At 42.7% G+C, this 129,233-nt stretch overlaps 2 protein-coding genes across 3 annotated transcripts; both read right to left on the bottom strand.

The window, feature by feature from the left end:
- Positions 1–8,541: 8,541 nt before the first annotated feature.
- SYPL1 (synaptophysin like 1) lies at positions 8,542–12,963 on the bottom strand. Its single transcript, XM_065856941.2, has 4 exons — positions 12,809–12,963; positions 11,470–11,674; positions 10,379–10,567; positions 8,542–9,550 (listed from the first exon to the last, which is right to left on the bottom strand). The coding sequence occupies exons 1-4, from the start codon at positions 12,961–12,963 to the stop codon at positions 9,419–9,421; spliced, it is 681 nt and encodes a 226-aa protein (XP_065713013.2). The 3' UTR covers positions 8,542–9,418.
- Positions 12,964–44,035: 31,072 nt separating this feature from the next.
- Positions 44,036–75,935, bottom strand: NAMPT (nicotinamide phosphoribosyltransferase). Of its 2 annotated transcripts, XM_071803436.1 has the most exons (12): positions 75,765–75,935; positions 62,001–62,157; positions 60,606–60,709; positions 58,908–59,036; positions 58,259–58,417; positions 57,771–57,907; positions 55,520–55,745; positions 54,160–54,279; positions 51,862–51,879; positions 49,076–49,216; positions 48,785–48,919; positions 44,036–46,962 (listed from the first exon to the last, which is right to left on the bottom strand). In XM_071803436.1, exons 1-12 carry the CDS (start codon positions 75,822–75,824, stop codon positions 46,849–46,851), a joined length of 1,500 nt encoding a protein of 499 aa, XP_071659537.1. In that variant the 5' UTR covers positions 75,825–75,935; the 3' UTR covers positions 44,036–46,848. The 2 variants fall into 2 exon arrangements, with proteins under 2 accessions (XP_071659537.1, XP_065695946.1); XM_065839874.2 differs by lacking the exon at positions 51,862–51,879 and having other exon boundaries at positions 75,765–75,934.
- Positions 75,936–129,233: the final 53,298 nt, after the last annotated feature.

The following is a 129,233-nucleotide window of genomic DNA, read 5'->3' as shown; positions in this document are numbered from 1 at the left end:
ATGCTTGAGAGTCCTGTCCTGCTATAGGAAAGATCAAAGCACAAAGAAAAACTACATCTGCGTGAATCCTTGATAAACAGGCAAAACCAGCAGGTTCATTGATCCTCTAGCAAGGACTGAGCTCTGCAGTGCCTGCATCCCTGCTTGTGAACCTCTGCCTGGGTGCTGCTTTGGGGATCCCCTGACTGGTGAGATAACAAAAATAAATTTACTCTTTGCATTTCATCCATGGTTTTATAGTTGTTCCTGCATCCTGCCTGTGCCAGCTCACACACCATTATAGGATTAACTTTCTCGCAGAGCACACTGTGTCACTTCTGAAATGACCAAGTGCCCTATTTTCCATTTTCTTAGAGCTTTTCCTTTTGCCAGACTTAGCTGAACCCCTTTCCTTACTGCTTATATAAGACACTGAATGGAACCTCAGGTACTTCATCAACAAGTCTTCTGTATCTGTGCAGAGCAGCTGCAACTAGCAGGCAGGGAAGGGTGTTCTGGCATTTCTCTACACGGCTATGGCCAGCAAAGCAATAAAGAATCATGCCAAATCCATTTTCACACTGAATTTCTTGAACACTCCTCCCTGCGATATCCAGCCTGACCATGTCTTCCCACTTCACGCAAACAGTATTATCACATTATCTATGGAGCAGGTTGAGCTTTCCCCATTAACTGCCAGCAACCACGGCTAACTATCTGATATACTTGCTCTGGAACAGCCTTACACATGCAGCCTGTGGCAGAAGCATCTATGAGATCAGACATCCCCAAAATTGCAGGGGGGGAAAAAAAAACCAGTTCAGAAGTTGAGAAAAGTGACACCATTCAAAGATATCAAAATGAGCAACAGCTTCTGACACTGATCTTCTGTCAGAAGTTATTTCCTATTCCCTGTATCAAGTGACAGCAGTATTTACTTGCTGTTGAAGATTCAAAGGCAAGGTTTAAAATCTAGATGTGCAACCCCACCTTTTCATCTACTACTCAGCTCTGAGAGTGTCTGAAGAAGGTGGACACCTTGGTCCATCAATGACTGTCCCACAACCCCCTGCAGGTGCCTGAGAACGCCCTTCCGACCCTTACTAGAGAGACCAGAGTCCTGATAATGTCCAACAGCAGTATATCCAGCTCAGTGATATATTAGCCTCAGTGAGGAGTTTCCCCAACTAGTTGGCCTGATGCCAGGAGGTGTTTTGAGGTCCTACCTAGCCCCCCAGCTCTGGAGAGGAAAGGGGTAAGTGAGCAGAGCATCAGTGTAACCCTCCCTGGCTGTCTGCACTGGGTGGAGAGTCTCCATGGGACAGCTGACAGCTGTAACCTGCTCTAGTGTTCCCTTCAGGACCAGAAAAGCTGCAGTGGTACCTTATAGCCTTTCATTCCTTCTCCACACCACAGTCATGGCTGGTGTGAGGGAGCCAGCTCAGATGATCAACAAAGAACTCAAGTGACACATATCAGGTGAATACTTCAGTGCTGTTCTGACAGGTAAGTCAGGACAAAGGTGGATGTTCCAAGGGATTTCCTTCAGCACAGCCAGGGCTGAATCAATACTGTATTCTTACACACCCCTGAAGAGATCCTGCCCCATCACTGAACCAGATGCCTTTCCCCTGAGATAAAAGAGCATGAACTCACCCACTTAGCAAAATAAAGCAGCAGCCAGCCGCAGGGTGCCTCCAGCCAGATCTTGGCTGTAATCACTCTGCAGGCTCTTCTTGCATGGAAGATGTACTGTCATTTCAGCTTTGCTAGCTGTAGGTCAGAGCTTGTGGTTGCAACCACATGGTACCCCAAGGGATTAATCCTGAAGGGACTGATCCTTCACAGTCCTGCCCATTTTGGGGCAGCAGTTGCTGACACATGGCAGATAAAACTCTGTCACTCCACGCTGTCGTATACTTGCTGTAGATCCATACGGGTAGCTGCACAGCACATAGGAGAACAGGCTCATGGTTCCTGAAGAGGAAAACAGAGATCTTCCAAGATTCCAGCAGTCTTGCTCTATTTCCAGCCCAGTTGAAAGCTCTGAAGTGCTTGTATCAGCTACAAGTTTAAACAGCCGATCAGTAAAGTTCAGAATTAAATTAGTTCCTTGATTAAGAGCTGTCAGGGCCTCAGGACAATATGGGAACATAGCCCCTTTGTCTTTTTGCTTTAGCAAGGCTTTTCTCAGTTTCATTCCTTGGTCTAGCTTCATCCTAGAGATGTTCTTCATGGAGCTGAGTGCAAACCTCACAGCCTCCTGTGCCTGCCAGTCCTTTCTCATTACTTTTAATGCACAGTCTCCGTGGAAACTGAAAATAATCACCCTCATCTATAATCATCCTAATCTCTTCTACTGGCACATACTGTTTTCTTCTCCAACTGTAACCACTTGATCTACCTGCATTAATGATGTTCTGGGAAGAGATCCTAGCAGTACCATGCCCATCTCTGCATGAGTCCTCTCCAGGGGTCCTGCTGGTGCTGTGCCTGGGGTCATTGCTTGTATGCGCTCGTGAAGACGCCTTGTGTGCCACAGTCACCATTGGGAACTCCTGATAGCCCTGAGTTCAGCTCTGAGCTTTTCCATCTTGAAGGACTGTATCTGTTTCTCTGCTTGGCACTCATTACTAGCATCCTGCATCCTTCTCTCTCCTCTGCTGTTTCTGGTCAGGGATGTGTCTTTGCTGGTCAGCTCAACAAATACAATGAAATGTTCTGTTGATTTGCATGCTGTTTCCCAGGTGTAAACGTAAGTTGTTCCAGGAGCACTAGAAGTGTACCGTGTCAGTAAGGAGCCCAAAGACCACACTGGCCCCTTTGATGGGGGGAAGGCTCCGGACACATAATATTCCATGAAGTCCGTGTGTAAGAATAGTGCAAGTTCAGTCTGAGGGTATCACAGCCTCCTCTTGCTGTGTTCAGCCCAGGATGTTGCATGGCTAGAAAACAAGGTTTTTTGTTAGCTAGCCCATCTGTGTCCTTTGCAGTTTGCCGAGTCTTCTGTTTCCTTGCTGGACACCAAGCTTTATGTCACTGCAGGCAGTGACCTCAACAAGCCACTAATGCCACCCAAACGATACTATCTGATCTAGCTGAAGATCTGAGCAGTAAGAGAAAAAACACAAAAACCTCCAAGATCTTCCAGGCTACAGGCACATCTCCATGGAAGAAGAGGCATGTCATTTCAGCCCACAGGACCAAGGGTGATATAGAATACACGGTCTCTAGTTAGTGTAGATCTTATGAAGTGAAACTTGAGGATACAATTCCTGTATTACCATGGCTGTTGGGAGAGCAGCTACAACATTTTGTGCTGATCGAGCCGGAGGAAAAGCAGAAAGTAACCGCTATGATCTGAAAGCTGTGTTTTAAAAGAAAATACTAAGAAATTTGAAAAGGACTACAGTCTAGTGTCTCAAAAAAGTACCAACATAATACAGTATTTTCAATTCGGAGAAAGGGAAAGAAAAACTACAGAAGTAGAAAACGCCAGAATCCAGTAGAAGGATTAACATGCACGCTGCAGCCATTGGCACTATAGCATAGGAGAGTTCCAAGGGAACCTGATCATATTAAATGTGAAGCTAAAATTGGATGCTTGCAAAAGCTGATCAGGATGCAAAAATTAAAAATAGCTACTATATCTGCAGAAAGCAGTGAGGAATTAGATTTGAAATCACCTGAGGAAGATGATTTAGGGGATGATACGTATAGATGGGAAAAGAAAAAGAAGCTGGGAACAGCGGCATGTGCAACAACTGACAGATTACCATCCCAAGGCAGGGGGTGCAGCAGGTAAAACTGCTGCTGCTTTACATGAAATGACCCTGGGCATCTGGGACAAGATAGCTACTGATCTTGGGCCACAGAAAGCAAGCACAGCTGTGGCCTAGAGCATGGTCCTTTTAGAGACTACTTCAACCTCTGAACTGAGTTGAAATAAAATGTGCAAATAGATTAGAGCCTGTGCTAACACCAGTTTTAACTCAGATTGTGACTAAAGGAGCAGTATACAGCCTCCTCCATCACTGCATTAAGTCAAATTTACAAGCAGGCAAGTAAGAAGAAAACGAGGCTGGCAGCATTAACTTGAAGCCACATGCCAAGAAAAGACAGAGCACGTTTTATGAATAAATGAGTTGCTTAAATATTGGCAGGATATAATAGCGCGTACAAACCATCCATTGCTGATTGGGCACCAGTACCTGCAGCCCTCCTGGCAGTGACAGCAATCAATCAGTTTCCTTGAACAGAGAAAGGATTATGAGAATCAGCTGCTCAAATACAGCCCCACTATTTGCAAGGAGTGCTGGTGAGCATCTGTAGTAGAGCAGCATTATTAAAGGTACACCTGGATTCACTTGACATGCCAGAAGAAAAGGCAATTCTGTTTGAGTCAGGCTCTAAAATGTGGTTCTGGATAGCTGTTGCTGGCATATGCAGCCTTGATCTTAACCTTGAAAGAAACTGCCTCATTCACTAGTATTTAAGAGGGGGGATGCACTCCTACCCTGTAGCATTCTTTTGAGTAATTTCATTATTCAGGTTAATATTTAAAAGTGACTAAGCAGCAAAAACTGGCCTCTGACTATGTGACAACAACTTTCCTTTAGGCTGTACAGTAAATCTGCTAGGAACAAACATGTCCTAAATACTACCACAAGAATAAAAGTAGATGATCCAGGATGATCCAGAATGACTGATGTGCATTCATGGCTTGCTCAAGAGTTAGGCCTTTTTGGAAGCATCAGGGATTATCTTTAGAGAGCTCCCCTATAGTTTGCAGCAGGGCAGGCAGCCAAGCCAGCATGGTGTGGCACAGCATGGCCAGGTTCCCCAGCATAATGGTCTGCTCAGTACTAGGGGAAAAAGTCTGTAGCTATCCTGTATCCTCTATCAGGTGATAAGCACACGGTCTTGCAGGTCTTCGCATCGAGAAAACACCATCCTCTTTCTTACCTTCAGAGAGCTACACACCTGCACCCTCCACTGCAAGCAAGAGGAGGTGTGCAAGCAGAGCCAGAGCCCTGACGAATTCACTGCACATCACAGAACACTGCTCAGCTCCACTGCAATGTAAGTGCTAATACTGCTGGGCTAGCAGCTGGCATTTCAGTGTCCTGGCTCCAGCATGTGTTTGAGATGGGTTTGCTCACTGGGGTGACAGTGGCCATAGTGATATAGATCTGAATAACTCCATTCAGCATCATCTGCACCGTGTACCAGTCTCTGGAGATCTGACATTTTCAGATCTCTCTTGGGCTCAAGTCCCGGTGGCTTTCCCAGCAGGTTGCCTGCGAAGTTCTCAGCCACAACAAACACCATGCTAGCTCTCATGGTGGGGACTCTTCTGGGAGTTAACACACACATTTCAGATCACCAGTCACCACAAAATACTTGGTTCCTTACATGCCTGCTAACAGTGATGGTTTCTATTCTCTACCATCGAATTCTCTATTGCTGCCCCATACTGATCCCTCAGCTCCATTTTCCCTTACTGCCACTACACAGCCTTTCTTCTTGCCGTGGGTTTCTGATCACAAATCCTCTCTCTACTATTACACCGTGCATCATACTTCATTACGCTCACTAGAGCTGCATAACTACAGCCTGCTACCAGAAGAATTCACACGGTGTGAGAGGATTTTTATGAGCTTGCTCCACGGATGTCTGCAGGAGAGATTGCTACCAGCTGAGGATATTTTACATGTAGAGACCTGGCAGATTTCCAGGCCCTTTGTTCCCTCAATACAGAGGGATCAACCACACAATTTCCCGATAAAAATGGTGATTCTTGCACGGTCATGATAAAGCTGGTAAATCAGTAAAAGAGAGGGTTTTTTTTCTCCACCCCACCCCTCCATGAGTAAACAAGACTGACTATTCGGGTGCTGCCAGGACAAATGTGATGTCAATTCAAAGGCAAAGGCTGCTCAGCCCTTTGTGGGTGTCCAGGGTAAATGAGAGCAGCTGCTTGCTCCTGCTGCACCATGCTTTCCAGTCTGTGTCAGCTGCGGGACTCTGGCAGACATCAAAGCCAGCAGAACTGCGCTTCAGTCCCTCCCCCTTGCGAAGGAAAACAAGTCTTATCCTAATGAGGCAGAAGGGGACATCTGTTTATTTTTCTCTTTTAGAAATCTTGTTTGCTGTGGACTACACACCACACTCACCTTAGCCTGCAGAGCCAGGACACTGTTAACATTTAGTGGTTTAGAACACACATGTGCAGCTTGAATCTCCACAAAACATCATATATCTGTTGATCTGTATTTTACCAGCTGTAGTCCTGCCTGCCGTGTCTGGTCTCCGTGTCTTCCAAAGGAAAGTGCTCTGGGGACAGGACACACTTGTTTCATCTACAAACCACACAAGCCCTATGGAAAACCAGAATGCCTCTTTAAGTGCATATGAGATTTAAGTTTTTGTTTCAACAATCATAATGTGCTAACTTGTTTCAGTTGCTGGCTAGACCTTAGCCACCAATGAGGCATATACTAATCTAATCCATTCTGTTCCCGTATGTGCAAAAATACATAAAAAAAAAATCACCATTTTTTAACTAAGCCATTCCAATGGCTAACAGGGCTATTTGTAACAAACTCAGTTTGTCATAGAACTGGAGCTTCAGGTGGTAGATAAGCACATAATAGACAAGAGCATAGTTTTGTTAAAAATATTGAAGATTAATAAAAGAATTTTAGCCACATCATGTGTAAACTTAAATTCCAAAGAATTGTGAGATTGAAAAACTTAATCTATAGTTACCAGGTGTTGTTTTTTTTTTTAGACAATATGAAAATTCATAGAAGTTTAAGATTTTAGTGTGAAATAGATCTTTTAAATAGGTATGCATAATAACACAAACAGGGAACCTATGGCTAACAGACAAAAAAAAATGGGGGCAAACAACGAGGTGTTAGAGGGGAAAAAAAACCACCACAAACACCACACACACACAAAACCAAACAACCCCAACATTATTAATAAGGGACCTCTGAAAGAGACCCACAAACCTTGGTTCTACCTCTTGCTCAAACCAGCGCTAACTTTGACCAGGTGTCAAATACTAATTTGCTTCACATCTAGTGCTGAAATTTAAAATATAGTAATGGAATTACCAAAACATCTAAGTACTGATCTTTGTAGTAACCTTGTACCAGTGATCCTATTATAGCTCACAATGATGAAATAGCACAGAGCTTTTTATCTCTGGTGTCCGTAATCCTGCAAGAGTGAGAACAGAGAAGGTCCAGTAGTTTTGATAAAAAAAAAAAAATAAAGTCTTATATGCAACAATTTGGGGTTTTTTTACTCTTATCTGTCCCTCTCTTCCCAACTATTTATAGTGATATAGATATGTTACAAAACGAGCCATCTGTGGCAACTGCCAGTTCAGGGCAGCATTAGGTAATAAATTAACTGACTTCAAAGAGCAATGAGGACTCAAGGTTTAAAGTTAGTATTTGGAACATCAAACTGATGCGGCCAAAGAGGTCAGAAAGGACACAAAAGTCATAGGAGGGAGAACAGTTGAGAGGCAGAACAGTCTGCGCAAGAGCACTGCAAAATAACACTTCCTTATATTGATAGTCAACCACTTGACTCGGTGCTTTAAATCTCAAAGCTCTGCATCCCATGTTAACTAGCACCAAAGCTCTGTAATTGCTATGTGCACAGTCTTTCTGCAAGAATCATGCTACATTTATAGCTCAATGCAGTTGATCTGGGTAGGGCCTGGTAAAAGAGATGAAGGAAAAGATCACACTCATCTTTTAATCTCTAAGCCCCAGTCTTCTCCTGCTGAGAGTTGCCTCTTGGGTTGCAGAAGGTCCAAGATGCAGAAGGAAGGTCCTGAGAAGATTACATAATGATTGAGTGCCATACTTCCCATGTAAGAGTTAAAACCAAGTATGGCTTCTATCTTGCCTCAAGAGGCCTTTGTAAGTGAAATAATACTTGGTACTTGAGTGACCACTGAGAAAAGGCCCAGCCTGTTCTCTGGTGGCAGTAACACAGCTTGTGTTGTTGAACAGGAAACAGCAGAAGCCCATTGCTTTCAAATCCCTCATCCAGGAATGGGGAAGAAACAGAAGACCATACTCTGGTTATCTGAATGTTTCACTTCTTACCTCTTCAAAAGGAAATTCAAATGAATTTTCTGGCAGTTGTAAGTAATACACCCCATTAGCATCACCCCCATGGGCTGACAGAAGGAACTACAGGGCAGCACCTGGCAGCTCTAATCTGCAGGGGTGATAGACCGTGCTCTACAAAACCCTCAAGTATTCAGTGTAAAAGCAAACATACGTAACACCAAAAAACAGCCTTTTGTAGCACAGATAACTCATTCAGCTAGCAAGGTCAGAAATAGCTAAAGCCATGTCCCAAAAGCTACAAAGCTAATATGTTTGCACTTCTGTCAGAGCAGTAAGGACTCAGGGCACATTCTTTCAGCAGTCATTTTATTATGCTCTTTGGACTGGAAGTTTACTATCAGAAAGTCAGTAGCTCTGTCACACTGTGTATATACTCACTATTATGTCCATTCTCATCCTAAACAGTTTAAATGACAAATGATCTGAACAACTGTTTATTAGATTCATCAAAACAAACATTTGCTGAGCACTACAGGGAGCCAACTATCTTAATAAAGAGATCCACATGAGAAGAATCAAATACTGCTCCCAATGAATAAGCTGAACAACATCCTTTCACACACAAGCACTGTTCATGCACCTCAAAAAAAATCCACAGAAGCCCAGACACTAACAGTTAAAATATCTCAGCTTCACTTTTCTAAGAGTGTTTATGTAGAAATTAAGTAATTTATTGCACATGTACACATTCTCTCATCTTCACTAAATGAGTTCAGAGATTGTCCTGAGCCATTACATAGGAGAAGCATATTAAACACAGGAATAATGTCCCATCAGCAGATTTGATACAGTAATCTGAATAGAATATCTGGAAACCAACATGTGATGTTGGCAACTCCCGACAGTTTTACTCAGATGGCTTTTGCAAGGTATCAGTGACAGGAAGAAACTGAATTGTATTTTCACATTTACACTGCATTTTTCAGCCAAATCTTGTTAGAACTACAGAAGTTGCAGTAATAACTCAGATGCAATTGCTTCTCACTCATTCCTCCTGTAAGGATAATTTACCAACCTGAACAGGTCAGGGTACGGATAACCTCAACATTTTGCTCTTCAAAAACTGTAATTAAAAGCTGGACAGCTTTGAAAGGCACGACGTATTTCAAGATAATTAAACACTTCAATTGGAATATCCAAGACCTTGCATCAAACCATAGTACAAAACAGCAGTTTGTACAAAGTATTATCAGTTATTATTGAAACAAATCCTAATGGCTCCATGCTCTTGGCAGTGTGATGTAAAAGTGAAAGTACTTCAAAGTGTCACCTTGTTTTTATATTCCTCTTTGAGCTGAATATACTCCTGTAATTTGAGAAATTCTGTTTGGTTGGTTGTGCAAGTTGGTGTCCTTGTATACAAACCAAATATTTCCTCCCCATAAAAGCATATTAAGCAAGCCAAACACCTGTAGGTAAAGAAAAAAGTGTGGTTTAAGCCAGACCAAAAACACAACAGAATATGATTTCAAGGCAAGTCAGAAACAGCTTCTATCTTTGGCATCCTTTTAGTATTTCCACATGCTTTAGAATATTCTAAGTTGGTTTAACAGACTTTGGAAATCAGATAGCCAATTTACACTGTCCTTTGATGGGATTATACAAATTCTTCTTGGTCACTTAGCACCTCTGCATGTGCACATTCAGAGCACCTGCTTAATTATTACTGTGCTAATGAATAACAACCAGAGTTTTGAAAAGTAGGACTCACTAGAAAGATCATACAATAAGCCTCATTTGCTCTGCTGTGAATAGTTTTTTCTATGAACACAAGCTTTATATCATTGTATTACAAGTAACCTCTATTTGATGTGTAGAAATGTTCACAGTTGATTAAAAAGCTAGGTTCTGCACCAAAAGGAAGAGTAGTAAGTACAGTGTTTCCTCCTTACTTACATCAGTCAATGAACCACTCAGGTGGCTCAGTAACATATTTTAAGGTGCTTTCTGTTACAGGCAGAAATAACAAGGACACTCAATTGTGTCTGGAAATACCGCATCTAATAGTTCTAGAGACAGATACAAGTTGTTTCTCTTCATTTATTTAAGGAAACAAGTTTACTTTTAAAGAAAAAAAAAAAATCAGTGTTTTACCACAGTATTAATGGGCCTGAATGACTGATAAACCATAAAGCAATCTTAAAGCAACACATGCAATCAATAGAACAGGACTCTCAGGTGCCATTGGCTATTTTCTAACACATTTATTGTACCCCCATAGCAGAAGACACACATACCACAGACACATTCAGAGTTTTCATACTGGTCACAGAAGCAAAACGACAAGTTGTTCCTGGTGCTTTGCAAGCTTCAATTCCTGGAATAATGCTGGCCCCTGTGGACATTTTGATGTCAGCAAGTGCCTTTGCCCAAGCAAAAGTACTGACCAGCCACAGAAAGGCTGCTATTACAGTGACAGCCAAGTCCTATGGAAGAGAAGTACGCATTGTTAGGTTAAAACAAATTTGCGTGAATGTACATTAGAGAGTAAGGCAGAGACAGAATCAATTATATCACCAAAATAACTGCATCAGTGCTAATGATCACAAGCAAATTTAGCCATTAACAATACTATAATTACAACACAAGTTATAATCTGTGTGGCTAATCAGCTACAAAAATGTGTATGCCTTTTACATCTATCAAGTATAAGCAATATTATCCTTTGTAAGAAATTAGTTTGTAGAAATCAGATGCCTAGCACTTACATTATAAATATTTAAGTCAATGTTTAGTTAAGTGAGGGTGACAGGGGAAGGAGTGCAGGGGATTTAAGTCTGGATGGCTGATAGGGATCTTTCAAGCCAAATTTTAGCCTAAGTTTGTTTCTGGGCATGCTCTGAAATGTCTCATTCTGAGAAACAAGGCTTTGGTATTTAAGGTGATCAAAATTTACAACATAACCATTTCTCTCTGCTAATTGCATCTGCATGCACATGCTTTACGCAGGGAAAACTCTCAGAGACTAACAGAGGAGGTTCCACCTATTGAACAATTGTATATTGTATATAATTGTATAGAATTCAAATACAGTGTACAAAGGAGAAGTTGCAGTTAAAGACACTCTTCACCTGAGAAGGTGAAACTTCATTCCACTCTTTGCTTCAATAACTACATAAGGTATGATGCCATGGATGTTCAAGAACCTGAGGTCCCTTTCTCTGTTTGAGTGCTGTAGTGACTAGTCAGAGATTTGCATTCATGGTACAACTAGCTTTTTGTAACTACTGAATATTCAGGAGTTTTTCAGATATTCTTGTGTTAGCAGTATTTCTCATATCTTTGCTGTTTCTAGGGCAAAACATTAAAATATCTTAGTGTTACTTACAGTTAGTGGAAACTTGCTGTTTTGCTGATACACATGCTTATATCCAATATATACCACAAGGGCAGCCATACAGTAGAGGAATGCCAACACTGCAAATGTAACAAAGAACTGCACAGAAGAGGAGAAGTTGCCCACGAGATAGACGTCAGTCCAAGTACCACCACAGCGTTTTGGATCTGGTGCACTAAATACAACAGTATTCAACCTGCAAAGATTATGTCTTTCATATAGTTTGATTTTGCTATACACTGGAATCTTCATGTAGTTTGATTTTGCTATACACTGGAATCTTCATGTAGTTATGCTTCACAATAACAGTTCTTCAGCGTTGTGTAAGTTTACACTAAAAGGCAATTCTTATTTGCATGATGTATCAGTTATACAATGCAAAGATTTGTCAAGATTCTGAAGACTGTTCTCCATCCTACATTGAGATATACAGTAGAAAATTCAGAAGAATCATTAATTTTATGTTTAGAGGAAGAGAAAAAAACCTCTGGTTTGGAAGCAGACTTAACAGGAGACCGGCAGTTAAATGAGGGGATCAGGACTTAAAAGGCACTGAGTTGTATTACAGAAAATGCAAGTACTGAGCCTTCCAGTACAGAAGTTCAACAAAACCTGTAACCAGTACAGAATCATTTCAGATCTCTCATCTCCCCTCTAAGTGCTGTTACAATGCTGGGTTTTGTGACCAAATTACAGACTTCTCTAGTAGCTTTTATTCCCTGGCCTAACTTCCATACTTACACCTATGCTTACTGAAGACACACAGAACTCCAACTCTGCACTTGCAACTGTGCAGTTGTGATAACAAAGGCAAAGCTTTCCTCCTTGTGTTCCGGGCAAGGAGCTTGCCTCTACAAGAGCACTACAGTTACAGTGGAGTATATAGTCTTACATATTCAACAGCCTTACCAAGATCATAGTTGAATAAACTGAAAAGTATTTTCCATTCAGTTTTAAAACAAAAATAATCTGGACCTCCAAAGCAACTACACATTGATCATGAACTAGGCTGTTAAAATTAATTGTATTGTTTTGCTTATTAATTACCTTCTGTTCATATACTACTAGAACAGAGCCTAAGGTAGAGTGATACAAAGCAGTAATACAGCCTATTGCCTTTTCTACCTGCTTGTTTTTACAGACCACTAACAACAACAATGCTTTGAACAATTACACCTAAATGTTTATTGACACTACAGAGCAAGCTTGAAGTTTCACATGTTCATTCAGATATATGCAGTAAGTACATATTCATAGAGAGACAGATTGTGAAGAAAAATGAATAAGAAATAATTAGTGTATGAGTGACAAGTGAAGAGCTAATACTCACCTGAATGGATAAGCAAAAGCAGCTGTAATTGTTTTGTTTACCACACCTTCGCAGGAAACTAGAAGGGTAGTTTCACCTTGAAAGCCTCCACATGTGGCAAAAGCAAAGATGGAAAAAATCTGTAGGAATTGATATGTAGACATATTTGTACACATCACCAGAGCTCAAAGGAAACAAGCTCAACATTTTAGCTGATCCAGCTAATGGAAGCAGGAAATAGCACTAATTCAATGAGAAAGCATAAAGTGACATCGAGAGATAATGAAAGCGTTGAGTTTCTATAATTACAAACATATGAGCAACACCACTAACAAAAGTCAATTTAAAAGTCTGTTTTGTCTGTTTGTAACACTAAAAGCCATCACAGCACCTCTTGTAGTTGGCAAAAGAAGCACTTTTCAGAGTCTCAGACATCCGCAACACTATATTTAGAGTAGCTAGAAGCTACATACTCAGACTATCACACATCAACTTGACTCTATGAGCAGCTCTTGTTTTTTCCTTTGGTCCCTAACAAAATCCTAAACAGAACACACAGCAGCACAAGCTACTCAACAAAATTTGTAATGAATACATAGACATTATGTATCTACAGGACTGTTTCCTTTCCTCCCAGCCAGGGGACCTGGCTGAAGAGCAGCTCTACATTGAACATCTACCACCAGCAACATGAGGTAGGGAGTGGGCAGCCCACGAGCACACTCCTCTTCATCCCTACCCAGCCAGGACACAGGACCAAAGCCAGGCCTGGGAAAGAAGAAGAAGAAACAGCCCCACAAAGAGAACAAGGCCTTCCCAGCCCTACTCACCCACTCAAGGACCTTAATGAAACCCAAGGGCTCCATAAGCAAGTCAAAGTCCAACCTCAATGGAACCATCCTGGGAGACACCAGAGCAGCCTGCAGAGACCACCACCAGCCCACAGGTGCAGCCTTCCACAGACACCTCTCTATAAGGCCCCCCTGTGCTCCTCCCTGCCACACCCCTCCACACCCATCATATCACATTGGGGATGGCCCCACCCCTGTTAACCTCATGCTGGGGTTGGTCCCACCCATAGTTACCTCACACTTGGGTACTTCAGCCCCAAATCAGAAGCTGGGCCCTATGGGAAGGGAGAGCCCACGTGTGTGGGGTGGGTGCTACTGCTATGGAGGACCTTGTCTGTGGGCCAGGGAAATGGATGATGAGCCAGCTGAGAGTTTGTGGGCTAGGACTAGAGAGCGGGCAGACCAACATGGGTGGTGGTAGTGTGGCTGTCTGCTACAAACTACCTGATCAAGAAGAAGTAGAGGAGACATTCTTCACATAACCAGAAAGTGGTCCTGTTCCTCAAGGGGAACTTTAAGTACCTACTGGAAGGGTAACATGGCAGGTCACAAGCAATCCAGATGGTTTCTGGAGGGTAGCAATGAAAAGTCCCTCACACAGGTGTGGGGAGCTTACAAAGTGAGGTGCTCTATGGGTGGAAATACATGAGGAAGTTTCCAGGTTGGAGAACACACGTGAGAATGGTAACAGTCTTTGAGCTGGCCTGGGGCTGCAGTGCTGCAAAACACTGGCAGCAGAGTGAGATGTTCTCACACAGTTTGCTTCTCTGTTCAAGGCAGGTTTTCAACCCTAGCTTTCTGCGCAACGAGCAAGAGAGGTGCTGAGATCTACCTGCTGCTACAGGCTCCTGGAGGCAGTCCAAGTTTAAAGCTGTGGAAAGGAAGGCTCTTTCCTTTCTTTCACTGCTACATTGCAAATCCAGCTTGTGCCCAGCCTGGCAGCCTCCTCCCTGGCAGGTGACTTCTGCTTTGTTCTCGTTGATGCTTGTGAGCATAGCATAGACTGCACACACAAAATAGGGTCAGTCCCCACTTGTCAAATTCTGATGTGCCTGTCCTTGAGGGTTATATGAACTTTTAAAATTAATAGAATAGTCTCCTTTATTACATGAAAATTGTGTTGTTGATACCTCAAAATACAATGAATTAGTATGACTGATTCTATTAATTCCAGTATCTGTAAATGTCTTTTAAATCTACTGTAACTGTAGGCTTGCCAGCATCACTATTATAGTGACTATTAATGTATGAGGTTGCTGTTAAAATCAACTTACAGATTAGTAACTAATTAATTAGAATTTAATTAATAATGACTAGTTTGCCTGTCTATTTGAAGTATCCAAGGCTGTTTGTGGGTACATAACACACCTGGTGCAGAGTGCAGTGAAGGGTGAGAGCACCTGTCTGGCAAGGGCTACCTGGGAAGCTCTCCTTAGCAGAGTAAGGCCATTCTGCAAGCACTTGGGGAGCTGGGAGCAAGGTGCCAAGCCTCCCAGGGCTCTAGCAGAGTGTACAGATGTCATCAAGCATATGTTGAATTTAATTTTTAAAATGTTGCATTGTCTTAATTCTGTCATGAGGGTAGAACACTCTCAGATGTATGCAGGCTTTCATAGCACAAAAAAGATCAGCCACTCCTTGCAGCAGGCTACTAAAACACTCTTTGTACTGTTAGAAATCACAGCAGGCTGTCACAGGAGTGGGAGCCCCCAGGGTAAGAGGTGCCTAAATCACCAGTCTGCATTTGCAAAAGAAGTTGAGAAGGTCTGTGGGGGACTGGACGTCCTGTGTGGGATCTGGTGAGGTATTGGATAAAGACCTGAGAAAGTTCCAGCTCTTGCAAATGTGTTGTTCTGCAGCACCATCAGCCCTTTAGTGCTGGAGGGACAGAGCTGTCTGCCTGAGCTGTCATCCTGCGCTTTCACAGAATGGTTGGGGTCGGAAGGGACCTCTGGAGATCATCTAGTCCAACCCACCTGCTAAAGCAGGTTCACCAGAGCAGGTCACACAGGAATGTGTCCAGGTGGGTTTGAATGTCTGCAGAGAAGGAGACTCCACAACCTCTCTGGGCAGCCTGTTCCAGGGCTCTGGCACCCTCAAAGTGAAGAAGTTTCTCCTCGTGTTTAGATGGAACCTCCTAAGCTTCAGTCTGTGCCCATAGCCCCTCATCCTATTGTTGGGCATCACTGAAAAGAGTCTGGTCCCATCCTCTTGACACCCACCTTTGAGATATTTATAAACATTTATGAGATCCCCTCTTAGCCTTCTCTTGTCCAGGCTGAACAGACCCAGCTCTCAGTCTTTCCTAAGAAAGATGCTCCAGATTCCTCATCTTTCCAGCAAAGGCTGCCCAAGATAAGGTCTAAGACAATAAAACTAGTTATTTCATTAATGATAATGAACTTACAATTTGTATTCATAAGATATGTCATTGACTGACGTTGTAAGGGGAGAACAGTAATGTGATTTTTTGATGCTGAAATTAGTTCCCCTTGAAGTCAATGGATTTGAACACTGGGTTCAAATTAGGGAACAAGACTATAGAGAGCTATCCAAGTCTCCTAAGGTCTTTCTTACGGGGATATTGCAATGGCACAACTAAAATTGGCTTTAGTTTGCACTGTGCAGGTCTTGTAGGACCAAATTCCAATGGAGGAGTGTCTGTGGACTGACAGTGCTTTTTCTGTATTTCATGTGGTATTCCTAAAGCAGCTGGATGCCCTCAAGCAGGTGAAATGCCCTCTGACCTTGTAAGGATCTGTCATAGTTCAATGGTATGTCCCCCACATTAAATGAGCAATGGCTGAACTGGGAAAATGTAGCCTATAGGAGACTACTTATGCATCCTGCTCTCCATATACTACATGAATCTCACAAAAAACCTCCATGATCCATACAAGCAGTGCTGAGTGTTTGAGCCACCTTGATTACCTTTGCTGCCTGAATAGACAGTGCTTTTAAGAAGTAAAACAGGAATATAAAAAAAGAAAACAGACCAAGATAAAAATTGCAATATCTATTTGCTTATCATCTCCACATCCTCCATGCCCAAGAAAAACTGTTCCATATATAAGTGACATATAACATCTTGGTGCAGTGTAAATGAACCAAGCAATTCCCTGCCCCCCATCCAATATGTCTCAGTATTTATTTCTCTGCCTTCCCTCTTGCCTGTCTTCTGCTTAAACTCTATAAGCAATGTATCTCCCTAAAATACATGTAGGTCCTTGTCGGATTCCTCTCATTTTCCTCTTGTCAATTAGTTAAAAATATTTAATTATTTAAAGCATTCTTCAAAACCACTCTCAGCCCCTGACTGGTATTCCTCCCCTCCCGCCCCAAGTCTTTTCAGGTGTCAGATATCTGGTATGGATGTACTCTGGACTATACATAATGTACTAGCTGTGGGCTCATTAATTCAAAATTGGAAAAGGCTCCTCTTAATTTTCATTCCATATAACTTATCTCTCTGCTGGGGTTAAAAGTGTTTTGGAACATTTTTACTAGTGGGTTGCATTCAAAATCAAACGCTTTAAATAAGATAGTACTTCCACAGGCCCAATTTCATACACTGAAATCAGATTCTATATCAAATCTCTGCAAAGAAGAATTTAAACAGGTAGCCTGTATACTGTTTAAGAGCATTGAAAAAGCCCACTACCTAAAAAGAGGGTTATTTTGCTTGGAAAATCAGTTTGGCTTAGAGAGAAAGTGACAGAAGTATAAAAATTATATAACAAACGGGAGAAAGGAGAACTTGGCAATAATGAATATAAACTAGAAGGCAGACTATTGCCGAAAAATGATAAGAAAGCAAATGGACTGAAGGACCAATATATGGTCTGCAGACTTGCGGGCAACAGCAATCCATTTTTGAAACAAAGGAGGAAGAAAAGAGATTACACCAAAGTGAACAGACAGAAATGATGGAATCAACTGAAAAAAAAAAAAAAAAAAGAAAATAAGAAGGCAGAAATTACCATTATTATATTCTGTATTTGAGGGAAAAAAAGGCAGGAAACTATTAATATGCTGATTAATAACAAATCCTTTCTGCTCCAGCAGGGCTCAGGGGAGTGTTGAGTCACATCTGCTAGAGCTTTTATATCAGTTGTCAGTACCGAGCAACCCCAGTTTGGACAGGGCTGATAAAGAAGCTCTCATGATAGGAACAATGATTGCTGGTCATCTCTGAAACTCTGGTCAAGAGCCAGATGTCTGATGTCGTGGCAATATAGACCTATCCATTTATCACTATTTCTAAGAAAAGCGATGGGGTGACTGATGCAGAACCCTCTTGACAGAGCATTAAATTAGAACAATATAGTTAATCTCAAGATGCGTGGTCATTTGGGAGTTAGTTTTGCTGATTAGCCGATGCTTCATCAGTGATGATCAACAGACTGGGCTGATATTCATTGGCACTGTAACATATTTCCAAGTTCTGCAAGATATTTGACTTGCTACTTGATGACTCTAGAAGGATATAAAACTGATGTGAACAATAATTTAATTAGAAACTAGGTAACTGTTAGTTCTTAAACTAAAAATAGATATTATTAGTGAGTAAACAGAAATAGTTTATCAGTATACTCAGTCACATTCTTTGGAAAATAAAAAGGAGGAAAAAAGTGTGGGTTATATAGTTGCTCTCATGGTGTCTGGGGAGGATGTGGGAGAGAACAGCAGGATCCCTGGCTGTCCTGGGGATCTGTCCCCAGCAGAGACAGCAAAGCACCAGCGCCCCTGTGCCAGGAGCGAGCGAGCTTCGTCTGGAGCACTGTGCCACAGGCTCCTTTACTAATGCTTGGGAAGATTAATTTCAACTACCTGGGTGATTAAGGGTCATGGAGAGCTCAAGCTAATTTGCTTAGACTGAAGGAAATCGGGTGGTTTAGCTTAGCAAAATGAAGGGTTTCTGAAGGTATTCCTGCTGGCTTGAAGTACACCAAGAAACAGACACAGGGAAGGCAGAGATTTATATTAAAAGACCATTTTACTACAGAGATAGCTGCATATAATCAAGAAAAATAATTTATGCTGGACATCAAGTGTAAGTATGAGATTTTGGAAATGTCTTCCAGCAGAAGGCAAACACTCGAAGTTGTTTTAAGAGGGAGTCAGAATACTTGTGATATTGTTGCTTGTAATAGCAGTGGAAAAAACGTGATGGTTCGCTATGTCCTTTTCCCATCCTAATCCCCTACACAGTCCAAACAAGGATTAATTCAGGGAAGTCCTGACCTCTGTGTCTATAGATAAAGCAAGAGTGGATGATGAAGTTAACACTTATCTGCCAGAGAAGACACCATTGCACGGGACCGCTCTGCCCACGGTAATGTCTATGCAGTAGGCCTGCTGTAACTTGGAAACTCCAGGTGGGGAAAGTGCATTTCTTCCTCCCAAATTCAATAAATCTCAGCTGCCAAATAGATGTCTCTAGGTAGGTCCTGTCCATTTTGTTAGCCATCTGTCTGTTTTCTAGCATCTTTGCATAATTTTATTTGCTCGTGTAATCTGCTGGTTTAAGTCTTTCCTTTTTTGACCTGTTAGTATATTATTATCCCATTTATTTATCTTTCGACTCTCTAATAACAATACTAAGTTATATTGTTTCTTTCCCTGACTTCTGTGGCACCCCTTTGTCTTTTCTCCAAGACTTCAAAATCCTTGTTTAATGTCTTTTGCTCAAGAGTCCTTGAGATATTTTTTCATGGTATGTGCCATTCATCTATCATATCCCAGCAGGTTTTAAGTTCTGTGGTTAATACAAGTTAGATTTTCTGAGACACTGTGTCACAACTTTTAAAATAACTTTCCAGCATTTTACACCACCTTTATTTAATTTACTCATAGCAGCTTAGTTACTTCTGAAGACTCACATTGCTTATTAGTATCCTTGGCTGCCTTGAATTTTAATTTTCTACTGCTGCATGTGTGAAAAATCTTGTTATTCTTCTTGAACCCCATGGAAGCCACCGAAGGGCCCCAGTTTTCTGTGTACATTTCCGAAGGCCACGAGGTTTGGCAGCTCTTCCCAGAGGGGCAGTATCTCCTCTGGCGGATGCTTCGGAGCAGAACTTCCTTGTAGCTGCTCTTACCTCCCAGGCAGTGTGATTTCCATGGGGCATCACAATCTACAAACAAATCCTGTGGCTTAATTTTCATAGCTCATCACCTTTCAGGTGTTAACTAGGTAGCTGTGGGAGCTCCCCTATACAGTATGCTGAAATGTGCCTTCTTCTGTAAGTACACCTTGGAAAGTCATTGCTGAAGACAGAGTGCTGGAACATAACAATTAACTGTAAAGGACAAAGAATATGATGTATGCACTTGGAATAAAAATTCTGAATTACACTGTAGACTTAGGAATCTTCAGTCAGGATTAATTTAATTGCTTTACTGGAAAGGTTTCATCTGAGAGTGCCGAGTGGCTGCAGAACTGTGCAGACAGAATCCTGTTGTACCATCTAGTGGCCTGTTGTGATAGTGCACACTGTGGAAATTACCCTTTTTCAGGATAAGGAGGTTATTCTTAATATAAAAAAACTTTATTAATTTATATTTGTCATCTGTGAAACCAAATAGAATTTCTTGGATGAAGGGAATACATTAAGAATGCCATAAGCATTGATTTAAAGTGGAAAGCATGGAGAAAAGGAGGTAAAACGTTCTCTTCTTCAACTAGACCACTTATGGTTGGTGTGGGCATCAGTAGCATCCCTCAATATACATTAGTCTTACTAAAGCCCAGTATTTACTACTATGTGCGAGCTGTATCTTATGGAAAAGCACACCTCTCTAGTGCTACTATTTGTGCTACTATTTACTTTTTGATTAATCTAGAAATCAACATACCCTCTCTCTTAATTTTCTGACAGTGATCTATGAGAACTAACCTGGTAAGTTCAGTCTGAACCATATCATGCTGCTTTCAGACAATATCTGTCCATCAGTAGTTCAGTCAATTGCTGTGTTTTCTAGTGCTCTATGTGCTGCTTGGGTGGCACTACCAGTTAAACAAACATACTCCATCCACAGCTGCACTGTTCTCTGCAGTTTTGTCTCACGTTTGAACAGATCAGGACGAAAAGTAACCTCATGAATAGGTCATTTTTTTGTACCAAATCGATGTGAAAAAGCTTATGCTGGCACAAAACAAGAGGTAGTTTGGGGACAGAAACAGGCAGCTGAGGGGTGGGAAATACCATTTTCCCAGCTACCTTAGGGATTTCTCCCTTTACAAAGGCTAAATTTATAAAAGATCCCCAAAAAATGCTGTCCTACACAAAAGACATCAGATGTCCCACTGAAACAAAAAGGATGGGAATTCCCTTTCAGAAAAACATCCTAGGAGTTTTCTGAACAAAAAGAGCAGGAGAATTTGGCTCCTAGCAGAAAATGCAGGATTTGACAAAATCCCTTGGGAACTCCCAGATATACTGCACCACCCTGAATGAGAGTCAAGATCAACCCAGAGCTATATACCAGCTCCAAGTTTCTCGGGGCCTGTTGCAGCACACTGAGTCTGAACATTAACGAAGGTTTAAAATGTGTCAGGTTATCTGATGGATGGATAAAATGCAGCATCCGCTCTACACGCTGAACTCATTCTGCTATGGTGCTGTGCAGCCAATGCTGCTATAAAAATTGTTTACATTGCTAACCAAATCTCATTAGAAGTTTATACATAATTAATTCTACAACTGAGCTGGGTGCATTACTTTTTTTTTCTTCTTTATTTTTCTTTAAGGTTCCAGATTTCCCAACTGTTGACAAAGGATGTGTTAATGACATCATTATGAAGTTCTGTTGTTTACTGTTTTCTTCAACAAGTAGTAATTTTATTGACTTTGGCAGGGAAGTCAGTGTTTTGCTTGATTTCAATAGATTTTGTGACACAGAGGCATAATATAAACCAAGATGTTCCAGAATAAACAGAACTATTACCACCAGATGGAAATTGTCCTGAAGCATTATTGGACTTGAAAAAAACAAAAATGTTTTAGAAAAAAACATTTTAGGAGTCAGTTCAATTATCTTGAAAGCAATATCTAAGTATAAAATCCTGCTTTTTTGAGAAAACAAAGGAAGATATAAATAGTAATTATTTCAATTCTTACTACTTTATTTTCTATGCACATATTTAGAATAATGTTAGTCTTTAAAAGACATGTCAACACACTTGAGTTAGTGAGCTAACTATACAAAGTAATTTGAATCTGAAACGAGATATTTCTCATCATAAAACAAATAAAGGCAGCTGAAACTCAGAAGATACTCTGGCAGCAAACATGAACTTAGAGGCAGTAGGTGTTGGCCGACCTCATTTGTAGAGCTGGTCAAATGATTAATTGTGATTTTCAGATGAATTCTAAACTTATCCCAGTAACAATAGCTTATGCAATCAGTAGATAATGAGTTCTGACACATGACAGGTTTATAACTCAAATCCGGGTCATGGACAACAGGCCACAAAATAAAAATTAATCTATTCAGCAGTACAAATAGTTCTCATTCTAAATGGTGAGAAAGGAAGTCTTGTGTACTTGGGTGGAATAATTGTACACAAATACAGATGGTCCAGCAGGTATTATTTGTCTGCCAAATGAGACACAGTAGATGTTCTTAAAGAATCTGTTAGGAATTTGGAAGCAATGAAATGCACTGGGTAGATTTAATATTTTAGATAAAAAATACAAAAACATATAGATTAAAGAAAATTCAAACAGCAATGAGAAGTGAAATCTGAAATAGAGGGCGTAATAAAATTAAAGTGTTGCTATGTAGTTAATTCTGTTACCATCTGACCGAATTAAATTTTCTAGAAAAGAAAAACACAAACCAAACAAATCTCAAGCAGCCTGTATAAATAAAAAAGCCTTTCTTAATGTCATTAAATGCAAATGCTACTCAGTGAAAGAAGATAGTTCACAAATCCTTATTCTAAAAGTTCATAGCACTTCCAAATGCAAGGGTGAGTTCTCTTTTTGATGCAAGCCAAGTCCAACTTCACGCAGAAAAAGCCAGCTGTACTCTGGCACTGTAATTTGGTAGCTACATGTTTAACATCTTCCCTCCGAGATTGCTTCAGCACTTGACATTTAACAGGAGCAAACCGAGCAGGCGCACACCGACCCCTGCCCTTTCCTCACTGCGTCCAGAGACAGGGAATAAATTCAGTCACTGTCCACACCTGCCCATCACATCGCGGACTGCAACAGGAGCACGATTTCAGGGGAACATGAAGCAAATGAGGATACCAGTTGAGAAAGATGTTGCAATGTTGCCAGATCATCCTGGGAAAACCATATCACAGAGGAACCAAAAGGAAAGGGTCTCCTATAGGCTACCTGACAAGTCAAGACTTTCAAATACTTGGGCTGTGAAATTACTGGCTCTCACAGAGTGATTTTTTAAAAATCAGGTTTGAGATTTACTTTAAGAATTTTTCAGCTTAATTTTTAAAGACTTATTGTATTTCCAGAGCCTTATCAATGCAGTGTATATTGCAGTATAAAATGCAGAAGAAAACCTTAGTTTCCCAAGATGCTTCAACTGCAGTAAATTGAACCTTCCTGGACATGGAGACTGGCTGAGATGGTGTTATCTGACTTTCTGCTCAGAAAACCTCAGCCACGACACCATGGTGGTTGTACGACCTGGTGGGAACCATCTCTGCACCATCCTTCACAGAATCACAGAATGGTTGGGGTTGGAAGGGACCTCTGGAGATCATCTAGTCCAACCCACCTGCTAAAGCAGGTTCACCAGAGCAGATCACACAAGAATGTGTCCAGGTGGGTTTGAATGTCTCCAGAGAAGAAGACTCCACAACCTCTCTGGGCAGCCTGTTCCAGGGCTCTGGCACCCTCAAAGTAAAGAAGTTTCTCCTCATGTTTAGATGGAACCTCCTGTGCTTCAGTCTGTGCCCATAGCCCCTCATCCTGTCATTGGGCACCACTGAAAAGAGTCTGGTCCCATCCTCTTGACATCCATCCTTGAGATATTTATAAACATTGATGAGATGCCCTCTTAGCCTTCTCTTCTCCAGGCTGAACAGACCCAGCTCTCTTAGTCTCCTTGCTCTTGAACTGTGCCTGGGAATTATTTGGGAGCATGTCCTTGTGTACAATTCCTGTCCCAGAGTGCTCCACTAGTTTGCTCACCAACAGCACTCCAGGGCAGGTGGATCTCCTTGACACTCTTGAATTTTCTCATATAGAATCAGCATTTTTGTGGGAGGGCTGGAGCACCCATGGAGAGAGAAGTTGCCTGGGATTTTCTTCTCGTTCCCTCTTTTGGTGACTCATTGCTTTCCCACCTCTCCCGGCGCTTAACTGCTTGTGTCAATCCTTGCAAGCCTGATTTCTCCCTTCAGCTATCACCTCCCTCCTTCATACCGCCTCCGTTTTTCACAGGATCTCTCTCACGTTAATCAATCCCAGGGGAATTTTTCCAGTCTCCTGTGATGGGAGATAGAAGGCAGCAGGAGGCTGGCAAGAAGCCAGGCAGACACGGGAATGATAATGCTGCCTTGTCTGCTCCAAACATGTTTTATTGTAAGCATCCTGCTGTACAAGCAATTTCATGAGCCATTCGTCATATTCACAAACGAGCCCTTTACTCAGAGAAAATTTTGAAGAGCAGAAAGCTTAGAGGAAAGTCCGGGTTGCCTAATTATGTGGTCACTCTGAGGTCATTTATACATATCGGTGCTCCTGTCATTGCAAAGTGTCCTTCAGCAAACAGCCGCATGTCAGCGGAGCACAGCCAGTAACACGTCCCTTTCCTGTGTACCGTGCTTTAAACCTCCGGCTCTGCTGTGCCGTCAGAGATGCTCCTTCTGCTGGCACCGCACGGTCCTGAGCTGCTCTGCGGGTGTGTGGGAACATATAATTTAAAACAACCAAACCCAGGAGTCGGTTCTAGGAACTAATACAGCTCGTGTTTCAGCACTAGAAATGCTATGTTTTGACTAGCTTCCTGGGGATTTTTCCAGTGGTTGGTTTAATCACTCTTGCTGGTAGTCTGTCGGCCCCAGGCAGCATTTTGATAGTGCATGTTAGTGAAACATAAAGCTGGAACAACCTCTGAGGGCCACGGGCAACAAAGTGTGAGGCTATCCCAGCTTGGCTGGTTCTGCGAAGGCATAAATCCACTGTTATTTCCTCCCTTCATCCTTTCTGCACTGAGCATACACCAAATCCTGGGCTATACATAGTGCCTAAAAACTCTGCCTTCTCCAAGCTTTCCTGTTAACATCCAAGAGAGAAGAGCTTTTTTGTTTGAAGCTCCCTCAGACAGGTATATATAGACTTGGCACATAACATATGTGCACATAATTTACATTAGGCTATAAATTTCAAGAACTCAATTAAAATGCCTGATGTTAATGGAAGGCAGAATTTAGGACCCAAGTGTTTTGACAAAACCTTCTGTAAGACGGAGCTTCATTTGATTTTTTCATAAAGTTGATATAAATCAAGAATGACTCCTTCGAAGTCATAGATGCCATTGAGCATCTCTCATGCAAATAGATAGCTTTAATTGACAAATTTGGCTCCAGTGAAAAAGCGTGAAGGTAGAAATCAACCCAAACAAGAGCAGTTGTACACAGGGTTGTGTGTTCCTGTGGGAATGCTCTGCTCTTCTCTGTGTAAGTCAGATGAGGTTCTTTCCTGGACAGATACTATCAAAATCAGATATAAGGAAGAATATTTTTATAATGACAGTCATGAAACACTGAACAGGCTGCCCGGAGCGGCTGCGGCTGCCCCATCCCTGGAAGTGTTCAGGGTCAGGTTGGACAGGGCTTTGAGCAACCTGGTCTAGTGTGAGGTTGGACTAGATGGGTCCCTTCCAACCCAAACCATTCTATGATTGTATGAAAAATTCAGTCTTTCCCACCAGATTTTATGTAGATGAGACAGTATGACAGCCTTGGGATTCACTGAGGTATTCAAAAGATCTCCTTCTTGTGCTACAATTCCTCTGGCAGATGGAGTTCCCCACCAAAGCCCACATGTCACAACTAATTTGAGGTTGGTAGAAACACTTTCATAGTTTTAGGAATCTTTCCCCTGGTTTTGAGTACTGCCAGAGAACAGACTATAGGGTAAGACAGGCCCCATTGTCTGATCTAGTATGGGCATTGCTCTGGTTGGTTTCTGCCCATGTCTTATAGATCTATATAAATGTATATACCATATAAATGTAAAATTCCCCATCTCACACTGATGACACTCCACGTGCTCACAGTAGACTAATTCCTCAGTAGCTTTCTTTTCAGCCTCTCTTTGGCAAACGCCCATTGCCAAGTGAGAGGGGTTTAATGGCTTGGCACGAGATTCGAGGGGTGCTGGAGGTGTCCCCGTGGAACTGTGACTGAATGTCAGCAAGCCATTAGCTGAGACTGTTTATTCCATGCTGACCACTTTGCTTCCACTTAAACTGTTCCATTAAAAATAAATGTGCTTTTCTGAGGGCAAGTGGACCGTCCTCGCAGAGGGCTGGCTCTGCCACTCGGCCCGGCAGCTCGCGGTGCGGCTCTGCCGGCAGCACCTGGCTCAGCCCCAGCCCTGCTGGCGGGGAGCGCGGTCCTGGGCTGTCACACGTCCCAGTCCAACCTGGAGCGCTGCCTCGCCAGCTTCGACACAGCAACGTCCTTTCATGCTCACAAGACCCTGACATGCCTCTGTCCAAAGAGCTCTGCATGCTTGGCAGCGAGCCCGTTTGTGATTTTCCAGTGGCACGTGTTCAGTGACTGCTGCCGTTAGCTTTGGCAGATGCAAGGAAAACATTTTGTAACCCTGGAAAATTCCCAGTACTCACACTCCAGCTGACTGGTTGACAGCATCCTCCTCCAATGGCATCTCCGGACTGAGAAAACACCAAGCAAAAGGCTAGAGCCTTAGAAAAGAAGGAAGAAGGGCAGGGAGAGAAGATAGGAAAAACAAGCAGCAATTTTTTCTCTCTTCAAGAATTCCATGGTGTTATGTCTTATTCCAAGTATTCAAAAGTTAATCGTTGGTCCTCAAAACCATGCTGTTTTTAAGCCATGCAGTTAGCTAAAAAATCAGGCTTTTGATACAGCTGAGATTCCTTTTTGTTTGTCTTCTGATCCTGTACCTTTAGGAGGTGACATTTGCCAGTTTTTCTCTGCAGTCTCAATGGCTAGAAACCTACTTTTCATTGTTGTGAAAGCTGAGATCTTCACATAATCATATGACTCCAGAAGCTGGAGATAGAAGAAGTACATTGCGTCCCACGGGAGCAGCCCTCAGAGTGCTGGCAGCACTGTACAATTTCCCCGGAGAGCTCATCCTGCCATGCTTAATGTCCCAAAGATAATATAGAAAGTCTCAGATGAGCTGAAGGAGCAATCTAAAGGTCACATTCAGCCCTGTGCAATCAACCGGCACAAGTCTGCAGATCATGTACCTCTCAAGCAGGACCTCTCCGTCTAGGCAATGCTGACATTCATGTTGACCTCAAGACTGGATTGAATTTCACTCAGGGTACATTCGGAAGAGCCAACAGCTCTGCTGGTGACTGCAAAAGTGAATGGAAGCAAAATCTCAGAACTAGAAAAGGATTTTTTTCTTTTCTTTCTGAGAGATGGTTTATTCCCTCCAAACCTCTCTTCTGTTGACCAAAAATTGTATCTAATTCAGAAGGTATCTTTTGAATGAAGATAATGGTACAATATATACAGAGAAGAAAAATATATTAAATGTTTTGATTAATATATGTTACATATGTATATAGAAGATACACGGATGAATACAAAAAGATTACATTTTTACGTATTTTAATTAAAATGCTGCAGTTTTTCTTTTTGAAAGCATGTTTTATTCTGAAATTTGCCTTATTTAACAATGAGAATAGATTCGAGGCTGAACAGACACGGAACATAAAGTTTCGGATCCAGCAAAATCTTTCTGTCGAGTGTGAATAAAACATGTTTTATTTCAACTGCACTATTAAGAAAATCAGTCCTCAGCATGGCACTCTTCTCAGACATTCTGACAATGCAGAAGATTGTCCCGGAGCCTGCGAGGGGCCGGGGCTGGAGGCAGCAGAGTCCCCAAAACTGCTCCAGGCTGCTGCCAAGTCATTAATGACTTTGCTGCTGCGAGAGCTGCTTTGGGCAGAGGGGGTCACATTGCACCCAGCTGCCGCTCCAGCCACTGCAAGGGCACTTTGGTTTGAGCCAGAACTTGTGCAAAAGGTTGCGAGGGAGCAGGAGTGCCTGTGATTTTCTTCCAAAAAGCTGGCAGTGTGTTTTCTGTATTTCTGCGAGGGCAAAACACCCAAATGCCCTTGCCAGTAGCCCTGTTGTGGACATCAGCAGCTCTGGGCCCGTGCAGAATCTGCTTCTCTTTGGATGCAAGTTAGCTCTTTTGTCATATTATAAGAATTATTATTAATGGAAGGAAAAGCAATAAGAGGCTGCAAGAAGAGTCCTTGACTACTCAAGGAGTCCAGAAAAATCTCCCTTGGCAGCATGTTTCTGGGAAAGGCACTTGTTGCAAGTACTGAGTGGGCATTTTGTGGTACATTTTGTCTCCCTGGTGTTTTCCCAGTGCCTTTCCCATGGCAGGGGACGGGTATAGTGCCCCCGCACAGGGTGGGGCGACATGTCTGGTTGTGGTTTAGCACAAAAATAGAATGCGGAGCAATGGAACACGCTCAGACAGGAAAACACTCATTTCCTTGTGCAGCTGCTATGACAGCGATGTTGATGCTGGATCTTCCGTAGGAGACAGAAAAAAGGTAAGTAAGTTTGATGAAAATAGGGCCTGATTCTTGTACAGATCAGTCATCGCCTCACTCTGCAAAGTGGTTTTCTACAGCCCCTGTGCACAGAGTGTCAGCCATGTGAACTGCCAGAGATGGATGGCTCTACATTTGTCTTCCTTTATCTACAAGATGAACAGCTCTGAGTAAAGAAAAAATAGTGATTTAATTCTGTTGGCTTGAACACGGTAAGAAAAAAGGAGGGATTTTCCAACAGAACTTGAGCCAGTTTCATTTCCATCACCCTTCAGACAGAGATTTATAGTCCTGCCACTTGATGGCAGCTGCTTGCACTCTTAACTCCTGTGCTGCCTTTGGGGAAGAGGCTAATAGACTCCAGTGACCAAAAAGCCTTCTCTCGTCATTTAGTGTGGGAAAACTCAGGATTTCCTGGCACCAGAACTGACTCAGTTGTAGTATTCTCTGCAGTCAAAGTGGTGCTTCTCAGAAAGATGCTACGCTCTCTGCTCAGCCCACTGGCAAAAAGGACAACCTTCATCTTGTCAGATATGTGTTTTTGTGTTTTTTTCCTCGCAATTTGCTCTCTCCGTGTTGCTGAGGAAAGAAAAAAAGAACTATTGTTTCATCAACCTTTTCTCCAGCACCACAGGCCATTTTTAGCTTTTGAACAAAATGGGAGCAGGGAGTATTTGCAAAGTTGTATGTCAGCAATTGACTGTAGAGGACAATCAATGCTCCGTATCAAACCAGCTCGTGAATCAAACAGCCTCATGTGCATCCTCAGATGCAATGTTCTGTCCTAGTAACATTTCCAGTTGTCACTATCAACCTGAGTTCTATGTTTTACCTGAAAATATTTCAACTTGGTTGGGCTATCAACAGGCTCAGGTTAATTCACCTTCTTTAAAATGTGCAGAAAAGGAGATCTGTGCCAAAGAGTTGTGGATTCCTTATGAAATGGCGTATGAGCGACTGAGCGATGGTAATGTGCATCTGCTGACTCGACAGCACCTATGTCTGATTGACAGTGATCTATATGAGACCTGAGGCAGGCACCTGGGAGTTTCAGGCCCAGGAGGACACCTGGTCTGATGTTCCAGCTGACCCTGCTCAGAGCAGGAGCTCAGCTTTAGCCTTCCAGTCCCAACAATGTGGTGACTGCATGGTCTCTTGCACTGGGTTCCCCAAAAAGAAGTGGTGACAACTCAAAATCATGAGGGTGGTTTAAAGTAAATGTGACTTAAGCAAAACATTTTTATCTTTTTGGTTTTGTTTCTTGGACATCCAGAGCCACGTTTTTAACCCTTGCTTTTAACCTTGAGAAGTAAGAAATTTTTTAAAAGTCAAAGCTGTGATTGTCACATAATCCCAGGGTTCCAGCAAGTGCAGTAATCAAGGCTGGGACCTGCACTCAGCCTCACCTGCCTCATGCCCTGGGGCCAGGACGGAGCCGCTGTAGCTGCAACGTGCCCTTGACTCACACTCACCTGTGTTTGTTTGGCAACTGCTCTGCAGTTCTCTGCCTGGCTCATGGAAGCAAAGGATCAAACAGCAGCAGCAGCAGCAGCATCCCCACCTCCTCTGGGGTTTCCGATTCTTGTTTAAAAAGTTGATATTTCCATGAAAAAAATCCAATTTATTCCTGTTTGTCTACATGGCACCACCTTCTCCTTTCCTTGAATCCTTCCCAGCCATACCTGCACTCCCACATTAAGCCCCTATGTGCCACAGTGGCCTCATTAGATTTATGGGTAGTGGCCAGCCCAGGCTGGCTTGTTTTCCAGGAGGCTGCCCCAACCCCAGACTTGTCCTGGTGACTTCCTGCCAGCACTGGGACCTTAATTAATCCCTCCCTGTGACTGTGCCCACCACATGTGTGCATCCCACCGCTCAGTTCAGCCATGGAGAATTTGTTTGCATCCCCTTGCAGACAGGATTGGTCATAGCCAGTGACTACCTGGGTTGGTGGACATGTATCTCCTGTAGCAGATGCACATCCACACGTTTCTAACCGACCACTATCAAATTCAGCTTAGCCTCATCCATATGAAGTTGCTCAGCAAGACTGAGCCACACATCAACCTTCCCCTGCCTATAATCACTCCTCTGCGGCTTTAAAGTTCATCTACTTTCATTAAAACCAAAAGTGATCAGTGAGAGACCAGTGGTCACACTGCAGCAGTGGTGATGAATTACATGGTGATGTGCACGATGCCGGGACTGTCTTGGTCACTTGCTGTGAAGTCACCTGTGCTGCCACATGCTCTGCAGGGGAACCCCATGGTGAGGACAGTGATGGCAGCATCCCCGCCAGCTGGCTATCAGCTTGGGGACTGGTTCCTGAGCCTGGGAACACAGAGGGAGGGAAATCCCATTCCCTACCCTCCTGTCCACAATGTCCCAGCACAGGTGTGAGGAGGCAGGTAAGAAACCTGCTTGGACCATAAAGGGATGTGTGGAAAATGCTCACAGAATGAGAAGGCCCTTCACATAAAATGGTTTTGGTTGGAAAAGACTTTTAAGGTCATTGAATCCAACCTTTAACCCAGGACTGCCTAGTCCACCTCTAAACCATATCGCTAAGAGCTTTATCTGCCCGTCTTTTAGATACCTTCAGGGATGGTGATTCAACCACTTCCCTGGGCAGTAGAATGCAACTTGACATTGACTTAGCTTTGATGACATTATTTTAGGCTGCAAAATAACATTGTTTGGGCTGCTTTGCTCCTCCAGGCTCCTGCCAGCACACTGCAGGTGGCTGGGGGATCCCCAGACCCAAGATGGGGTTCTCATGGTCTGGGTTTCACCCCTCCCACCACCCCACTGGTTGCCTTGGAAGCTTTGTGGCTCCTAGAGGGTGAAAATAAGCCTCCAAACAGCCCAGCTGAATCCTGCCCCTGCAGTCCCCAAGAACAGAGCCAGCAGGAGCTGGGAAGCAAAGATTCCCCATCACCAATGAAGTCCCAGGTGATGAGGGAAGCCACTGCATCACCCCAGCTCTTGGTGGGAGGACGCGTCCCTCTTTGTCCCCTGTGGGAGATGGTGGAACCTCAGCTGCCCCTCGAGTGCCGGGTGCAGGTACAGTCACCTGCCTGATCTGGCTGTTTGGGCACTGTGGTTTTGAGTGACTCTCTGAGCTGAGCTCTGGGCTCCAGCACAGCTGTACCAAGGGCTATGGAGACTGTGACAGGTGCCCACCGGCAGCATTGCCTAACAGGAGGAGGACACTGGTGTGAGCTCACTGTATAGATAAATTAACTACCAGGTAAAAAAACTACTAGAAGAGAATTAGGAACCACATGATCCAATGATTGATGAATTAAATGTTTATTACAGTCATCTGTGGTTGACAGTCTTTGGTTTCAGACTGGATTTACTCCAAAAGCTCCAGGGACTTACATGTTTTATGGCAGTGAATTTTTTATGACCCTTGATTTATCTGTTTCAGATGTAGAAAAACCTTCAGACTTCTCTCTCTCTCTGTTATACTTATTAGACATGTTTAAGCACAATGCTTGTGATTCTCGGCTATTGTTAATCACACGTAGCTCTGTGAACCTAAAAAACCTTACAATGCCACTTTATTCCCAGCTATTCAGGAAAACGTTAGACAGCAAGAAAGCAGAAAAATAAGCAATGGGTGATTTTTTTGAAGAGCAAACATTAATTTCAGATGAATGAGCCTCATGCCCAGCTGCCAAGGAGAGCAGCTTGGAGATGATCGGCTGAGCAGGGGAATAGTTTTGTCTTTCTGGGTTTCAAGCAGATAGATCTCTTGCTCCAGCCAAGGACCTGAGCAAGGGCAGGTTTGCACTGATTTTACACTGCCTGGTATTAAAATATTTCAGCCCTAGGAGGATAAAAATCAACAGCAGCAGCTCTGAGGAGGACTTGCAGCAGGATGCATTATCAAGCAATGAGGAGGAAAGACAGGCCAGTTAGTGTTTTCTCTAACAACCACAAACCAGCGCATTAATTTGGTACTTAGGAATTTGAATGAGAAGAACACAGCTGCACACAACCTGCTTGGTTGTAACCCCGGTGGATTATGAAATGTGCTGTGCAAACAGAAGTCATTATTCTTGCTTTTTGGGCTCTAAGCCACAAGGAAGGATATCTGCGATGAGCCAGTGTCATGCCTTTGGTGTGCCATGGGGCTTAGGGCCAAAGGCAGCATGATTTCCAAGCTGGGAAGCGCTTTAATACCTTGCAAGTGCAGGCTATGGAGAGCGTTATTCCAGGATGAAATCTTCCTTTTCTACTTTGGCCTTAAAACCCCCATTTTTTCAGAAACTAGAATGAATGTAATTGGTCTAGTATGCTTTCTCTGGTGCAGAAAGCAGGGGGGGGGGAAATAAAAAAAAGAAAAAAGGGAAAAAGACAGTTTACTCACCTATTTTTAAGTATTTCCTTTGGTTTCCCCCACCCACCAGTTATTCTGAATATATTTCCTGAACAAAAATACCTTTAACAGAGGGCAGGATCTTGACTGGACCTTTATCTTGCTCTAAATATGCCTCACAGTAGTTCCAGCCCAGAATATTTCCTTTTTGGGGTAAAAAACAGCAGCAAAACTGTAATAAGCCTTCTACGGTTAGTTAGCCTTGGTTAGTAAGACCAACATGTGCCTTTAGCTTAATGTTTGTTCTTTTTTCAGATTAGACATCTTGCACTGCCTTTGGTGAAGAGGGAGGGAGCCAGAAATGTTTCACCTGTTGCTTTGAACCTGTGCTATTCTGAAAGCTGAAAACAAACCCATCAAATAGGAACAGATCAGAAAAACAGCTAAAAATAAGGGGAACTCAACATCAGCCCAGCCCTCCCCAGGCTGTGAAACCACACGGTGGCTGCATCACACATCCCAGCTACTGGGAGAAAAGAGTCACGAGGTGGACGGGGCTTCCCGATTTCTAACCGACATTATTTCTGTATCAGGGTAATAGATAGATTTATTTTGTGTACAGCTTTTCAGAGGAGGTAACAGCTACATGCTAACCTACCCAAATGCAGAGGTCATGCTTTGCATGACCATGGTTAGAGCCACCAGTCAGGGAGTTATTTGAGCCCATTTTGGAAGAGATACCTGTAAAGAAGGTGATGTCACTGCACAAGGTCGTCAGTTTATTCTTGAGCAGAGGTCAGAAGCTTCATGCCCTTGTCCCCACCTCCCCTGCAGCTTTCCTGGTAGGGCTCTCACCAGCCTCCTCCCCAGAGGGGGTGAACTTTCCACTCCCCAGAAATCCAAATTTCAAAGCCATTGCAAACTAGTGATCACAACATGTTTTGGATTAGGTCAGTTTAACCGTTTTGGTTTTAAATAATGCTTTAAAATTCTAATTATCTTTTTAAACTCCAGCTGTAGATAAACTTCATATTTGAAAAGTTTTGCTGGTGAAATCAGCATTTCAACAGTTTTGAAACTTTTCTAACCAGCTATCAAATGGGCAGATTCACTGAAACCAAGCCATTCTGCAAACTGTTCCTATTCCAGCAAACTGGCATTTTTTAAGGAAAAATGTGCTTCACAGGAGAAATTCCACTTCTCTTTGCCCAAATTATTGTATAAAGGCTTTCATAACACTCGAAAGGTCAGTTTGTTTTCTCGGAGAAAGTTCATATTTTCTTCCTCTCTCCTCCTCTAACTCAAAAGAAAACAAAAACAGATAAGTGTTTCCTCTTTGGTAGTAAAAGTGGTATCACAGAATCATAGAATCACAGAATGTCAGGGATTGGAAGGGACCTCAGAAGATCATCCAGTCCAATCCCCCTGCCGGAGCAGGAACACCCAGATGAGGTTACACAGGAAGGTGTCCAGGTGGGTTTTGAATGTCTCCAGAGGAGGAGACTCCACAACCCCCCTCAGTCTCCTCTTCTCCAAACTAAAAGCCCCCACTCCCTCATATGGAAGATGCTCCACACCCTTAATCATCTTTGTTGCCCTGTCCTGGACTCTGTGCAGCAGTTCCCTGTCCTTCTGGAACTGAGGGCCCAGAACTGGACACGATATTCCAGGTGTGGTCTCACCAGGGGAGAGTAGAGGGGAAGGAGAACCTCTCTGGACCTACTAACCACCCCCCTTCTAATACACCCCAGGATGTCATTGGCCTTCTTGGCCACAAGGGCACAGTGCTGGCTCATGGTCATCCTGCTGTCCACCAGGACCCCCAGGTCCCTTTCCCCTATACTGCTCTCTGATAGGTCATTCCCCAACTTATACTGGAACCTGGGGTTGTTCCTACCCAGATGCAAGACTCTACACTTGCCCTTGTTATATTTCATTAAATTTTTCCCTGCCCAACTCTCCCGTTTGTCGATGTCTCATTGGATGGCAGCACATATTTTGTACTTCTATAACCACTTTATACATTTGAAGCACCACAGAAAAAGTAATTAAGTAGCACAAAACTTCTGCAGCTGAGCTGGTGAACTTGAAGCTGTGGAAACACTGAAGTTCCCAGGCTGGGACGTCTCATGCCCATTGGTTAAAGAGGTCATTGTTGGCCACCAGGCTGCCAGAAGGTCCAGGGTCCTGTGGCTCTGTTGGGTCAGTGCCTGTGCTTTGGTCAGTGCCCATACTTCAACTGGCAGACCTGCCAGGGCTCCCAACATGCAAAAATCTCAAAACTCACTTTGAACTTGGGGGTTCAGATGAAATCAAGCTCTCCTGCCCCTGGATTTATCCTTGGTTTTCCAGAGACGGAATTTCATCCTGGCTGGAAACTTCGCTGCTATGACAAGGTCTTAAAGGTCAGCAGCACTCGCCCACCCAGCACACGGGTGCAGTGGGACCGGGGCATAAGCCAAATCCAAGTATCCTACCGTGAGACACTGGCCTGGTCACGGGCCACCCTGAGCCAAGGGGACAGTGGCACTGCTGGCACCCAAGTGGTAATTGCTGCAGGAGCTTTTGAAGGGCTGTTGATGTGGTGTAGGTCTGCTGGGGAGGGAAGATAAGCTCCTCATTACAAAGCACTTTGCAGTGGGAGACTGTTTATCCTGTCAAAGAGAAGACAGGGAATGGCTGTAGCCACCTGAGGAGAAAAAGGGACATGACAGGGGACTTGGGCTGATGAGATGCAATGCCAGGAGGATGCTGTTACCAAGAAATCACATCTACAATGTGAAACAAATTTGGAGGCGGTGCTGTTAGCGACGAGAGCAAGCAGCTAAGGCCAAGCCTAATACACCAGGCAGCCCCGCGTCCCAGCCCTCCGCTACCAGGACCGTGCACATACTGACAGCCCAGGTAACTCATCTCTTCTGAGCCTCAGCCCCATCACAGAGGTTGGCTCTGTTTAAAGAATGTTAAATTCTGGCGTAGACAAAGGAAGCAGCAGTTGCAGCACAGCACGGGTAACATTAGGGGAATCCTGCAGGTAATTCTGCAGGCTTGATGTAAATTATAGCTGTGGTTTATCACTCAGTCAATTAATTATTTCTTCTTTATTAATTTATGAGGGCTCAGGGTCTCTTTGTACTTTGAGATAAGAGATGATGTATGGCACATTGTGTGTAATGCCGCAGGGCAAGCAGGAGAGGACAGGCGAGAGGGAGATGATCAAGCTGTGCCTTTCAGAGGGCAAGGCCTGCTAGCGGTGCCCAGCTGCCAGATGTCGGTGTCTGCAGCAAGCACTGGGTTAACACTGGGAATGGTGTTGGATATGCAGAATATTTCATCCACTGTGAAACCCTTTGCACTGAAACCACCAAGTCACTAAAATGCACGTGTGGGAATGATATTTCTTGCTTTAAGCAAGATGATATTTGCTTGCGAATGGGGCACAGGAAATAGCATCCAGGCTTACAGACAAACTCTGCCTGCTTACAGAAGTGATTAGATCAGTTTCATGAAGACTGTCTGGACTTCTCCTAGGCACATGCTTATTCCACCTGCATTTTGGAGGAACAATTCGGAGAGCATTTCCAAAAACTGCTGTTGATGCGCTGGATTGCTGATGCTCCAGGAAGGTAAACTGCTCAGAAAATAAGTATCATTTACTGGGTGCGTAGGGTCTGCTCAGCCCCTCACTGGAAGCTCAGGTTATGCGCTCCTTCCCACTCAGCATGTTCCCAGTAGAAAAGTCCCAAGTCACAAACAACTGAAAATAGCAATATGATCTCATAGATCAGTTGCTAAAAATACAGAGAAGAGTCTAGTTACAAACACTGTGGCTGGGTGGTTTGTTATTCACCCAGCAGAGGAAGGCATCAGAGAGTTCTGGATTCTTCCACTTTTGAAGTAGTTTTTCCTTTCTGGTGTTGCCTGCTGCCCATTCCTGAACAGCACTGAGTGACACTGGGCCCATGAGAGAGGTTCTTATTCAGAAGGAGGTGCCAAGGAATGAGGCAGGAGTGCAGTGCATCTCTCGTGGGCCACTGGCTCTGCCAACACCTGCCCATCACCCAGGGTACCCTGTCCCAAGCCTGCACCAACAGCAGAGAAAAACCTCACACCCTGTCCTGAGACAGCAGATGTCTCCCCAGAAGAAATAAAGCCTGTACAGACACTAGGTGGGTGCAGTGGTTTTCACCAGAAGCCTGATGCTGCCTGAAGTCCTGATGTAGTTTTGAGCTGAGGCTGCTCAGGTCTCACCTTCAGGACTCACCTGGAGCTGGGACTGGAGTTGCTCCAGGGGCTGCTCCTGCACATCGCTGGGCTGCAGGGACAGAGGTCCCTCCTGAGAGCAACATCCAGGCAGCAACTGCGGATGGAGAGGACTCGCTGCAGGGACCAGGGCGGCCTGGACACACCACATGGCTTTGGCTTGGCATCTTCAGGGAAGCGGCATGCTCAAAGTGTGCTCACCTGGCTCCAGTTCAGTTCTTTACCTCACACCTCTGCTGGGACAGGTGTGATGGTAAAGGCACAGTGTGTTTAAGCAAGTTGCAGCCAAGCCTTTGGAAGCTGAAATGTCACTAGTGGAAGCAATCCAGTCCTCCCCTGTGCTCAGCAGTATGCCCACAGCAGTGCCCATCCCTCTGTTTTTTCTTAGATGCAGACAGAGGGATCTGGTGTCCTTGCAGCAGCTGTTTCCCCACAGACTCCTTTGGTCGATATGACTTTGCTGCCCCCCAATTTGCAGCTATGCTGAGCTACAAACACAAATGCACCTCACATGGACAGCTCAGCCTGGTGGGAAGCACCTTGCTTGCTAAATGATGATTGTTCATCCCTGCTCACACCTGACTGAGAAGGAGCAATGTGGAAGTGGAAGAACCTCTTCATATATATATATTTTTTAATTATTATTGTTTTTCTTTTTTTTTCTGCAGCATATGCTGGGTATTTGACAGGAATTTCCTCTTCGCCGTTGGCTGGTTTGCTGGCTGCTTACTCCTCACTTCCTTCTTGACATTACACTTCTCTGATCCAGGTCTGTGTTATATCTAACTCAGCATTTTAAATTTCATCCTGTCATCAGCCCCATGTTCACTCTGGAAATGCTAATGCCACAGTGGCCTCTCTGGCCCCAGCTTTGGACGCTGCTGCCCTGGGTCACTGGCCCTGGGGCTGGCAAGACAGCATGGCAGCTCTGCCAGAGGGTAAAGGAGGAGGAGGGGGCTGTGGAGTCACCCCATGTCAGTGGGTGTCCTGCAGAGGTGGAAACTACACCGGGCAGAGCTCTCTGCCCCCGCATGGGGGATCTCACAGCCCTCAGGGAACTGCACACTGGGGCTCCAGAAGATGAAAAGTCCTGGTGAGCAGGCAGGGCTGGAGGAACCCAGGGAGGCTACCAGGACAGGCTCTGGGAGGTGTATTATGGTGCATTATCTCTGCTGCACTATAGATAATCCCCCAGTACAGCACATATTTACATCTGAGTTGCTCTACAAATGCACAGGTTCCTCTCCCAGAGAGGTCTGTTGAGCCACTGTGGGTTGTCAAGTCCTGGCTCAAGAAGTTCAGGTTTTGAGCTCCTCCCTTCGCAGAAGCTCTGAGTGCAGTTACCTGGCACCTGCAAGCTTGGGAAAGGCCAGAACTTTCTTCTCCAGACTCTTATGGAGACCTGTTTTGCAGGAAAGCACAGGGTCAGCCAGGCATAGCACAACCCCATTGCCTGCTGGGTGGTCCCATTACTGACAGTGGAATCCCACCCCTGTGCCCACAGCATCCTAACACCCCAGAGCCCTGCATCTGGGGTGGACAAAATTCCAAAGCTTGGATGATGGCATTGCTGGCTTTCCTTGAAAGGCAAGCAGACCCCAGATTCATTCTTCTATGACTATATGTGCATTATTTTCAGGAAATCAGTGCTGACAGAAAACCGCCTGGGCCTTCTTGTGGGGATGACTGCCACTGGGGTAACAGGGCCTGGGGCTGGCTGCCCTTCCCACTGGAGAGAGGGTATCACTGGCTTGCCCTGGACCATGTGTATCTCAAAAAGTTGTGCTCTCCCTTAAAAATGTTGTCCTACCTCATCAGCATTGCTCACTGTTTTGTGGTGACTTTTGGCACATGAACATGGGTGAACACTACACTTATGTTAATTTCAGAAGCCTTTAAATGTTGCTGGAGCAGTGCGTTGGGGACGTATTGTCAACCAGATTTGGGTCCACTACAGCTATCTTCACCAAAGTATGTAGGTTTCAATTCCGTAGAGGCACAGCTGCAAGCTGCATGATTGTGTTTGTTCTGCCCAGGCACTGAGTGCCTCAAATGCCCTGACCTGCCTCACCTGGGACCCCACCTCACCCCCAGTCCACGGCCCAGGAACCCCATTGCAGCTCAGCTGGAGCCCCAGGCCTGTGGCTCAGCGAGTTTGGTCCAACACAGACAATTGCGCAGGGATGGATGAGCTGCCAGGTCTGGGCTGTGCCAGGCAGGACAGTCCCCAGGGTGATGGTCCCCCCTTTCTGTGTGACTTTATCTCCCTGACACACAAGTTCCACTTCTTCCCCAGGGCTGTGCTTTCTCCAGCCAAATATTCCCAGCACATTCCTTACCTAAAGGAATTATTACCTTTCATCGTTAGGAATTGCAGTAGAAACCAGGATTTGACCGGCAGCATTTCCTGCTCAAAGCTAAATGGAGAAGGAAATCCTAATAGGAGAAATAGATCCTCTATAACCTTTTGGTTCAGAGCACTTTACTGGCTGGTGGTGACAAAGGGAAATAATATAGGACTAGTAACTATTTAATGGTGGGATTTGAGGTCTGCTGAATAAAGAAAGCCATTGTAATGCAATATTAATTCCTCCAAGGCATTAGCACAATACTGTATTTGATCTTACAAACTTGTGCAATATGGAATTACCAGGCAATTAACTACATGAATTAAAAATGGTTCCTTCACTGATCTCAAACCATTGATCATTGGGACTCACCAATAAGCATGACCATGTTTACCAACGATGCCAAAGGGCTGAGGTCTTTTGGCTACAATTCAGTTTGTTCATTGGTGAACTAGACAATGACAGAAAACTGCTGATGAATTCCGTGAAGACATGTAGACTGAAGGGTAATTATTACAAGAGGGACAAAGAGAGGTTACGCAAACCTGACTTGCCTGGTCACAGTCCAATGACATCCACTGGCAGGTAGCTAAATACCAACTTACACAACACCAGAAACAGCCGCGCAGGCTGTCTTGGCAAGCAGTAATTCAGAGACAGATTTAGGAGTAATCGTAGATGATCATTTCAGCATAAGCTGCCAGTCAGGTGGTAGCTGAAAAGGCTGCTTACACAATCCTTTCACGTATAAAATGAAGCTATCGGGAAGAAATAGGGCAAGTATCCCTGTACACAGAGTTTGCGAAAGATTATAGTCCATGAAAGATCACTATTAGAAAATCTTTAGTCTTTACGGACATTTTTCTACTATAGGTAGAATAGATACACATCTATATACATCTGCCTATTCATATATAGATGTCATGCTTGTGTGTGTAAAATATATATGTATATATACTTTAATTTACACGATTGCTGTACATTCAGTGTATGTAAAAGAGCAATTGCCAGTGCTCACTTCATGCCCAGCAAATATGCCAGATGCACAGAGATGACCAAGTTTATGTACCTGATTTTCAGAACGTGAGGCATGTTCACAGAGCCTTGCGTGGGGGTCTAAGACAAATGCCTCCTTACTCAGATAGCATGAGGTACATATTGAGGCAAGATAATCAACAGGACCCTGTTGTAACATGTAAGAAACTAGTGAGACTGTCCAGGTCTTTCCTAGTCTAGTAAGGGCTGTAAAACACAGACCAGGGACAGAAATGCATACGCACTTAGAACAAGACAGCCATGGGAATAATCTCTGTCTCCACAGCTATAAGCAGAGGTGGAGCTGAATTAGGCTCACCAAACCCACCAAAAATGCTTTTCCAACTCCAGGGTTCAGAATGGCAGCAGGACACATTATTTCATATAGCATGGGACTTTCTCAGCAGACACAAGACCTGGCATTGTGGTCTGTATATACCCAAGTGCTTTGCCTTGCTGTTCTGTGTGCCAGTGCCCCCTCTGTCTGATGGGATTAACAGTGTGCAAACTGCCCGGAATCTGCCTGAGACTGGTGAGTCAAGAAGCACCTGCAGAAACCAAGCTGAAGTGTTTGAGCACTCAGCTATGTTTTATTAATTACTACAAAGCTATAAGCGTATGTTTCAGTATATGGCATTTCTAAGGAAACAATTTTTAAGTGAACAAATTCTCTTTGCTTGTCAGACTGTCATGTGTCTATTAATCCATCCATGGTCACAACTCTGAACACCAGAGGCAAAGGGTCAGCTTTTTCTTTTGGTTTTACTGTGTGAAGCTAATTGCTTTTGTCTGAAAGTGCAAAGATTGCAAAACCTTGTAGAGATGTGAAATCTTCCTTTTTATCTTCTGGAGATTTAGAGCTGCAATAAAAGCAAATAACTGTCTTCAAGCAACAGTGCTGGAGGTGAGACTGCAAAACACATGGTGCGCGGCAAGAACAGCAGCTCCAATGAAGTTTGTCACTGGTATTTGGCTTAACAAGTAGCTACACGCCTTGAAACATGGATTAAGGTTAGACTGGGGCAAATTAACAGACTCACGCTTTATTATCACAGGGACACAGTAACACTGTTTTGGTTGAACAGCCTCAATGTTTTCACAGCAGATTATAGGATCGACTTGAACCTGCTCAGCCGAGACAGAAGTCACAGGGAGGCAGCCTCACCAGAGGGAGATTAGTTGTTGTGCTCTGACCTCTGTGATTTACAGACATATCTCTAACCAAAGCCATTTCGCCCAGAGATTATCCTCTTAAACTGCTGCGGTATGACATCCTTCTGACACATCCAACGAGACACAATTCCTTATGCTTAAAATCAGGTAGCATCATTTGGAATAGGGAAAACTTCCTTCAAAGGGAAGAGCATGCCAGCCTTGTTCTTTACCGTCAGAAAGCTGGGGAAACCACATCCCAAATGTGCCGAGAAAACAGCTTTTTTTCTTCTCACTTCTGTGGGAAAGGGAAGGAAGCTTGAGACTGATGTTCTTCACTTTACCTTAAAAGATACAAGATTCAGACTCCATACAGTTGGTCTGAGGCGTGTATCACTTTTACCCATCTTTTGGCATTATGAATACTCAGCCATTATGAAATAAGTTTCTTCATCTCCTTTCATATAAAAGAGCTGGTGTGAAAGCTTTAAATAGCTACACCAATAACCTAAACCAGTGACAAATAAGTAAAAATGTCCAGCCCTCAGATCCTTCCATGCATTCTTTAACTACCTACTTACATTTCTTCAGTACTGTAATTATAGAAAATTCTGAAGACATTTTCAATAGTTTATAATTACCTGGCTACCTACAATATGTTTACTTGACACAAGCATAGGAACAAGCACCAAGAATCAGATCTTCAAATCCCATAGACCAATATTAATCAATAAAGCATCAGAAGTTGTAGTTACATATACTAGTAAATTAGAATATGCTTGTATAAATGTATCTACTAATCTAGAAACAGCTTGAACTGATTTAGATAAGATCTAAATTGCTGGAAAAAAATCAGTCCTTTCTTTTTCCCCTCTGAAAGGTAAACAAACGATAAACTTGCCCTTCGGCTCAGAAGAGTTGTGTAAGAGGGAAGTAAAAACAGTGCTGGAGGCAGGAGTGCTCCCTATCCATCCTTAAGAGACCTCTCTGCTCCAGCCAGAGCAGGAGAGAGGACTGCAATTCTGATTGCAGGAAACCTCTCCATAAATTGAAAATCCTAGAAATTCTATTCAAAAAACAGGAGTACTCATATAAAGATGAATAAGGAACTGATACAGAATACATTACTTGAGAAGAATCCTGCTGACATCACTCCCATATCCATTGAATTACTCAGGTTTATGTTTCAGCAGAAATCAGGGTATCTTTTGACAAAATACTGTGCCATGGGAAAACACATTTTGGAAATGCTCTGTTGCTAAGTGTTCTTCATCGCTTACCATGAATTAAAACCAAACATCTTTAGGTAACTGTGAAGGGTGTTTTAAAATCAGCTGTGCTGATTAAAACAAGATCAGCTGTGCTACTACTAGTAAAAGAGGGGAAAGAACTAACATACATGGTAGACAATGGTGATTTCAGTAAGTGTGACTTTACAGAGCATCTTTAACCTCACTATTTCCTTATTTCTGATCACCAGGTTATTTAGAAGGCATGTAGCTCTCCACAGAAGGTGCCTTTGTTCACCAGGTTTAAGACAAAAGGATCATCTTTCACTCAAATGTTCACAAATTTCACAGAGAAGGTGGGCACCTACAGCACCCTGATGGGGCTGTCATGGACAAAAACCCCATATGTTACCAGGCCACCACACACTCACCATTAATAATAATTTCTAACTTGCACAAAGGCCCTCAAGTGAAAAAAAATGGAGTGTTGGAGCTGGAGGGTTTTAGTAGCACAGAAAGGAGGGAGAGGCCTTCCTACCACTTAGTCTGTTACATTCTCTTTACATGGAAGATACACAGCCTGAATTCAGGTGCAAAAAGGCCATTATTGAAGGCTACAGGACCCCCTTTTTACATTACAGTGTGACTTGACAGGACCAGAGAAAAATAATGGTAAATAGTCTTTACACTAGGTGCCTTATACATCCATCCTAACAGTGTCTGTATTTGTAAGGTACCCTCTGCAATTTCAAGTTATGTAGGAGTTAAAAGTGTAACTTACTTTAATTATGAAAATCCTGTCCAAGGGACATGAGATACCCTGTTGAAGAACTGACATTTTTTGACAGATACTGAAATGAACTGAAGGCTGCAACACCTTTGGTTAATTTGATTTTAAACAAGCTTTTTTAGTAGCTTTAGAGACAAAATGTAAATATTGAAACTTTTTTTGATAAGAAATGAAATATAAATAGAGGATAATTCCTTCTACCAAATTCAATTACAAGTGCTTCGTTTTTAAGCACAAGCATGCAAGATGCTGATGTACAGATGTACTCACACCCTAAAAACCACTCTTTTCTTCACCATGGCTAAGCCGACCGTAAACTCAATCACTGAACCACCAACAGCGAGCGAGGCACCTGCCCAGCTCTCCTGCAGAGGACTGTAGGGACAGCACAGCTCCAGTCTGTGCTTGGCACAACGAGCACAGGAATGGAATCCAATGCCCAACATCGCAACTTTAAGACACAGTCAAGTGGCTATTATTTTCACTGCCAGAACTAAACTTTATTTCCATGTGTATTACATACTGGTATTTGATGCCAAGTACATTAAAATTACTTTAACAGAGGATTTAAGGGAGGAATATTTATTCTTCACTAAACAGGTTAAGAAGGAATGTAAAAACCTATAAGAAAAAACTGTTTAAGCCTTGTTTTGATTTTGGCAAACCAAACAGTTAAGTCCTCTTCTGTTCCCTCCTCAGATCTTTCGAAGTACCAAAAAGGCATCTTTTCAGAATCATGCAGGTCAAGAAAGAAAAGTCTTATAAAATCCATTTCTTACGCTAAATATGGTTACAAATAAGAATATTAACACAAAACTCCCAATTTCTATTTTTAAATACAAATACTGTATTATATTATGAAATGGGGATAATTAAAATATATCAATGACTACAAATCTAGTAATTTAAAGCAAACTTAAACATGCTGTTTGCTTTCATGTGGAAGAATTAGGATATCGCACGGTTCAAGCACTGTAGTAATTTCCGCCAACTCCTTGATGCCCCAAATGTCAAACCGCCAAACACAGAGAGATGTATTCAGGTCTGAATAGCACCAGGTGGTTTTATTCCCTCCCTCCCTCCCCCCAGCCCCTTTTAAAGATATTAACATTTAATAAAATGAATGACGTGACGGTTTCCTGACGGTGACATGCACAAGTAGACAATTTGCTTCAAGAGTCCAACTAATAAGCTTAAAGTTTTAGACAATACTGAACACCTACTAATGTATTTCATGGTACACAAGAAAACAGTGCTTCCACAGTATATCCTCAGTTCTCAAGTACAAAAATATCAGTTATGGGTAGTCAATAGTTATCAAAATTTTTATTGGTACAGAATGAAAGCAGCATTTACTTTGTTTTTTAAACCATACATCACAAAATTCCCTAGTACACATGTGGAGGAGTGAAATAGGCTCTGTACTATTTACCTGCTACTGATCCTAGGTCCAGATTTAAAATCTTGCCTGGCCAAATACAAACAATATCATTAATAGCAAAGGGAAGGCAGTTCCTCAGTGTGAAAGGTCAGCATTTAGAGTCTTACTAAAGCACTATTTTTGAAACAATACATCACTTAAATGTATAATTACATACACTACAAGTGGAAAACAAGTTTTTAGTAACAAGAACTATTGAGACTGGACATAAATGTCTTAACCACAAACCCTGGAAATATTATGGGTGCTTTGATGTGGCCCTTTTTGGCAAGAGAATAAGAACAATGAAGTATGGCTTTTCAATCTTCCTTTAAAAGCATGTTTTATAAAATTTTGTAGGCTTACATTATTTTAGAGGACTCCTAACATTTTTCTGTAACATCATTTACTAGTTAGAAGCATTAATTACAGCCGTATATTAAGCCATTGGCTGATAGTTGATCACCAGCATAACACAGGAGCCATCTACTTTTGCTGTTGTTTTTTACGTCAGGGAGGTCCTTTTCTAGTGAGTGCCATCCTACAGTACTATCAAACATTTCAGAGGTTACTACATAGCTTCTCAAATAAAATCCTCAACAGTTTTGTTTTCCAGCAGATATTCAAATCAAACATATGCAGAGAGCAAATACAATCAAGTGCAGACAGTTCAAAAGTATCTCTCAAACATATTCTTCTACAGTTGCCCTCTACAAAATAAAAGCCTCTCCTCACCCCAATAAACAGGGCAGGAAGGGGAAACAGGTCTGCCATTCATGTAGGAGTTTGGCTAGCATAAAGTTTTATTAAAGTTGTTAACAAAAATAGTTAAACATTTTTACAATTCAACATCCAGTCTGACAAAAGGCAAATCAATGAAAAAAATACAAAAAAGTAAAAAAGTGCACTACCCAGTCCAGTATTTTGCTTTAAAGTCATGTCACTTACAGTATATGAAAAATAAACCCAGAAGTGTAATTACTTTAAAATACACCGCTTCCATATTTCAGTATTTTACACATATATTCTATAGTGGAAGAGGAGATCTCTTAAAAACTTTACTCTTAAAATATTGAGGTGCATATGCCAAGTGAGATAGACTTGGCAAGTTAAGTTGCAGTAGAGAATCCTTGAAATTTGGCATTTCATTCACACACCTTACTGTGCCAGCAAGGTCTGTAGTACCTAAACCTTCTAGTAAGAACAGTAACTTCCTTTAATGCAGATGTACTAATACAGACAGCTACAAGAAACGGTGAGGTCAGCAATTCTATGAGATCTTAAGGAGATACGAGTCCTGATTTAGTCATCAAATGGTACAATGTCACAACAAACTTTAAGGCCGTGTTTTATTTGCTGATTAATGGACAAAAGGCAATGGAATCCCCCCCACCAAGTATTTTCTTGAAAGTCTGTGCTCATAAAAATCATGAAAAGTTGGAAAGACTTAATTATTGAAACTTTAAATATATTTTACACAATCTCGTTTGTACAAAAATACAAGTTAAATATAAACATAAAGCAATTATGATAATTTTATGTAAATCCATTTTGTGATATTCTGTTATATATAAAAAAGTTTCTCAGCTCTGTCTCATTTGTGAAAAGATCAATACCAGATTGAATCACTACTGGCAAAGGGCCCTAAAAAGCACACTTTAGCATTAAATATGTTTTACAATGTAAGTACCATTTCCTGATTTCATCTTCTCTAAAGACTGGCAAAAGATAGGGCAGTATGTCCATAAACCAACAAATAATTTGGCTACAATGTCATAAAACACAAACACACAAATCTGTACAAGAAACCCAGTAGCTATGCAGTACGTATTTGTTACACACACACATACACAGACATGGAATGAAACTTAGTGAGACGCCACTTCTAGCTCACTGTTCTTCAGCCTGGCGTTTTGTCTGACTTCATCAAACGAATATGACTTTGTTACTTTTCCATTCTTAAATACTGTATGAAGGAGATCCTGCAAGAAACACCAGTGCTTTAGCAAGAGTGATTTCGCAAATGAGCAAACAACATCGGTTACACAAACTCAAAGGCGAGCACCTGAACCCAGCCTGGCAAGACTCAGGCTTTAGACTGCCAAGATACTAAATCTTTACGGCCTCATCCAACAGCTTTCACCAATGGTTAGACAAAAGAAAGGATTTAGGCCACCCTGTACACAGACAGGATCTTTGTGCTGAGTAGTCCACACGTGGCAAAAGCCAAACACACACACGCTAAATATACCTCGTTAGAGCAGCTAGCAAGAAAGGCGGCACTCAATCAATTAAATGTAACTCAGTTACAGAGGTTTAAATGAAATCTTTATTACCTCTAGAGTAGGGGCGTCAAACTCATTTTCACGAGGGCCACATCAGCCTCGCGGTCGCCTTCAAGGGGCCCAATGTAATTTTAGGACCGTATTAATGTAGGAGTAGTTACATTGTTACAGTCCTAAAATTACATTCTGCCCTTTTAAGGCGACCGCGAGGCTGATGTGGCCCGCAGTAAAAATGAGTTTGACGCCCCTGCTCTCGAGCAACTATAAAAAACAGATTCTCACAGTCCCCTTGCACATGTATTTTGTAAAACTGTGTATCAGGAAGAGCTTGCAAACAGTACAGTGGAAGAGCAATAAGCACAGCTTTGTATAGGAAAGTTAGCACAAAAGCAATGTTGAGCAGTCGCTATGCTCCACGACCTATTGCAAGGACCTGTGGGTTTAGGGAAACAGACCCAGAAAAAAGAACATTTCCCTGTCATTTCCCAGGGAGCTCCAGAATCTGGGCCACACAAATAACCCTCTCTAGTATCCCAGGACAGAAAATGTCTTAATTATCATTTCACCTGTCAATAATGAAGTAACTATTGATATATATAGCCTAATTTCAGAGCCAAAGTCTTGTGATTTGTTTAGAAGAGATTTCTCACCATTAGGTCCTTTCCCTTTCTATATATATATATACACACACACGAATGTTCATTCACAAACATATATATATATATATGCATGTGTGTATATAACTTTGAAAATCTTTTTTCTTAGATCTTTGCATACAGAGCACAATAGCTACAGTGCATATAACTGTTTTCTGTCTTGAAATTTCTCAGAGAGACCTGGTTTATGCTTACTGTTACAGAAGACAGTGTGCCTAGTAGCACCCCTCTGCCTCGTAGCACAGAAATGTGCTTCTCTATACCAGAAAACTCAAGAAACATGCAGTTAAATATTTCATTGCTGGCACACTGAGATTGGCATAAAGTTTGTGTTTATTTTATTGAAGTAGCATTTCATTTTGCAATTGTAAACAATTAACAGGGAACCTGAATTCCTGGCTTAAATTTACATCATTGCAAATTGGGCAACTACTCCGCATACAAAGCACTAACACCTGAAGGAACTATTTAAAAATCTCAATGGGGAAATAAATTTTAGTTACATCTGTCCCTCTCCCACCTCCAACTCAGGTCACTACTCAAATTGCGCAATATAGCCCATGCAAAACTACTTGGGTAGCATATTTTGGGCCACATTTAGGCATTAATTTTGGGAAGAAGCAGCGATGGTCTCTTGTTTCTGAAGACAAAGGAAAGATCTCTAATTGTAAAGCCTAAACATTTTACTGGCATTCTAAGGTGCTGCTGTTACTGAGTTTGGCACTGGGGACACTTCTGAGGTGATAAAACGGGAGCTGAACTAAAATATAATAAAAAATAAATCCTGAAATTAAGTTATAACCTGCTTTTTCTGAGTCTATTTTTGCATGAAGAACGATGTAATATGTTTTGAAAATTCATACCTGTCCATACTCTTCAAGATCTCCCTTGCCTTCCTCAAGCGTCACAAATTCCCCAGCCGGTGTCCTGTGCAATGACAGTCTGCCTTTCTTCGACCTTTTGTTCGGATCGGCAACTGGGTCCTTGAAGACATTTACCTAAAATGAAGAGAGTATTTTTCCAGAAGGAAAGGGCTTTGTGGGTCTTTTGTATCTAATGCAGATGGTGGTAATCTAACAGGAAACGTCAAACAGGTTTTCAAGCAGGGAGGCCTCTACTGAAAACATAATGGGAGACATAGTCCAAAGACGTACCCCGAGACCGTTGGTCACCACGTAACTACATTTGAAGGAACAGTTTAAGAGATCTCTAGTTAGTTTCTGCAACAAAGCTCCACCAGATCCAAAGGCAATATTCTCAATACTCCATTTATTCTTCTTCATTCCCTCCACAATCTAATAAGAAAAAGAAAATTATGACAGAACATACTTTTAGGCCATGCCATTTTTCCACAAAAATATTACACTACTTCAACGAGATGCTTTTACAGACAATTAAACCAACTAACATTCAGTTTCCAGGAGTTATATGTAACAATTCTGTCAATACTTGGCACGCTGTTTGTATTTTTATTTGTGACTCCAGCATGGCATAACTATTTTGCTGTAAAACCATTATCATGCCAGCATGTATACTTTCCAAACTAGGGTAGCACAGTAATGCAATGCCCAGACAATCAGAGCTCTAAAGAAAACAAAATACTTCATGGGAATATTTCAGAGCCTTCTCAGAATTATTGGAAGACCTCAAAGCATAGCACGTAACCTGAAACAAAGCAGTCATCTTGCTTATCAACTCCAGAAAGTTATTAACCACTTTCACCAATGACTTTTCTCTTGAAAATCACATTGACTAGAAACAGATTGTCCATTTCAAAGATGGGAAATGGAAACTGATAAAGCTGCTCAAAAGTTTCACTTTGCCACCTTCTCAGGCAGGTACAGATCAATGTGAACTGCACTGCTTACAACAGCCAAGTCATAACTTAATAAATCATTTCACCCCACTCTCACTCTACCCAGTCAAATACGACATCCTCTAGCCTGGAGGAATGGTTGCTGCTTTAGTCATGCTCATACATGGCCAAGATTTTTTTCCCTGCCCTGCTACCCTTAAGACAGCCTGAAATTAAGCACTCCTATCTCCTTACCATTTTACTAATAAAAGTGGGTAAGAAAACTTCCAAATGGGTGAAATAGCAAAATCCCATCCACCCAGAAAAAAGGAAGGTGAGAAGCAGAATTGAAGGACATAATGTACAGGGTAGAGTGCAGTTTCAAAACCCAACACTGTCAGAAATTCGGTAATCTTTTGTGCAGTCTCAGCCTCCCGCATCTAAAAGAAATGCATAAGTAACGTTGAACAGGACTGTTTCAGGAGCCACTGATGACAAGCCACTTTTTAAGGGACAGCTAGGGCAAAATTTAAGTTTCATAAGAGAAAAAAAGACAATTCCAACTTCAGACAGTGGCAAAGGGGTAGCTAATGTAAACAGAAGAGCACACTAGTATTTTGTTTATCCATTCAGTCACATGCAGGCTGTCTCTGCACAGATACTCTGGAAGAGCCACAATCTGTTGAGGGTATGCTCTGAACATCTTCCCACTACATCTGTAGTACAGATTTCCCCAGCAGAGATATCATCAATGAGCTTCTGTCATTTTAATGGTACCAGCTTACTCCGCCTTATCCAAGAGGCCATGTGAAATGACCCTCAGGCCCTTCCACCATGACTTTCACTTAACGGAACCCTTTGGAAGCTTCATACCCTGAACAAACCCTCCCAATATGTGACAGTGGATTTTAGCAGCAGTCATCATATCCTTTCAGATAGTGACCACACACAAAAGGAATCTGTTATTTTCAGGTGATTAGATTCTCCTGGAAGCAGTTAAAAGGGGTGCCCAGAAGGAAAAAGCATTGAAATCAATTAAATTCTCCATTACGCATCTCAGAAGTAACTGAAGATAATAAAAGAAGGGTAAGAAAAAGGATTTTGTATGCCCTATTCGTAAGCATAAGGTCCAATAGTAGCATAAGAAACCAGACTTGACTGGGCCTGGACATGGACTCTCCTTACCTGTCTTTTAAAAAGGCAAATGTAGGTAAACTCGACCTGGGCTCTGATTAAGTTCTGTCCAGACACTGACCAAGCCTGAAGCCATGTGAACTGCTGGCGAAGCCTGAGCCAATGTATTGTACTCCTTTCACTATCAAGTTTTATAGATCTGGTCTGATATCAAACTCCCCTCAACATGCCTGCAAGACGTAGCACAAACTGCCCGGTATAAACAACATCCTACCAAAGCATATGATACTTAGACTTCATGTTCGCTGATACTTGTAGGGTAACAGATGCTACTACAAGCACAGCACAGCTGGGTCATGGCCGCTTAACCTTCTTGCCTGGGTCAGAAGAAACGTGAACACCCTTCCAGCTAGTGCTCCTTCTCTCATTTACAGATGGTTTGTTCACCTTGTGCCACAGACACAACTCCTTGCTTACCCTGGGTGAAGAACTGGCTTCCATCTTTCTACTCTTTCCCAAGGGATTTCCTTACTCAGACTGATCTTTGGCTGATGAGGGGTGGAAGGGAAATCGAGACTAAGTTGAAAGGCACCTCTGACCCTACCAGTGACCTGCGGCACAGGCCCAGATAGCAGCTTCCTTCCTTATGGGGAAGAGATGGTAAACAGCAGCAGAAGTAGGGAAGAAGAAAAGGGGGACATCCCAAACCACTGAAGTCTCCAAAGGAAAGCAATACAGAAGAATTTCTTATCTCACACTTTCCAGCCTGTACAGGGAGAACAGTTCAGGTGTCAAGGTTTTGATCAGCATCCTCTGACCATTATGAGCATGATTAATATATCAATGGTGACTCCAGATTAGAGAATTTTTCTCTGTATAATAATTTAAAGACATCTGGAAATTGAATGTTCAAAGAAAATCCTTTGAAAGTGTAGTATATTGTGGAATTAGCAGATTGCAATGATTTTAATAAGTGAAAATGCTAGAAGAAAGTCAGAAAAGGTTCCTTACCTGTTCTACCAGCATCCCCTATTAAAACAAAGAATTTTAAAATCCAGTTTATACTCTGAGTTGTTTTCTATATTTTTGTTTCAGCTAGTTTGGACTGTTACACAAGACTGATAGGTCATTACTCATTCTAGATTTTCCTACTGCACCCATTACGTTTCACCTGATCCATAACAATAAATCATGCCTAGAACCTAAGACTAGTATGAAATAATCAGAACAATCACTTGCATGAGCTTTACGAGGGAAAGGGAAAAAAAGACAACCACAATAATACATTTATATTTTTTCATGTAAACAAGTTCTTGAAAGGGATGAATCATGGTCTTTTTGTTCCAGCATAACTTGCTGCTGTCAAATAAAAAGTCTCTTTTTCGTGCCTTCCTCCTTCTTCCAGCTCAAAACAACAGTTCATTTCCTTTCCTGTATTGCGTTTGTGAGTACTGGCCCCTTTTTTGGGCCAATTTAATCCACTAAACCAGAAAATTGATCATTTTTGGCTCAGTTAGTTTGTTGTTACATGTGTGGGCTAAATTAGTTTAACGACCAGTGGTTCAGTGACCAAAGCTTACATGAAGTGCGCAGCAACATTAGAGAGTCGGCAGAAGATCAGAAGGCAGCGACCAGGCAGCAGTGAGATATATCTGTTCTGTATGCCTTGTGGAACTGGATTTTCCTCATAATCAGTTACAGTTTGATGAAGAAAATATGTAAACAGGCAGATGATCTGAACAAAGAATTGCTCCTTCTGCCTCTTATCCTCTCCCATTACCTGTTGGAATTATTTTCCTGCTCTATGTAGATCTTGGAGAGCAATGCATTATTTTGTCTAATGTAAATACTTTAAATACTAGTTTTAATATTTTTATTAGAATCAATGCTATATAAACATCCTTTAATTTTGCCCAGTGTAAGTTACAGAAAGCAACCTTTGAGTTTCTACAAGAAAGAATTACTTGTCCAGTTCCTTTTCTGTCACGACTCCTGAAAATTTCAACAGCATACTTTACTTAACACAGGCATCAGTAGTTCTGTTAAACAGTTGTTGAGAAGAAGCAGTAGTTTATTAAAAAAAAAAAAGTCTCGCCCTCTAGTATCTCATAAGACTTTCTTTCCAACTATTAACCTCTCATGCTTATGTTCTGTTAAGCAGATTAACACCGTTGTATATTCTCAAAAAGCCACATCAGAAAAAAAAATTGCTTTTAAACTATTGGAAAAGAAACAAAACTGTAGTGTGTAATAATCTCAACACTAACTGCTCTCTAAGGATCTGAGTGACAAATTTGAGTTCTGTGGCTGAGGTTCACATTATGTGCCCATGTTGAATACACAGATAGTTTCAGACTCTAAAACAAGTTTGGATGTCTCTCTTACTCCTAATCTTGAGAAGCAGCAAACGTAAACCTTGTTAAAAAGTATCTAAGGATGTGTCAATATAGAAAGCTAAGACAAGTGTCAATAAAATCAAGTAAAATTAATTTTAAATGTATCCAACTTATTTCTGGTTTTGAACTCTAACACAGTTGAGGATGAATGATCCAGGACAAATCTGATAAAGTCAAGTCCTCCTCCTTTTACATGCCCCTCCACATCTGTAATTACTGCAGTCTGTACCTTTGCAACCACATTATATTACCTAGTATCTCGATCTTGTCATAGTTGTGAATTTATAACCAGTTTCAAACATGCACATATACTAAATAACCAATTTTTGTCTTAATGAAATTTTACTTTTGACTCAGACTACAGACTAACCTGCTATACATATTTTCTGGGCTTTCAACAATCCTTAATCTGCTTGTTGTCAAATCAACAAACTCAAACCTTATCCTTGTTTTTAAAAATTCTCCTTCAAGACTACACCTTCAATATGAGTGTAAGCACACTTCAGATGATATATAATTAATGAGCCGAGCCAGTTAATTACTACTATGGTTATAGCACAGCAATCACACAGTGTGCCTCAGACATCAATGAAAGGACCAAACACTGACAGATTTTGATCTGAATGAGACTTGACAAGCAGGATGAAAGCAAACAAAAGGAGAGGCAGTGGGAGGAGAAGGGTTACAACAGGGGGATTAGGAAATGCCTTTTAGTTTTTTAATGCATCTTAATAATTCCCTGTGGAGTTGTAATGAATTTGCTTTATGCATTAGGATATCGCTGCCAGTATCTGGAATGAAGGGCAGGGTGGGGTCAGCAGTCTCTGCTGCAACATGGGACTAGTTATAGCAGAGTCCAGATTAAATATCAACATTGCCAGTGTCACCCTGACACGTGAACAGGATCTCCTACCTCTTGCAATGTGTTGATATCCACACCATCCCCTTGAATAACTCTGAGATAGGGTGGCAGCAGCTTGTAGCCTTTTGAGTTCTCTGTAATGGGAAACTTCTTCCCTAAGATCTCCAAGACCTATTGAAAAGAGGAGGGAGTCAGTTCAGAATAAAAATAAAAACCTGCTATTCCAATACACAAAATTTCCACATTTGAGTCATGCTCTGAAAAATAATATTTTGTACATACACCCATATGTCCTGCTCTAAATGTCTCCATGCAAGCCCACAAACAAAAAGCGTGCCAGCCTCTGTGGTGGAAGCCATTAGACTAAAGCAGTCACAGATCATATGGCCTGTGTGAACTTGTACCCAAGAGGTAACCAGAATCATGCTTCCTTCCTTTCTATCTCTGGTTGCTGTGAGTTTTTGCTATGAAATGTGTCAACTGAGGATTCTGCTCTTCTTTTGACCTCCCTTAGATGGTGGATAAGGCTTTCAGTTTTCTGGAGTTTTGTTTGCAACCAATAAACAAAATGAAACACTTCAGTCAGGAGTTTTTCTTATCAGCTCTGATAAAGACTATTTGAACCTCCTATTTCTGCTATGTCACTCGTCCCAAAGGAAAAAAAAACAAAAACAAAAACAAAAACAAAGCAACAAACAAAACAATAGCAACAGAAACCCCACAGTGTTAAAGCTGTACAGATCTAATTTGATGGAGTACCAACATAACTAAAATCTCCCTTACATTCTTATTAAAACAGTGTGGACAGCTACTCAAATTCAAAGGTATAAACAGCTTTTTTGATAGCACTGCAACAATAATTGTGCTCTCTAAAGAGCTGTAAGGCCAGAAGCATTTTTCAACTTGGAGGTTGTATGCCACTGACTTACAGGCAAAAGGGAGAAGAGTGCTGAACTTGTATTTGTAGCATAAAACAGTGAATTACGTTAATAGAGGACAGCAAGATACCTAACCTTGGTGGTAAGAAGTCTTATTGGCCTGGTATTTATTAATCCTCAGGTTGTTTCCCATTTTATTTGTTATTAAGTGATGAAAGACCTCTCTATAGAATCATTCCAGTATCATTAAACCAGGAAAACTGGTAAGTGTTGTAAAAGCTTCAAGAATAGTATGAGAAAATGGCTTTGATGAAAAAAATACTAAAGTTTTCAGACTGCAAAAGAGTTTCCATATATATACTGAGATGAGGTAAATGTTCACATTTTTCACAGGTCCAAATCATCCAGCATCAAATACATGCTATGCATACCAAGCTAGAGCATTATGTCTCCTATGTTCATTAGCCTGTCATTACAAAACAAACAACTGCCCTTCCCAATCTTGTATATCAATGACTTCATGAAAGGATTACCTTTAAAACAGTGTCAAGGGGATTCCCAGAGTCTGGTCTAATAATAAGCGGTGCTTCTGGACTTCGGGCTTCAATTATCTGCCTTAGGTCATCACCCCATATTTTTTCACAAGCATTGTAAATGTCATAGCTGTCACTAACCACAGATACAGGCACTGAAGAAAACTGTGTCACTATGTGTTCAAAAGCATCTTTTTCATGATCTTTCCCCCAGGCTGTTATGGTGCTGTAAAGTCAATTGAAAAATGCACATTAGAGCAGCATTTACATGTTAAATCACACATTCTGTATTTCCCATCAGTAACAGTTCAAGATAAGAATAGGCAATATGATTACAAGACAGCATAAACTACGTGCTTCTCAGCTCTGTGTTGCACGGATACTAAACATACTATATGTTAAATAAACAGCACCCTGGATTCACTTTTGGCAACTCAGACAAACACTTGACTCATGAAACTTCTTTCACATGTAAATCTGACTTCATTTATTTATTTGACATTTGTGAGAGTTTCTCTTTTAAATCTGGTATTCAAGCCATTAGGGAACTACAGACACAAGAACAGAACATCTGCTCTGACAACTCCAGACTACAAAATGGCAAGTAGAGAACTAGTAGCGTATGTTAGGAAAATCTTAGAAGAAAACACAACTTCTTTTTTTAATAGTGATTTAAAACCATTATGCTCACTCACACAAACATTCTTCTAGAGGAACCTCAGGGCATTAACCTTGGTGCAAGGGTACAGGCAAGCACATAAAACAGTTGCTGAGAGGTAATAAGTTATTGAATGCCAGCTGACCTGCAGTAGCTGTTCTATATGCGGCTGTCACAGACCAGCTGGCATAACTGACTTTAACTTGGGTGTGAACACCTAAAATGCTCTCATGCAAGGCACAGGTGCACAATAAGAACCAGTTGGCATCGAATTTTTACCATAAAATGCTAGCATCAACTTCCATGTGGACAAGCCCCAGATCATGGTAGTGAAGAGACAAAATAAAATTTGTTTCAGACAGGTTGGGGCAGTCAGAGGAACAATCCCGATGGTGTGCCAGAGGCAAGCATCACACTCACAGCCTTGCATGGGAAGTTGTAGAATGGTAAAGCAATTCTGGAAAAAAAATCAGGTCTCTTGCAGAGACCCTTTTTGTGTATTAACTTGGAAATGGTGACTGCAGTCTCCATTTGGCAATGCCAATTTTAACCACGGCAGTTTCAGCTGTCTGCTCCCATACCACCACTTCAATATGCTGTGCAGAATATTCCTGTTCTGACTCTGTGTTTGCTTTCATTACAAAGAATTTTATAGTTGCTCGGGCCACCATTTTTGGAGTTAACTGTAGTATTAAGCTAAGCGAAGATGTTTCAGATAATTTGTCACTTCTACTGATCAAGCAGGAGTTCTAGAACAGCACTATAGCAATGGTCCAGAAAATTACCTGGCATAGTGTTCCTTAAAGATGATCACTACCCTATGAGGGCAATTCATGTAAGCTGTCTTCCAATCCTAAGTGAAAATATTCACTATTTAAAAGCACTAGATTTTGTATTTGATATGAAGAAACCAACACACTCTTCCTTTATATTCTGCTCATTTCAGTATGTAGACATGCAAGTGAAATCTAAGGATTTGCATTCACTCCTGGCCTTGTACAAGGTTTGTATATTAAAAGAAAAAAAAAAAAAAAAGAGAACTCTTCATTTCAAATGTCTGCTTGAGATCAGTTCCTTACGCTCAAAAACTCATTCACAATTTGTAGTGAGACATCAAAGATTTACCATTGGCTGAATTAGTTATGATGATGGGAAGCTTTAGACCAACTGCCTCTTCCAGAAGGAGAACATGATATGAGAGTCCAGAATTGCAACTTACATGAGTTTTCATTCTATGATCTTATATTTAAAACTAAATTTAAAGTTCATTATGTGAATCCTCAATACTCACTTTAACCTGTAAGCCTTCAAGTCCAGTCTAAAAAGAATCATCCAAAATTTACTGAGACACTGACAAGAAGGTCATAGTTAAAAACATTTAAAACACATCTACAGTTAACAACCATGCTGCTGTTGTGCCCCTAGAACATATAGAAGCTCCAGTACTGAACTTCAGCCTCCACAGCTGGATCAGTCATGGCTAATACTATGTGACATAAATGAAACAGCTTAATATTTCTGGATACAAAGATGGATAAGAAAAAAATTACATTCTGTTATTTTTAAAAAGGCTTTAATAGTCCAGTATCTTACCTGTGCTCAGCAGCTGGAACAGAATATCCTGGAACCGGATCTTTTGTACCATAGTACTTTTTAATTAATGCAATTCCTGCTACAGTGTCTGTTCCTTTGAAGTTCACCAAATGAGCTGAAGCTCCTATTCCTGCAGTCTGAAAAAGACGCCAGCTTCCAGTTGTCACGTCAACTATAGGAGCCTAAACCCAGTCTCCGCCTAGCACTAGTTTGTAACAGCAGAACTCTGACTCAGTTCCTGCTTCACTCAAACCCTCTTCATGCATTAACACAGGAAAGGCAGTTTCCATACAGAAAAAAAGCTCTCCCAGTCTAGTGCTCACAATTCAGACACATACCCACCCCTCATCGCAGATCCCCCCTCCACAATAAGTCCAAACACAGTGCTCTATGCATTCACAATTTCACTGCTGTTAACAGATACATGTGACAATCCTTTATGGTTAAGAACAATTAGACTTCTCAAATTATTAGACAAGTAATATTACCTCTTGTGAAGAAACTCCTCTGTAGCCAAAGTCATGCAGTTTATATTCCAGTCCTTCTAAGCTGCCAGAAGTCTCTAGCAAATATTTGGCCAAAATCTTTTTCTGCTCTCTCGAGTTTGTAGCCACTGTGATTGGATACCATGACTGCACAAGGATAGTCTAAAACAAAACCCATCACATTATTAGGTATATATTTGCTTAGGACTTAAAATTCCCACTTAGCATTTAATCAGGCACAAAAAGGTCTATTTGTTTTCATCATTCATTCAGAAAGCACTTATGCCTCCAAACATTTGCTTTAGGGCTACAGTAATTAGCCTTTATAATGCCTTTATAAGGTAGGCCAGGTATTGACCATCTCAGGAATTACTGCTCCCAAGCTACAGGCACACAATTCGACCCCCCCGCCTCTCCTTGTGGATAAAAGTACCCTTGTGAATTTCATGTACTATTACAATCTTTTGCCAACTAGGGGGACAAGGCCTGTGTAAGAACACTAAAAAATAATCCAGGCTTACTTTGAGTAGAAAACGAAAGCTGCTGGAGATTCCCCTTAAACTAGTGATGGATTCAGACTTTAAGTGCATTAATATTTATTCAGAAAAAAACAAACAAACAAACCAAAACATGTTAACTTTCCAAAACTGACCTCAATCCAATTAGTGAGCCAGTAGCACTCTGGATCTGTGTTTTCTACTGTGAAAAGGACATTTCCTCTGGGAATTACAGAGCCCTCAGGAACAGCCTTTATTTCTATAGGAAGATGGCCATCATATTTCTGTATAAGAAACAGCAAAGATTAAGGCCTACATATTTTTCATTTGATAAAGCTTTCTTCTTCATTTCTTTCAATCTAGAAACAATTTTGTTTGCACACCCACCATCCCAAATAAATTAAAAAAACCCCACAATTATCAAAACTGGAGGAAAATCCTGTAACCTAAAAAACAGTCAAACCAAATGATGGTTATCAGTTGTGTTCCTTGTGCAAACTGAGTTAGGGAGGCTTAAATATTCTGTACACATACATAAGTTCTACCCACAGAACAAGAAATATTTGCTGCTCAGTTTTCTTCAGTGCTTTTACATGAAGTTAAAAAAAGAAGTGGAAGTCATATTTGTTTACATATATGCACAATCTTAGCAAGAAAATCTGACAAAGGAATAAACAATGCAAACAGGGTATACAGGAAGGCTTCTTTTGACTAAACCAAAGGCATGCATTGACACAGAATCAGTTAAACCTCATTAAAACTCAGTATGGACAGACATGCAGCATTAAAAGTGTATTAATTCAGTTTAGCCAGAGAGGGATCAAGATTACTTTAAATACAGATGAGAGCAGTACACAATGTATAATGAAGCTTAAACACAAATATGGATTGAATTCACATCTGTAGTTATTTCAAATGGATGCAAGTCCTCTACAAAACTCTCCGTAACTTCCTCTTAGAAGACAGCGGTTTTATTTACCTTGCTGCCATTCTCATCATTTAGTTGAAATTACCTTGCACACCTTATGGTCCACCCTAGTTGCGAGATGACATCCAGATATATTCAGACAAATGCCACCATAAAATATGTACATTCAGGGTATCCAGGGAAAAATAAATGCAAATAACTAAAAATTGTGTTTTCAAATGCCAAAAACATCCATTCAGTAGAACCCACAATGAAACTTAGCATTTGATTAATCTGCAGAGATTAGAACAGCTCTGATGAATGCTGTTACAATAATCTGCCGCTTTTACAGAGATGTTTAAAATTACCTGAAGTCTGACACTTGTTTAAACAAAAGGGAAAGATGATAACTGTAGGAAGACTTAATTTGGAGGGATTTGTGTGTCAGAAGTGCTCACACCTTGTATTTCAAAATAAAGTTCAACTTAAGTATCTCTGAAAAATTTCGGAAACTATTGAACAAAACACGGATTTTCTGGAACTACACATGCAATAAGTTGTAATGCTTTCTACATTAGAATAAAAATGGTTATGATTAGTTACAGAAAGCAACATAAATGACTGAAGTAACCACTAAGCACTATATTACATATATAGAGATTTGCCAACAAGCCCCCACTTCTACTAGCTGGCTGACAGCAGCCATAAATCCTTATTACCTGCAAAGCCATATTTAGCGTCTGAAAGGATGAAAATTACTTTTCTCTAAGGAATTACAATTATATGATTATTCTTTGACAGCTGCTGCTCTCTGTACACTAAACATAAAAAGCTAAATTTATCCAGTCTTTACTATTGCGGTTGAAAGGAGAGACTGCTGTATTTATTCTACAGTTGATTCATAAATCCTTCATGATTATCTCATCTTATATTCACAATTTTTTACCTCCAGAATATAGTTCCATCCCTTTTCATTGAAGACATCATCTTGAAAATGCTCCCTATATACTTCTTTGGCTTCCTTGATTTTCTCTTTGGTCACCACTTTACCTGTGGTTTCAGAAACAGATGAAAGCTTAGAATATTGTGATAGTCATCAATTTATAAAGTAAATAACAAAAAGGTTCAGACTCAGAAAAGTTACTTTGTCTCTGACAAAGACATGGAGAACACAAACAGTATACTAGCTATGGTAAAACCAAATTTTACTTTTGTTTATTACATAGATTAGGATGTTTAAGAAACCAACAGGATAAAATAAACTTGTGGTTTTCAGGTGACTCAGGAACAATTTGAGATTATTACTCTTTTATGATGGTCAATAACCTGCCAAGGGTTTTAGCAGCAGAGCTTTTCCCAGAGGAGTGTGATGACTCTGCAAGTTGGCACATGCAACAAGACACAACCCCACTGGCACAAGGGTCGAGCTGTGCTGCTCCAGGGACAATTCCTGTGGAGAGGGTTTACAACCAGTCTTTAACCACTGCTGCAATAGGAGCTGACAAACTAACCACATTATTGGAATAAGCATTGCTACTGCTTCAGGACCAGTCACCTACTGGAAACATTAGAGAACAATCCTCAGATAGCTAAAGAGAAACAAGATTTATCAAGCATTTTGATTACAGTGGAATTCCAATCTTTGGCAGAATTGGCAGAGATACACATGAATTCTGGATGGAGACAAAGAGATGTAAGCCACATGACTGAAGTTTTCCTTCTCAAGCTTGGCAGAAGGCAACTTGCATGCAAGTCAGAACAGGTGATATTTGCACATAATGCAAAAAAACCCCAAACAAAATCTTAAACAGCACCAAGGAATTTTCAGATGTTATTCTTAAAATTGTCAACATTGAAAACGCTTTCACACGTAGCTGCTTTATTTAGTGACTTAAGCTGAGTGGCAATTGAAATTTAAGGGAAATTAAAACCATTATTAATTCACACAGTAAATAAACCAGCAAATACAAACTAAAGTTTATATTCAAAATGCAAAATGTATTTCTTGCCCTCAAATCTTGCTGTGATTCTATGCATAGTCTTGCTGTTTCCATTCATTTCAACTTAGCCCACTCAAATTGGGATATCAACACTTCTTCATTTTTAATAAAACCATTGGCATAAATACACATAGTAGAGAGGTGGCTGAATTAAGAAGTCAATACCATTTTATAAGGGTGGATATCTCATTTTCAGCATCACATAAACAAGACCTTATGCATGTCACTACCTACACTGTACCACGGTAACCTGGAATTGTTTCAACTATAAGACTCCAGGCTTGAGAAAAATCATGATATCTATTTATAGGTAAAATTTTACTGGAATTTGAAACAGTTACCTTTTAAGTATTTATTCAGAATGTACTGCAAACCATAAAAAACAGTTTCTTCATATTTCACTTTCCTTAATTTGGAATTTTCAGTCTTCTTTTCACGACATTCAAAGTAGGAATACACTTTGCTTGTATTAGGTGGATATTGCTTGTAGTGTGTAACCTACATTAAGAAAAACTACAGTAAGAGCTCAAAACATCACTACAAAGCACAAGAGAAACCATATTTTCATGTTAAAGCTTAGAGTAACTCCCAACTCTTCTGCATTATTATTGTTATTATTATTTACCCATTCGCATTCTACACAGTAAGTATTTAGGGGATTTCCCCTTTTTTAGCTGCATTCAATTTTCAGTTCAAAAGACTTGTTTTCCCTGCCTTATTTGCTTCTGTGTCAAGCCTTTCCCGCTAGAGTGATCTTCATGGTCAGCTCTTCCACCCCTCTGATGACTTTGATTAACTGGGAAAGACACTGGTTAGGATTTCAGGAGTCCTGAAATCCATCAACATGCAGGGTCAGTTTTCATTCTTTCACACTTTGGCCAAGCTTATGCAACAACTGATATAAATTGCCAATATGTTTTTTTTTTCAATCCCTCTGGTAGCAGAGCGCAGGCCATAGTTTGCTCTCAGGTGGAGGGGTACCCAATGCACTGGGAACTGACTGTCCCGGGGTGGAAACACAGCCCCACCATTTGCCACGGACTGATCCAGACTGAGCTGGAACAAGGTGAAACACCCAAACACCTGCAGTATATTGACAACATCGTTGGGTGGGGCAACACAGCAGAGGAAGCATTTGAGAAGTGAAGAATAATACAGGCTCTTTCAAAAGCTGGTTTTACTATAAACCAAAGTCAAGGGATGTGCACAGGAAATCCAGTTATTGGGAATAAAACAGCAAGATGGGCATCGTCATATCCTAATGGACACAATCAATAAAATAACACCTATGTCTCCACCAACTAACAAAAAAGAAACACAAACTTTCTTAGGTGTTGTGGGTCTTTGGAGAATACATATTCTAGGTTATAGTTCAATTGTAAGCCCTCTCTATGGAGTGACCCAGAATGAGGACTTTGAACGGGGCCCTGAGCAACAACAAGCCTTTGAACAAATTAAACAGGAGATAGTTCATGCAGTAGCGCTTGGGCCAGTCTGGGCAGGACAAGATGTGAAAAATGTGCTCTACACCTCAGCCAGGGATAACAGTCCCACCTGGGGCCTCTGGCAGAAAGCACCTGGAGAGACTTGAGGTCAACCCTGGGCATTTGGAGCTAGGGACAGAAAGATCTAAGGCCCATTACATTCTAACTGAAAGAAATACTAGAAGGAACTGAAAAAGAAATATTAGCAGCATGTGAATGAATTCAAGTGGTTTCAAAAGTGGCACCAAAGCACAACTTCTCCTGGCAGCCTGCCCGCCAGTGCTGGGCTAGGTGTTCAATGGCAGGGTCTCCTCTACACATCACGCAGCTGAGGCTACATGGAGTTAAGGCGGTCTCACTGATAATGCAGCGGGCTCAAATAGAAAATCCCAGTCACTCAGGAATTCTGGAACGGTCGTGGACTGGCCAGAGGGCTGAAACTTTGGACTGTCACCAGAAGAGATGGCTTACACTGAAGAGGCCCCTCTGTATAATTAATTACTGGAAAACGAAAAGAAATGTGCCCTCTTGGCAGATGGATCCTGTCATACTGTGGGAAAACATCAAAAGGGGAAAGCTGTTGTGTGGAGTCCTACACAAGTTGCAGAAGCTGCTGAAGGACAAGGGGAATTGAGTCAGTTTGCAGAGGTGAAAGCCATCCAATTGACTTTAGATATTGCTGAATGAGAAAAAATGGACAGTACTTAGAATCACAGAATCATTTCAGTTGGAAGAGTCCCTTAAGATTATAGAATCCAACCATAACCTAAATCTAGTATCAAAACACATCCCTAAGATGCTCATCTATACATCTTTTAAACACTTTCAGGGATGGTCACTCCACCACTTCTGTGGACAGCCTGTTCCAATGCTTTAAAACCCTTTCCATGAAGAAATTTTTCCTAATATCCGATCTGAACCTCTCCTGGCACAACCTGAGGCCATCTCCTACCTCAGTATATCTCTATACTGACTCCTGGATGGTGGCAAATGCCCTGTGAGGGTTGCTACAGCAATGGAAGTGGAACAACCGGCAGCACAGAGGTAAACCCATCAGGGCTGCTAAATTATGGCAAGAACATGCTTATGTTATAAAAGTACATCATGTAGATGCTCACATACCCAAGATTCATGCCACTGAAAAACACAGAAACAATGAGCAGGTGGACCAGGCTGCTAGAATTGAAGTGCTTACACAGGGTCAAAGATTTTCTGCTTCTCACACCACCCACCAGTGAGTGGGCTGGGGGTGCACAAGGAGCTAGAAGGGACACAGCTGAGACAGCTGACTCCAGTGACCAAAGGGATGTTCCAGACCATGCGACATGATGCGCAGCAGTAAATCTAAGGAGGCCGGGTGTGAGGCTGCTGCTTAAGGACTGGCTGGGCATCAGTCAGTTGGTGATGAGCAACTGTTTTCATTTCCATCATTTGTCTTCCTTGGGTTTTATTTCTCTCTGTTATTTGCCTCTCATTACAATTTATTATTATAATTATTTTATTTTATTTCAATTGTTAAACTGCTCTTATCTCAATCCACGGGTTTTCTCACTTTTATCCTTTCAGTTCTCCCCCCCCCCATCCTGCTGGGAGAGGAGTGAGTGAGTGGCTGCGTGGTGCTCAGTCACCCGTTGGGGTTAAACCATGACAACAAACAACAGCCTTTACCCAAGCGTCCCATTCACCATGAGCAGAGTGGGTTTCCCAAGCCCAGATTATGTTGAAGCCATCTTACAAACCTGTTGCTGTTGGTGATGCTGTTAAAATCTACCTGAGGATTGTACCTCCCCTCAAAGTTTGCTAGACAGACTTTTTCCCGATCTTTGAAAAAATTCATTTTCAGCATGAAGGAAGTATGAAAAGTTGCAGTCTGAAAGTGTATATTACATGGAAACTGGTTATATGAACATATAATGTTATGCTCAGTTCAACCATAACAGCTTTTTTAAGCTAGCGATAGTAAGTGTACTCAGAAATTTGCTTTGAGTAATGTATCACTTAAAACAAGTACACTTGAAATATTAACAACTTAAACCTGTTATTCCCTGATGTGTAAAAAACCAAACTCCATGCAAAATCCATAATTCCGTATTAAACAAAAAGAATACACAATGACATAAAATTCACACTGTCAGTGTTTAAACTATGGGATACATAGATCAGCTTAAGGCATTCCCAAAGGCAAAGCTATGTAAAGTTTTCTTAAGTTGTGATGAAACGAACAGTCCACGAACAAGTCTATACACTCCATAAGGGAAAACTTTTCCAACGGCAGAATAAAGCACTGTCACACAACAGAATAAAACTCTAAAGGGCGTGAAAGTCATGTCTGAATACTTCTCAAAACTTCAGATTTACAGGTTAGAGCATGAGTTCATTATAAGTTTCTAGCTGCTACTTTTTACTCCAAATCAACTTAAAAAAATTTGTTTCTAGTATTACAAGGAATTGGAAATGGGACAGTTTTGCCTCTTCTTCCTTATTGTCCCAGGTTTTGAATGTGTCCTGGGCACTTTCAAAATAAAATATTTGAAGGTTTCCTTTACCTGTACTGTTAAAACTGTGTATTAAATGATTTTAAAAACACAGTTTTCTTTTTAGTCTCAAATGCCACATATATTTAGTATTTCACCCAGTTTGGACAATGAACTCCTCCCAACTGAATTTTTCAGTTCTCCTATAACCACAACAGAATTGTGCTGGTGTGTTTCCAATGCTGCAAGGAAACATTCATTTAACGAAAAGGTCAGTTTTCAGATCTTTCCAGTATCTTTACTTCTATGAAGTTTTCAAGGCAAATCAAATAAAATCCAAGCTTGTCCTTTAAAGTTTTCTGTCTTTACTGCAAACAGAGCACAGCAACACAAGCATTTAATGGAGCACAAACCTATTCTGTTCCAATCCCACAGCCACTCAAAAGCAGAATGCTTAAGAGTAGCAATGTTAGACCCAACTGGCTTTTAGATTTAGTTCTAGCTATTAAGAAATGCCTCACTCCACAAATTATAGCATGTCCTTTTCCAGTTCTACATGGAAATTTAAAAAAAAAGTAGTAAATCACAGTGCCAGCTCACAGAAAACTCTCTTCAGGATATCACCACATTTACAGGCAGAAAAAAACCAACAAAACAACACACCACCAAAACAGAACGCTTTCCTGCCAAGCTCTCCCCTGCTCCTTACCGTGAACAGTCAAAAATATGCTATTTGACATTTTTCTAACTAATAGGAACACACACACACCTCCCTTACAAAAAAATTGTATTAAATGGACTCGAAGGAAAAAAAAAAACACATGTAATGAATCATTAGAAGATTCATTTACTTTAAGGCACAGTGAGCAGAAACTCCTTGCTTCAGTCACCTGTCGCCACTTAAGTTACAGCAACCGTATGAAGAAGTTTATTCTTTTTTACAACTGAGACTGACCTTTAAGTTTGTGCTTCTTCATGGTTTGATTTTATCACCTGAGAACTCTATTTCCATTTTATTGTTGTGCTACGGCTTCATGATTTCAGAATAGACACTCAACTCAGAGCCCCCCAGCTTAAAATGTACCCAGCAGATGTCCCAGGAACCCCAAACCAGTGTCTGAACTCCTTATGACAAGTTCTAGAGCAGAACAATGTAATGCTGCTGTTCTATCCACAACAGTTCAAACACAACAAAGAAAACTTGCATCCACACAGGACTGCCTACTCAGGTTTATTTAAAAAAAAGCAAAGCTTAATTATCCAGCCCACTAACTACAGGCACGTTGCTGAAGTCAACACCCACATTATAATGAAAGTTTGTGTGATCTCCGGCTACCATCTTTAGGATGATTTTTCGCTTTTGCAGTTCAAAGACATCTCCTGCAGCTAAATGCTTCTCTCTATCAAATGGGTGACAGGCCCAAAATTAGCCCAAGGTGTACAGCACACAACTGAGCTGGTGCCACCTTTTACCACAGTATTTAAATACAGGCTTTTTTTAGGGACTTCCCATTGTAGCTCTGCTTTGAAGCACGATCACAAAACACAGTGCTCTGGCTGCAAATCAGAACTTGAGGGCTGAAATCAGGTTTGAATGTTAACAGCCAGATTTATCCTTTATGTACCATACCTGGGGAAACAACTCCTCCAGACTACCTTGCTGGCAGTTTCAACCTAAAAAACCCCGCTCAAGTTTCTCAAACATTAAATCACAGGTTTAGCTAATTTTTCTGAAGCTAGATTAGATCTTAGCCTGAAAATATATACCAACTAGTGTACAGAAAACCGTTCATTCTAGCTATTCAAACCAAAACAAACATTTCGGATGTAATAGAAACATCAATTTATCAATGAAATTGTTTCAAGTATTTGAAAGAAATAATGATCTAATTATACACCAGTTATATGTGTAAGACACATTAGAATCTATTAGAATCTATTTGAAGCGTGAAAAATACACATCCCTGGCAATTAAGATATTTACACCTAAGCAATATTTACATCTGTAATTTCACAATGTTATTAGTTTTATCTATAAAGCTGAAACACCCTTTGGCTGGCCCCAAGGCTCCTCACAGACTACTCAGTATTCAAAGATACAACCACAGCCTTAAAGTGCCGCTTTCCAACTGCTGATTACTCCAGGCATGCTGTACAGGTATGTGAGATGCTGAGCACAAGACCTACATCCCTTGTTCACTTACCTGTTTTGCTCCCAAGCTCTTTGGCAGGGCACCACACCCAGCAGGAGCATCTGCCCAAAAAACATCTCAGCAGCTCCGATCATCAGCTGGACTACCAGCACACAGAGAAATAACACCCACCCACCACAGCGATGGTCAGCAGGTTTGGTATGTAGTGAAATGCCTGGTGGTGATCAAGCTGCAAGTACAGTTCACAGAAGACACAAATAATACCACTGAAAACAAACAAACAAACCAACCAAAAACACCACACACAAAAATACAAACAAACAAAAAAACCCCACATCACTAGAAGGCACTCGGACAATTAAAAATATGCTTCAAAAAATGCCTGAACTTTCCACGTTGTCCGATTACGTTCTGCATCCTTCTGTATTCTAAAGATGAGCAGAAAGAACAATTAGTGACAAAGTACGACATTTGAAATGTCTTTTATGTGACTTACAGATGGAGACAGTATCTGTGCTTTCAGTTAGGCGACGACAGAAGCAGGAGCAACTGTAAAGCTAATAGGAAACTCCTTCTCTACAGAAAAAAACAACACCCTTGAAGACCAAACAAAAGCCCCTACTGGGATTAAGAGACCCTTACAAGAAAACAAAACACCAAAATATCTTCAAAGGCCTTTTGATATTTAGTTCAAAGGCTGCAGTTTAGGTTTGTCTACAAGAAGTATGACAAACAGCCTTGGAACAGCCATCTACAACAAGGTTATGTACTATGACTGAAGGAGAACACTTATTTCAGCTGGGATAGCTCATTATTAAATTTAATCCAAATAAAGCTGTATTCTGAACAAATAGTACCTCCACAAGGAGTACTTAACTACATCGAGTCAGTAATCTGAGAAAAAAACATGAAGCAAAAATGGCAATTAGATCAGCCCCCCAACATTAAGAGTTAAAATTCAAGAAAACTGAATTAATGGGTATCTATCACAGAACAGGTACAACTGAGGTAAAAGCTGCATTTTTATAGGCTACGTAAGAAATTATTTGGCTTTTATGCCAGAGGTTCTTATAATCTACAAGCTTTGTTGGACAAGAGGTTGCAATGAAATGACTCTTTTGGCAGTGTTAGGTTAAAGGTTGGACTCAAAGATCTTAAAGGTCTTCTCCAACCAAAATGATTCCATGACTTTAAAAGGTTACTTAAGTCTATATGACTCAATCATTTGAAAACATGAGCAAACCAGGTCTGCCATCAGTAGGGAAGTCGGGCATGGCCAAATTCTCCATTTGTGGTTTATTCCTGGTGCTCAGTTAGGTCAGTGAAGAAAACAACCCCCCAAATATCCAGCCAGCAGGACCTTGCTTGTGCCACAACTCTATGAGTGATGATATCAGTTTAGCTAGGATGGTATTTGAACTTTCTGGAGTTATTTTGAAAAACCTTGAGTGCAAAAAAGGTACAGAACAACCCAGGTACTGAACCCATGGCACCCTACAGCCAGAAACACAAAGAATCAGAGGAACAGGTGGGAAACAAGGCAGAGCATGGCCCTGGCAGCTGGGCCCCTGGCCAGGGTGCTTCAGGGCTGCAGCGGGTGGCGATGGCCCGAGGGTCAGGCCAGTCACTGTCCTGACAGCCTTGTTGCTGCGCTGCAGTGAGCTACAGCCTCACCAGGGCAGGGGAACATCGACCACAGCCTGTTTTACATAGCAAGTTAAAATAAGAGCTACAGTTGTGGGGTGCAGTATCAGAATGGCTGGTTGATGATGGAAGAGACATAGCTGGGGGGTCCTCATGCCCATACACAACTTACTGAGTTAGGTGATTTTACCACAGTGGTGCTTCTGGCATTTGCACTGGAGAGACTTCTGCCAAGACCTCTGAGGTCCCATTAGTTCCGGTATTACACAATATTTGAAAACACTGTGTTAAGAGGCTGTGATTTGAAAGACTGCTTTACCTAAACCTTTATGAGGAGTGGTTAAAAGCAAAGGTTGCTAATAAACTATATGGGAAAATAACACTGTTAACAATGAGATGAACCGGTGCTTGAGAACAAGGGGAATGCTTTACATCAGATACACCTCACAGGGATGAGACATAAGCAACAGCAGTTGTAAGGTATTGCTGACTCCCTTCAGGAAAAACAAAAACAAACCACAACACTGCGACTAGCAGTTATATTCAACAAGGATGCACTTGTAACTTTCAGAGCAGTCACTAAAGGAATGCACACTGCAAACAAAAGTAGAAACAAAACACAAGCCAAAAGTCAGTGTGGTAAAACAATAAGCTTATTTGAACACAAGAGGAAAGCCCAGAAGAATCCATCTTCAGTAAGTCAACAAAAAGGGCATCCACCAATAGCAGGTAAAGTGTAAGACACTTGGAATAAAAAATAGCAACAAGAATAATAATTATTAAAAAAATAAATAAATAAATCTAAGAGTCAAGTACAACCTTACTATTTTGGTTATACATAAGCTTCAAATTACCATAGAAAAGTAGCCTTAGAGAGGTTCCAGACCCCTTAAGCAAAATGTGAAAGTGAAGCAAATACACATTAAGATAATGTTTAGGAACTAAAGTGAGAATATTGGCAGATATCTGTTTCTTTGATATGAGAGGGACAAGCTAATGCAAGTTATGACTGAAGGTTCACCTTGTACCACTTCTAATGTGTGTCTGTTTTAGTTTATCCAGCACCTTGTGTATTGAAAACTAAGAGCACTAGGGGCAAGCAAAAACAAATTACAAGATCAGTCAGTACGAAGAAAACTAAGTAAAGCACATGGAAGCAACTGAATTCCTATGGAAGCTGCACGTTATCAGCAGAGATGGTGTAAGTGATCATATCCACACTCACTTAAAAAACGAGGTCAAGTGTAAGCACTAGAACTGAATGTATTCAGAACTGCTGAGAGAACATACACTGTTTAAAAAAGGTAATAAGTTACAGCAGATTTCTTTACCACTAAAAATGTATGTGTGTTTTGCATGCAAGATTATCATAAAAAAGATAACAGAATGACCTATGTTTACTGTTTACACATTTGTGAATAGTAAGCTGTACTACTTTACATACTGCTATTTATAAAAATTTCCTGTTACTTAATGAAAAAAAGAAAAACATTTACATTTTCATCAATTAAAGTTGCAATGATTCTGGAAGGGGTTACTTTCCATTAATTTAAAAATTGGCTGAATTCTGTACAGTTGCAGTGTTCCTTTAGAGTAATGATGAACTGGAGTTTGTAACAGGACCGTGTGACTGCAAATCAAAACTTGGAAGATAACAAACCCAGATAGAGCAAAGATTGCTTCTCACAAGGAATGCCGAGCTAGAAGTTTCCAATGCTTTTTCAGTGACAGAATTACAGCAGGTAAGAGAACACATTCACTCTCTCATCATAAAATTTTAATTAAAAAAATACATATGGACTGCTGAAAATAATGTTTTGCAGTCATTAAGTGCTAGTTAAAACCAATATGCTAGAGAATACTCAGGTCTCTTTCTTGCATACCTCTAGCCTTCTAAATAAAGAATACACAGGCTGTCAGCGCCTCGAATAAACACACACTCACGTGAAGTGCTTCAGAAGTAAGTGCTCTCCTACATGCCTGCAGAGCAAAAGAAGTCATTCAAAGTGACAAATACTTAAAATTCAACATGTAAGGCATACAGAGTTAAAACATATCTTTTAGGCTTCCTTGAAACGTCCAGAACAAACTGAATTCTGAAACAGATCTCATTTACAGTCCAGATAGCAAGCCAGCTCTTCGTATGGGAAGCATGGCAGCTTATTACAGCTATCAGCTTAATTATAAAACATTCCAAGTTGTCGTGGTTTCGGCTGGGGTAGAGTTAATTTTCTTCCTAGTAGCTGGTAAAGTGCTGTGTTTTGGATTTAGGATGAGAATCATGTTGATAATACAGTGATGTTTTAGTTACTGCTGAGCAGTGTTTACACCAAGTCAAGGACTTTTCAGCTCCTCACACTGCCCTGCCAGCGAGGCAGCTGATGCTGCACAAGAAGCTGGGAGGGACACAGCCCACAGTACAACAATAATACATTTCACTGGTAAAAGCAAAATCATTTATTATTACTTCAGCAAACAAGGTTCATCCCTCATTTTTATAGCTTTTGTCCACTTGCAGCTCATGGTCCATCCAACCTAGGCCTGGTATACACCAGTCACCAGTACCTTCCAACTGAACAACACAGCTCCGCTAAGCTGATCCTCCCAATGCCATTTCAGACCACATACACCCTGCAAGGTTTCCTGCCCATGTAGAAATAAACAAACATAGGATGAACTGAGCATAGGGAATCAAAGAGAATGAAAATGGAGAGGTGGTGTGCCAATAACATCAGACGAACTGATGAGTATGGAGCCTTTCGCTTGGGAAGCACAATGAGTGAAGAGAACCCTCACTGAAGGAGCAGGGAAAGATTGCTGGGACTTTTTGGTATAGCCACAAGGGTAAGACATCATGCAACACAGACAGTAGCCTTCAAGGAGCCTGCTGATATCCCCTCATCACAGCTTTCTAGCAACAAGGATTTTGACTTCAAACGCTTCCCTTCTTCAGTAATACCAAGTCACAAGCAGAACGTTTCACCATTAAAAGCGCCACTGCTGTACTGGACATTGACACACAGAGGTTCCTCAGATAACAGCGCATTGATGAATCTCTTGAAAGTTATATGATCCAAAGAAATAAAAAGACTGCTGTCATTTATCAGCAAGATGCGCACACACTGTACCATATGCCCACACCCAGACTCTGAAGAGATGGCATATATAATACCCAGCACACAGGAGGAATTATGCTGGTGGGGGATTTGGAGAAGCTTAAGAATATGCAACAAAGTACACAAGGAGAAACAAACAAACAAACAAAAAACCCCACAAAAACAACAAACAAACTGATGTAAACACATTTATCTTGTTATGTGGGTTAGAGATAAACTGGACAATTCGAAGCCCGGCCTCAAAATCCTTGAGCACTTGTCCAATTCAGCAAGCCTCAGTTCATAATAAAAGCTAGTACTAGGTCCAAAGTATAACAAGTCTCTGATATTCACCCACTGGGAACTATTCCTCACTAGAATACTTGAGTATACTAGGAATCAGCATGATCCTCAGTTGTTTTTCAAAAACAGTTCTTAAGATCTTCAAACCAAACATTAGATAATCTATGACTTAAGAGGAAATGTCCTATGATGCACACACAGACAAGAAAATAGTTTAGAAAGAAGGCAGCCTGGATTAACTGTCAACAGACATATGTTTTCCTACCAAATTACTTTATGTTGCTTGTTTCTGAATTTTTATAGACGCTAAACCAGTATACAATTTTCTCTCTACCCCAAACTTGCAACTGTAGCAACAGAGAACTGGGACACTGGAGCTAACACTCAAACTAATGAGTTGTGACAGTTATGACCCTGAGATACCAGAACTTTTTACTCATGGGCAGCTGCCTAAGCTAGGGTTCTACTGTTTAGGATGGTTTGCACATTTTTTTTCCCCGAGCTGTTTATTTTCACATGACTGTCGTCACCAATATTAGTTTGTATGAATCGCCGTCTGCTGCAATAGGATCATCAAGTAAGCTTCTGAACTGATTATGTTTTTTCCTCAGTCTGAACCTTATACATGGATAGGACCGCACACAAACAGATGCTACAACTGTGGATACAGCAGAAGTGTCTAAAAATACAAATTTAACAAGATCAATTCTCACTTTTGTTTAAATTGCTAGTAAGAGTGTTTGGTAACTCCTGTAAAAAGCTTGATGTTGCAAACTACCAGATATTTTAGTGCAATTGTTACTCAAAGTGCTCTCACTAAGTGTGTTTCATTGATTAGGAAATGACAGTATTATACAGGGAGAAGAAAAGTGATGTTTGCTCACATTACCTAACAAGATAAAAGAAGCTACCTGTTTAAGCACTGTTCAAAGATGCTAGAGTTCCTAAAATTTGGAAAAACCATAAAGGAAGAGATGCAATTTGGATAGTTCTAATAAAGCAAAGTAGACAATTCCAACTGTTTTCAGTATAATGCAAAATGCCTCTAGCTGCCAAAGAAAACTTCACCCAAATGCAGTTGTAAACTGGGAAAAAACCCTCAGGCCTTCACTTGACCTCTTTAAGATTTCTACCACTCCTGGAATGTTACCAAATCATCCTTCCTATAAAACAGTAAACAGAACAGAACCAAACTGGTCATCTGTCATCCCAGCGCTCCTCACTACCCCTGATCCTCGAGCAGATCCAGTGAATTCAGGAAAAGTAGTGTGCACATTAGATTTAAAATAGATACTGTTTAAACCCAGGCCTACAGTATTTAATTTCATTAGTCTCAGACATGGAAAAACATGGATCTTCCATATTTGAATAAGTTTGATAACGAACACTTTAACAGAGTTCTTAAAGAGGACTGTAGCTAGATTATACCCTTAATGAAAGCAGTTTCGTGAGTCCTCAATAGCAGCATTAGGGTGCTCTGACTGAGCTGCTCCAAGATTTATCAGCATCTTCTAACACAACTTCCCACAAAGAGGAACAATAAGTGCTAAGAACTTCTGTACAAAAAGAGCATATTTATGTAAAATCATATAATAATAATGATGATGATGATGTCACAGAGGAGCTGGGAAAGGTACAACAGCACAAGTCAGCAATCGAAACAAGTACTGAGGCTTGTACTTTGGTAGTTAGCCAGTAACAAGGCTAGGCTGTAACATCCTATTTGCTTTTTTCAATTCTTCTATCTAGAAGTACCCTCCCCTTCCCCCTGAAGCCAATGCAAGTGGTCAGATCTTTAAAGGACTGTAACATAATAAATGCTTTATAATAATAATCAGGACCTTTACTGTAGTTTTGTTTAGGGCACCAACAACCTTTTTGACACTGCAATGCAGCTCCTGAGGGAAGTTTTACAAGTCTAGGAAAGCCTGGGCACATCTGGATGACCAGATTTGGGGAGTCACACGCTGGCTCTACCCAGTGCCCAGAAACAGTACTCTTACATTAATGCAAAGCTACGCAGAAGCAGGACTTTGGCCTGGGTATCACCCATGCTGGGAGGCAACGTCAAGAGCTTCTGGGTCAGAAAGCACTGGATCGGAGTGCAGGCAGCGTGCCTGTACTTGGCCATGGCTATCAAATAACTCTCTTTCATGGAATGAAGGGAAGATTGTGAAGTGTGAGTCCCTACTTTGAAGCACCTTGTCTAAAAAATTTGACACTGCGATGACGAGAAACTAAGCGGAGGGCTAGAAAAATGCGTATTTCGAGCGAGCCGGTTCCTCGGAGCACTCCGCATCACATGCGAACGGGAAAACGCAGGCAGCACCCGGCACGGTGTCGCCTCCCGCGCTGAGCAAAGCGGGAGAAACGAGAGACGGGAAACCCCGGCACCCGCTCCGCTCGCTGCCCGCCCTCCTGCCGAGGCAACACGTGCGCCCGCTCCCGTCCCCAGCGAGGGGGGGGCGCGCAGCCCGGCGACCGCCGCGGGCCAGAGGATGCTCGGCGGTGCTCCCGCCTCCAGCAAGCCCGCCATGGCCGCCCCTCGCGCCCTGCCCGCCCCGCTCCGCGCCCCCGAGGCGGCGGGACGGCGGCGCCCACCCCGCCCGCTTTCACTTTCTTTTCTCGCCCAGCCGCCGCCGGCGCCCTCCCGGCAGCGCAGCCCCGTGCACCCGGCGGGGGAGCGGGCTCGGCCGCCCCCTCCGCGGCTCGGGGCTGAGGGGGCAGCCCTGACCAGGCCCCCGCTCGCGCCGCCCGGAGGCCGGGCACCTCATGGGGGGGCCTCCCAGCCCCGGCCAGGCGGGCAGCGGAAAGGAGCCCGTGGCGGCGGGGCCGGCCTGGCTCGGCGCCCCGCGGATGGAGCGCTCCGGTGCCAGGCCCGGCGAGTCCGGTGCGGCGGAGCCAGGGCGCCCGCAGAGGTGACCCCCGCCCGCCTGCCGTGCCCGCGCCCACCTTGTAGGAGTCGGTGGCGAGGAGAATGTTGAACTCGGCCCCGGCCGCAGCGCACTCCATGTCGCCGAGCCCGAGGAGGCGCCGCCGCCGGCACGGACACGACTGGGCTGCGCCGCTGCCGCCGCCAGGCGCTCGGTGTTGGGGGGGGGAGAGGAGAAAGGGGGGACTGGGAGGGGGCGGGGACAAGGGGATTAGGGCCGGGGGGCGGAGACCTCGCGCGGCTTTCTGCATCGCTGATTGGCTGCAGGTCCCCGCCGCCGAGGGAGGGGCCGTGAGGTCACTTCGCGGGTGGGGCGGGGCAAGGGCGCCAGGCAGGCTCTGATAGGTCCCGCTACCTGGTCGGTGCAGGGGAAGGGAGGTGGTGGTTGTGGCGTCACGGGAGGCAGGGACGAGCCCCGTGCTGCACGTTCTCTTTCATTGGATTCCGGGCGGAGGGCAGGAGGGGCGGGGCCGCTTCTGTGACGTTACTGCGCGGCTCGTGAGCGCTCTCTCGGTATTGGCCAGCGGTGCGGCGCGGGGCGGGCGGGGTGCTGGGCCGAGCGGGCGGGGAGAGCGCGGCCGGCGGGGCTGGGAGCGGCGTGCCCATGCGCAGCGGTCCCGGTTTCGATTCTGCCTCGGGGCGGCTGTTGCGGGAAGGAGCGGGCGGCGGTCACAGCCCCTGCGGGGGCTGGTCTGGGCCCGGCCTGTCTCGGGTCAGCTGCTTTGCTGGTGACCGGGGCGGGGGGGCCGGCTCCCCGCTCCCTCAGGCCATGAGGAGCCCCGTGCCGCAGCGGGCTGGGTTGGCCGGCGGCCGGGCTCTGGGCGTTGCCTCGGGGGGAAGGTGCCGGCAGCCGCCCTGGTGGCGAACAGCCGAAGGGAGGGCAGGGCGGGCTGCGAGGGGCCGCTGTGCAGCCCGACAGTGTCAGCCCCATGGCGTGACGGGTCCTCTCCGGGGCCTCAAAGCCCGTGAGTGCGGGCCGGTGCACGGGACGGGTCCCCAGCAGTGACACCGACCCCGGACAACACAGGTCACTGACTACACCATGCCTGGGCCTGGGTCAGGCCCTTGGGTACGTAAGGAGGAGGAGAACAGAGCAGGCACACGTAGTTGGGGAAAGAGATGGAGTAACGAGCAGGACAACTTTGGAAAGTATGTGAGCACTTGAAAAAGACCTGCAGTTGTTGGGTGGAGAACGGTGACAACCCAGTGTGGGAGCTGCTGCTCCAGTCAGGCCTCCTGTGGTCCCGGCGCTGGGACTGCCCTGCGGGAAAGGGCTGCCCGGCCTTCCAGAGCACCGAAACCTCCATCTCTGCCTCCACGGTTCAGACCAGGAGCTCCAGGGGAATCAAAATATACTTTTCTATAGAACAGTACTTCTTGGCCTTCTTTTAAGTAGGTGTTGTTCTGAAATAACATGTAAAGATACATATGCCTTCCAGAAGCTTTGCTTTATACTCATAATTGGTCTTTTGTGTAAACACTTGATGTTTTTTAATCATATTCAGCTATTGTCTGAGTTGTTCTGTGACAACCGGAAACACTTCTTTTGGAGCAAGTAGCAAATATGGTTTCTGCCACAATCATGGATTTTTCATGATGGGAAAATGATCTTGCTCTCTACTACGCACATGTATGGAAACATAATAACATTAAATATTTAGCATACTACTGATGTGTATTGCATTAAAAAGCTGCTTAATTAGCCTTTTCTGTAAAACTGTTGATGAATTAACACTTAGGTTGACATTTGATGTCATACAAATCCAACCCCCAAATTGTATAGCTAGGAACTGTTTATTAAGACTATTCAGAAAATATCATTTTCACCAGTCAGATTTTTACAGAAATGTGAATATCCAAGAAAATTGTGAAGAATAAGATCAGGAATGGGATCCAGTTATTTTGCACTTGGTTTTGCATTGATCCTGGTTGATCCATAATTGCACTGTGAGCTACATTCTTTCAATTATGCTTGTGTGCCACTGTTGACTTCAGTGTGCTCTTGTGTTGTGCCATTTCGTGGAGAGAAGCACCAGTTCTTTTGTTTAATTGTGACTACTTACTATTAAGCTATTTACTTACTGTTTTTAAAAAAAGGTAAACACCGACAGTTATTAACAATAACCAAGCTAGATGAAACTACTTTCATCAGCTTTCTTAGGAGTAAAAGGGGTTCCCATGGAGCAGGAAAAAGTCACTGAAGCAGTTGGAAACATTAAGATGTGTTACTAGTTTTCTGTAGGCTTCCCTCTGCCAGCTTACCTGTGTGCTCTTTTGTAAAAAAGTCTGGGAGTAGCAATGGTAAGTGCTATTATTGCTATTATGCACCATGAACTTGCAACTAAGTCTTCTTGTCTTAGATTTTCCACTTGCTCTTGTTCAGTCCCATGGACATGAAATTACCATTACTTCAACCATTACAGCAAAAACAGTTGAAATTTACATTTTCTTTCTCAGGGCTCTCTGTAGCTCTTTCACTTCTTATGTCCTTGTCGTGTTTGTTGCTGCACAGCTGTCGCGGTTTAACCCTAGCCAGCAACTCAGAATCACACAGCCAGTCACTCACTCCCCCACGTTGGGATGGGGGAGAGGATCAGAAAGGTAAAATTGAGAAAAGTCATGGGTTGAGATTAAGACGGTTTAATAGGTAAAGCAAAAGGCACGTGCACAAGCAAAGCAAAACAAGGAATTTATTCACTCCTTCCCATGGGCAGGCAGTTCAGCCATCTCCAGGTCAACTGGGCTTCATTACCTGTGACAGTTTCTCAGGAAGACAAATGCCGTCACTCCCAAATGCCTTTCCCAAAAATATATACTGACCATGACATCACATGGTATGGAGAATCCCTTTGGCCAGTTGGGGTCAGCTGTCCTGGCTGCACCTCCTCCCAGCTCCTTGTGCACCCCAGCCCACTGACTGAAAAGTCCTTGACTTGGTATAAACATTGCTTGGCAACAACCCAAACATCAGCGTATCCTCAACATTCTTATGGTAAATCCAAATCGCAGCACTATACCAGCTACTAGGAAGAAAATTAACATGCTGCCAGCCAAAACCAGGACAATAGCCATCCAGGTGTGCTCTCTTCCATTGGCAAAACTTAAAGTACTGTTTATGTGATAGTCTAGAAAGTTGTGCTACCTTTTTTCACATTCTTCATAAATAAAAAAATGTTTTTTCTGAAGTTGCCTCCTTAATTCCTTATGAGGATTCTTTTCATGGAGTGTCCCATCAGTGTAAAAACATGAGTACAGGATAATTTGAAGTGATTTTTATATACAAATCTCTCTTGTTTTATTCTCTGGTGGTGTTTGCATCAGAATTTCCCCCCTTACCACATCCTTTATCTCTCTGCTTTTCATGGTGAAACTTCTCTGCCACAGAGGACAGATCTTTTTTTTTAAAGTCTGTTTTAGTATGTGGAAGATTAGTAAAAAGAAAAAAAAATTCATCAGATCAGTCTTTTATCTTTACTATTGCAAGAAATTAGAAAACTTGGAGAAATACTACAGGGCTTTTTTTTTTAAATTACAATTCTTGCTACAGAATTCTGCTGATACATCTTCAGGCCTTCAATAGAATAATTAATGATGATTTGGTCAGACAGAATTTTTAATTGTCAGCATCCTCCTCCTCCTCCTCCTGCTCGCTCTTTCTTGTATCTTACAATGTGCCAGAACTTGAATAATGGTTTAATTTAGCTCATATGAACGTATCTAAGGCTCTATCTCTAATGAAATATTGTAAAGTTAGGACACTTCAGAGTATTAATAGAAAATGGTATTATGCTAAACAGAACTGTATTAAGTCACAGTTTGCTGGTGAAGAGAACATATTTTAAGTTTGGAAAAAATTAAATACAACTTTTGCAGCAGTAGATGGTGGGAGTATAGTTACAATGGCAGAAGAGAAATATTCCTAGGAATCTCAAACAATATTCTTGTGCTGTGTTTGTCATCTATTATCTGTGAAACTGACTTTGGACTGTTCATCTGAGTTACTGAAATGAGGATTTGTAATGTATGTGGGGCTTAAATTTTCAGAAATCGTGTTCGTCAGTTTAAATGCAAGTTCAGGTAAATTGTTTCTGATACTATGTAGCCTACTGATAGAGTCAGAATTCTTCGATATTCTAACATTTTCCGCTGGCATGTGAGAGATTTTTAGAGGTACTCATTTTAGATATTTTTAATAAACGAACCTCAAATGGTGGCTTTAATAAGTTTGTATTAGTCCAGGGACATGTTCCCCAGGAGTTTCTGACAATAAATAATCTTCTGCGTAACAGAAGTGTCCAGTCAGCATTTTATGTATATAAAGTCTATTATAGTGTCTGCTGCTCTATTTGGAGGAAAGTAATTCTACAAATATGTCCTCAATTGATGTCTTAGGAGCCATAAAAAGACCACCAGATTAACATGGGTATTGCATTACATCCCTTCTTCAATCACTATTGCAAAACTTGATATTTATTTCATCTAGCCATGAGAGTCCCATCACAGTAGCACAGCAGATCTGTGCGACTGAAATTTCTGCACATGCCGTGGTTACGCACAGAAAATGAATTTTTCCACCTGAAGAGTTTCTGGTTCTTTTGGTCAATAATTCTGAGCCTGAACCAATCCCCTGTGTTCCCCTTATCTTGGTGATAATTCCAGGGCATATTGACAGATTAAATGTTAACATTATCTCTTGATACTGTTATTTTTCTGTTCAAATATGCTGGCTAAAGAAGAGAATTTTAGCTCTTTTATGCTTCAGGTTTGGGGCAACTAGTACTTGTGGTGGTGTTTAAGCTTTTGATGATTGGCAACAAGTCCCTTGGTGCCCGATGGTCAGGTTGGTATTGCTGGAGTTTATCAAACCTCTGCCACTCTCCACCTTGGTGCGTAGAAGTATTCACTGTGGAGCTATGAGGAAAACAGTGGAGCCTGAAGACTTTTTTTCAAGTCTAAGTCTCCTAAATCTCATTTTATCCGTAGTAAAGCTTCCCATCCTGCATCATTCCACGGCATCTCAGTGTTTGCTCTGTGTTCTCACAGCATTCTTTCACCTTGGACACCTGAGTAGGGCTCCGGAGTTAATCAGTGCATAATTGGTTAAGATCATCTAAGTGGATTTTAGTGGACTCAAGAATTTAATTCTCGTTGCTAAACAGCACCCATCAATAGTCTTGTTAAATAGTATCGTGATCACAAGGAGTCATGGAAAGGTAGATTATTTTGCATAGAAGTGAACAGAAAAATTCCAGACACATCATTTTAAATCATTTTCAGTGAGTGAAGCAGGCCTACAATTTCTGTCCTGAAGTTTATCCAAAGGCCTATGTAGAAGTCTGATTAAATCGTAACTCAAAATAATCTTTAAAAATTATGTATTATGCAGTCTGTATAAATAACTGACTATAATATATATGAAAAATAAGACAATTTGCTTTGTTTATGCAGTATATAGGACAAGGTTAAATCCAGTGCAAGATTCTGTTTACAGGAGATGGCAGATTCTTCTGATAAGCAGTCACACTAGATTATATGTAATTTGATATTTAAATAATTTGTCTGTGCATGTGTGTGTATGTATATATAAACCCGTGATATTCTGTTGAAATCCTGCTTGAAGGTCTACCTGCTGAAATTCATGTTCAGCCCATGACACAACATCTCTTTTTTGAACTCCAGCTACCAAGAGGTGTTTATATGACTGCAGAACCTGGGTCAATAAGATTCACACCCCAGCACGGCTGACCTTCAAATGCTTGTCGGGTTTTGTGCTTCCATGAGTCACAGCAAGGCAGTTACTCTTTATACCTTCTTCAAAACCGCATCTCAACATCAAGTCTTACCTTTGGAAGTCAATGCATATATTTCTGCTGGGAATTGGATTACAAGCTTTCCAGACATACTGTGAGACTTCTTGCCTTGATTTTTGGGAGAGGTGAATTTCAGATTATGATCATGACTTTGTATTAGAGCACGTAAATTTTTGTGTCTTGGCATGCATTACATAACCGGTACTGAGGTTTTTGCGTGTTCTTCAAGGAGTTAATGAAGTTCAATTGCTTCATTGTCCAGAGCAATGTGAAGCTGAGATAACTTGAAAATACTGTCACATGGATGAACGTGACAGGACACCTGAAGTTCCCAGTGTTACAGAGGTGCCCAACTGGTTCTGCATGATCACTGTGGATCCAGCACAGTTTACCAGCTTTGGCTGAGTCCAGAGGCTCCCACCACACAGAGCCACACAGGTGGATCTGCTCTGCATTTTTTCAATGCTTGAGATTCCTCATGAGCCGGATGGCAAGTAAATGCTGTACACGGATATTTGAGTGCATCTCCCTAGCACCAGCCCAGATCAAGAAAGACCTTCCCAAGCAGGAGTTTGCTGAATCAAACATGTCTCTATGAAGTTAAAGGTGCCGGTGTTGCCCTTCTGTATCTTCCTGGTTTTCTACTGTGATCCAGAGCTTGTTCTTCATGTTCCAGAATATGTAAGAATGGCTAAACTGCTTCCAGATCTGAACCAATGCTGAAAACTATTTAACCTTGTTTGTGTAGAGCTGCACCTGAGCCAATAAACTTTGTATTAATAACCTCTGAGCTATGCAGGGTGTGTCCACAGCACAATTCGTGTGCAACTCAAATAACCCTCTACAGCCAGTTAAGTGATGGCTGTGGAGTGTGAGATGCAGTGCAAAAAGGGAGCTGACATGAATACTAGACTGGATCACATGTGCTTTGCCCACACATCAAGGCTCCCAAACATACAAACAGCCGGGTTTCTTTTTCTTTTAAATCAAGGAAGCACAAATTATTTTCTTTGCCTCCCAAACCAAATTTCCTCCACTTCATTACAGTGCCCTCAGGCTCAGCTTGGCAAATAGAGTTCCTGATAATGAATGCATTTGGCTTTTACAGGAAGGAGAGTGAAATATTTCCAATAAATATATTTCAGGATTCAGAAGTAATTCTAAATAGTTTCTTCAGTGGTGTTTGGCCAATGGAGAATTTGTGATGTTATGGCATAGGGTGAAGATTGTACTGCCATTTGTCTAGAATAACACTTGTAATTTAATCAGTGTTACTGCTCCACCCAACATGGTGAGGACTGATTCAAACCAGAGCCTCTGCACTAACACAGGAACAATGGCAACCGCAGTGTCTGCAGGGCATAATTGAGCTTTGTATGGTGGAGGGATAAGAGACCTGAAGCTAAGCTGATTGATTTTTGTTGTGTATTTCGTAATACACAGTATGTTCTCAAATGTGCGAGAGAGATGTACGGTTGTGTGTCTGGGTAAAAATAAGAAGTTGACAACACTGGTTATACCACTGAGTTTGCAGAACATGCAAAGTTTAACCATGTTGCCATGGTTATGTTTGAGGACCAAAGGACAGTTGTCCAGTTTGGAAAGACAGAAGGTGACTTTCTAATGATCCAGGTCTCTATGTTCATTCTAGCAGGGGTTATATTTATCTTTATTTGATTTCTACCTACCTAGGAAGATAAGAAAAAAACCTGGAACCTCCTGGAAATAGTGATTGCCCAGACTTTCTGTTTTCACTGTGAAGACAGCATGAAAGATTGTACATATATAGTGATTGCTCAGTTTCTGCAATATTCGTTTTGGTTTTGCAGAATACCTGGAGCAAAACAAGATAAATCAACATATTTCTAAAAAGTAGTAAAGGGCCAGACACGGCATTTTGCTACAACCTATCAGTTAGAGGAACTGCAGTTTCACAGCTTATGACATCAACCGGTTTCCTCACATGAACTTCAGCCTTGGACTGTCTTTTCTCTGGGGTTGTGTTAATATGCTCAGACACTTTCTGCTTAGGCTTGAGCCTCTAACATGCAGTGCTTCTCTGGCGAGCACTCCGAGCCACCACTGACTTTACTATGCTCAGGATCTTGTATTCTGTTTCTTTAAAGAGAGAAAAAAAAGGAATAATTTATTTATGCTCCCTGAAAGAGTGGTAGAGAGGGCAAGCTGTACTGAACAGACAGTTTTCTGGCAAAAAAATATCACAAGGTTACAAAATGTATTGCACTACAAGTGTGAAGAAATGTGATTTTTTCCTTTGCACCCTTTCTAAAAGGGAACTGGGAGGTTTATCAAAGACTTTGCTCCTGCTGTTCCTGAGGAGTGTGAATATTTAGATTATTGTAAAGGGATCAGGACAGAGCCCCAAGCGTTGTCCATTTTGATAACAGTTCATCACAGATTACAGTTTGACTAGGGGACACAGTAAGACTGTTTCAGTCAGTCAGCAAGGCTATTTGTAAGTGTGGCTGGAGCTGTGATGCTGCATAAGGATGCAGGGCTGTTCTGCTAAGTCATCCTGGCTGCAGGTGAGAAAACCCTGCAGACAGATGCGGGATCATTTCTGCTCACTCAGTGCTGGTGCCTGCAAGCTGCTGCTGCACTGTGCCATGGCTTGTGCTTCTCCTCTGCAGAGATGGAAACAGAATTGTCTAGGAGAACACATTTGAAACCAAGGAATTCCTCATAGAAATTTGCATTTAGGTTTGTATTTTGCTGCTTCTTGAGGTAGCAATGAAGGGAAAAGAGTTCAATTTAGAGTATTAGCCTAAGCCCGTAGCCAGCAAAAACTGCCTCAGGTGCTTAAATTTAGGGTGTTCGCAGCTTATTGACTTGAGTGGGATGAAAATCGGCATGTTTGGTGTATAATTGCAGAAGTGTTGAAGTAGTGTATGCGTGCAGTCATTTGTGGAGCGGAAGATCTTTCTTTTTGATGTCTCAAACAGAAATGATCTCTGAAAAAAATGTATTTTTGTAAAAAGTGGTCTTCCACGATATTTGCACTTTGTGTAGGGCACTGTGCTTCTCAGGATCTCTGTCGTCTGATTTATGTGAAGTGCAGAGTCACTGGAGCAGCAGATGCCCTCCTAGAGCAGTGTCCCACAGTCCTTAGGGTACAGATGAGATGCAGGCTTCTTCTGCTCCATCCACCTTGAGCTATCCCCAGCGACAGCCCTGAGTAGGCTGGCATGGCCTGGGCTGGCCCGCGGAGAGCTGCGCTGGTGGCCACAGGCCAGGAGCACCCGCACGGCCCCTTCCTGCGGTGCTGCTGCTGCTCAAACGCCTGGGCAGTTTTCTGCTCTCGCTCGCCACACGGAAAAAGCTTGCAGCTGCATTTTGCGAAGAGCTTAATCCCATTAGTGTGCATGAAGCGTGGCCTAGAAATGCTCTCTGGATGTAAGCAGGGGGATGTGGTCTGTGGATGCTGGCGGGCTGAGGAGAGGCAGGCACGGCAGCAGTCAGGCTGTGGGCATGCGCAGAACCAAACTGATCGGCACCAAGGTCTTTGGGCTAAATAGGCACCTACTACATTACACAGAGTTTTCTGTGAATTATACATTTGGGTTTTTTTTCCTGTTCAATTCTACTTTATTCACCTTTGTCCTAATTTTAATTTAGTGCTTTGTAATTAATATCAAATGAAACCTGGAGATTGGAGCCTACTGTGACAGAAGAGGAGACAGAGGTGAACTTTGTGCATCAAGTTCAATACAGATCAGACTGATGCATAAATTAAAAAAAAAAACAAACCTCGAATTACGAGGTGCTACAAAAGGTGCTGAGAAGTGGAAGGAAAAGCTGCCTGAGCCCAGTAGGAAGAGAGATGGCTGGCACGCAATGTAACAGCTTGTGTTGCATCGGGAGACAATATGGGATCCCAGTTAGAGCTGTTTGGTTTTGATTACACCTACCCAGCAGATACCTGTAGGGTCTGGCTTTTCCCTTTCACTTTGGTGACATTTGGAGAGTTTGTCAACCTGATAAGTTGCAGTGAATTGAGTTACAGCATGGCCCCCTGCACACAATGTTATCTTGCCAGCTTCTCTCCTCCTGGTTTGCCAAGCTCCCCGTGTTCAGTTCCTGCCTGCAGTCTCATTTCTTCCTCAGTCCTCTTGAGAAATGAACCAAATAATTGAAACACGCCTCTGAAATCCATGCTTGTTCATAGCTAGTCCTTCCTCTGGGATGATTAGCAAGATGTCTTTTATATTTCTCTCTGTAAGTTTGTTCCTGAGATCTCAAAGTCAGTAGAAATGGGAGTGAGGTTTTAAACAGTAATTACAAAGTTATCATCTCACAAATAATAAATGTGAGATGAAATAATAATCAGCTCTCTGCCAGTGCTACATTTTAAACATGGAAATGAGATAAACTTTAGCAAAAAAAAACCCAAACAAACCAGCTTTTAGCTGATAGGGTAGTAAGTAATAATCATTCCACCAACGTTCTGGTTAATTTGTGGCCCAGTGAACCCAGTGAGGTGAATAGTTGGCTTGTGACAATCCTTGGTGTTAAATGAAATGTGATCCTTCCCATAGCCTCTGCTATTTTTACTATATTGAACCAGTCCCTTCCTTATGCTTTCATTTTCTTATTTCTTTTGTCTTTCTGCCTAAAGCATCCATTTTGCTGCTTTTGGCAGCAGTTTGTTTCTTCTTGCTGGGGAGGTACAAGGAATCTGATGTATTTTTTTCTGCAGATACCTCCTCCTATGGTTTACAAGGTAATGTTTTCTCTCTTTTATAAACTGATCATAGTAGTGGAAATTAATCCATATTCCTATTAAGAGGATTTATTTCTGTGTCATTTCATATTTATTACTGTTTATGTATTATCCAGTCACCTAAATTATACTGTCATGAAGATCTGCCATTTGATAATAACTAGATTCAAATTAGAAGATTTAAATTCAGGAGACTTCTAAGATTTATATAACAATTAATTGATAAATGTTGTGCAATATTTGATAATCCCAAAGGTCTCTTTTACAGAAAGAATTGAGATACAACACTGGAAACTTGAGAAGAGAATGTGTGGATGTGTAGCTGAAGAAACTATATTCTATTTGATGCTGAAATACTAAAGAGTCAAAACTTATCCTTACAAAGGGAGATATTAAGAGGACAGTGAGTGTCAACTAATGAGCATGGAGCAATGGAAAATAGTGGGAATAAAATTAAAGAATGAAAATAAACGATCCAGGAGACAACAGTGAGAATATATATGTAGAAGAAAAGGTCAGTTGTCCTTGCTGATGTAAACAGTGCTGGAGTAATCTTTCCCACCATCCCAAAGAGTCACGGATATGGGGAGGTTCTCAGGAGTTCCACTAGATCTGGAAATCACCAGAGTAGTAGTGTCCGATTTATGTGCTGAGTCACACTGTGGTACACTGGTGTTCTGGCTGCTAGTTATCCAGTTTAGCATCTCTTTGGCACATCAGCTTTCCAAGAGATGTACCTGAGATTATTTTGTATGGTACGCAAGGGAGGATCGGGACAATGATGGTGGCTGTGAAGTTCCAGTCTCACAAAGGTGATATGAGAGCTCTAGATGCAGTCAGGAGGTGGTGCCGTTCCGGAATCAGACCTGGGAATGAGAGGATATTCCTGGATGCGATGGTGTATGTGTGGTCTCTAAAACCATTGTTATTTTGAGTTAGTGAGAGAGGAGATGTGTCAGGAAGGGAAACAGGTGAGCTGGAGTCTTGGCAAGTCCTGAGCCCATCTCTTTTCCCACCATTTCCTGTTGGATTCAGGTGACTCACTTAAACTTTCTGTTATAATTTATAGAGCTGTCCGAGTTGGAGGAGACCTTGGAAGATCTCTAGTCTGGCTTGCTGCTCAAAGCAGGTCGATAAGGAATTTGGATCACATCGTTCAGGACTTTGTTGTGTCATCTTCAAAATTTCCAAGGACAGAGGTTCTCCAGTGTCTGGAAAATTTGTTTTGATGTTTAATTATGATTAACCATTGTGATTGTGATTCCCACCCCCAACTCATAGCCAGCTGGAACCTCCTGTGTTTCAACTTCCTTCTAGGCATTGAAATACTGCTATTAGGTGCTGCCTAAACCCTTCTCTAGGCTAAACAAGCTCTGCCTCACCTCATAGGGCATGTGTGACCTGATTGCATTGGATGAGTCAAGATTCTCAAGAGATACTTACTTTAGTATTCTTCTGAGGAGAAGGTAGTTCTCCTTTACCCCCTTCTCTAGGCCTAACAGCCCAGGAGATCTTGCTGGTGAAGACTGAGGTGAAGGAAGCATTGAGTACCTCAGCCACATCTGTGCCCACTGTCACTAAATCACCCATCCCATTCAGCAGCAGGCACACATTTGTTTGTCCTTTTAATACTAATGTAGCAATAGAAGCTCTTGTTGTCCCTGATGTCCTCTGCAAGTTTCAACTCTAGCTGAGTTTTGGCTTTCCAGACATCATTCCTGAGTGCCTGGGCAATGTTTTAATATTTCCTTTGAGAGCTTTTGTCTGTCCCATCCATCTGTCCATCCATCCGTCCATCCATCCATCCATCCATCCATCCATCCGTCCATCCCAGAACTCAGCTGATATGACTGATCTCATAATGTCTCAGTGATTCCAGTGATGTCATAGCTCTGTATCCAGATGGGGACCTCTAGCTGCTCCTGGTTCTCTGCCTGCATGTGTTTGTGTATGGGCATTTGAGGTGGCCCCTTTAAATGTAATTTATCCTTTATAAGGGCTCTCTTGCTCCTCTCACTTTGTCTCACCTATTTATCACCCTGACCTCCTTTGCTTACCTGCAAGCTGTTATCACCATTCTTTGATGCATCTTGTTTGAAGTCCTCTTTACCAGTTGGCAAGCCTGTTCCTTCAGGAGAACAGTTGTGCTTTTCTGTCTTTCTGGCATATCACAATGATAAATAAAAAATTGTAAGCAGAGCTGGTTGAATGCAGGAATATCTAACCTGTGGGAAACTTGTGTGTGCGATGAAAATTCTTTATGTTGTTATAGAATCAAGAGTAGAAATGCCAATATTTGATGTGAAAGGATTTATTAATAGTTATTTTTAGATAAATACAAATTTTTTTTTAACGCAGTCTTTGAAAATGTTGAAATTAAAGCAGGCAGTTCAGCTTCAAGACAGTAGCTGCAGTGCACAACTTGGATGCTCTGCTTGGACCCCCAGCAGGATGAAGAGAACTGAGAGACTGGAAGCTCTGGGAAGAGCAAATGAACCTGGAGGCTTTGGACTCAATGGTTGCAGGGTTTTTGGGCTCCTCACTCTCTGTTGGAGCTCTAAATAAAGGTGGGTCATTCGTACCTTCAGGATTTCCTGGAAGACCAAGCATGCTCTGTCCTAATAAAAGGGTTAGAGACAAGCAAGGTAAGATTTTATTTGAACTTACCCTTTTTAATAAGAAACTCTTTAAGGCCTATATGTATTCATGCAATGTGTTAGTTCTAGATACTCAGTATTTCCTACCTGTCAAGTCAGAAAATTCCACAACTGGTTGCTCAGACAATGCAGCACTGTTGCTCTGGCAATGCAGCCTTTTGGGAATCCAGGAAATGTTGATTTCTGTCATCACAACCAGAGATTATGGAACACCCTGAATGTTACACCAACAGTGAAAGAAGGTGGCTATAGTGTGGTATGTGAATAAGCTTTCCCCCTTTTACTATGCACAGACAGTACCCTCTACCCAAAGATAACTGACTTTTTTTCATGATGCTTTCCTTCAGGGTTGCTGACTGGAAGACCCATCAGACTAGGGAACGTACATGCAACTGCAGTACCCTCTTGAAGGACACTACAAACCATGTAAATACCTTTCAGCAATTGCTGTAGTTACTGTTTCCACTGATTATCAACTTAAGGTGAAAGTAATTCAGAACAGTTCTGGTTCAGAAGGGGAGCTCACAAAGGTGGGACAAGTCTGTACAAGAAACACAGACACAACTCTTTCTCCGTTTAGATATTTCTGTATACCTTTTGAGAAAGATTTTAGAGTTTGTAAATTCATCATGAGGAGCCAAGATCTTCCGATACTCCTGCAAATACTTCTGCAAATGCTACTGTGATTTATTCATGTATGGAAGACTATGCTGTATTTTATCTCCTATGAGATTTCTGATCTTCAGTTGAGTTATCTAGAAAATCATAGTGAATTCCTGCATAAATTTAATCTCTTGATTGTAAGTGCCTAGGAAAACCTGGCTTTCACTTAACATTCTCTGAGCAACACTTAACACTTGACAGAAGCAGTGAGATTGAAGTGCTTTGATCTTCTACAGCTGAGGTCTGTGTGGCTCTACCTGGCACTTAGTGGCAATCATGCAAGTACAGATGCTCCAGTTTTTAAAGGCACTGTTGGAGCATAAACTTTTACTTGTTTCATACACACTGATTACATGCGACTTAGCCGTGTGAATGGGGAAGGTTAAGAGTCAAATGAAAATGCCTGGGCCTTGTTTTGTTCTCTGTTACATTGAAATAAAATAGGCATAAACATATTGAAGTCGGTAGTAGGTAGTGCTGTGTGAAAAAGGTGTAATTATTATAGAATTAGGCAAATTTAAGCCAAAGTTTTCCTCTCTTCCAGTTCAAGTAAAATGGATTATCAGATGTGAACTCTAATTCAACAAAGGTAAAGACTTCATTAGCACAACACTTCAAAATGTCTTTTTCTGATCCATGTCCAGGTTGGTTAAATCATAACATTTAAATCCTTCAACGATCAATAAAGACCTGTACCCTTAGCATGTTTATTTTAACTTCTTGGGTAAAGCTAGATTTTCAAATTTTTGCTTCTTCCGTTTCCTCAAATAAAGGTAGATATCCCAGAATTCATCCTCCTACAGAAGGAAGATGCGGGGTTTAGAAATTACGTGGTTTGTGCGAGGCTATGCTGAAAGAAGGGGGTCAGGTTTTGCTGCCAGGAGGATTTCATAGCAGTAGGGCTGGAAGGGGATGCTTCTTAGCAGCATATTGGCACAAGTTTTATGGCAGTAAGTCTATGGTCAAGGGCTCATCAAAAATGATCTCACTTAAGATGATTGAGATGAAAGCTTTGACTAAGGGTTCATAATGGTGCTGCATGTTGTTTGGCCTTCATATAAGGCCTGTCACGGTAGAGGAAACCTGGGACACTGGCCTGTCATTCCCATTCAAGGTCAAGAACAGTGATCTAGGTGAGGTACATCCAATGGAACCAAGAAACAGCTTCTTTCCTCTGTCACTGCCATCCTCAGTCTGCATGCCACGGTTCTTGACTACCCAGAAGCCTAATATTGGTGAAACCTTTGGACTAGCTAAAAGAAGGGAGGAGGGGGCACAAGTGCAACAGACTGTGAATACAAGCATTTTCCAAAGCCATCCGTGCCATTCTTACTGCTATAGACCACCTACAGACAGTAGTGTACTGGGTTTGTTAAACAGTAGTTTCCCTTGTTTGGCATCAGCTGGAAGGGCTTCTGCACAGAAGCCAGCTACGTCACACCAGTCACGCTGGTTAAGACCATGCTGTAATAATTGTGTTGGTTCTATACGTTGTCATTGCAGTTCTGGGAAGTAAAATTGCTCTGAACAGCATCCACTTCAATTTCCTGCCACTGTCCTTGTGTCATGGTGTTACTGTCGAAGTGCTATTGCAGTTACATTTATTCTCCTTACATAGGAAGAATTAGTGCAGCACTATATTCCCACCACCGTCTGTTTGAGAACTTCCTGGGCTACAGTGTCCCTTCTCCATCTTCCACTAGCCTTGTAAAATGTCTACCTATTGTCAGGCCACACTGGCATTTACAAGAGTCTGAGCAGTCACCAGCAGAACCAGTCCAGTGGTATGCTGAAAGAAGAGGGAAAGGCTAGAAGAAATAGGTACTTTCTGGTAAAACAAAGCAAAACCTCCTAATTCTTCACATAAACAAGCCCCAAGATGCACAGGTAATTTTAAGTCAGCATGAGACTGGTGTACATTGGAGATAACTTCCACTAAAAGCCATTAGAACTTATTCTTCCAGTCCCTACCTGAACACCAAACCCATAGTGTGTCACTAGGCCCACTGGGAACAGTGCAAGGAGGCAAACTGCAACAGCAATGAGAAATCCATGAAGTTTATAGAATAACTCAGGTTAGAAGGGAGCTCAGGAGGTCTCAGTCATCTGTGGGATCAGACTGTGTTCCTCAGGTCTTTATCCAGTTAGGTCTTGAAATTCTCAGAGGATGGAGGCTCACAGCTTCTCTGGACAATCTGTTCTAATGCTTGATTGTCCTCAGGGTGAAAACGTTTTTCTCAATATCCAGTCTGATACAACTTCTTATTTCAGTTTATGCCTGTTATCTTTTGCTCTTCTGCCATGGATCACTTAGAATCTTCTCGTCTCCAGGCTGCAGAAGCCCAGACTCTCCTCACGGGTCATGTGCAGCAGCCCTTTGATCATTCTGAACCTCCACTGAACTTGGTTGATCAACATCTCTCTTGTATTAGAAGGCCCCAAACTGGACGTGGTATTTCAGAGGTGGTCTAATGAATGCCAAGTGAGATAATCTCTTTGTTCATTCCACTTGTGCTGCTCCTGTTTATAAACCCCGGGAGGCTGTCAGCCTTTGCTGCCAGAGCACACTGTTGGCTTATGTTCAGCTTGCTGTCTGCCAAGACCTCCAGGTCTTGTTCAGCAAAGCTGCTCTTCAACCAAATAGTGCCCAACCTGTACAGTTGCAGGGAGTTCTCCTGTTGCAGGTGCAGGACTTTGCATGGGTCCTTGCGCGTTTTCAGAAGTTCCTGGTCCGTTCCTGTAAGCTGCCTGGGTCCCTCTGAATGCCCTTGAGCATACTGTCTGGTTCTCCTCCTGCCCTGTTAATTTGGTGTCATCTGCAAATTTTACGACAGCCCCTCCTTCAAGTGACCGGTAAAGCTAATGAACAGAGTAGGGCCAGTGGCAGAACTCTGCAGAACTCTGCTTGTTACTTGCCTCCAGGTATAGTACTACCCGTTAACCATTAAGCTGAAGTATCCAACCAGCTTTTTCCATCTAGTTGTCCAGCTATTCGGATTGCAACACCTCAACTTGGATACAAGACTATTGTGAGACAGCGTGTCAAAAACCTTGCTAAACACAAAGTAAGGTGCATCCACTTCTCTCTCCTCACAAGTCTAGTCATTTTACCGCAGAAGGCAATCAGACTGGTTAGACATGATTTTCCCTTAGTAAAAGCCATGTTGACTGTTCCAAACCACCATCTTCTCCTTCATGTGCCCAGAAATGTGCTCCAAGAGGCCTCACTCCATGACTTCTCAAGGCATCGTAGTTAGGCTGACAGTGCCCTTTTTGAAAATGGGTGTAGCATTTGCCTGTCACCACTCATTGGGGATTTTCCTCAAGCTTTCAAAAATTACAGTGGCCTCACTACAATATTGGCCAGTTCTCTCAGCACTGTTAGGTGCAGTCTGTCTGCTGCCATGGATTTGGATGGACTGAATTCTAGGAAATCATCCTTGACTTGATTGCTGTTAGTTCTCCTCCTTGAACCCTGCTTTTCAGCCAGGATACCCAAGAGACCTTGTAAGTGAAGGCTGAGGCAAAGAAGGCACTACGTACCTCAGCTTTTTCTGTGGCCACTGTTACTAAATTGCCTACCCCATTTAGCCGTTGTCCCATATTTTCTTTGTTCAGCCTTCTACTACTAATGTAGTGGTAGAAGCTCTTATTAACCTTCACATCTTTTGCAAGTTTCAACTCAATGTGAGCTTGGCTTTCCTAACCCCATGCCTGTGTACCTGTGCAATGTTTCTAAATTCCTCATTTGTTGTCTGTCCCCGCTTCCACCTCCTGTGTGTTGTTTGATTGCACTGGGGCTCAGTCATGAATTGTCTGTTTACACTCTCTGGTCTCCCCATAAGTCTGCTTGTCATTCTGCATATTGCACTCGTGCTTGAAGGGTGCTGTACTTCAGGTCTTGGCAGCTCTCCTGAGCTACTTTACACCTCAGAGCTGTTTCTCATGGGATTCTACCTGTCACTTGCCTTAAGAAGACAAAGTTTGCTATCTTAAAGTCCAGGGTCTCTACTGTCCTACTTACCTTCCTTATTAAAGAATCACAGAATGGCAGGGGTTGGAAGGGACTGCTGGAGATCATCGAGTCCCACCCACCTGCCAAAACAGGTTCACCAGAGCAGATCACACAGGATCTGTATAGTCTTATTCCCTTGAGGTTCTTGAAACCTACTATTTGGTGTTCACTACTGCCAAGGCTACCACTGATAATCACATCCACAACTAATTCTTCCTTATTTGTGGGTATCAGATCCAGCTATATGTCACCCTTGTTCGGCCCATTCAGTTCCTGCGTAAAGAATTTATCCCTAGCATCCTCCAAAATTCTACTGTATTGCTTACATCTCACTGTGTGGCTCTTCCAGCAGATGTCAGAGAGGCCGGAATCCCCAAAAGTACTGAGAAGTCTGTGATCCAGAGACTTCCACGTTAGAAGAAAACTTAATCCATTTTCTTACTTGATTGAGTGGCCTTTTGTAGAGTCCCAAACCAATATGATCTTTATTAACTTGTCTTTTGATCCTGACCCACAAGCTCTCAACCAGCATGTCACCTACCCAATAGGAGAGCTCCACAGACCTAAGCTGCTTCTTTACATAGAAGACAACTCTTTTTTCCTCTTCCCACCTGCCATTCCTGAAGATCTTGTATCAGTCCCTCACATTACTGCTGTCATGCAAGCTGTCCCACCACATCTCAGTTTTTCCAGTGATTTTGCAGTTCTACATGTAATGCTCTGGGTTTTCATGCTTGTTTTTCAGGCTGTGCACATACATTTAAGATGGGTGTCCTTTTGCTCTATCTTATCGTTCCTGACATCTCTCTTGTTCTCACCCACTTGCATCATTTGCTTTCCACTTCCAGCCTCTGTTTCCTCACCTAACTGTGGGTCGTAACCTCCATTTTCCGATCTTTCTGGTTTGAAGTCCTTCTTACCAGGATGGCCAACTTTTTGATAAAGATGCTCTTGCCCCACTTCATTGAGTGTATCCTGTCGCTTCCCAGCAGTCTTCAATCCTCAACTAATATTCTGTCTTTGTAAATCTGAATTTTTGCTTGACTGCAAGTAAGGGTTGGTTAAAATGATCAGAAACATACTGGACCAGAGCACTTCTCAGTCCGGATGGGTCACAGCATGGCATAAAGCAGTGTGGGAAGGGCTTTGTCTCTGTACTCAAAGGCATCACCCGCTTTCCTAGAAGACTACCTGAATCAGCAAGAGATGCTCAGTCCACTCATTAGTTAGAGTTGGTTGTAAAGCCCCAGCAGAGAATGGCATTCACCATGGTGTCCTTCATATAGTATACATAAACTGACTGTTCCCTTCCCCCACTCCCTTCCCTTTGCCTGTGCTTGCTCAATTCACTCTGTGATCTGAAACATAGGCTGATGCTGAGCTGAATGTGTTGAAAGAGCCTTGCCACTCCACGGCCTAATCCTCTTACAACACAGGCAAAAATGAGCAAGTCTCTTCCAGACTTCTCACTCCACTGCTGAAAATGTTGACTTCTCTGTTGAGAGCACTGTGGGGAGCAGCTTTGCACAGTACCTTGCATTGTGTGTCTTCAGAAAGCTGCAGGGATTGACACACAGGTTCTCTCCACAACATTCTCACTGGCTGCTGCCGTGATGCCATCACTGGTCCTTCTGTCCCGGAGCTCAAGACAAACAGAGACTGGCGACCCTCTCCTGTCAGGGACCTGGAATCAGAACTGGCCTGTTGACTCATGCCTGGTCTGCAGCGAGAGCACCACTTCCACTAAAGGTGTGCCTGTTGACAATATAGGAATGGGGCAGTGGAGCAGTCACTTCTAATGGAGTAGCACCAGCAGTCCAAGGAGAGGGAACAGGACTGATAAATCCTCCAAGACCACTCAAGAGCATGCTTTGCAAGCCTCCAGCCCCAGAGTTTCCTCTGTTTTTGTGGAGGAACCATTGGAGCCAACAAGGTTTCTGGCACTCCTGTCTTCTCATCCAGAGGCCTCAGTGTCACTTTTTGTGCCAGAGAAGTGACTTATTCCATAGGGACCCTATTTCAACTTCTAGTCCTGTGCCACTAGAGACATCAATAAGACCCATGTGCAGCAGATGGGTGAGGTTTGTGGTGTGCGTTAGAGGGGTCCAAGCCATTTGGGTGCAATGATTTTGAAAGGGCTCTTGAGCCACTGTGCAGTGGAGACATGCCCCATCTGGATAGTGTTCCAGACAAAAATAACAATCCCCAATCTCCCACTGAATGCCAGTGAGACACAGCAATTTGACAGCAGCAATTCGAGCCCAATAGTTCACTCCAGAGCGTGTACTAAATGCACATGGCAGACATACCCAAAGAGGAACATGCGTTTAGCTGAACATTTGTCTTCCATAACACCAAGAGAACTGACATTGCCTGAAACCTACTTTGAACTACAGATAACTCTATAGTGGGGAAATTAGGCAACAAGCAAAATCTGAGCCAGAGCTTTTGCAGCACATGCCTTATAACAGAAGCACAATCAATCTGTACATGGTACTTGTACTCGTCAGGTACCAAGCAGACAAGTGTCTGCATAAGGTTGGACACTCAGTTTCTTAAAGAAAATTGTGCTTTGTTGGGGATGATGCAGATAAGGGCTCTACCTACACTAGTGTTACGTGTTCTTTTATAACAGGACATGTCTCATTTGCAGCCTTGGAAATGCTTTGCTTCCTCTGTGAGTGCAGAGGTTCAAACCCCCTGAAGCCATGGTATGACAGCCTTGTCAGCTAGCAGTCCACAGCTCACAGCTTCTTAACTCAGCTGACTCCAGAAAAATACAATCCCAGACTAATTAAATAGACAGCTGCAGCCTTTCACAAGTTGCAATAACATATTGCCCTTTGCTGTTTCCAAGGCTTTCAGGAGGAATATAGTAACTCACATGGACTTTACTGTAGCCCATGTGCATATGCTGAAATTAAACAACCCTTCAGTTTCCAGGTTTTCACATAGATAATGATGTGCAATGAAAATGTGATTGGGGACTTCAAAGCCAAACAAAAGTTTCAGGGAAAAAAACAAATAACCAGACAAAAGAAAGGGAGTGCAGAAGGAATGAGGAAGACAGTCTGTATTTGAAATTCTTATGACATTTTACCTATCAACATTTGCACAGGAATTCCGAATCAGATTAGTCTTTCTACAACTCCCCCCAAAATATCTGGATTTATTCCAGGTACTTACTGTATTCTGAAGTACCTGCAGTCTGAGAATACATTGTCAGACATCACCTTCATATGTCCTCAAGGAATCTCCATTCTCTTGGCCTTGGAGAATATATGCAGCAAAACTCAGTTGTTGAATGGCTGAACACTGCTTTCATCTGATGTCTGAGAACAGTTAAAGGTTGACCGTCTTTAAAGGAATTTGTGAAAACAGGCATTCATCATTTGGCAGACTATATCAGTTTAGTGTATCTGACAGATGAAAGATACACATGGAGTGGCAGTAATCATCCTGGAGTAAACATCAATAATTTGTGAGTCCCTCAGAGAAATCTTTGTGGTGTGATTGTAGAAGTTTGCAACTGTCTGGAATAGTGAGATACATATACTATACATATATATGTATATTTGTGTGGTTTTAAATATAGTGGAGTTTATAACTATATATATTTATTCACCTACCTATTCCTGAGAAATTACACATTGAAATTCAACAGAGATACAATTGCCATAATAGTAAAAAAAAAAAAAAAAAAAGCAATATCTGACAGGTTAACTGACCTATGTATATTATTTCTGCCTGATGAGGGGGCAGAACTTACACTAATAGTGACGTTTTCGTGGTCTGCAACATCTAATGTTGCATATAATGTACCTATGACTCAGACTCTCTTGCGTACTTCACAACTTAGGTTTTACGTGAAATGTTTGCCAATGTTTCACTTTTGCACTGGCATGTTTGTTTCGTTTTGTTTTGTTTTTTTATCTAGGGGTGTATTACTCAGTCATCCTACGTCTGTGATTAAGGGGATTTTTAGCCACCACATCCGCTGACAGCAAAACTGACTGCCTTTGCAATTGTGTAATAGTACAATTTTATTTCCACTTTTGATTTACTCGAATTAGGATTAGGGATCAGGATGAAAATGAAGTGCATGGCCACTGCAAACAGCATTCCCTGAGAAGCTGCCATGATTTTATTCATTTAAAAGTGTATTCAGAAAAGAGTCTTTAGATTTCACAGAGCACTCATTATGGACAGCAATATCTCAAAGTATTTGAGGACTTTATAACTGCTACCAGAGTTGACATTGTTATTTACAAATTCAGATAGGTACAAATAAAACTGTGAGAAATAATTTAAATCAATCTAGTGATTTAATTATAGCTATCATTGTACCTTCAGATATAGCAGCGTTGGTGTGAAAAACAATCAAGCATGAAAACTCCAGGTTAGCCAGCAGAAGTGAGAAGGATGGAGTCCACCCAAACACACCAGCTTTGCAGGATTCCCTCACGAGCTTAAACTTCTCTTAATCCTTTCCCAAAATGGTCGCGGCTGGAGCCAACCTGTACAGCATCTACATGATGTGAAGAGATGCTTTTCCCAGCTGAAAGTATGAGTACACAGAGAAACTGTTTGAGATTCTTCATGTAAGTCTCAGTGGTCCCAGATCTCTGTCTAAAGCATACAGAAGGTGGTAGCTGTGAGCAGGGCTCTGGCTTCCATTCTGCAATCTCAGGAGATTCCCTGTTACACACGCACACACAGAGCAAAATTATAGGGTTGAAACTCATCCTAAAGTAGAAATGCTACTCAGCAGACATCAAGCTGTCAGGTTTCCTCCTTTTTAGTACCTTTTGAGAGACAGACAGATAGCCACTTTTCAGACTTCCTTCATTTGCAAAAAAAAAAATCAGGTCTGATCTTTGGCTCTGGTTCTATGATGGTTGCTACAGTTTCTAACTGAAGTGAACCAGGTGCTGATAGGCAGAGTTAACCTTCACTTTCATGCTTTTGAAGATATACTGAGCTGCTGAGCTGTGCATCTTTCAGAAGGACCACTATAAAGATTTTTTAATAACCATTTCTCATGCAGCTCAATGTTGCATAGACACTCAATGACAGAGTGTTTGTTTAAAACAAAAACTATATTTTTTTTTAATCTTATCATAACTCTGATGTGGGGAATCAAATCTCTTGGAATGGTTGCTCCTTGTTCTGTGCCAACAGGATTCCCACTGCTGTGGTCATCAGAGTTCTCGGTTGCAAGCTGTCCCACTGTCCTGGATGACAATACAGAATCCATCCCTGTTACCATACCAGCTGCAGTGGACAGATGTTGCAGGCTGTACATAGCATTGTTTTGCAGTGGTGGCCTGTATGGGGTGGGCTCCTGACCTGCTGTGTACTGAAAATGGTTCCATCCTGCCTTGAAGAAAATGAAAACAATATGGTGAAAAAACACACCCACGGGTGACCCACACCAGAGGGGGGACACTGAGGACAGCAGAGGCCATGGTGTCCAGCACAACAGAAACCGTTACACAAAGAGGGTCAGAATCACAAAGTGCAGGCTGGCAGAAGCCGTTACACACATGGCAGCAGAAAGCCATCACCTGGTACTGCTTCTACTTCCTACGCCAGCCATCGCTGCCAGAGGAGTTTTGAGAGACTGGTTATCACTGCAGCAAAAATAAGGGAAGCTGAGGCTGGGAAGGAGGAAGGATGGAGCTTCGTGTGTTTGCCTAGCTGTTTGTGTTCTTCTTTCCCTTGATATCCAAATCAGGGATCAGAAGTTTGGGCGGCCTGGCAATAAATTAACTCAAGTCAAAGTTCCTGACTCTGGACTGATTTGTCCATGAGTGCTACATACAAAACGGGCTTAAGTATCTTAACTGTGTAGAAAAGACTGTCCTACTGCATCTGCAGGAACAGTTTGTACTGACTGTTTGGAAATGTCTTATCTATGTACAGATTGATCCCTTCTGCAACTGCCAAAGCAGTAGAACTGCATGAGAATCTCAAGGACACACCACTCAGGGCATTAATCAACACATACGCCTTTAAGCATACAAAGGAAATGAGCTATAGCAGGAGCTACCTGGGGGAATATGTAGAACTGTCCAAAATTCCCATCTGGAAAGCTCCTGTGTGTCAATTACTTAACTATGTTCAGACCTGCTTTCAAAGCAGTCTGTTGTCTCAAAGCAGCCCTACTGTCTCATCTGTGCTGATGACAAGCTGGGGTGTTCCTGAACCACCCAGGGAATTAATGACCTAAGTGCACTGGGTGTGCAGAGCAGCACAGCCCTGATACCCAGCCTTGCCACAGTTATAACTATGAGACAGACCTGAGTGTTATACTTAGTCTGACAGCTCCTGCCACTCCAAGATATTTTCCTAGTCTTCAGAATTTGGAAATCTCTGTTCTTGGATTACTGACTGTAATAATTTATTCAAATTGAACACACTTCTAATTCATTCTGGATCATAAAACTTCCCAGGAAAAATTGTAATATTGTCCAAAGCAATCAAATGGTGTTTCAAATAAGCTTTTATTTATCCCAAACCTATGATTTAGCTCTATCATTTTAAGGGAACCAGTGGTGTCTGTCACATTTGCAGCAAGACAACCTTATAGCAAGTTGTAATTGGGTGCAAATTATTATGGCAACCATTACATTAAATTTAATGGGCTTTTTTATCTTGATATTTGCCATCAGTGGGTTTCACTATCTGCATGTTGTCATGCACTGGAGCACAACAGGTAACTTCATCAGGCAGTCGAGGTGAACAGAGGAAGCAAGGTGGTCTCACAAAACCTCTTGAAATCACACTGGGATGATTTCTTTTGCAAAGGTAAATGAAGGTTGCATTCTGGTTCTGTTTCTTCTGCTCTCCAGGTCCCCAGAGACACTTTGCCTTTCTGAAGTGCTGTTTCCCCCGATCCCCAAGAATTGGCCAGGCCTGACCCAGACCTGCTACGTGGAATGCTGAGCTGCTGAGGTGCTCTGAGCTCTGCTAGACCACAGTGTTCAGAATCAGTAGTTTTAATACAAACTTCCAGAAGGATAGTGGGTTTGTCAAGAATCACTTCAGGGAAATGATTCTGTCACCGGCACTACCTCATGCAATCTCACTTTCCCTTAATAAGGAGAAAAAGGCTGCCCAAGGACCACATCTCCAGGACAGTGTCCACAGACAGTTTATCCTATGTTTTACCAAATCAAACAGCTCTCAAATGGGTGCAGGAGGCCTAGATTGGATGATAATGTGGCAGAGGGTGTTTTGATGCAGAAGAGAGAAGCAGCCCTTCCCGGCAACCCCAGCAATAGAGCCGCAGCAGCTTCAGCAGTGCCATGAAGGGCCATCTCAGCCAGTCCAGTCAGCAGTTCCTGTAATGTGACATCTAGTCTCCTCTAGTTGGGGAGGAAAAAAGAAGAAATCATATTGCTGAGAAACGGGTTTCGAAATAGTAACGAGAAGTATTTGATAATAGCCTGAAGTCAGGGCACACTGCATCTGGGGCTTTCACTTCAGGTTTAGCTTTTGGGGAATGAAGAATCTGAACTCTCTGTGTAAGTGAATAGTGCCCAGCCAAGTGTGGCTTCACTCCCAGCTGAACACCGCTGAAATACCAATGCATAAATAATAATCACTTCTAGTTTAATAGCTGTCAGTGAGAATGGAGCGCAGCACTGTTAAGTTTTGACCAGCAATAACCCTGAGCAAATCAGCACCATCTGGTCTCAGCTCAGAGCTTTCCTGATCAGTACAAAATAAAAGAGATGCAAAAGTTTCAGAAAATAACAGCTAAACCCAGAGTTGTCAGACTAGTGTTATATGTCAGTCTTTCTTTCCAGTAATGCCCCCAAGACTGTGCCCACTGTTACTCAGGAGTGAGAAGGTCTGGATCTCAGGCCTGAAATGTCCTCTCCCACAGCTTTGGAGTTCTAGCAAAAACAGAACAAGGATTTCATCGTGCTATTAATTTATGTTCATCCTTGCTAACCTCTGATGACAAATGGCTCCATCTGAATTTAGTGCTGCCAGCCTCTTTGCATCGCATGACATATAGTTATAATATTTCTTAAGGACCTGTCAGGGAAAGAGCTACAGCATTTTTACACAGGATAACTCCCTGAGGAAATGGGATGAAATAGAACCACCTCAAAACTTACTGCAGGAAAAAACATTTGAGGCAATTCAGTGGGAGATGGGTCCCAAAAGGGCCCAGGGACCCACAGCAAACAAAGAGACTTTGTTTCTGTCACAGGGCTATCCATCCCTGCCGAGGGGTGACAAGCTCCTGGAACCAAATCAGGAGCTGGAACAATGAAATGGGGTGGAAGAAACCAATTTCTTATTTTTCAAATATAGCAGTACCCTCTCCCTTTCTCACGCTTACAAGTAAACAGAAGTCAGGGCCAACCCATGCTGCAGCAGCACAGAAATGGTGGTGGCAGCGTTGTGTGGAGGCATGGGCTTGTGGGCAATGGATATGGTCAACATGGAGCTCAGCATGGACTGACCTGTCCTCTCAGGGTCATGAAAGGGCTTTTGGAGCAACATGCTGGTTTGGTGGTATTTTGTGGCTGCTTGTTAAACCGCTGTTGAGTGATACCATGTTCTCTCCTGGGAAATCACAGTCAGTTTTAAGAGCTCATAATGATTATTCCTAACTTTTCAGTCCTTTGAGTCTTAAAGATAGGAATAAATGAACAATTATTTTTATTCATCCCATCAAGGTAGTGAACACTTACTGCCTCTCCTGTACAACAATACGCCGTTTCTCAACACCCCACTGAGGTTCATGCTCCCCCTGCTCAGTTAGGTACTTTGAGAGTAAAACGGAGGCGTCTCTTTTTAATACGTCCTTGCACGAGAGCGAGCTCCAGTCTTGTTCCCTGACTCTCCCAGCTGCACAGTCTTCAGGCTTATACTACTTCTGCCATCAGCCAGAGAACAGAGTGGTGTGACCTGCTGTCCATCCTCCTTCCCCTCACATGCTTCTGGCAGGCTGCAGCCTGCCCACGGTGGCTGAACTGTGTGGCCATGGAACTCCTGGTCTTGAGTAACCTCTGCCACTTCACCATTCCTAGTATCCTCCACCAAACCAAACTGAAGTTGCTGCATGTTTCGACTGGAAAGGGATGAGGGATTTGGGGAGTAAAAGAATGTTCTCTGTTTTTCAGCCCCACTCAAAGGGGGAAAGGCAAGGTTGTTGTTGCAGAATAAATATCATGCCAAGAGAGGGTTTCCCACCTGTAGTCCAATTTTAGGTTTTTTCTGCACCATCCGCATGTAGGCAGACTACTTTTAAATAAGAATGAAATGCCTCCAGGTGATATGCAAAAAAAGTTTATTTTATTCCACTTTCTTGTCAGGATTCCATTTCAAGCACAGGTGTTGAGTTTAGCCACACTGAGTTTCCTAGTGCCTCCTGTTATTTGAGAAATACCCCCATGCTGAGCTCAGCCCATCAGCAGGAATCCAGCTGGGTTTCATTCCATGTCATGAGAGATGCCCTTTCAGAGTTCATACTCTCAGAGGAGCAATGAACTTTCCATTTGGCATTTTACTGTTTCAGTGACCTAAACCCTAAAGTTAGACTTAATCCTGACATGTCTGGCAGTCAGGATCTGTTAGGATCTGCCAGAATCTGATGGTCTGACATGGGACTGTGTATGACATGGGAAGAGATGCAGAAATAGAGGTGGCAGAAGAAAGAACAGTAATAATAGTTTGATGGATGATGTGAGCAAAGTCATTGCTTGGCTTTAAGGAGATGCAGAATTCCCTTCCATGGTGTGGAAGGTGCTTATCCCAAAGTAATAAAATCCTGAATATGAAACCTGGGGATGCAACAATCGCTCACTGAGTTTTTGGGAGTGCATTTAGGCTACCTTGACTCAACCTTGGAATAAAATTGCTTGGAATGCGCAAAAAGTAAAGTCATACTACATCCATTGCACTTTACTGAAGAGACTGTTGTGTGCTTCTTGCTTCCAAGAATTGGTAGACGACAAAGGTATGGCTACACTGAAGGCTTTCCTGATGCTGTGCTTTTGCTACGAAATGAAAATCTGTTCTCTGGCCTGGAGGCCCCCTGGAATGGTTCAGCTTGTGTCCAGACAGTCAGATGCACTCACTGCCAAAGCATATGCTGCTACCAAACAGCCTGTGAGGACCTGGGCTCACGATGTGGGTCACCTGGGCCTCACTTGCGCCAAGGAACCTTCTGATGATTTAGTAGCTGATCACAAATTGGTGCTTGGGCCTCCTTTCTGGCTCTGGTTTTCTTATCACTGCAGACTAAAGCTTCAGGTGCCACATGGAAAAGCCTGCTCTGTGTTGAAAGGAGGTGGTATGAGCAGTAGGGTGCCATGGGGTGGGCTGTCCCTGTCCTGCCCCACTTCTCTCATTTTTTACTTTTCTTCCTCCTCTTCCTCCTTCCCAATCCATTCCCTGTGCTTTCTCTCTGCATGTGTTGAGCATCTACCAAATGCATAAGACTGGGGCAGCTTGTGCATATGTTGGTGAGAGTTATCAATAAAGTGTCACCAAGCCTTATTTCACTGTTGGGCTGATCATGACCAGCACACGTGCCAGCACTGGACATGGCACCACAATGGCCTGAAAGAGGACATACAGGACTGGAAGGTCACTGCAAGTTTATAGAGACAAGTGTGTGGCAACTTAGGCTGGGCATGAAAAGCAGCAAGTAGGAGAAACAAGATGTCTCGATATCTTGGATGTCCGGTGATGTCATTTGTGAGACAAGCAGAGAGAATTTATTGGAGCACTGTGTGCTTCAGCCATTTGGTGGCTTTGAACAAAGCTGATTTTTGTGAAATCTCACGAGATAAAGAGCAACATCAAGGAAAATGTGAAGTGTTAAGCATTTTGCAAAGCACTTCCATCAGCGCCAGTCACCCTTGCTGGGTCCATTTAGCAGCTGCATCCATCCAGTCCCTGCTCTCAGAAAGACCTTGCTGATTTTAGAGGTGCATGGGCATAAATCTGCAGGAAGGTTGGGGTTTTCTTCCCCTCTTTTTGCAAACTCAGCTTTCAAAACCAGTGCTAACCACCTTTTACAGCGTACAGGAGCCGTGATTGGCACTCCAGCCAGGCAGAGTCTCAGGTGAGGGGAGGAAAGTTTCAGGCCTGAGAAGTAACATACTTTGCCAAAATATGCCCAGTTTTGTTTTATCACAGCAAGATTGTGAACTGACATAACTCCCCTCCCAGCGCAGAGATGCCACAAAGGCACACACAGGGTTTGTGTGGCAGAAAGTGTTTCTGCTTGGCCATATGGACGTCGGTGCCTGAGAGGGGATTTGGCTAACCCTGAACATGATGCCATCTGCCAGATCCATCCATTTCTCCTTCACTGTCTGTGTAATACTCCTTTTATGTACACACAGCAAATGTCAGACCACCTGTGTGTTTTATCTTTTAAAAAGAATCTCCCAACTTGTCTGGCTCTGAAATGCAGGATTAGTTGAGAAAAGTTTTCTTCTGGACACAAGGTTATTTTTTAATGTCCAAAGTTGAAGTTGTACAAAGGCCCACGCCTAGATTTAATTTATGCTGAAAGCATGTTGACTGCGGTGGATGGCTCATACAAAAACCCGTGTGATTGTGTATTTTTTTGTAAGCTCAGTGCCTGTTTTACTGCAGTGCCAGAAACATGCAGTTGAGATTAGGATGCACTTGTTCTAGGTACTGTACAACAGTGATGAGGGAAAGCCTTTTTACATTGAAATACAGCTTGAAATCAGAGGACTGTTTGTGGCTGGAAGTGCCAGTGAATATTTTGACCCAGGCCAAATGGTTCTGCCTCCGTTGCCTCTCTTTTCATGGTGTCACTATATTACATTGTCAATCTCATCTCAGATATTCAGGCTCCAGGGAGAGATGAAGTGTGTTATTTGTCATGCCGAAGGGAACATGAGCTGCATTTCAGATGAAAGGGCTATTCAAGGGAAATGACACCACCTATATACTCTTTCCTGCAGAATAAGCAAATTCACATTGCTACTTTAAATTTAAAAAGTGAAACATCACAGATCACTTGAATTCCCAGATACAGGAGATCCAGCCAAGTCCTGGGTCCTTACACATATTGTGCTTATATCTGCAAGCATGCAGAATTTTTTTTGAGCGTTTTCTCTGGAGTTTGGTTTAGAAAAAAATTATCAGTGCTTACACATATCTTACATTCATTACAGCTATTTACTGATTCTCTTGCTGTGGTTAATGGGATAGGAAATTAGTAATGTGTAATGGAGAGCACTCCACAAATGGCCAAGGCAACTACAAAATATTTAACGTTTTGGAACAAGCTATGTATTTGGGAACATCACTTCCTTTGTCCTTGTGTTTCTTTTTAATCACACCCCTTGTGACTGTGCGGTGGAGGTCTCTGGCTGGGCCTTGAGCATGGCTTTGGCAGTTCTGATTATGGTACCACTTCTCCAGTCATGAGCACGTATGTCAATAGAATAAATTTAGTAAATTTAGGAATTCTTGAAGGAGAAGGAGGGACATAGCTAATGATCACTGGGATCATAATTCAGTATTCCTGGTTACTGGTGCAAGAGCATTTTATCCTATGTCTTATTAGACAGTACTAATTATAGCTCTACACAAAGATAATTTGTATTTATTAAAATTACCTTTTTGGCAGAGCAACTTTAGCAAACTTCAGCTATGTGAACATAAACACCCAGGATCACAATGAGACTAATTTGGGGGGGATACTTCAGCCACTCTGAGATGACAGCTAAGGAAATGTCATGGCTCTGGGGTTGTTTCCCAGCTGCTCACCCACCTGCTCCCATTATTTGGTCCTTTCCTCCATACTACCTTTCTGTGTCCCTGCCTGCTCACTGCTTCCCAGAAGGAAAGAGGCCAGGCAGCTTCATGGGGAGGACCCTGTGCCCCCAAGGTAATGGCACCAGTGAGCAAAACCCATTGACTAGCTAGGAAACTGTGCAGTCAAGGAGCTGAACTGCCTCTGCCTGTTGAGGAGATGTTATGAGATAACATAATTCCCATTGACTTGATGCTTACTTATTAATCTGTGTTTTGAATCCCATGGCTTAGACCAGAGAGCATATTTTCTGGAGATGGTTGACTTAGTGAGTAACAAGAAGGTTGGCAAGCTACCAAGGAAAGTTGAACAAAAAGGCGATTTTCATTCTCCGAAGGCTGCCGAGCTGACTGCTGATAAGGTGCCAAGTGCTTCCTAGCTCTCGCAGATCTGGACTCCAAATTCACAGGCATCCTGAGGAATTTAGGAGTCTCTTTGTTAAGCCCATGAAATCCTCCTGATGTTTCTAACACTAGCTTAGATTTTATCACTAATAAAAGAAAAATCACAGTTCCTGTGGATTTAATCCATCTTATCTCAGCAGCTGAAAGAAAGCTTAGCTAAAGGGATAAAGAATTTTCTTTTTCTTTCTGTCAGTGTAGTAAGCCTTTCACCTTGCATCAATCCAGAACAGAAAAATGCTCTGATACTCTTGAGTCTTTGGGCTGTAGTGACTGTGGAGACTCCTGTCCCTGAGCAGGAGCAGCAGCAGTTGTGCATTGAGCTCCTCAGCCATCCTATCTATGTATTAGTGGCACTGGTGACAGCTCAGGTTAACTGAAGAGTGGACAAGCTACTCTTCAGCTGCCTGTGCAGTGGGCATGGGGCTGAAGATCAGAGCAGGCATCTACAAACAACACCACAGGAATGCAATGTCACAGCATGGATGAGGTCTGAAGGCACCTCTGGAGATCATCTAATTCAGCACTCCTGATCAGAGAAGGGCCAGCTACAGCAGGCTGCCCAGGGCTGTGCTCGGTCCACTTCTGAAAATCTCCAACAATGGAAACCCCATGTCCGTTCTGGGAAATCTGCACTGTTGTCTGAGCACCTTCACAGTAAAATAAAAGTGTTGTTTTTGGTTTGGTTTTGTTTTTTAATGTTCAAGTGTAATTTCCTGTGTTTCAGTTTGTGCCCGCTTCCTCTTCTTCTGTCACTGGGAACCACAGAGAAGAGTCTTTCTTTGTCTTTTTTACTCTTCCCATCATGTATTTATTTATGCACACTGATAAGACCTCTCTGAGCCTTCTCTTCCTGGGTTTAATAGTCCCAGATGTCTCAGCCTCTCCAGTCCCTTAATAATTTTCATGGCCCTTTGTGGGACTCACTCCAGTATGTCCATGCCTGTCTTGTAGCAGGAAGCCCAGAATGAGACATGAGACACAATTGCTGAGTAGAGGGGAAGGATGACCTCCCTTGACCTGCTGGTGATACTGCCCTAATGCAACCAGGAGGCTGGTGGCCTTCTTTGCTGCAAGAGCATATTGCTGGCTCATGGCCAACTTGTCTACCAGGACCCCCACATCCTTTTCTGCAAAGTTGCTTTCCAGCCCGTTGTCCACCAGCCTTCTCTGGTGCCTGAAGTTATTGCTGCCACATGATGGACTTGATGTTTTCCTGGGCTGATCTTCATGAGGTTTCTGTCCAGCTGTATCTTCAGCTTGTGCAGGTCTCTCTGGATGGCAGCAAAAACCTCTGGGACATCAACCACTTCTCCCAGTTTTATACTGTCTGCCAGCGTGCTGAGGGAGCACTCTGTCCCATCATCTTGGTCACAAAGACATTAAACACTACTGACCCTGGTATTGACACCTGGGATGCTTCACTAGTAACTGGCCTCTGGCTGGACTTCGTGCCGCTGATCCACACCTCACTGTGCATTTATCTAGTTCGTACTCCATCAGTTTGTTGATAAGGACGTTTTGGGAGACACTGTCTAAGGCCTTGATAGAGTCAAGATAAGCAATATCCACTCTGCTGTGGTCTTTACTGGTATGGTATGTCTTCAAGAATCACAAGACCCTGAGACCAGTAGGAAATGCTCTTCTTACTGATCAGGTTGTCTATAGCAGACACCCATCACATTACCCACATTTATTGGCCCTCTAACCCTAACCCTGAAGCTCTCATCTGGCTCATCATCCACCCCCAGCAGAGCTCCGTGCATCGCCCTGCTCTTGCACATAAAAGGCAAATCCCCTCCTTGCTTTCCCAGCCCGTTCTTTCTGAAGAGCCTGTATCCACCCATGGCAGCACTCCAGCTGGTAAGCTGCCCCACTGTGTCTCCATGATCCCAGTCAGACCATAGCAGTGCAACTGCACACAGACCTCGTAATTCCTCCTGTGTGCTCCCCGTGCTGCATGTCTTGGTGTACAGGCACCTCAGAGAGGTCCTCCTGTTTTCCCAGAAAAGGTGTGAGAGCTTCCCCCAAAATTCTGTTCTCTCAGTGCTTCTATATCTGCACGCACTTCTACTACACTACATTCACTGCAAGTTAAGTGCTGCAGACTGTGAGCTGGAGTCCAGACCTCTTCAAAGAAAAAACACATTTCCTGAAGCTAGAGATTAAATCCCACATTTCCCAACCCCACAGTCACAGAGCCACTCTGGGACTCATGTGAAAGGAGGCTGCAGCATAATCCACAGGTCTCATCCCAGTAACATCTCCTACTGGGAACTGCTCTCCTTGCAGAGCATGTCGGCAAAAGCCCAGAGCTATTTCAGGCTCTCTTGTGAGTGGATTCACTGTAATGAACTTTTGTAATGTGATCATATCTAATTACTGCTATTGGATTGCCTACCTCATTCCATGCATCGCTTGTAAGAAGGATTTGGCAAACTGGTGGGGGGAGCTGCTAGATGCCTGGAACTGTCAGTACCAAAGTTTCGTGGCATGTACAGAATGAGGGATGTGCCTGCTGGGAAGGGAAACTGCTCCTACAGCTGGGTAGCTGGGGCATGGAGCACCTGGATTGTTTCATTGCTTCTGCCATTAGTTTCCTGGTCATGACAGGTAAATCTCTTCTGCAAGATCAGTGAAGGAAGGCAATAGCTTCATGGTTCTCCACAACTGTTGTGAAAAAGTGTTTCTTGAAACAGTAAAGAGGAGCACTGTGAGATGAGAGTCTGAGATGAATAGAACCTGTTGCAGTTGTTAGGGTGCAGCAGATAAAATCTCAGGCAGCTGAGGAGGGATGAGTTTCAACAGCAACAATGAAACGCTACCTAGAAGTCAGCTTGAGTCAGAAAGAAAAAAGTGTTTTCTAACAAGATGTGAAGGAAAAAAAAAACTATATTATTTCAGATATAAAATAATTGTTGAAATTTGTTTTAGAATAGCACTACAGGTAATAAGGTAAGAAGCAGAAATTTGTGAGGTGGCATAAGGGATAGCACTTCCTTCAGGAGAACTCCCTGTAAAAGCTTCAGGATAAAAAGGTAACTGATGGGATTCTCTTGAAAAAGCTGTGCACTAGCAGCACGTTTCGCATAAAGGGGTTGGGGTTTTCTCAGTTTTGTTTTTGTTTGTGGGTCACTTTGAGGGCTGTATCCAGAGCCCATCGCAGTCAAGGTAACTGAACAGGCACGCAGGAGCAGGGTGGTGGGCTCCACACGCTGCTGCTTCCTTAATGGTTGTCTCCTGATTTCCATCTACAGGAAAAGTGACGTTTCTGTTTGATTTCTTCTCCTACGGCTTCCCAAGTTGGTCACTTCCAGGGATTTGCTGACAGAGATGGCAGTGTATGCTATGAAACCAATGTTTCATGGGCCTGTCTCAGAGATGGGGACGGGGTACATTATTGCTACATAAACAGAGTGTGACTTTGTAGTGTGTCAGCTGCTTTGGGATAACTCATTGTGCCCATAGTCAACAGCAAACCAGTAAATTTGGGGGGCCTTCAAGGTTGGTGTCCTTGAGAAAGTGAAGCATTAAGGTATTGTGGCAGTCAGCACTAGTCCTGGCACGTAAAAAATAGCCAGTGAGGTTCATTACTGACCTCTTCTGAGCTCCTGTGCTGTGTATACAGGGAAAACCACCTTTATTTCCTGTGCTTTCTGTCCCACAACAAAGCTTTTAACGTGATGCTGGCTGTGCTCACTGTGTGTTGTCAGCTCTTCTGCTGTGCTGGGACACACAGCTACTTTTGCAGCAGCCAGAATACAGCCACCAGTGACAGGTGACCAAGGGCCTTCATTCAACATCTGCATTTAAAAAAAGGTAACAATATAGTGAGCAAATAAAAGCTGGTGTGTATACCTTAGAGCAGAATGTTTCATTAACATTTGCTCTGAGACTGCTATTAGTGGATACCCCATACATTCACTGCAGACCACCAGGTACCTTCTCCACCTCCATAATCTGACACAGAGAAATCCCAGTGGTGGACAATAAAAAATAATGTGATTAAGTGAAACTGGATGCACATATTTACTGGCAGCACTATTGGGAAAAAAAAAATCCTCCCTTTTTACCTTCTGCTTGCTCCTATCCCCTCTTCTTTCCTTTCCCAAAAATCTGCCAAAGCATTGCCAGTTTTTCATGAGAAATGTTTCTACCAGGAAATGAAATGTTGGCTATTACAGTTTACATATTATAGACTCATCTCCACAAATTAGTTTAACCACCAATGTGTCCTGGTCATATGGCAACAGAAAAGGAGGGGGAGAAAACTGACTTATGAAAACTTTCCCCAAATTTATTATAAAATCCATTTGAAATTGTGTTTCCATTGCATTCAGAACAGAATTTGATGAATATAAAACATAGAAGCAGACATAACCATTCAAGAAGAATCTCGAGAGTGGCTTTTCAAATAACATGCTGTGATCAGATCGATTCATCCACATGAAAGCAGAACCTTGGGGACTACAAGAGAGGTTTAAACTTGGGGTTTAGAAACATTTCCTGATATTTTCTTCCCTGTAGTTAGAAAGGGAAAAAAACACAGCCATTAAGGACAATAGAAAATCGCATTAGTTTCTTTTGGGGTTTTGTTTTGCTTTTATTTTTAGAAGCCTGATCGATCTCCATATGTTTTAAGTAAAATGTTTACATGAATATTCTGGGAGCACTGCCTTTTACTACTGTCAATTCCGATTCTGCTTCAAGAACTGCAGAGTCACAGGCATCTCTTACTCTAAAGGAGTAGAGCAGGATTTCGATCCTAGTCTGAGCAAACAGGCTGGGCAACTTACTCTGTCATTGATTTAGTAAGCAAATCAGGTGTGTACCTAAGCTTAGCATATGTATGAATGGCATGTGTTAAGTCTACTAGAATGCATGCTGCATCCCAGTGTTTCCAAATCTGTTATGTTTACATATGCCTTATATACATTTGTTATATATGCATTCACACACACATGTAGATATATGTACATGCACACTGTTGCCTGTTGTGTTTCCTCTATGTAATACAGCTATTTCTTGTTGCTGTCTCTGTGCTTTTGGGAGAAGCAGCCAATCTGAGGGAAGCTGAGGAAGTGTTGTTACAGGCTGAAGATGTGAATTTCTGTTGATGACAAGGCAGTAGCAAACCTTTTTCAAATGATCTTCCCTCTGTTGACCTGTCAGCTGGATGCTTTGCTCCAAAGCTGCACTCTAGCAGTTTTACCACAATTTCTCTGATACAAGTTGTTTACCAGCCCATCGCTGGTATTGAACTAGTGAGGTTTAAAGGACTATCAGGTTGTCTATAAAGCACATGCACTAAAATTCAGATATTTTGTGACCTTTCTTGGAAAATCTTTCATGATTAGTATAAATTCAGCTCACTTCTGATAAAACCTTACCATCCTTTTGGTCTTAAGGGCATCACCAAGAACCTCAGTGCTACACCCAGAAAGGGCACAGTCAGTGCTAATTGTAGTTTGAGTTGTTGGATGTAATGAACCTACAAAGTCCAAGAATGAGACTGAAAGAGGAGGGAGGAAATTACAGCAGCCTGCTACACAGTGATCTGAATTGACCATTGGATCCAGTGGTTGATCAAAACACAGTTTTGCAAATATCCTAGAAATTCCACAGTGAACCCTTTAAGAAAATGTTTCAGTCTCAGCTGCTGTTGATTCAAAGATGGTGTCATCAAGGTATAGACATTTTTCAATTCCTGTCACTCTAGCAGGGGAAATCTGTCCCTGACTTTGCCGGTGTGAACAGTGCTCTTACCCATTGTAGTAGCACAAGTTGTACAACAAAAGCGTGAACATGCAGAAGTATTTGAAGATCCAGTTTCAGCGGGGGCTCAAAGACACACTTGAATTAAACCAGTTTTGGAACGGAGGCCTTGCAAAACTCCTGTAAAGACTACAGTCACACATTTGCTTAACTTCATGCATCCGAGTAGCCCCTTAAAGGCAAAAGAATTGCCCAGGCTTAAGATCAGTGTATACACACATGATCTGTTAGTTTAGGACCATACAAGGACTGATAATTGGATTATGCACTCATGCTTGATACAAACATTCAGGAACACAGACACCTTCTGATCATCAAGTTCATTTTTCCCAGAGTAGCAGCATGTCATACAATCCCTTCCCTGACCTTCCCAAGCTCAGTATAGCTTGGTGCCAAAGGAGTTCTGGCTTTTGACCCTGGTCTTGAAGAGTTTGTAAAGAAGGTCCTGAATGTGACCTCCTGATTGCTTTGAGTGATTCAGGTTTCTCAGAAGAGAAATGTTTCAAAGTCCTTTTTGGTCAAGCTTTGGCATTTATCTATTTAGGCACACTCAAATGGCTGAGTCCAAAACCATATACTACAGGCATGCACATATCCCTCATCATATTTTCAAATAAATGTCATTCATTTTAATATTATAACACCTAAAAGTATGCATATGGAGAATTGTGGGAATAATGCATAAGTAATAATCATTACATAATGATTTGATTCAGCAATACATAGTGGATTGACACATGTAGCGAAGTGCTTGAGTTTTCAATTCATATAGCCCAGATAAAATATCTAAGAACACTGCTCTTGACATTTGATCGGTGCCATGTTTTGAGTTTCTGGAGAAGCCTTAAAGGTTAGTGCTATATTTCATCCTTCCAAGCTCTGCGTTCGAAAGCTCAGCCCCATGAAGCACCACTGGGTGCCAAGGAAAGGCAGTCATTATTTAAATCACATGCTGACACAAGTTGTGCAGAAGTCTCACTTGGCTTCTTTTTCATAGGCAAAATCAGTAATTTAAGAATGGTTTAAATCAGATGAAGTACTTTTGCAGGAAGGTGTGAGGGGAGGAGAGGAGAGGAGGGGAGAGGAGAGGAGAGGAGAGGAGAGGGGAGGGGAGGGGAGGGGAGGGGAGGGGAGGGGAGGGGAGGGAAGGGGAGGGGAGGGGAGGGAAGGGGAGGGGAGGGGAGGTGATAATAAGCTTTGGATTGCAATTTGACCACGAAAAGGAGCAAATGGAAAGAAATCCAACTGGAGAGGGCAGAAGGGCAGATAAAGGATAATTTTCCTCCCACAATAACACAGTTTGAAAAGTAAAGAAACAAATCAAAAGGGATTTAGCGTCCACTGGAGAGCTTCGATGGGCTAAGTGAAAATGTCTGTGGGCTGGAGGAGACAGGGACTGGAGGGAATGAGGACAACAGTTGTGGGAATACCACAGATGAAAGGATAAATGCTCTGCTCAAGCCAGTTATTGGGTGTTGGGACATTGTGTGGAACCCTCCTCTGGCATTTTTGTGCACTGGTAGCCCAGCCCCAACCTGGCTGCAGAGCAAAGGGTGATGGGGTAGTTACCAGGGATGGCTTTGTGGGTGATCTTTTCCTTCTCCAGAGCCTGGGCTGGCCTGGGGAGAAAGTTTTGAGAACATCACCAAAGTACAAACAAGCAAAAGTGGTCTGCATCCAGGGAAATGCCACGCAGAGAAGCTGGTGCTGAACACCTGCTGTAACTGTGGGGTGACTCCTGCCCTCAGCTCAGGGAAACACAGGGGAAGCGGGATAGCACAGAAGTATCACTTTGGTGATACCTTTACAGGAAGGTTGGATCCCTGGCATGGGAACTGAAGAGACTCTTGTGAAACAGTGATGGAATAAAGCATGTCTGAGGGCCATTTCTGATGAAACACTGGACGATAGTGTTCGCTATGAGCTGAGAGCTGAGCTGCTGAGAACTGATGGAAGCAAAGTGTGTCTGCACTTCTGGCAAGCTGCATGCTGGCTGGAAACAATAAACTGTCCTGCGGGCAGTTCTCCTGACTCATTGGATGACGTCGTCCTTGTCCCAAAATGCTGTCCTTCATGATTAGAAGGGGAAAATATTTATGTACAAAGATTAAAAATATCTCTGCATCCCTTGTGCCTGCCTGGCAAAAGGACAACCCCAGCAGGTGCACCTACGCAGCAAGCACGGGTCTCGCAGAGAAGACACTTACTTCTCTGTGCTTACACAGTAAGAGACAGTTAAAAATAGCTTGTACTACACAAGTCTCTTAAGATCAGTCAAGGAAGACTTACAAAACCATCTCAGGTGCCTTTTTACACATGCAGTTATCTATGCCTTGTTTTTCCTTGTTTATATAAGTCAAAAAGTGATTTGAAGACATAATATGTAGTGTGGTGTAATATACAAAATAAAACATCAGATGTCCACTAAAGACCTGACTTTTAATGCTGCTTTGAAGGCTGGATCTGATGTTTGCTGCAGTGTGGAGGATGAGACAGTAGAGAAATTTTAATTTGTCAAGTAATGCTTTGCCAACTTTATTGCTATCATCTAGTTAATAAACCAAGCCATGTTGCTGAAGCAGTTCACATCTAATAGCTGATTTTTTTTTTTTTTTTTTCAAACATGGGGTGAAAAGCCTTGGAAGAATAACTCTAGGATTTCATAGACTTGCACTGCAAAAATAACTTTTCCACCTTACTAAAAGCAGTAAGGAAATCTAAACCCAGAAATTGAATGAACGTATGTATTGTCAAAACTCTGATGGTCTGAGCTGGGAAAGGAGAGGAGAGAGACACTGCTGTATGAAAGTCCTAATGAAAGAATAAAGAAGCAACCTGTAGAAGCAGCTATAATTTCTCACTGGTCCAGACTCCTAACATCTGAGGCCTTTGAAAGAAGAATTTCAAGTAATAGTGATGACATCTGGTTTGTTGTTCTTATTCCCGAACCTTCTTGTAACACAGTACAGAATAATCAGAAGTGTCTTGCACTCTTGGCTGCTTGCTTTTAAATTAGTATTCCAAATAAAACCAGAGAATTTTGTTAAACTGAGTCACACAGTGGCAGATTTTTAGTTTTTGCTCCTCATTCTAAAAAGTCTTCAAAACCTTAGCCTTCACAAGAGAAAAATTAAAAGGAAAAAGTGAGTTTGAAGTGCTTGCAGAGGCAATCCTTGCAGAGGAGAAAGCTCTTATATCTAGACTGCTTGTGCAAATCTATCCCCAAGGTTAGTTTTCAGTCTCATCCAACCTCAGCATCTTATCACACCAGAAATGGGTACATCCGGGCTAAACCGTTGTGCGTCAAAAGGACCAGATCCAGCAGCTCACAGGGCTGCTGACAGCATTGAACTGGGCAGAATGAGAAGCTTCTGTGCCTGAGCTATCGGTTGAGTGCCCTTTATCAGCTCTGGATTCACACCAGGCTGAAGGTGTTAAGAACAAGTGATAGGCATGTGTGCAGTGGCTGTACACTCATACAAACTCACTCTCTCCCTACAGACACACATACATATATACATGTGTGCATACATATATAAATACAATGTACTGCTTCATAATTACATTACTTACATGTTATATATATGTAGTCTGTGGTATATTGTGGTGAGCTGACCCTGGCTGGATGCCAGATGCCCACCAGAGATGCTCTGTCACTCCTTTTTCTCAGCTGGACAAGGGAGAAAAAAAATAGAAGCTTGTGGGTCGAGATAAGGACAGAGAGATCATTCAACAATCACACTCATGGACAGAAGAAACAGACTTGACTTGGGGAAAAAGTTAATTTAATTTATTACCAATCAGATCAGAGTAGGATAATGAGAAATGAAACAAAATCTTAAAAAGACCTTCCCCCCACCCCTCCCTTCTTCTCAGGCTCAACTTCATTCCTTATCTCTCTGCCTCCCTACCCTGAGTGGTACAGGGGATGGGGAATGGGGTTTGTGGTCAGTTCATCACACGTTGTCTCTGCTGCTCTTTCCTCCTCACACTCTTGCCCTCACCATGGTCTGCACCAGGGGTCACAGGGGAATCTCTGCTCCGGCAGTGCCTGGCGCACCTCCTGACCCTCTCCCCCTCCTTCTTCACCGGCCTTGGTGTCTGCAGAGCTGTTGCTCTCACATATTCTCACTTCTCTCTCCTTTCTTAACTATGTTTACCCAGAGGCACTACCACTGTCACTGATGGCTCAGCCTTGAACAGCTGTAGGTCCGTCTTGCAGCTGGCTGGCATGGGGACACATGGGGGAAGCTTCTGGCATCTTCTCACAGAAGATGTTCCTATAGCCCCCTACTAGCAAGACCTTGCCATGCAAACTTAGTACACATATATATTTTGTATCTACACCTCTCCTTATATGCGTATGGGTATCTATACGCACACACACACACATAATCAGAGCATCATTTTAAATTGCAGTGGTACTGAAGTTTCAGGGACTCATGAGAAGGACACAGTAATGCAGTCAGACCGTGTGTGTGTGCTGTGCAGAGCTGCACACCATCTCCTTGAGAAATGTTTGTTTACAGTCTACCAAGTAAACTGTTAAATACAAGGCTGCCAGTATCAACAGACATTGTCAGTGATTTAGCAACCCAAGGTTGCAGTAGGTGATGATAGCAAAGTTTGCCTTAAAGCCACTCCTAAGCCATGAGAATCCTCAGAGATTAGAACTTCACATCCTTTCGCTCTTAATGCAATCAGATGGGAGCATCATACAACACACATTGACAAGGAATGAAGTAAAAGCATGGGCATTCGTTGTCTACTGGCAATGGGGACTGCACAGGTAGCCGGTGAGATGTGATGGAGCAATGAGCTTGGCTCATGTATCCAGATTTGTCAGCTAGCTCTAGGCCTTGTCACTGGTTGCTAGATCTGGTGTTCTGTCCTGCTTTCCACCAGAGAGTCAGAGTTGGCAGAGTTCCCCTGAGTGAGTGGAGATGCCAGCTTGAGACCCTGGAGGAGGAGGATCAGGAGTGAAGGTTCCACGCATCCCTTCATCGATACCTCACAGCACAGTGAGGTGGATATTCACTCAGGTGGTTCTATGCAAGCTTACCAGTCATGATTCACACTGCAAGTTGACAACGTAGGCTTTGAGATTAGGATTCACAAAGGTAAATAAGGGATTGAATTCTGTAGTTTACATCTGATATGTCTTAAATATGCCATAAAAGTCTGTTCTGCTGCTCGGGTGCATACTGAGAGCCACAGACCCAACATCTGGGACACAGCAGGTACCACAAGCACTGGATCTCCCCAAAGGGGAGGAGGACTGTGCTGGCTGCCCTGCAGTCACTAGCATAAATTTTGTTCTTCCCATCATTTGCCAAGATGCTGAACATTGTAGAGCAAGACATGAAGAGATACTGAACTCAGACTTTGATTTTCAGATTTGCATAGGGCTGAGCTGTGTGATTGCCTCTAACCATGAGGCCAGGAAGAGCAACTGAGATAATTTGAGTCCTTACCTAATTCCCCCAAATTAGTCCTTGATTCAGTCACAGTAACTAGAGTTGGATTAGAGGATATCCTTCAGAGAAACACTGGCTGTAAACATCTCCTGGAGTGGCAAATCTGTGACAACCATCAGCCTCATTAACAAAAATAGCATCATATTTCTCACTTAAACTTATCTATCGACTCTAAATGAAGAAGACTGTTGTATCTTTATCTGTGACATCAAAACTCTTTTGCAGAGTCTTACAGACTGTTTAGAGAGGATAGTTAGACTTTGTGTCTCCTGTAGAAGGTTCTTCAGGCCTTCACACAGCATTGGTCTGAGCTGAACTTTCTCTGAGTTTTTTACAACCCTTTTGGAGTGCGAACTCCAGGACTGGACATCATATGTCAGCTGCACCCTTGTCAGCTGTGGAGGCAACAAACTTCACTGAGCTCCTGCTCTATGACAAGCCGGGGACTACATTCAAGAACAGCATTGGCCTTGAAGGTCTCAACATCATATTGCAATTTCATTACAACAGATTATCTATCAATGAGCCCTAATCTCTTCCAGAATTACAGCTCTGCACAACAGAGCACCTTATTAGGCAAATGTGTTTGGCATTTTTAGTTCCTAGGTATACTGTATTTTACCTAACTGAAATACGCATTATTTGCTTGTGCCAGGTTTTTTTTTTTTTACTAATTCCTCCAACATTGTCAATAACAATTGTTTTCTTCTGAATCTCTCCTGAAAAAGACAAAGATCCATTGTCAATTTTGTCTTACCTTTTATCTCAGTCAGAATACCATTTAAGATTAAACAAGCTTAATTACACAAGGCTAAGAGTATTGCTACAGTAACACCATGTTTATCAGCCAAAATTCTCAAACTAATTTAACATTGTTTTTAGAATGAGAATGTAATATCTTTCATAAATCCAGGTTATGCAACACTAATCCTATTACCTTCCTTTAATGATTTATTATTGAGCTGATTGCTGTACCAGTTCTTACAATATTGTTGGAGACTGACAGGTCAGTAATTAAGGGCACCTGAAAGCAGCAGGCATCTGATGAACTGAGCTCTCACCCAAAGCTCAGACAAGGCACTGCTGAGACTTGAGAAGCAGCACAACCCTTTTGGAGTGTGAACTTCAGAACTGGACACCATATGTCAGCTGCACCCTTGTCAGCTGTAGAGGAAACAAACCTCTCAGCTCCTGCTCCATGACAAGCTGGGGACTACATTCAAGAACAGCATTGGCCTTGAAGGTCCCTTGAAGGTCCCAACATCATATTGCAATTTCATTGCAACAGATTATATATATTGCCCTATGTGGCAAGCTTGAAGTAATCAGGTCAAGAAAAAAAGTATGGACTTTTAAAGACATAACAAACATCTGATGCAGGAGGGCAGAACCACGAACACCTCTGAGGTGGCAAATAGTGGAAAGGCGCCACAGGCTCATCCTTTCACATCTGCCCTGCCCACAGCCCAGGACCCCATTCCAGCTCCCATCACCATGCATTGCAGCTTAACCCTGCCTTGCAGACCTTCAAACGAAGAATCTCACGGCCTGGGGCTGCCAAAGACCTTGGTTAAATCCAACAGTTCTAAGTCTTTTTCACCGGCAGGGGTTCCAGCCAAACTGCTGGTCAGCCTGGTGGTGCAGCCGGCCACAGCTGTCATAGCCATCCCCCGTGCTCTCCCACATTGCTCTACATATCAGTCTTCATTCAATGTGTGGTCACAAAATGGGCTCCCAGCCTCCCATGTACACAGGCACCATGGTCTGTCCATGTCCTGGTGGTCTCTCCAACTTGTGAGAACCCCACTTACACAGTGTGTTCTGGCAGTGTCTCAGATAGCTGCCCAGCAGGGCAGGGTCCTTGATGATGTCCAACCGTAGACCACTCTAGACAGATGTGGTGGATCTTTTGAAGCCAGAGGAACTTCTGGAAGTTCCCTGTCATTGTGGACAGCCTGTGATGATCCATGTACCGCCATCTCCGCCTGGTGGACCCTGCAGGGAAGAGGCATGTTTTAGACTAGATGCACAGCCATTGTGGCCATGACCCATGAGGGTCTTTATTCTGTCCCCCAGACACTGATTAGGAGCTGCCACAACCTGTTACAGCCATGCCCAGGAGTGTACCCAGCAGGGTACCCAAGCCCCACACCTGCCCTGCTTCAGTCTGCACATCCATTGCACTGGCAGAGGAGATCCCTGAACAGGCTTCATCTGCTGCCCAGGCTGCATGGGGCTGCACAGCAAGTCCAAGGGTACGTGGAGGAGTGGTGGCAGAGGAATGGTGGCTGCTAAGACATCTGCATCCCACCAGCAAGCAGGAGGCTGCGGCAGCACTTCATGTGGGCATGGAGGCAGCTGGAGGGGAACAAGGACACAGATTGCTGCATGGACAGGGCTGATGAAAGTCAATCTCCACCCCTGTTGTTGTCTTTCTCTCTCTTTGTAGACATATATACATAAAAGAAAATAAGCAAATATTTGTATTCAAATGTATAAACAAACATACCCACATCCTTCGCACACATATAAATCTCCTTTCTAAGAACAGTCTGGAAATCACATTCACGTTTTGCTGGAGCTTCCACAATCAAATCACGCAGGAAAGAGGTTGTATAAAGCTGTAGTCAGAAAGCAATTTACCTTTGCAACTACTGTTTGATAAACCAAATGTTGTTCGCTCAAGGGTAAGGTAATACCTGTTTGCCAGTTGCAGAAATGTTGTGAGGCAGTGGAATCAGAGAGACGTCCCTCTTCACAGTGCTGTCATGCCAAGGTGGATATTTCCTACCCTGCTGCCTTTATTCTGTTTTTAAGAAGTTTCTGGTGCTCGAATAATACTTCTGTGATCTGCACTAGTGCATGGAGGCACCTTGTGGTTCCTTTCTTTTCATGGTCCATGCGTTTAACTGGAGGGGTGGCAAGGGCACATTCCGGGTGGAGGAGATGGATGTTGTATATAGACATATCTTAGGACAGAGTGTCCCAGGGGTTGCCCTGACTCTGCAAATCCTCCAGGCCAGAAGTAGAAATATACAGTCATGGTCCAGAGCAGAAGCAATCAAATTCTGTATAAGCTGCCAAAAAAAGCATCAGCCTCAGTTGTTCCAGAGAGCGGGCTGGCGTGGGAGCACATGACGGCAGCACTGCGGTGAAAGCCTCGGGAAAAGTCACTCCTGGAGACAAAACACCCACTCTGGTGATTTTCCTGAAGGGCAAGATCTCTTTGAAATAGCACTCACCTCCTGAAGAAACAACCTTCCCTGGGGCCTGGCGAGGACAGCGAGGTGTCAGCTAAAGCCATGGTCTGTGTAAGGGCTGCTACGGGGCTGCACCAAGTCCATACAACACAGATCAGTGGGGAAATGCTGGGGCAGGGCACTGCAGTCCTTGCCTGAATGGTCCATCAGGGCACCAGCAATGGCAGACCACAGACTCAGAAAGCTCCCACCAGAAGCCAAGCTAAGGGATGTCCTGCAGAGCCCAGCTCCTGTCCACAGTGCCCAGCCATGCTCTTGGTATGGATGGCCCTGGAGCAGGGAAACCCCAGTGCAGCAGCCACAGGCACTGCTGGAGCCCAGATGTGGGTTTGTGATTTTGGACATGAGCTGGAAGATTGTCCCCAGTAAAGACCACTCCTTGGCATATGTTAAGACCCTGATTTCACTTGGATAATGAGGGATGCATGTGCAATGGGAGTAGGCTTTATGTTCACTTTATTCAGTGAGATGTCATTATTTGTTTGGTTTCTAGTTTCTAATTACATGTCTTCCCCATGTCTTTCTCTAATACTGTAAGCACTATCCTCCAGCTGAGCTCTGGCATTGCCCGGGCATTTTCTGGGGCTGTGCAACCCTCAGGAAAACTCATTTTTGGCCTATTTTTTTCACCAGGCTGCAGTGGACAGGCCAGGACTTCCAGCCTATCAAGGGAACCTGCTGCTGCTGCACCACTCAGAGCCATGCAGATCAAGCCAAGCTCTCCCACATCATAGTGAGGCCAGGAAAGCTTGTCCTTTCCTCCCGCTGCCCCAGGAAAAATGTGATGGAGGGCATTTGGCCAAGACCTGGTCACCCCACTAATCCTTCTGTAATTTTGTCTGTATTAACAGGCCACTTTGCCAAATGTACCACTCAGGGTAAAAGCCAATTTCACAGACCCTGATGTGTACAGGCATGACCAGGGCTGCAAGCAGAAGCAAATGCCCGTACTCTCTCCTCTTCCCCATGGACAAGCTTGGCTGCCTCCCTCCTGCACTGCCCCTCTTCCTGTGACGCAGAGGCGACGGCTCAGGAACAACTTAAGTCCAACTCCTACATCTGGCATCTTGCGAAAGAAACCGTCTCCTTTGATCTGCTGATCTTTGATCTTCTAATATAACTAAAGATCCTGAATTAGTGCTGTTGTTGTCTGTGGCTCTGCCTGTCTGACAGCAAGCCTGAGTTCCAGATATTCTTTTGTTCGGTGCACTGTTCAGATGCTCTGATAAGTGTCATTTTTGTGACTGGTTAAATAGCAACCGCGTGTGGAGAACAGAGTTGATGGGAAGGTGACAGCAGTTCCTGTTGCAAGGATTTGACTAATTATAGAGTAGGAGCTCCTCTGCTGATGTGAATTGTCACAGCCCCACTGGAAAACACAAGCCATAAAAATTCACATCAGCTGAAAGCGCTTCACATCAGCCAAGAATTTGCTACAGCTTTGTCTCTCTAATATAAATATTTATGTGGACGGATCTGGCTCTATCTTGAAATTTGATAGTGTGTGAAATACCTACGGCTTCAGACCTCCTCCTCACCTGTCTGCCTCATTATAGCTCTAACAGAAGGTATCATAAACAACAGAGCTGATTTCCTGACATTATGATTTTTATTTGAGTTTTTATTCAATGATAGTCAGATCAAACAACTGTTGGCAACAATTAAGGTAGATATGGATTGCCTTTGTTTTCCTTGTGAATACAGAATGTTCAGATACATTCTGAAGCACTAAGAGATCCAGAAAAGAACTAAGGCAATTATAACTGTGCATTTCATTTCAAGTTGAAAACTTCCCTATGTTTTGCCTGTTGGATTTAATAGAGTACACAGATGAACACATATTTTTAGGGCACTAGCTGCTTAGAGACTGGACACCATGGTGTTTATTTAAAGAGAGAACAGAAATAAACCAACCGCTGTTTTTCCAGGTGTTTTCTGAAGGAGTGGTTGCGTGGCACACAGGTGATGTGCCACGGCACAAGGCGGGGAGAAGCGGCATCACAGACCAAGTCAGCTGGAGGAGCCACCAGCTGCAACTCTGCCTCTGTTCACATCCATGGGTCTGAAAACCACTGCTCAGTGCCATGCTGAGGCACACAAATACTGTTTTTTAAATTTCTCAGGACCTCCAGCTGCACCCCCAGGTGAGGCTGGAGCAGCCCTGGGCCGCCAGGAGGAGCTGCCCAGTGCCCATGTCCCAGATACAGTGCAGACACGGATCCAGCCTGGGCAACCTGGGAGCTGAATCCATCTGGTACCTTCATAACAGAGCTAGCACACAGAGATGGCATCAGATGTCTCATTAGATGCAGAAACATTGAAAACCGGCTTCTTTTACCTAAGGTAAATGTGGTAAATTGAACTCTGTCATGTGCCAGAAGAGGACTTGAAAGCACATCTTCCAAGAGCCAGGATGACCCCTGGGAGCCTGCTCCAGGTCAGGGATGTGGCCTCACAGTGAAGCTGTCTGATGGTGTAATAGCAGGTATCTGACATCCCCAGGTTGTTAGAGGACTGAAGACACAAGTGGATATTGCTGGTCTGGTGGTCCTCATGCTCACCTGAGTAGAGGAGGCCTGATTCCTTCTCCTTATTGCCGGGGCTGGCCCTGTATGATAGTGTGGCAAGCCTGGGGATAAAGTGCAGAAGCAAACCTGGGGAGCAGGATTCAGCCCACTTCTCCTTCCTGGGCCAAGCACTTGGACTGGGTCTGGCTGGGTGGAGCTACTTTTCTTCATAGCAGTGTATATGGTGTTGCATTTTTGATTTGTGCCTAAACCAGTGTTGATAACACACCAATATCTTAGCTATTGCTGAACAGTGCTTGCACAGGATGAAGGCTTTCTCTTTTCTGCACTCTGCCCCCACTACTGGCAGTGGGCAAGAGGCTGGGGCAGCTGACCTGAACTCACCAAAGGGATATTCCGTACCATACATCGTCATGTCAACAATGAAACCGGGAAGCGAAAGAAAAAGAGGATGTTCAGAGATTCTAAAGTGGCTGTTGCTCAGAGACTGTTTGGGCATAGGTCTGCTTGTGGGAGCTGGTGAGTGATTTCCTTTCCATCGCTTGTGGCTTTTTTTTCCTCATTCCTTCACCTATTAAAATACCTTTATCTCAACCCACAATTTTCTCACTTTTTTCTTTCTATTCTCTTCTCCCATCCTGCATGAGGAAGGCAGAGTGAGTGAGCAGCTGTGTGGGTGCTTGGCTGCTGGCCAGGTTCAACCCAGCTCACTACTTTGAGAACATGGCTGCTTGGTGACCTCCGAGTAATTTCATGGAGATGGGTGAAGCGTCACCAGAATTGCCAAGGTAAGAAGGATTTAGCCTGAGAAATACCAAGCAGACTGGGCTTCCCAACATATGTGGGCAAACACGGGCAAAGCCTTCCTGGGCAGGTGCAACATCTAGGCACCAGGACAGGGAACTGCATGGACCTGCTGCTCTACATGCAGACAGAGCTTGCAGGTCAGGGATTGACGTATCTGTAGCACCTCCTGGGGTAGGTTTGAGAGGAGAAGTAATTTTTTGCAGTCATGTACACAAGCACCTCAACTCCCCTTCAGAAGTGAACCTCAGTAGGGTCCTTCTCTAGATACATTCCCAGAGTCAGGCTAATAGGTCTGAAATTGCTGTAGTCATCCTATTTATGTGTCAACATTGCAGATTTGCACCTGGAAAGCCTATCAGGCAACATCATTCCAACCTCATATAGCAAATCTATGAACAAACAAGCAAACAAACAGTCCAACCCAGAAGCTGAAGGTTTACTGCCAAAGTACCAGTTAGTCCCTGAGTCACGGCTCTTGAATCACCTTGTCTGATAATAGATTGGAGGAACTGTAATAGTAAGTGACGGTAAGTTACTGATTTGAAAATCTTTCTATTCTTGACTCGTTCCTCTATTAGTTTTAGAAATCATAGGTGTTGATAATAGATCACACTTCCAACAGATGACTGAGAAATTCTGAAAAGGTGATATAAATAGAAAGAAAAGGAAACACAGATAGACTGTATCCAGTATTTGAAGGATTAGGTAGGAATGTACAGAGAAAAAAATGATCAGGCATCGTTAAGTTAAATACTTAGAAGAAATGTTATCATATCCCTAAGAAGTACTTGCTTTCAACCAGAAGTGCAGAAGTTTTTATATGTTCATGATGGTTAGTGCCCCACAGTACAATTAGAAATTGCTAGTCTGTATCATTTAAGGGAAAGGGAGGCACATAGGCCATCTTTTCCCTCAGTCCAGTTTTAAAGGAGTGAGTCCTGCTTGGTTTTGTGAAAGAAAAGTCCTTGAGCATCTAGTCTGACAAGTCCTCTCTGGAGGCACCTGCCCACAGCCCTGGTGGTGTTCAGTCTTTCCTTGCTCTCGGCATAGCAGGTCTCTAAGGGTTACCTGGAGCACTGACCATTTTGGGCCCCATCCTGAAGCCATGGGCTCCTGCACACACTGGAGAGGGGACTGTGGGTACTCAACACAGTGCAGCCATCTGAATTTCACCCTCAGAGGGTGAACACCCGACCCGTAGGCATCTGAATTCTTAGTAGGAATTGGCCCTAAGGAGAATCAATTTTACCTGTCATACATCGTTCATACTCTTGCATACAGACTCACATCTCAAAGGGAATTGAAGCCAGCTCGTGTTGGGAAGTAACATAATTTTACACTGGAATCCATGCAGTAATGAGAAGTATTCTCAAGTGCAGAAAAGGACACCTGCAAAGTACAGAAGAATCAAAATAAAGAAAACCAAGGTCTGTAGAAATGTGATGTGTTACAGTCAAATGACCAAGAATGTGCATCTAAATTCTCTGCAAAATGAAAGCTTTGGAAATGACAATGGCATGCATTAAATATAAGCCAACACAAAGTATTGAGAGAAAAACAGTGCACACTAGTTCAATTTGTGGAAAAAAGGCATGAAGGCCCAATTTTTGTTCTTTATTTCAATGTAATTCTAGAAAGAGAAAATGTATTTTCCCATGAGAGAGAAAGAAACCCCCACATTAATGATTCCTTCTTTTCAAAAGCAAGCAGAAGAATTTGATGTGACAGGTATAAACGCGTGTAATGTCTAAGAATTCTAACTTAAAAGATTTCAAAGCAGTGACAACACAAAACTCACAGTAGTAAAAAAAAATCACATTCTTAAGATGCTGAGAAATAATTGGATTTGTATTTAGATTTGCATTAAATTATGAAACCAGAGAAACTCTTCAACCAAGAACAACAGTACTTGCCAAGGACGACAACTTTTTTGTCTTGTGAATGTGTTAATTCTATGTCCATGGGAAGGGTAAGTGGGATGGTCTGGTGCGTAAGGTACTAGTTTGAAATATAGGTTCAGTTCTTTGTAGATGTTCTCTCTGCCCCCAGACAAGTAATTAAGCTGCACAACCCAAAAAGTGTTTTCTTACCTAGCTCCCATCAGATTTCAGTGAGAGACATGGAGGAGGCAGGCAGTCCTCACCTGGGCATTGGGATCCTCATGCCTCAGTGATTCTTTGTAAACAGGGATGATATTAATAGTGCTTCCTGAATGAGAAGTGCAATAGCAAGTGCTTAGATATGTTGACAATGGGAACCAAATTCCATGCTGTATTTGGTTTACATTGCAAAGTTTTGGCAGCAAAGTGGCTACAGAGGTGGCTTGTGTGAGAAGATGCCAGAGGCTTCCTCCATGTCCAACAGAGCCAATGCCAGCTGGCTGCAAGATGGACCTCCCACTGGCCAAGGCTGAGTCATGAGCAACAGTGGTAGCACCTCTGGGACAACACAGTCAAGAAGGGAGAGAGGAGTGAGAATATATGAGAGCAAGAAGGGGCAGGAGGTTCTCCAGGCACCAGAGCAGAGATTAGCCTGCAGCCCATGGTACAGCCCATGGTGAGGCTGCTGTCCCCCCACAGTCCATGGAGGTCCATGGTGGAGCAGATTCCCACCTGCAGTCCAGGGAGGACCCTGCACCGGAGGAGGTGGATGCCCACAGGAGGCTGTGACCCCATGGGAAGCCCACGCTGGAGCAGGGTCCTGGCAGGACCTGTGGCCTTGTGGGGAACCCAGGCTGGAAGGACTGCACCCCAAGGAAAGGACCTGTGCTGGAGAAGTTCATGAGGGACTGTGTCTCATGGGTGGGACGCCACACTGGAGCAGGGGAAGAGCATGAAGAGGAAGAAGCAGCAGAGACAGTATGTGATGAACTGACCACAACCCCCATTCTCCCTGTGCTGCTCAAGGGAGAGGAGATGGAGAAATCAGGAGTGAAGTTGAGGAAGAAGTGAGGGATGGAGGGAAGGTGTTTTAAGATTGGATTTTATTTCTTATTATCCTACTCTGGTGTTAAATGGCAACAAATTATATTAATTGTCCCAAGTTGAGTCTGGTTTGCTGAATTGGTGACTGATCTGTCCCTGTCCTTATCTCAACCCTCAAACCTTTTGTTGTATTTTTCTCCTCCTGTCCATTTGAGTACAGGGAGTGATAGAATGGCTTGGTAGGCACCTGGTGGCCAGTCTTGGCCAACCCACCACACATACATACATACATGTTGAACATACTATATACACTCTATATGAATGTGTATGTATGGACCAGGCATGAAAATGTGGGAAATCCCAAGGTGGTGGTGACTTCAGCAATTTTTCAGAAGTTTCTGAAGTGCTTGTAACAACTTAGTCAAAAGGCTTTGAATAAATCCTATCAAGTTATTTAAGTACTTGCCCCATCCTGTAAGGAAAATTTGTATTTTAATAGTTAAGTAGGATTAGCGTCTTCCAAGCTCAGGAAAAGCGTTGTGCCACAGGCAGTGCTCCTTGGTGGTTCCCACCTTGCCTAAACTGCTGGGAAAGCCAGTTGTGTGAAAACCAAGTGTATTCTGGACAGCTGTGATTTAATTTGAGAGGACCCTGCTGCTGACACATGCCCAGCATCTTCAGGATCAAAACCTGTGGCCACACATGAGAGGTCGGAAGTTCAGCAGTGCAGAGGCAAGGCTGGCGATAGTCCATAATACCAAGTCTGGGAACATGCCATAGAAAGGCACTCCAGAAAAAAAGCAGGACTGGGTCTTGTCACAGTCCTGCTAGCTAGTATTTGTCACCTTGAGCAGCTCACCTCTGCATTTCAGCTTCCACATCTGCAAACCAAGGCAAATAGTCTGTGCCTACCTCAATAAGGCCATTTGCCATCATACTCCAAAGAGCTGAGTGTCACGTAGAGTCATTATTGCTGTCTAATTCTGCCTTATCTTCAATAAATATGGATGTGGCAAGATGAGCTCACAGGCAAAAAGCTTTTTTATATGCTGAATGACCTCTTTAATGGGACCAACTGAAACGGCAGTTTCTTCTCAGCTCACTCTCACACTTCAAAGAGTTTAAGGAGAGCTTTCCTTGTGCAGCATGAAATTGTGTTGCAGCATCAAACGCCAGTCCCTCTGAGACCAAATAGAGTCCCTGCCTTGTCTTGTTAATAAATGCTAGAACACAGAAACAGCTTCATGTGGTTTAACCTCCTCCTCTTCCTCTGTCACCAATGAAAATACCTGCCCAATTTTACAGGTAAAACATTTCCTGCTACCTAGGCCACTGCAAGCCACAAAATACTTTTCTCCCTGAATTATAATTGCAATGTATTATGCAAGTGGTTAAGCAATGGAGAAAGAGCAAGAAGCCTGCAAGAAACAAAAACAAAGCCCCACACAGAATACACATGACATTGCACTTTTTTCTTCAGGATTATAAAAGAACTGGCCTGGCCAGTTGGGTTAGCCAAGATTTAAATCCCTCTGATATTAAATGACACAGCCAAGACACAACTGTTTTTTTGTATAATGGCTTTTTACAAATTTGTGAAGC

Source organism: Patagioenas fasciata, chromosome 1, assembly GCF_037038585.1.
Source record: "Patagioenas fasciata isolate bPatFas1 chromosome 1, bPatFas1.hap1, whole genome shotgun sequence".
Classification (NCBI taxonomy): Eukaryota; Metazoa; Chordata; class Aves; order Columbiformes; family Columbidae; genus Patagioenas; species Patagioenas fasciata.
Note: the sequence above shows the minus strand (reverse complement) of the source record. Positions and strands in the feature narration are given on the sequence as shown.

What these genes read in the sequence shown, in the direction of transcription:
- SYPL1 (XM_065856941.2), bottom strand. Translation starts at nt 12,963, where the DNA reads ATGTGTACAAATATGTCTACATATCAATTCCTACAGATTTTTTCCATC. An exon ending in ACAGCAAGTTTCCACTAACT is followed by an intron (nt 10,568 to 11,469) that starts GTAAGTAACACT and finishes TCTCTTCCATAG; the next exon opens with GACTTGGCTGTCACTGTAAT. An exon ending in AAACTCTGAATGTGTCTGTG is followed by an intron (nt 9,551 to 10,378) that starts GTATGTGTGTCT and finishes CTTTACCTACAG; the next exon opens with GTGTTTGGCTTGCTTAATAT.
- NAMPT (XM_071803436.1), bottom strand. Translation starts at nt 75,824, where the DNA reads ATGGAGTGCGCTGCGGCCGGGGCCGAGTTCAACATTCTCCTCGCCACC. An exon ending in TCTGAATAAATACTTAAAAG is followed by an intron (nt 60,710 to 62,000) that starts GTAACTGTTTCA and finishes CTGAAACCACAG; the next exon opens with GTAAAGTGGTGACCAAAGAG. An exon ending in ATCTTGAAGAGTATGGACAG is followed by an intron (nt 46,963 to 48,784) that starts GTATGAATTTTC and finishes TGTTTCTTGCAG; the next exon opens with GATCTCCTTCATACAGTATT.